The sequence below is a fragment of the Pantherophis guttatus genome, chromosome 1 (genome assembly GCF_059756535.1).
Source record: "Pantherophis guttatus breed Tessera chromosome 1, ASM5975653v1, whole genome shotgun sequence".
Lineage (NCBI taxonomy): Eukaryota > Metazoa > Chordata > Lepidosauria > Squamata > Colubridae > Pantherophis > Pantherophis guttatus.
Genome location: NC_142063.1, coordinates 342,773,466 through 342,917,644, shown reverse-complemented (window position 1 = coordinate 342,917,644; position 144,179 = coordinate 342,773,466). Strand labels below are relative to the sequence as shown.

Below are 144,179 nucleotides of genomic sequence, written 5' to 3'. Positions count from 1 at the left end.
CCAGTTCTGTGGGCGTGGCTTGGTGGGCGTGGTGTGGCATGGTGGGCGTGGTGTGGTGGGCGTGGCAGGGGAAGAATACTGCAAAATCTTCATTCCCACCCCACTCCTGGAGAAAGAATATTGCAAAAATCTCCATTCCCACCCAACTCTGGGGCCAGCCAGAGGTGGTATTTGCTGGTTCTCCGAACTACTCAAAATTTCCGCTACCGGTTCTCCAGAACCTGTCAGAACCTGCTGGATTTCATCCCTGCCTACAAGGTTTCCTACAAGTTTTTTTTTTTTTTTAATTTGATTTATATGCCACCCTTCTCCGGAGATTCAGGGCGGTTTACAGTGCGTTAAGCAATAGCCTTCATACTTTTGTATATTTATACAAAGTCAGCTTATTGCCCCCACAAACTGGGTCCTCAATTTACTTACCTTAGAAAGGATGGAAGGCTGAGTCAACCTTGAGCCTGGCGAGATTCGAACTTACTTTAATTGCAGACAGCTGGTGTTAAATTACAGTGCCTTGTCTGCAGAGCTATCCAGGCTCCTAGTTCTCTTCAAACTGTTAATCTGTTAACATTTAACCTTACTCATTGGTTAAATCTCTGCTTAACAAGCTTTCTCACCCATTACTTCTTGTCCTACCCTCTGGTGCTTTGGAGAACAAGTCAATCCTCTCTTGATAACCCTCAAGTATAGGAAGACAGTTATCAATGCACCCCTTAATTTTTCTCTTCATTAGGCTGGACATACCTAGTTCCCTCAATTGATCCTCATATGGTGTAACTTCCCGACCATTTTTGTTCCTCTCCTCTGCACCCTTTCCAGAACCTCAACATTTTGTGTGTGTGTTGTAGTGACCAAATATGGACCCAGTATTCCAAGTGCAAATGCAATCCTAAATCGCATTAACAGAGGGATACAATCAAGATCAAGGGAGGTACTAATACTAATATTTAAGGCAGCCCTCAAATATTGGAAGATGCTATCATGTCTCCCCTGGTCCTTGTTTTCCTTAAACTAGACATATCCAGTTCCTGCAACCATTCATCGTATGTTTTAATCTCCAGTCCCCTCATCATCTCGGTTGCTCTTCTCTGCATAATCCACTCTATAAAGCTTTAGTAAGGCCACATCTAGAATACTGCATCCAGTTTTGGTCACCACACTATAAAAAATATGCTGAGACTCTAGAAAAAGTGCAGAGGAGAGCAACCAGGATGATTAGGGGACTGGAGGCTAAAACATACGATGAACAATTGCAGGAACTGGGCATGGCTAGTCTAGTGAAGAGAAGGACCAGGAGAGACAGGATAGCAGTTTTCCAGTATTTGAGGGGCTGCCACAGAGGGGAGGGGGTCAAGCTGTTTTCCAAGGCATCTGAAGGCCAGGCAAGGAATAATGGATGGAAACTGATCAAGGAGAGATTCAACCTAGAAATAAGGAGGAATTTTCTGACAGTGAGAAACAATCAACCCATGGAACAGAAGTTGCCTTCAGAAGTTGTGAGAGCTTCATCACTGGAGGCTTTCAAGAAGAGACTGGACTGCCATCTGTCAGAAATGGTGTAGGATTTCCTGCTTGAGCAGGGGGTTGGACTAGATGACCTACAAGGTCCCTTCCAACTCTGTTAATCTGTAAGTGTGGTCTTACTATTGCAGTATAAAGCAGCACTATCATTTCTTGATAGTTGACGCAGCCCAGGATTGTTTTTTGGCTATTTTGGCAGCTGAAGAACAAACGATTCTCCAAAACCAAAATCCCCAATTGGCCTTGCCCTGCCCCGTAGTGTCGAAAAGAAAAGGGTTTGTGTGTGAACAATTCCTCTTTTTGTGTGTGTGTGTGTTGTTGTTTTTTTTTAATCTGATGTCCTTTTAATTAACCCAAGAATCATGAATGACGCAAACCTGGATAGATTCCAAAAGAATGAAAACAAACTGACATTTTGACAAAATCGAGTTGTCAAGGCTCTTGATTGTCTTTTTTTTTTTTTTTTGGTCAAGAACAAATCCTCAACGAAATTTATTTTTACAGTAGGGGGGGAAAAAGGGAAAACCCTTAGGAACACTTTTCTCTCCGAAACGCCAGTTGTGGGCGAACCAGAAGTGGATTGGAGGTCTTTCAAACTGCAGGACTTCTTAGTTTCCTACTTTATGGTCTATTTATCTTCATTGTGCATAGATATTCTGGAGAAGAGAATTGTTTTTTTTAAAAAAAAAAAACATTTATCGATGTGTGACAACTCAACTGAAAAGTCTGTTCCAAAATCTATCCTTGACCCACCCTCAAAAAAATCTGCCTGTGTGTATTTTTTTTCTTGATTCTGTAGCCTCGGGGCTCGTCTGATGAGCAATCAAATCTGAAACTTTTTGGAGAGTTTCAACTCTCACATCTGGGAAACAAAAAAATATATAGAGCAAGTTTCTAGTCCTTATGAATGGCCTTGGCCAGCTATTTTAGCCTAACCTGCTTCACATTGTCCCTCGGGAAATCTTGGTGTCTATTTCAGCTCTTGGCCAAAAATTCTGGGACATGACCGGACCGGATTAATCTCTTTCCTGCAAAGGAGAATAAAGTCATAAATTAAAGTCAGATCCTTTTTATAGGTGGGTGTCCCAGTGACTAATGTCTAGGTTTTTCTTCCGGCTTTTGCAAGGTCAAGGACGTTAGCTATTCTCTTGATGATGTCAAAACGTTCTGGATATTGTGTTGGTGTGAGAATCTTTCTCTAGCCTGGGAATCTGACCTGGTGGTTCCCCGTTTTGCATCTTGAAAAGAAGAATTGTAAAGATTGCCCTCGACTTTCATTCGTTTAGCGACTGTTCAAAGCAGGGGTGAAATCCAGCAGGTTCTGGCGAACCGGCAGCGGAAATTTTGAGTAGTTTGGAGAACCGGCAAATACCATCTCTGGCTGGCCCCAGAGTGGGGTGGGAATGGAGATTTTGCAATATCCTTCCCCCAGGAGTGGGGAGGGAATGGGGATTTTGCAGTATCCTTCCCCTGCCACACCCACCAAGCCACGCCCACCAAGCCATACCACACCCACCAAGCCACGCCCACAGAATTTCACCACTGGTTCAAAGTTACAATGGCACTGAGCTTGTGAATGTTTTTCCCACTTAAGACCCGTTGCTTGACAGAAGGTTGCGAAAGGGGAATCACATGACCTCAAGACACAGCAACAGTCATAAATAGGAGTCAACTGCCAAGTGGCCGAATTTTGACCATGTGATCACGGTGATGCTGCCAATGGTCGTAAGTGTGAAAAACAGTCATAAGTCACCTGTCAAGGTTCCGACTGACGAAACCAACCAAAGTAAGCACGATCGAGACGCTCCAAGCTCCTCATGCCAAACTTTATTGAGTACATCACTTCGGCACATTTGAAGGCAAAACCAGATCTGGATCTTTCCTGCATTGTCCCCTATATATTAAAGTTCAAATTCTACCATCCCCCAAATTAGTGCAGGTCACGTCGTCCAATCTGGTTCCTAGATATTGTTGTGGGAAAGTCACTTTAGCTTCTGTAAACGCCTGCCGGAATCTCCTTGGTTCTCACACCAACATCTTGATGTCTGGCTCAAGTTTAATTCCCTCTCCTTCCCATTCGTAACTTTGAAGGGTCACTAAATGAATGTTTGTAAATTGAAGATTACCTGTATTTGGCCACTTTTAGAATAGAATAGAGTAAAGTAGAGTAGAATAGAGTAGAGTAGAGTAGAGTAAAGTAAAGTAGAATAGAGTAGAGTTGAGTAGAGTTGAGTTGAGTTGAGTTGAGTTGAGTTGAGTTGAGTTGAGTTGAATTCTTTATTGGCCAAGTGTGATTGGACACACAAGGAATTTGTCTTTGGTGCATATGCTCTCAGTGTACATAAAAAGACAAGATACATTCGTCAAGAATCATAAGGTACAACACTTAATGATAGTCATAAGGTACAAATAAGCAATCAAATCATACTAGGAAACAAACAATATAAATCGTAAGGATACAAGCAGCAAAGTTACAGTCATACAGTCATAAATGGAAGGAGATGGATGATAGGAACGATGAGAAGACTAATAGTAATAGAAATGCAGCCTTAGTGAATACTTTGTCAGTGTTGAGAGAATTATTTTTTTAGCAGAGTGATGGCGTTCGGGGAAAAACTGTCCTTGTGTCTAGTTGTCTTGGTATGCAGTGCTCTATAATGTCTTTTTGAGGGTAGGAGTTGAAACAATTTATGTCCAGAAGGTAAAAGCCAAACCTCTTGAGAATATCTGGCTTTTAATACCCAGAATTCCCCAGCTAGCCAGCCTGATTTCAGTTCTGGAGCCTTCAATTCCCAGAGTGCTAGGAGTTGAGGAATTCTGGGAGGTGAAAGCCAACCTATCTTTCAAATTGGCTAACTTGAGAAGCGCTGCAAGGGTAGGGAATGAATGGGAAGACCTTGGTTGAAGCTCAGAAGGCTGGCGCCGGACGGATGAAGTGAGTGACGTGTGAAAATGGGGCTACAATTCGTTCCTTCCAGCCTCCTGCTCCCATTCATGAATCGCTAAAGGGGTCACTCCCTTCACCAGCAGAGCCCCTTGAACTTAATGCATCCTGACAGGTCATGGCAACGAAAAGTGTGAATGCCTTCTCTTGGCCTTCTCACTTCCACCACTGCCCCACCATCGCCACATCGGCCTGCTCACAAAATATAGAATCATATAGTGCTGGAAGGGAGGTCTTCTACTCCAACCCCTTCCCGAAGGCAGGAGCTCTTAAACCATGGGCTGTTGGCCTGAGCTCCGAGCTTGGCAATTGCAAACATTTGCAAACCATTTGCAAACATTTCGTCACCATTTGAGGAGACATCGTCAGTGCGTTTTGAGTTGTGCTCGTCTGTCAGAACGCTGGTCTTGAAATACCTTTTTATATGATGCAAATTAGTGTGTATTCAAATACATTTCGATCTTATACCATCCCGGTCAATTGGCTGTCCAGTCTGTTTTGGAAAACTTCCAGTGATGGAGCACCCACAATTCCAGGAGGCAAGTTGTTCCACTGGTTAATTGTTCTCACTGTCAGAAAATTCCTCCTTAGTTCTAGGTTGATTGGTTTCCATCCATTGTTCCTTGTCCTGCCTTCGGGTCCTTTGGAGAATAGCTTGACCCCCCTCTTCTTTGGGGCAGCCCCTGAGATATTGGAACACTGCTATCATGTCACCCCTAGTCCTTCCTTTCATTAAACTAGACATACGCAGTTCCTGCAACTGTTCTTCATATGTTGTAGCTTCCAGTCCCCCAATCAACTTTTTAATTCTTCTCAGCATACAGGTTGTCTTAGACCAGTGATGGCTAACCTTTTTGCTATCGCGTGATGAAAGCGGGGGGGGAGCGGGGGAGTCACGTGCCCACACCCATAATTCTATGTGCCCTCCTGCGCATACGTGTGCAACCGCCCGCACTCCCCCTGCTTTTGGTACACGATGGCCTGTGGGCCCGGTTGGCCTGTTTTTTTGCCCTCTCCAGGCTCGAGAGGCTATCTAGGAGCCTGGGAAGGGCAAAAACAGCCTTCCCCACCCCCCTCGGGAGGTCGGAAATGGCCCGTTTGCCAACTTCCGGTCCCAGAGCCTTTCTAGGAGCCCTCCCCAGGCTCCTAGAAAGGCTCTAGAGCCAGGGAGAGCGAAAAACGGGCCCTCCAGTTCCAACAGAAGTTGGCAAACGGGCCATTTCTGGTCTCTGGACGGATACCGATATGGCTTCACGTGGCACATGTGCCATAGGTGCGCCATCAGGTCCTAGACTTATGACCACAATTGAGCCCAACATTTATGTTGCTAAGAGAAACATTAGTTAAGTGAGTATCGCCCCATTTTATGGTCTTTCTTGCCACAGTTGTTAAGTGAATCACTGCAGTTGTTAAGCTAGTTGTTAGGAAAATTGGCTTCCCCGTTGACTTTGCTTGTCAGAAGGTCACAAAAGAGGATAATAATAATAATAATAATAATAATAATAATAATAATAATAATAATAATAATAATAATAATAATAATTTTATTTCTATACCGCCCTTCTCCCGAAGGACTCAGGGCGGTGTACAGCCTGATTAAAAGCACAAAGACAGACAAAATTTAAAAATAATTAAAATTATTAAATAATTGGCTCAATTATAAAACCCCCAAATTTAAAATCCCACATTTAAAACCAATTAAAATCTTTACATTGATAGCCCGGCCTGGCGGAACAACAAGGTTTTGAGGGCACAGCGAAATACACGGAGATCGGAGATCTTACGTATTTCCGGGGGCAGTTCATTCCACAGGGCAGGGGCTCCCACAGAGAATGCCCTCCCCCTGGGTGTCGCCAGCCGACATACCTTGGCCGATGGCACCCTGAGGAGACCCTCTCTGTGGGAGCGGACTGGCCGGTGGGAGGCTACTGGTGGCAGAAGACGGTCTCGAAGGTACCCGGGTCCTTTGACCTGGGTACCTTCGATCACACCACCCCAGGACATTGCAATGGTCATAAATATGAATCAGTTGCCAAGTGTCCAAATTTCAATCCCATGACCATGGGGATACGGCCATGGTTGAAAAGTCTGAAAAATGGTCATGAGTCAGGGGTGAAATGCTCCCGGTTCGGACCGGATCACCTGATCCGGTAGCGATGGAGGCGGGTGGTTCGGAGAACCGGTAGCAAAAATCCCTGCCCTGCCCCCCCCCCCACATCCCCAGTTTAGCCACATAATCATCAGAGGCTTTTTTGTTTTACTTTTAAAAGCATTTTTTCTACAACCTCTTCAGCCGAAAAAATGCTTTTAAAAGCTTTTTTAAAAGCCTCTGATGATCGTGCGGCTCAGCTGGGATCATCAGAGGCTTTTAAAAGAAAAAAAGCCTCTGCTGATCAGGCAACTCAGCTTGGATCATCAGAAGCATTTTAAAAAAAATTTCTTTTAAATGCCTCTGACGATCCAAGCTGAGTTTCCTGATTGGCAGAGGCATTTAAAAGAAAAAAAGCCTCTGCCGATCAGGCAACTCAGCTGGGATCGTCAGAGGCATTTAAAAGAAAAAAAGCCTCTGTCGATCAGGCAGCTCAGCTGGGATCGTCAGAGGCATTTAAAAGAAAAAAAACTCAGGGCGGCTTACAATGCGCTAAGCAATAGCCTTCATCCTTTTGTATATTTACACAAAGTCAGCTTATTGCCCCCACAACTGGGTGCTCAATTTACCTACCTTAGAAAGGATGGAAGGCTGAGTCGACCTTGAGCCTTGGCGAGATTCGAACCTGCAGTAATTGCAGGCAGCTGGTCTTAATAACAAGGTGCTTTAGACCACTGTACTACCAAGGCTCCTAACAGTGAGGACAATTAATCAGTGTAACAGAAGTTGTGGGTGCTTCATCGCTGGAGGTTCTGGACAACCACCTGTCTTAAATGGTATTTATTTATTTATTTATTTATTTATTTATTTATTTATTTATTTATTTGAATTTATATACCGCCCTACTCCCGAAGGACTAAGGGCGGTGAACAGCCAAAAGATAAAATACATGTAATACAAATGTTAAAAAAACCATTAAAAAACAATTAATGGCCCAAATACAATTTTTTGGCCCAAAAAACAAAATTTAAAAACCCAATATTTTTTTATACGACAAATTTAAAATTTAAAAAATTTAAAAAACAGTTTTAAAAAGAGGTTAGGCCAGGCCGGCCTGCTGGAATAGGAATGTTTTGAGGGCACGGCGGAAAGCGCGCAGTTCAGTGATCCTCCGTATCTCTGGGGGGAGTTCGTTCCAGATGGCAGGTGCTCTCACCTGGGGGCCTCCAGTCAACAGTGTTTGACTGACGGCACCCTAAGAAGCCCCTCTCTGTGGGAGTGTACTGGTTGGTGAGAGGCTACTGGTGGCAGAAGGTGGTCTCGTAGATACCCCGGTCCTAGGCCATGGAGCGCTCTAAAGGTGGTAACCAAAACCTTGAAGCGCACCCGGAAGACCACCGGGAGCCAGTGCAGCTCGCGCAGGAGGGGGGGTCACATGGGAGCACCACATCGCTCCCATAACCACCCACGCGGCTGCATTCTGGACCAGCTGGAGCCTCCGGGTGCTCCTCAAGGGGAGCCCCATGTAGAGAGCATTGCAGTAGTCCAGGCGGGAAGTGACAAGGGCATGAGTGACCGTATTTAACGAGTCCCGATCCAGAAAGGGACGCAACTGGCGAATCAGGCGAACCTGATAAAATGCCCTCCGGGCCACAGCCGTCAGATGCCCTTCTAAAGACAGCCGTGAATCCAGGAGGACACCCAAGTTGCGAGCCCTCTCCATGGGGGCCAATGACTCGCCCCCGATAGTCAGTGATGGCACCAACTGACTATATCGGGATGTCGGGAACCACAGCCACTCGGTCTTGGATGGGTTGAGCCTGAGCCTGTTTCTCCCCATCCAGATCCGTACAGCCTCCACGGTATAGGGGTCTCCTCCTGCAAGATCCCCTTCCACAGCTCTATTCTATTCACGTCCAACTTCACCCCCCAGATTCTGCTTCCTGTTTCTCTTCTCTGCTCCTCCAAGAGATTTCCTGCCCCTTCGGCTGAAAACGGCCTCTTCTTCTGTTTGGGGAAAGCCAGAAAGGAAAAGCTATTAAAAAAGGAGAATTCACCTGGGAGGAGATTCCACCATTATAAAAGAGAGAAAAAGAATGCACATGTGGCAGAAAGGAAACGTAATTTATGAGCGTTCCAGGGCTCCGCGGATCTCCAAACTCAACTCTGGATTAATGTCCCGTATAAAAATGGTTTTGCTATTTAAGCGAGCCGAGACAAGGCCGCTTTTTAAAGAACCCCGGGCTGCCATCTGACAGCTCCATGAAGTTTTCCGTTTTGTTCGTTCTCGATAAGACCGAAAATAGGATGGTCTCAGCTGGATTTCCTCGGTCTTCCCCTCCATCCTTGTCGATTCTCCATTAAAAAAAACCAAAACACAAAAAATCGTAAAATCAAAGCGGAGTGAAGATTCATCCAACCCAGCTGTTCTTGGACGATGAGGGAATTGTCCTTCGCTTTTCAACAAATTTGAAACTTCGGGATTCGGTTTGGCCTACGCTGGCGGGAATCATCTATAAAAACGACGGGAAAAATGAGAATATTTGTAGCTGAGGGTTGAGATGTGGGGTCCTTGGTGATTTTTGAGCTGGATTTTTATTTGCTTGCAGATGTTTCGTTACCAAACTACCAAACTCGACTTCCTTCTAGCATTGATGAAGTTACCTGGGCCTGGCTAGTCTAGTGAAGAGAAGGACCAGGGGAGACATGATAGCAGAGTTCCAATATTTGAGGGGCTGTCAAAGAGAGGAGGAGGTCAAGCTATTCTCCAAAGCACCTGAAGACCAAACAAGGAATAATGGATGGAAACTGATCAGGGAGAGATTCAATCTGGAAATAAGAAGAAACTTTCTGAAAGTGAGAACAATTAACCAATGGAACAGAAGTTGCCTTCAGAAGTTGTGGGAGCTTCATCACTGGACGTTTTCAAGAAGAGATGGGACGGCCATTGGTCAATAATGGTGGAGGGCAGAGGTGTCAAACTCAAGGCCCGGAGACCAGATCCAGCCCACAGGCTGCTTAGATCTGGCCTGCAGGGCCACCCTGGAAACAGCAAAGGACAGGGCCACGGTGCCTCTGCCAGCGAAAACGGAGCTCGGTAGGACCACAGACGACCCTCCCGAGCTCCGTTTTCGCTGGCAGAGGGTTGTGGGAAGCCGTCGTAGCTGAAAATGGAGCTCGGGAGCCAGTTTTCTCTGGTAGAGCGCTCGGGCCGCCACAGGCACCCCCGACACAAATGACACCCATCCCAGCCCCCCCCTCCAAGGTCAAACACAACCCTGATGCGGCCCTCAATGAAATCAACTTTGACACCCCTGGTGTAGGGTCTCCAGCTTGGGCGAGGGATTGGACCAGATGACCTACAACAGTGATGGCAGAGCTTTTCGCAAAAGGAGTGCGCGCGCGTCTGGGCCTCAACCCTGAAGAGGAGCTGCCCAGGGGGCATGCGCATGCCCAAAAATTGAACTTCCGGTTTCAGCTACTGAACTTCCGGTTTCAGCCAGCTACTCTTCCAGGTTTCTGGCTCGCATGCATACGCAACAATCAGCTGGCCAGTGCGCATGCTCACGCAGGAAAATGGAAGACCAGCTCTTCTAGTTTCCGGCACTGCCACATGGAAAAAGGCTAGTTGATCGTCGTGCATACATGCGCTAGAGGTGGGTTTCAGCAGGTTCTGACCAGTTCTGGAGAACCGGTAGCGGAAATTTTGAGTAGTTCAGAGAACCGGTAGTAAATATTCTGACTGGCCCCGCCCCCATCTACTCTCTGCCTCCCGAGTCCCAGCTGATTGGGAGGAAATGGGGATTTTGCAGTAACCTTCCCCTGGATTGGGGTGGAAATGGAGATTTTACAGTATCCTTCCCCTGCCATGCCCACCAAGCCACGCCCACCAAGCTATGCCACGCCCACCAAGTCACACCCACAGAACCGGTCGTAAAAAATTTTGAAACCCACCACTGCCATGCGCGCCAGAAACCCAGAAGAGGAACGGACGACACCGTGCGTGCCAGGCGACACAGCTCCACGAGTCACGCGTGGGCATGCGTGCCATAGATTCGCCACCACGGACCTACAAGGCCCAACTCTGTTTTTTTTTTTCAATGTGGCCGCTTAAAGTAACCAAGTTGTGGGGAGAAAAAAACCACCGATCTGCGCAGAACATTCAGGACAATCCCAGAGAGGGAGATATAAAAACGGGCCATTGTAAATATTTTTATTTTTAATGTGAAAAGCAGGCGAGAGCAAGATGTCCCTTCCTCTTTGATTTCCTGCCCCTGCTGTTGCATCGCGCTTCAATTGAGGAAGTGTGTCGGGGCTCATCCGTTCGCTCTGTAGAGCCATTAGCGTACAAGGCGGAAGAAGGCTCACCTCACAGCTGGAAGATGCATTAAATAAATACGACTTGAGAAGTAGAACAAGGTCTCCCAGTGATGGGCTGCAGAACTGCCGGGCACTTCAGTTGAGAGATTCCGGTTGGCACTCAACTTAGACTCCCACATCCTAAACCTCACCCTGGACCACCTTGCCTCTCCCCCCAAATGCTCATCCTGATCAGTGGTGAAATCCACATTTTTTTACTATCGGTTCTGTCGGTGTGGCTTGATGGGCGTCGTGTGGCTTGGTGGGCGTGGCAGGGGAAGGATACTGCAAAATCTCCACTCCCTCCCCACTCGTGGGGGAAGGATATTGCAAAATCTCCATTCCCTCCCCACTCATATGGGAAGGATATTGCAAAATCCCCATTCTCTCCCCACTCCTGGGGGAAGGATATTGCAAAATCTCCATTCCCTCCCCACTCCTGGGGGAAGGATATTGCAAAATCCCCATTCCTTCCCCACTCCTGTGGGAAAGATATTGCAAAATCCCCATTCCCTCCCCACTCCTGGGGGAAGGATATTGCAAAATCTCCATTCCCTCCCCACTCCTGAGGGAAGGATATTGCAAAATCCCCATTCCCAGCCCACTCCTGGGGGAAGGATATTGCAAAATCCCCATTCCCACCCCACTCCTGGGGGAAGGATATTGCAAAATCCCTACTCCTGGGGGAAGGATATATTTTTTTTTAATTTGATTTATATGCCGCCCTTCTCCGGAGACTCAGGGCGGCTAACAATGCGTTAAGCAATATTGCAAAATCCCTACTCCTGTGGGAAGGATATTGCAAAATCCCTACTCCTGGGGGAAGGATATTGTAAAATCCCTACTCCTGGGGGAAGGATATTGCAAAATCCCCATTCCCACCCCACTCCTGGGGGAAGGATATTGCAAAATCCCTACTCCTGGGGGAAGGATATTGCAAAACCCCCATTCTCTCCCCACTCCTGGGGAAGGATACTGCAAAATCTCCATTCCCACCCCACTCTGGGACCAGCCAAGGTGGTATTTGCCGGTTCTCCGAACTACTCAAAATTTCCGCTACCGGTTCTCTGGAACCTGTCAGAACCTGCTAGATTTCACCCCGATCCCGATGTACAAAATGCCGGGATAGTTTTCTGGCTGCTGATCTTTTACTTCTAGAACTTACCTACTGGCCTATCTCATTTGGATTTGAAACACTGCATCCAGTTTTGGTCGCCATGATGTAAAAAGAAAAAAAAGATGTGGAGACTCTAGAAAAAGTGCAGAGAAGAGCAAAAAAGATGATTAGGGGACTGGAGGCTAAAACAGATGAAGAATGATAGTTGCGGGAACTGGGTATGTCTAGTTTAATGAAAAGAAGGACTAGGGGAGACATGATAGCATTGTTCCAAAATCTCAGGGGTTGCCCCAAAGAAGAGGGAGTCAAGCTATTCTCCAGAGCACCTGAAGGTAGGAGAAGAAGCAATGGGTGGAAACTAATCAAGGAGAGAAGCAACCTAGAACTAAGGAGAAATTTCCTGACATTGAGAACAATTAATCTGTGGAACAACTTGCCACCAGAAGTTGTGAATTCTCCAACACTGGAAGTTATTAAGAAGAGATTGGACAACCATTTGTCTGGATTGGTATAGAGCAGTGGTGTCAAACTCAAAGCCCGGGGGCGGGATATGGCCCCCGGGTTGCTTAGATCTGGCCCACAGGGCCGCCGTGAAAACATCAAAGGACTTGGCCACGGTGCCTGTGCCAGCGAAAACGGAGCTCCATTTTCCTTGGCAGAGGGTTGCAGGAAGCGGTCGTAGTCGAAAAAGGAGCTCAGGAGCCCGTTTTTGCTGGCAGAGTGCTTGGGCCACCACAGATGCCCCCGACACGAATGACATCGAGCTGGCCACACACACCCTTGCCACGTGTGTTTCCCCCCCCGAGGTCAAACACAACCCTGATGCGGCCCTCAGTGAAATCGAGTTTGATACCCCTGCAGTAGGTTATGTTTCTGCTCTGCTTTAAAGAAAGGGGAGGGTCCAACCCAGGTAGTCCTCGGCTTACGACCGCAATTGAGCCCAAATTATACGTTTGTTCTGCCCCAGCTACGGACCCCAAAGAACGCAGCACACACAAAGTCTGTACAAAACTTAATTTACTAAAATAACTCAGCCTTTTTCAAACCAAGGCTGTTAATAAACTTTCTTAACAGCCTACAAGAAATCCAAAGATAAAGTAATCACAATCTTACTATGGTTGGCAGAAAGCCCAGAAGCAATTTGCAGAGAATCCAGACGCGAAGGAGAGTGAACTAAAGTTGTTCCCTACAAATTGCTTCAGTCGGTGTTCCTCCTTAAATAGGCTAAGGGAGTGGCCAATTAGCTCCAAGCCTTATTCTTGAGGAGACCTCTTCCTGAGGAGCCACTCCTGCCTTTTGGCAGCTCTGCGCGCCCGTGCATCGAGAAGAGGCTCCTCCTCTTCATCCTCTTCACTTAAGGGAGCTTCTGGAGGTTCTGAAGGCCCTGGCTGAATCCCCTCCTCTGGCACCACATCTTCTCCAGCCTCCTCACTGTCTGACTCGGGCACCAGCTGCACAGGCTGCTGGCACAGCACCACACCAGCCTCCTCGCTGTCTGAATCAGCTACTAGCTGCACAGGCCACTGACGGGCCACAACAATGTTGCTCAGTCAGATGCTTATTAAGTTTAACTAATTTATTAGCTTTATTATTTATTAGAATAATTAATATTATTATGATATAATGATAGCTGTGTATTGTTTATTATCGTTATTATTTACCATTATTATTTATTATGAAGGCGTTTATTAAGCGGGCCTGGCCCCATTTTGCGACTTTTCCTGCCACAGTTGTTAAGTGAGTCATTGCAGTTCGTTAAGTTAGTAACCGGGCGGTTAAGTGGAATCTGGCGTCCCCGTTGACTTCGCTCATCTGATGGTCGCAAAAGGGGACCGAGTGACCCCCGGAACGTTACGCATGTCATAAATACTAGGCAGGTTCTAAGGCCTTAAGGGTCCGAATTTCGATCACGTGACTGTGGGGGGGATCGCTGCGACGGTCGTAAGTGTGAAAAAAAAACCCGGTTCTGAGTCAGGTTTTTTTTCCCCAGTGCTGTTGTAACTTTGAACGGTCACTAAACGAACCATCGTAAGTCGAGGACTTCCTGTACCGTCTACTTTTTTTTTTTTAATTTTTCCCCTTTGTGTCTGTTTCACCCGCTCAAATGAACACGGCCCTCTATTTATCCACAGAAGAGTCTCCACATCCATCACCGCTTCCCAACTCCGCTTCCCCCAGGCGCCTCAGCCCAGATCTAGAGGGATCTCCTCTAGGTTTGAGAAGGTAAATTCCAGGTCAAAGCAAACCTCCATCCACCTGTCCCTAGTCCGAGAAATGGCATCAGAGCTGTAAGTAGCACCGTTTTCCAGCCACCGGAAGTGCCTGGACACCCAGGCAAGCAACACTCTGCGCAAAATTAGTCCAAGGAACAATCTCTTCTTCTCTTCTCTTCTCTTCTCTTCTCTTCTCTTCTCTTCTCTTCTCTTCTCTTCTCTTCTCTTCTCTTCTCTTCTCTTCTCTCTCAGTTTCAGGGGTCTATCTATGGGCTTCAGGGGGTCCATCTTTTTGAAGGATGAGAGTATCTCCAAGTCTTCTTGATGAAGAAATGGTTCTGCGTCATACAGGGCTGTCGGCTTGTCCCCTCTGCATCCTTTCTTCCCTTCTTTTCTTCCTCCCTCCCTTCCTCTCTCTTCTCTTGTTCTCTCCTTTTTCTCTTCCCTTCTTTTTTCTTCCCTTCTCCTCTCTTTCTCTCCATTCCTCCCCCTCCCTCCCTCCCTCTTTCCTTTTACATCCCTCCCTCCCTTCCTTTCCCTTCTCTTTTCTTCCCCTCTCCCCTCTCTCTCCCTCCCTCCCTCCCTCTTTCTCTCTCCTTTTACATTCCTCCCTTCCTTTCCCTTCTCTTTTCTTCCCCTCTCCCCTCTCTCTCCCTCCCTCCCTCCCTCTTTCTCTCTCCTTTTACATTCCTCCCTTCCTTTTCCTTCTCTTCTTCCCGCTCCTCTCCCTCCCTCCTTCCCTCCTTCTCTCTCTTTTATATCCCTCCCTTCCTTTCCCTTCTCTTCTTCCCCTCTCCTCTCTCTCCCTTCCTTCCCCTCCCTCCCTTCCTCCCTCCCTCCCTCTTTCTCTCTCTTTTACATCCCTCCCTTCCTTTCCCTTCTCTTTTCTTTTCTTCTCTTTTCTTCCCCTCTCCTCTCCCTTCCTCCCTGTTTCTCTCTCTTTTACATCCCTCCCTTCCTTTCCCTTCTCTTTTCTTCCCCTCTCCTCTCTCTCTCTCCCTTCCTCCCCCTCTCTCCCTTCCTCCCTCCCTCCCTCCTTCTTTCTCTCTCCTTTTACATCCCACCCTTCCTTTCCCTTTTCTTCCCTTTTCTTCTCTTTTCTTCCCCTCTCCTCTCCCTCCCTCCCTCTTTCTTTTTTACATCCCACCCTTCCTTTCCCTTCTTTTCTCTTTTCTTCCACTCCCTCCTTCCCTCCCTCCCTCTTTTTCTTTTCTCCCCCTCTCCTCTCCCTCCCACCCTTCCTTTCCCTTCTCTTCTCTTTTCTTCCCCTCTCCTCTCCCCCTTCTCCTTTGGCCCTGGAATACCACTGCAGCGGGTAAGGGCTTCTTCTCCGTCATTGCTTCAGCCCTTCTGAGGGCTTCTTTGGCAAGAGGCTGAGGTGCTAATATTGTGGTTTCCGTTCCTTCTCACCTTGAACGGAGAGGTGGCCGGTTTGCTCTTGATGGATTTTTCTTGTGCTCGCATGCCTCAGTGGGGTCTCCTGCGGTATTGATCTGCTTCTAAAGATATTTCTAGAGGAGGGGGGAAATATATTGACGTCTGAAGAAGGAAAAACGGGTCAGACAAAGGTGAGAGATACGCACGCAAACCTGCTGTTGAACTGAGGTGGGGGTGGGGGAAGGTAGAGGTGATGTAACTTACAAATCACAACAACTGAGCCCAAAATTTCTATCACTAAGTGAGACGGTTGCTCGGTGAATTTTGTCCCATTTTATACGACCTGCGGGCGTTAAGTTAGTCACACGGGTTGCTAAACGAATCTGCCTTCCCCCGTTGACTTTGCTCATCAGAAGGCCGCAAAAGGGGGCGTCGGGAGATCTTAACGGTTGATGGAATTGGGTATGTCTAGTTTGATGAAAAGGAGGACTAGGGATGACATGATAGCAGTCTTCCAGTATCTCAGGGGTTGCCCCAAAGAAGAGGGAGTCAAGCTATTCTCCAAACCACCTGAAGGCAGGATAAGGAGCAATGGGTAGAACTAGTGATGGGATTCAGCCGGTTCGGGAAAACCGGTAGTTAAATTTCTGGCTGGCCTTACCCGTCCCCGCCCCTTCCAGGAGTCCCCATGCTCCCCATTTTGGCTCCCAGGTAAGTGCAGGGAGGCTACTAGGCCCAAAATGGGACGTGGGAGGGGTGGGGCGCCTCTCCGCTCGCAGCCCGTTTTCGCTCCCAGGAGGTTTCGGGCAGGCCGCCTAGGCCCAAACGGGGCACGGGGGGGTAGCGCGTCTCCCCCCCATGGCCCATTTTTGTTTCCAGGGGGGTGCAGTGCTGCCTGTCATACACCCCTGGCCACGCCCACCATGGCCACGCCCACCCAGCCGGTCATTAGGGCCAAGAACCAGTTATTAAATTATTTGAATTCCACCACTGGGTAGAACCTAATCAAAGAGAGAAGCAATCTAAAACTAAGGAGAAATTTCCTGACTGTTAGAACAATTAATCAGTGGAACAGCTTGCCACCAGAAGAAACCTGGATGTCTAGCCAGGATTTTGCATCGTTGCCCATCTCAGGCTGTCGAAATGGTGATGGCAAAGCCATCCATCCATAATCCTTGGTAGATATTTTGGGGAGAGGTGCCAAGATTAAGGGGGACAGCAAGAAACTCCTTTCATTGGCTATTCATCAGCCGGGACACACACACACACACACACACACACACACACACACACACACACACACACCAAAACAGTCTGCCCCAACCATGATGGCAAGATACAGGTAATCCTCAACTTACGACGGCAATTGAGGCCAAATTTCTGTCGCTAGATGAAACATTTGTTTTTTTTTAATTTTTTTATTTTTTTAAATTTTTTTAATTACTAACATTACATAGATGAAACATTTGTTAAGTTTGCCCCTTTTTACGACTTTTCGTGCCACCGCTGTTAAGTGAATCCCAGCGGTTGTTAAGTGAGTAACACGGTTGTTCCTATGAATCCGGCTTCCCCACTGACTTTGCTTGTGATGAGGTCACAAAAGGGGATCACGTCTCTCTCTCTCTCTCTCTCTCTCTCTCTCTCTCACACACACACACACACACGCACTCACACTGGACATTGCAACCGTCGTATGTATGAGTCTTGTTGCCAAGCATCTGAATTTTTTTCACGGGATCAGGGGGGAAGGCTGCAACGGTCGTGAGAAAAAATGGTCACCAGCCTCCATTTTCAGTGCCATTGTAACTTCGAACCGTCACTAAATGAACTATTGTAAGTCAAGGACTTACCTGTATTGCATCACCCAATCAGAACAGCTACGAGAATTGGGATATTTCATCACTCAGATCATTATGTCTGAGTTACATAAAGGCATTCCTTAGAGCAGTCATGGCTAACCTTTTTTGCCATCGCATGCCAAAAGCGTGGGGAGCGTGGGGGGGGAGTCGTGCGCATGTGTGCCCACATCCATAATTATATGTGCCATGCCCCCCCGCACATGCATGCATAAGCCCCCCTACATTTCCCCTGCTTTTCACATGCGATGGCACAATGGGCCCGGAGGCCCGGTTTTTGCTTTCCCCAGGCCTCCAGAGCCTCTCTAGGAACCTGGGGAGGGCAAAAATGGCCTTCTCCACCCCACCCCACCCGGAAGCCCTCCAGAGACCAGAAACGGCCCGTTTGCTGACTTCCGGTAAGTCGGCAAACGGGCCGTTTCTGTCCTCCAGAGGGCCTCCAGGGAGGTGGATAAGGCCGTTTTCGCCCTCCCCAGGCTCCTAGAGAGGCTCTGGAGCCTGGGGAGAGGAAAAAACGGTCCTTCCCCCACACACCCCCAGGCCCTCCGGAGGCAGGAAACAGCCTATTTCCCTACTTTTAGTGGGCCCAGAAGGTCCCAGAAAAATCACTGGCGGAGCTGAGTTCGTGTGCCCACCAATATGGCTCTGCGTGCCACAGGTTCACCATCACGGGCTTAGAGGAATACAGGTAGTCCTCGACTTATGACCACTATTGAGCCCAAAATTTCCGTTGTTAAATGAGACATTCGTTAAGTGAGCTTTGCCCCATTTTACGACCTTTCTTGTTGTTAAGTGAATCCCTGCAGTGGGTACGTTAGTAACCCAGTTGTTAAGCGAATCCGGCTTCCCCCTTGACTTTGCTTGTCAGAAGGTCGCAAAATGTGATCACGTGACCTTGGGACACCGCAACCGTCATAAATATGAATCAGTTGCTAAGCGACTGAATTTAGATCATGGCGATGCTACCAAGGTTGCAACTGTGAAAAACGGTCGCAAGTCACTTTTTTTCAGTGCCGTTGTCACTTGGAGCGGTCGCTAAATGAACCGTCGTAAGTCGAGGACTACCTGTACGTCCCTGCACCCCATATCATCCCAACTCAAGGGACATCCCCCCGCACACAGCCTTCCTACATTGTTCCTTCTTTTCTTTTCGGTCTTCAGCGTTAACCAGAACGTTGTCTTTTCCTTCTCTTGCAGAGCTCCAGCGAGAAGGAAGCATTGAAACCTTGAGTAACAGCTCAGAGTCTACTAATGAGAGCATCCCACGAACTTTTGATGGTTACCGGTCCCCTCTCCCCACCGAGAGCCAGCCCTTGAGCCTCTTTCCGACGGGTTCCCCATAAACCACGTACCTCGTGGGACAGGACAACTTCAACTCAGACTGACCAACCAACCTTCTCCAGGAGTTCTTGATGTCCATCCAACTCAGTGGCTCCCTAAAACTCACGGATGCCACAATCTGCTTTTCGCCTTTCCGGGACTCGACGAACAAAATGCTGCGTTTGCTCTCTTGTGCAATAGGAACAGGGGAGAGATTCCTCGCTTAACATTTCTCCTCCCGACCTTCAAAATCAGACGCCGCTGTTTTCAAGAAGCGTTTTTAGCGTTTCCTTCTCCCCGCCGCTCCATTGGCTCCGCGTCAAAACTGAGATTTGGACTCAGTTCATCGCTTAACTGTTTCTGTAAGACTTAAAATCGAGGCCTTTCTCTGGCCTGTTTGGAAAAACAGGACCCTTACTTCAGAGTTGTTGGCATCTTTGCCTCAATGGTTGGCCTAAGCGCCAGTGAGGGCTCCTTGGTGGTCTCTGAGCTTGGTTAGTTTTCTTGCAGACGTCTCCCCAAACACGACAAACCGTCTGTAGTTGAAGCAAATGATTCCTTTATTAGGAGAGCCGGCAGCCCCGGCAAAAAGTTTCTCTGTCACCACAGGCTAACAAGGCCGGCCGGCCGGAAGATAGTTGTCTGCCACACCTATTCAAACCCACTCCCTGCCTTTTATCCCCAGAGCTAGGATGGGGCTTCGTTAGCAGTGGTGGCTCTTCCGTCCCGAGGACCGGCCCATAGATTTCCACTGCTCTCCTCTCCTCTGCCTTCTGCGCATCTGCGCGTCAGGCACTGGACCCAGCTGTTCCTCCTCTTCCTCATCAGCCACCTCCAGACCTGGGGGCTGTTGACTCTCCATCTGAGGGCTGACGGACAGCCCAGTCTCTCTCTCTCTCTCTGCAGCTCCATTCCCTCTTTCCCCTCAGAGCTTCAGGTTGCCTTGATGCTGACCCTGACTCCCACATCTCTTCCCCCTCCTCTGATTCGGCTGCTGGAGGGGCCGGTGGCCGACAGGCCACAACAAGATGTTTCATTACCAAACCAGTGGTGAAATGTAAAATTTGTTACTACCGGTTCTGTGGGCGTGGCTTGGTGGGAGAGGGGGTGTAATGTGACTGGTTTTGCCAACTTTTTCTTCTCCTGGAGACTACCAGGAGTCTCCAAAGACAATCCTGAGGAGAAAGGGAAAAATTATGGCCTAAGAACAGGCACTAGAATTCTCCCTCAAAATGGCCGCCGCAACCGAAATGTTAAAAGCATTTTTTCTCCAACCTTAAGAGGTTGCAGAAAAAAAAATGCTTTTAAAAGCCTCTGGCGATCAGGCAACTCAGCTGGGATCGTCAGAGGCTTTTAAAGGCGTTTTTTTTTTTTCTGCAACCTCTTCAGCCGAAGAGGTTGCAGGAAAAAAAAATGCTTTTAAAAGCCTCTGACGATCCCAGCTGAGCTGTGCGATCATCAGAGGCTTTTTTTTTTACTTTTAAAAGCATTTTTTCAGCCGAAGAGGTTGTAGAAAAAATGCTTTTAAAAGTAAAAAAAAAAAAAAGCCTCTGATGATTGCGCGGCTCAGCTGGGCATGGGGTGGGGGGGGCAGGGATTTTTGCTACCGGTTCTCCTAACCACCCGCCTCCATCGCTACCGGATCGAGTGATCCGGTCCGAACCGGGAGCATTTCACCCCTGATCCGTACTATAACCTAATGAGAGCCAATCTCACTCCCTTCTAGCACGGATAATGTTATCTGGTTTGGTAATGAAACGTTTGCAAGAAAAATCACCCAGCTCAGAGAGGACCAAGGACCCCCCAACCCCCGTCCAACCCTGAGCTACAAATAGCCTTCTATCGAAAAATCAGCATTGAGAACTAAATTCAAACAGAACGTAGGTTAATTTGTAGGCATGTTAGCTGGGTTCCTTAAATCAACCTTGGATTTGACATCTCTGTAATTTGTTCCCCGGTATCAAAAGCCAGGCATATTACACGCAAAGGAGTTCTTTACAATTATTTTAATTTTAATTTTTTTTTCTCGTTTTTTTTTTTTTCTCCTGGGAAGGATAACCTTTGATTTCTCTCCCCCCCACCTTCCTTTTCTTTTAGAAATAGACTTCGTTTCCATATAATTCAAACTGTACATTTCTTTCATTCGGGGATTATGTTGCTGTTCCTCGGAACGCCTCATGTCTGTGTAAAAATGCATGTGAAGTTGAATAAATGGCTATGCCAAAAAAGGATCATTTTTATTTTTATTTTTTTGCATTCTGGGGCAAAGTAGGGACCACAGGGTTTAAAACGCCGTCTTTCTTACTATAGATAGTCCTTGACGTACGACTTACTATAGCTAGTCCTCGATGTACGACAAGCAAGCCCAAAATTTCCATTGCTAAGTGAGACATTTGTTAAAATGAGTTTTGCCCCGTTTTACGACCTTTCTTGCCACGGTTGTTAAGTGAATCACTGCAGTTCTTAAATTAGTAACACGGTTGTTAAGTAAAACTGGCTTCCCCCATCGGACTTTGCTCACAAAAAGGGATCATATGACCCCAGGACACTGCGACTGTCATAAATCAGGATCCGTAGCCAAGCATCTGATTTTTATATATATATATATATATATATATATATATATTATATATATATATATTATTTTTTTAAGTATACATCCATATTATGTGTGAACATTATTATTTTTTTTAATTTAGTAGTTCAATTTATATGCCACCCTCCTCCGAAGACTCAGGGCAGCTTACAATGCAATTATAGCAATAGGCTTCATTCTTTTGTATACACCTGCTTATTAGGGCTTTTGGCCCCCCATAAGTGGTGTTTCTACAAAGTCAGCTTATTGCCCCCACAATCCGGGTCCTCAATTTACCTACCTCGGAAGGATGGAAGGCTGAGTCAACCTTGAGCCTGGTGAGATTTGAACTCGCACTAATTGCAGGCAGCTGGCAGCTAAGTGCTACATAACAGCACTTAGTCCCGCTGCACCATCAAGGTTAGATCTGAGCATCATTCATAGTGATCCAATTTACCACAATATTAGTGTTGTTTTTCACATTCACCGAATTTAAATAATTCTCTTTATATTATTTAAGCATACATTAAAAAAAGCCTGACATCATATAAGCCTTTAATCTTTCTATCTTTTATCCTATAGAAAAAAACAAATTTCCCCTATCTAATTTATTTCTGCTTCTCCAGCTTACAATCAATGCTACATTGGTCGTAAGTGTGAAAAATGGTCATAAATCACTTTTTAAATTGCCATTGCCACTTCAAATGGTCACTAAACGAACTGTTGTAAGTCAAGGACTTACCTGTACCTGTCTTCTAAAACTTCTGCAGATGTTCCTCAGCAAGAAAACCAACAATGTTTTGTTGTTTAATTGTGTTGTAAGACTGTTCAATTGCTGTGACTTCCTAAGCGTTAGGTTAGAGGAAAACGTATCTGATGTACTTCTGAAGTTACACACTTCGCTAGTCTCCGGAAATAAATAATTACAATGGAAACCTAGCTTTCAACATTGACCTGGTAGGACGTCTTCAGAATTCTACCAACTGTGTTACATAACGGTAGAAGAACAGCTAGGCAAATCTGACGGATCTTGAACACAGCAAAGTAGCAAATACCCATGGTTAGTTAATCTATGGAACAACCTGCCTTTAATCAGTGGAACAGAAGTTGCCTCCAGAAGTTGTAAATGCTCCAACACTGGAGGTTTTTAAGAAGAGATTGGACAACCATGGTCTATAGGGTTTCCTGCGTGATCAGGGGGTTGGACTAGAAGACCTCTAAGGTCCCTTCCAACTCTGCTATTCTGTTCTATTCTACTGTATCCTATCCTATCTTATCCTTGTCTCAATAAAGTATTCTATTCTATTCTACTCTATTTTCTATTCTGTTCTATCCTATCCTACCCTATTCACATTCCATTCCATTATTCTCTTCTCTTCTCTTCTCTTCTCTTCTCTTCTCTTCTCTTCTCTTCTCTTCTCTTCTCTTCGCTTCGCTTCGCTTCGCTTCGCTTCGCTTCGCTTCGCTTCTATTCACATTCCCTTCCCTTCCCTTCCCTTCCCTCCTCTCCTCTCCTCTCCTCTCCTCTCCTCTCCTCTCCTCTCCTCTCCTCTCCTCTCCTCTCCTCTCCTCTCCTCTCTTCTCTTCTCTTCTCTTCTCTTCTCTTCTCTTCCCAGTCCCTTCCCTTCCCTTCTCTTCTCTTCCCATTCCCTTCCCTTCCCTTCCCTTCTATTCACATTCCCTTCCCTTCCCTTCCCTTCTCTTCTCTTCTATTCACATTCCTTTCCCTTCCCTTCCCTTCCCTTCCCTTCCCTTCCCTTCCCTTCCCTTCCCTTCCCTTCCCTTCCCTTCTCTTCTCTTCTATTCACATTCCCTTCCCTTCCCTTCCCTTCCCTTCCCTTCCCATTCCATTCCATTCCATTCTATTCTATTCTTAATTAGTTTGGGTGAGTCCACTATGAAACCCTAGGATTGAACAACTTGCCTCCAGAAGTTGTGAATGCTCCAACACTGGAGGTTTTCAAGAAGAGATTAGTCCTCCGTTTGTCCAGAGTGGTATAAGATCTCCTGCTTGAACCTACAATCTAGAATAACAAGAGTTGGAAGGGACCCCGGAGGACTTCTAGTCCAACCCCCTGCTCAGAGAGGAAACCCTATGCCATTTCACACAAACGGTTGTCTGATCTCTTTTGGAAAGCCTCCAATGACGGAGCTCCCGCCACTTCTAAAAGCAAGCTATTCCATTGGTCGATTTCTCTCACCATTAGGAAGTTTCTCCTTGAGCCGAGGGTTGGACTACAAGACCTCCAAGGTCCCTTCCCATTCTTCTATAATTCTGCAAAATAACCTCCCATTCCCGGTTCTGGACGGACCTGATTTGAAGCTTTGAGTCTGAATTCGTCTGTCTCAAATCATTCTCTGCTCTTTTGCATGGCAGCCTCGCCTTATTGCTCTGCCCATTCTCCAACCTGGTTCCCCCCAGCCCCTGACTCTTATCAAGGGCTCCTTTGATAGCTGGCCAGCCAGAGTGGAGGGCAAAGAGCAGCGGCAGCTGGGTTATCAGCCTGGAGTGTGACATTCAACCCCGGTCAGGGGCCACAGCCAGCAACCCCTCCCTCTCCCCCCTGCCCCCAGTACTTGCCAGCCACTTCAGCTTTGCAGATACACTTGGAGTGGCGAGTGAGACCTTTATCCAAAGGGTGCACTTCCTTCAGTGAAGGGCCTGTTTAGGACTTTCCCAGCAAATGCACCCGCTGATCAGCAAAAGAAAGGAAGGAAGGAAGAGAGAGAGTGAGAGAAAGAAGGAAAGAAAGAAAGAGAAAGAAAGAAAGAAAGAAAGAAAGAAAGAAAGAAAGAAAGAGGAAAAAATAGGGAAAAAGAAAGAAAAAGAAAGAAAGAGAAAGAAAGAAAGAAAGAAAGAAAGAAAGAAAGAAAGAAAGAAAGAAAGAAAGAAGGGTGGGAGGGAGGGAGGGAGGAAAGAAAATGGAAGAAAGAAAAAGAAGAAAAAAAGAAAAGAAAGAAGAAAAAAGGAAAGAAAGAAAGAAAAAAGAGAACGGAAGGAAGGAAGGAAAGAAGGAAGGAAGGAAAGAAGAAACGAGGGTGGGTGGGAGGGACGAAAGAAAATAGAAGAAAGAAAGGAAAAGAGAAAAGAGAAAAAGAAGAAAGGAGAAAGAAAGAAAGAAAAAGAAAAAGAAAAAGAAAGGAAAGGAAGGAAGAAAGGAAGAAAAAGAAAGAAAGAAAAAGGAAGGAAGGAAGGAAGGAAGGAAGGAAGGAAGGAAGGAAAAGGGCAAGTTTTTCTGGACACTTTAAGCTTCTGCTTTAAAAATGCCTCTGTAACGGGTGGAATTTGCAGGTGGAAAACCTCCGGAGGAATGCATGGGAATATCAGCCTTTGAGTCAGAATTTCCCAAGCTGGGTGGATTTATATGGCGAAGAGAGAGGACTTGAATTTTGGAGGAAAAGAAAAAAAGGCCAAGGATGGGTATAAAATCAACATTTGGTTGATTTTATTCCTGGAACCAGCAGGAATCTTCATTTCAAACAACAATAATGGAGAGAGAGAGAGAGAGAGAGAGGGAGGGAGGGAGGGAGGGAGGGAGGGAGGGAGGGAAGGAAGGAAGGAAGGAAGGAAGGAAGGAAGGAAGGAAGGAAGGAAGGAAGGAAGGAAGGAAGGAAGGAAGGAAAAGAAAAGATGTATACATTGGAAGAAGGAGTAGAAAAATCAGCACAAATATAATTCTTACAACTATGGAGTGGTAGTTTTGAAGTGATAACTCTGAGAGGCTTACAATTCAATTATTTATTTATTCCTTCATTCCTTCATTCCTTCCTTACTTCCTTCCTTCATTCCTTCATTCAATTTGTATAACTGCACATCTCAGGCAATAACTCTGAGAGGCTTACAATTTATTTATTTATTTATTTATTCTTTCATTCATTCATTCAATTTATTTATTTATTTATTTATTTATTTATTCATTCATTCATTCATTCAATTTGCATGGCTAATTATCTGTCCACTGCAGGACGAACGTACATACATATCAAAATACTAAAAACATTTTAAAACAATTTTAAAAAAACCCAATAGAAACATCCAGAGAAACCTGGAGATTTTTTAAAGAAAAGAGACTGTACAGTCACTTGTCTTAAATGGTATATAGGATCTCCTGCTTGAGCAGGGGGCTGGACTAGAAGACCTCCAAGGTCCCTTCCAGCTCTATTCTGATCCAAAATAAATAAATACACATACCAGCTAAGATACTTGAGAAAGCAATGCAGCCAGGAAACGGGGCCCTTAATACATTCAGCACCCCAGGCACGGGGGCAGAGCCAGGTTTTTAGGGCGTTACAAAAGGCTAACAGGCTTGGGGCCATTCTAATCACATAGAATAGAAGAACAGAATAGAATAGAATAGAATAGAATAGAATAGAATAGAATAGAATAGAATAGAATAGAATAGAATAGAATAGAATAGAATAGAATAGAATAGAATAGAATAGAAGGATGAGATGGGATGGGATGGGATGGATTGGAATAGAATAGAATAGAATAGAATAGAATAGAATAGAATAGAATAGAATAGAATAGAATAGAATAGAATAGAATAGATGGATGGATGGATGGAATGGAATGGAATGGAATAGAATAGAATAGAATAGAATAGAATAGAATAGAATAGAATAGAATAGAATAGAATAGAATAGAAGGATGAGATGGGATGGGATGGGATGGATTGGAATAGAATAGAATAGAATAGAATAGAATAGAATAGAATAGAATAGAATAGAATAGAATAGAATAGAATAGAAGGATGAGATGGGATGGGATGGGATGGATTGGAATAGAATAGAATAGAATAGAATAGAATAGAATAGAATAGAATAGAATAGAATAGAATAGAATAGAATAGAATAGAAGGATGAGATGGGATGGGATGGGATGGATTGGAATAGAATAGAATAGAATAGAATAGAATAGAATAGAATAGAATAGAATAGAATAGAATAGAATAGCAATTCAGAATGGAATGGAATGGAATGGAATGGAATAGAATAGAAAACTTTATTGTCACTTTGAATGTACACCAGTTGGCATACATTAAAAATGAAATTTCGCTGCCTACAGCTCTTAAAAGGTCACCAATTCCAATTTTACACTGCATAAACATGACAAGATAGATAAATAAATAAATAAATAAATAAATAAATAAATAAATAAATAAATAAATAATCAATCTAGTTCGGCTGTATACATGTACACGGCGAGAAAGATGAATCTTGCGAGTTTACCAGACGGACAGCCTAGGGAACAAAAGCAATTACAGAATCTGGAAGTCCTGCTTGAAATACTTTGAAACCTCCTCCCAGAGGGGGAGCAACAGAAACAGGTCGCAAAGTGGGCGTGTGGGGTCTCTAACAGTGCTTTGAGCTCTAAGCACATAGCGCTTATATAAGCAGTATCCTGAATGACAGGAAACGAGCTTCCTATAACCTAAGGGAGGATGTCGCAGAGGGCAGGGGCCACCGCAGAAAAGGTCCCGTCTTCTGATTCCTGCCTGCTGACTCTCGTCGGCTGACAGGATCTGCAGTACAGCCATTCTTCTGGATCCTTTCCTTCGCTTGCAATATGACAACTTGAACAGGAAACGAAAGTTCTCTGTACTTCTCCCTGTAGAAAGCAATAAGAAGGGAAAGTGTTATTTTTATTATTATTATTATTATTATTGGTTAATCTTTAGTGAGATTCACAGCCTTTGAGGCTGGTTAATAGCTCAGCAGCTCGAGTCCTAACCAAGGACTTAGGAACTGTTAAGGTATCATCGGAGGATGTAAGCTGTTCTGAGTAAGGTGTTTTTTTTGTAGAGTCAAAATGTTCAAGTCCGGCAAATTTAGAATTTCTAAATAGCGGGGTAGCCCTTTGGGTATTGCTCCAAGGGTTCCAATTACAATTGGGACAACACACGATTTCTTTTTCCACAGTCGCTCAACTTCAATTTGTAAGTCCCGGTACTTTGTGATTTTTTCTTGCTGCTTATCTTCAATCCGTGCATCACCAGGTATTGCAATGTCAATGAACCATTCTTTTTTCTTTTCAACTATTGTTATGTCAGGTGTGTTGTGGACCAAGTGCCTGTCAGCCTGAATCCTAAAGTTCCACAAGATCTTGAGTTTCTCATTCTCTAAAACTTTTTCAACCTGATGTTCCCAGTGGTTTTTGCTGTACTCAAATCCAAATTTCTGGCACAATTTCCAGTGAATGATCTTAGCAACCCGGTCATGGCGTTGTAGGTAGTCAGTTTGTGAAATTTTGCTGCACCCACTGATCAGGTGGTCGACTGTCTCATCTTTCTCATTGCAGAGGCGGCATTTGCTGTTGGTGGTAATATGTTGAATTTTTGCCTTCATGCAGTTTGTGGCTAGGGCTTGTTCTTGAGCTGCCAAAATAAAGCTTTCTGTTTCTTTTTTCAGTACTCCTGATCTTAACCAGTTCCAAGTTAGTTTCTGGTCAGCTTTGCCTAATAATAATAATAATAATAATTATTATTATTATTATTATTATTATTATTATTATTACTACTACTACTACTACTACTACTATTATTATTATTATTATTATTATTATTATTATTATTATTATTATTATTATTATTATTTCCTGTAAACTTGATATAACATTATTGATAGTTGAACAACTACCCTTGTGGTGCAACCAGAACAATCTTGAACTAAATACACTCAAAACCGTAGAAATGGTGGTGGACTTTAGGAGAAATCCTCCCATACTTCCACCTCTCACAATACTAGACAACACAGTATCAACAGTAGAGTCCTTCAAGTTTCTAGGCTCTATCATATCTCAAGACCTAAAATGGACACCCAACATCAAAAACGTCCTCAAAAAAGCTCAACAAAGAATGTTCTTTCTGCGCCCACTCAGAAAGCTCAAACTGCCCAAGGAGCTGCTGATCCAGTTCTACAGAGGAACTATTGAGTCTGTCATCTGCACCTCCATAACTGTCTGGTTTGGCTCTGCAACCCAACAAGACAGACACGGACTTCAGAAGATCATTAGAACTGCAGAAAAAACCATGGCTACCAACCTGCCTTCCATTGAGGACCTGTATACTGCACGAGTCAAAAAGAGGGCTGAGAAAATATCTACAGACCCCTCGCATCCTGGACATAAACTGTTTCAACTCCTACCCTCAAACGACGCTATAGAGCACTGCACACCAGAACAATTAGACACAAGGACAACTTTTTCCCGAATGCCCTCACTCTGCTAAACAAATAATTCCCTCAACATTGTCAAACTATTCACTAAGTCTACACTACTATTAATTTCTCTTCTTCTCATCGTTCCCATCACCTATCTCTTCCCACTTATGACTATAATCATGTTGCTTGTATCTTTACAATTTATATTGTTTTATTTGTTTCCTAGTATGACTTGATTGCTTATTAGTAACCTATGACTATCATTAAGTATTGTATCTTATGATTCTTGATGAATGTATTTTATTTTTCTTTATGTACACTGAGAGCATACGCACCAAAGACAAATTCCTTGTGTGTCCAATCACACTTGGCCAATAAAGAATTCTGTTCTATTCTACTCTACTCTACTCTACTCTACTCCATTCCATTCTATTCCATTCTATTCTCAATTGTTAATTACATGAATTGTTCATTGTTATTGTTCAATATTCTTTTGATTACTCATTAACTTTAATAATAAAGTTAATACAGGGATAAATAATCAGATAAAGTAATTACAGGGAGTCCTCGAACTTACAACTGTTCATTTAGTGACCATTCAAAGTTACAACAGCAACGAAAAAAGTGACTTATGTCCGTTTTTCACACTTAACGACCGTTGTAGCTTCCCCACAGTCACGTGATCGAGATTCAGACATTGGCACTCTTTTGCGACCTTCTGACAAGCAAATTCCAAGGGGAAGCCAGATTCACTTAACAACAGTGTTACCAGTTTAACAACTGCAATGATTCGCTTAACAACTGTGGCAAGAAAAATGGGGCAAAACTCACTTAACAAATGTTTCACTTAGCAACATAAATTTTGGGCTCAGTTGTGGTCGTAAATCGAGGACTACCTGTACATATCAGTTTCCAAGTGCTCAAATTTTAATCCCCTGTCCACAGGGACGCTGCAACAGTCATAAGTGTGAAGAAAGGTCATAAGTCACTGTCTTCCGTGTCGTCGTAACTCTGAATGGTCACTATAAACAAATGGTTGTAAGTTGAGGACAACCTGTAATGCTAATTGTGCTTTTTTAATGGACTGTGTGAATAATATTTCCCACCTTCATCTCAGCTCAGCACTCACCTTTACAGCTTTTTTTATTTATTTATTTATTTTTATATGCCGCCCTTCTCCAGAGACTCAGGGCGGCTTACAATGCGCTAAGCAATAGCCTTCATACTTTTGTATATTTATACAAAGTCAGCTTATTGCCCCACAAACCCGGTCCTCATTTTACCTACCTTAGAAAGGATGGAAGGTTGAGTCGACCTTGAGCCTGGTGAGAATTGAACTCGCAGTAATTGCAGGCAGCTGGATGTTAAATGCTGCCTTAATAGGAGGCATTAGCCTTCTACGCCACTCAGGCTCCCTGAGCTTCTTGCACAGTTCTGGTGTTTTTTATATGTTTGTGTATTTGTGTGCATGCATGTATGTGTGTATGTGTATCAACTCATCCTTTGCCAAAGGATGCCAGCTCAGCAACCGGCTGTTAAAGGAAAAGGGGAAATTATCCTCAGCTTTTTCAAAGAGGTTTATGTGTAATTTTCCTTTGACAAACAGTCTGGAAAAAAAAAATGTGTTTATAAAGTTGTTAAACTCTAGATAAACTTCAGAGGAAGTTTAGTAAAAGAACCCCAGCCGTCTGTCGCTGCTGCTTTGCTCCTTTCTGGCGTGTTGTTATTTTCCAGAAAGCTGGATTACTGGAAATATTTTTTTTAAGATGAAAAGAAATCTAAACAGTTTAGAAGGGCAGGAGGAGAGAGAGAGAGAGAGAGAGAGAATGAAGCCTGATGGGAAGCTGAACAAGAAAAAGGGCTCTTTAAAAATATTAATTGGAGCTGCCTCAGGAAAAAAGATCTTATTCAAGATTATCATGCACTTCATCACAAGGCAACCTTCCTTGCAATAAAGGGGCCCTTAGAAAGCCCCACTTTTCACATCATAAAAGACAAGGCCACCCATACGGAGGGATTGTAATATAAGAGAAACCTTACGAAAGGGAAAAGGGAAGGAGGAAGGAAGAGGAAAACAGCAGAACAAGGCAGTGACTTCTTGCATTGGCCAAGGATGAAGCCAGAGTGGGTGGGTGGGTGGGTGGGGGTATTGCATCCGGTTAAATTGCAGTCTTAAAAGGTGCCTAGAACTTCTGTTACTTCACTTACTCGCTCAATTTTTCTTGGTGTAAAGTAAAAGTAAAGTAAAGCTTTCCTCTAATTAAGCTTGATTCCCGGTGAACCCTTGGTAGTTTGCCTGCAGATAGATGATAGGTGATGGATAGATGGATGGATGGATGGATGGATGGAGAGAGAGGGAGGGAGATAGATAGGTAGATAGATAGAGATAGATAGATAGATAGATAGATAGATAGATAGATAGAGATGGATGGATGGATAGATGGATAGATGGATAAATAGATGGATGGATAGATAGAGATGGATGGATGGATAGATGGATGGATAGATAGATAGATAGATAGATAGATAGATATAGATGATAGATAGATAGATATAGCTAATAGATAGATAGATATAGATGATAGATAGATAGATATAGATGATTTATAGATAGATAGATATAGATGATATAGATAATAGATAGATATAGATGATAGATAGATAGATGATAGATAGATATAGATGATTGATAGATAGATAGATAGATATAGATGATAATAGATAGATATAGCTATATATATATATAGAGAGAGAGATAGCTAAATAACAGATGATAGACAGATAGATATGGATGGATTGATGCAGATAAACATATAGCTAGATAATAGATGATAGATGATTAGCTAGGTAGCTAGATAGCTAGACACATACAGATAGACAGATAGATATAATTAAGCTTGATTCCTAGTGATTCCTTGGTAGTTTGCCTGCAGATAGATAGATGATAGTTGGTGGATGGATGGAGAGAGGGGTGAGATAGACAGACAGACAGACAGACAGACAGACAGACAGACAGACAGACAGATAAATATAGATGATTGATTCAGATAGATAGCTAAATAACAGATCATAGATAGATATGGCTGGATTGATGCAGATAAACATATAGCTAGATGATAGATGATAGATGATTAGCTAGATAGCTAGATAGCTAGACAAATACAGATAGACAGATAGGTATAATTAAGCTTGATTTTTGGTGAGTTCTTGGTAGATTGCCTGCAGACGTATTTGCCATACAATCTGGTAGGACGTTTTTTAACTTCTCACACTAGGTGCCACCACGGAGATATTTGGTGGTTAAGTACCTAACCTAGCTTTTGGGGGATTGAGGACTACCTGTAAACTATGCAGTGGTTGTGGGAATGAGCTGGCTATCCTGAAAGAAAGCCCCAGAAGGCCCGCCTCTTTTAAATTCCCACTTTTTATTGAAGGAGTTAAGGAGTTAAAAGGTCTATTATTATTGCTATTGCTATTACTACTACTACTATTACTACTACTACTACTACTACTACTACTACTACTACTATTATGGTTAATCTTTGGTGAGATTCACAGCCTTTGAGGCTTGTTGTTGTTGTTGTTGTTGTTGTTGTTGTTGTTGTTGTTATTATTATTATTATTATTATTATTATTATTATTATTATTATTATTATTATTATTATTCTGCGATTGCAAATAGGCTCGCCGGACTATTTCCCTTTGACTTCCGTACAGCTTGATTCTGAAATGAAGCTGAATTCTCTCCCCCCAACCCGGAAAATAAATATCCCGTCCCCGCAATTCCCCCTCCTCAAAGCAGACTTCCCCGCTCTCCCTATCGAAGCGAAAAGCTTCCAATTCGCAGCACACCTTCCTCGGTTTTTTCCCATTCCCCTCTCCCTTCTGCCTGTCCACACGAAGCCCCTTCCAAAGCGGAGCGGCGGCCGACCCCGAATCCGCCTTCTGAATAAGGAAGCGGCGAGACTCGAGAGTATCTTTATCTGGGTGGGGGGGGGTTCTTTCCTGGATCCCCCCCCCGGAATCCCCACCATCTCTATTCTTGCCTTTATCCTGCGGAGAAAGCTCCTTTCTCTCTTTGGTTCGCACAATACGCGTGTTGGAGGTTTATCCGGTCGTGGGAACGAGTCCGTTTTTACTTTTCAGAGAAGGAAAGCCATCTCCTAGACAGGGGAGAGCGAATTTTGGGAAAGAGAAGAGAAGAGAAGAGAAGAGAAGAGAAGAGAAGAGAAGAGAAGAGAAGAGAAGAGAAGAGAAGAGAAGAGAAGAGAAGAATAGAAGAGAGTGCAGAAGAGAAGAGAAGAGGAATAGAATAGAATTCAGAAGAGAAGAGAAAAGAGAAGAGAAGAGAAGAGAAGAAGAATAGAATAGAATGCAGAAGAGAAGTGAAGAGAAGTGAAGAGAAGAGAAGAGAAGAATAGAATAGAATGCAGAAGAGAAAAGAAGAGAAGAGAAGGGGAATAGAATAGAATGCAGAAGAGAAGAGAAGAGAAGAAGAATAGAATAGAGTGCAGAAGAGAAGAGAAGAGGAATAGAATAGAATGCAGAAGAGAAGAGGAATAGAATAGAATGCAGAAGAGAAGTGAAGAGAAGAAGAATAGAATAGAATGCAGAAGAGAAAAGAAGAGAAGAGGAATAGAATAGAATGCAGAAGAGAAGAGAAGAGGAATAGAATAGAATGCAGAAGAGAAGAGAAGAGAAGAGAAGAGAAGAATAGAATAGAATAGAATGCAGAAGAGAAAAGAAGAGAAGAGAAGAGGAATAGAATAGAATGCAGAAGAGAAGTGAAGAGAAGAGAAGAGAAGAGAAGAGAAGAGAAGAGAAGAGAAGAGAAGAAGAATGGAATAGAATGCAGAAGAGAAAAGAAGAGAAGAGAAAGGGAATAGAATAGAATGCAGAAGAGAAGAGAAGAGGAATAGTATAGAATGCAGAACAGAAGTGAAGAGAAGGGAAGGGAAGAGTTGGAAGGGACCTTGGAGGTCTTCTAGTCCAACCCCCTGTTTAGGCAGGAAATCCTATACCGTTTCAGACAAATGGTTATCCAACCTCTTCTTGAAAACTTCCAGCCTTGGAGAATTCACAACTTCTGAAGGCAAGTTGTTCCACTGGTTCATTGTTCTAAGTAACCAGGTAAATGGGGGGGGGCAACCCTCCCTTCTTAAGCTTAGGGGTTCACACAGTCGGTGGATCCATTCACCACCGCCCCCCAGTCAGTTGGGTTCAGATAACGCTACATGCACACACCCTAATCACGATTAGAACAAACCATGATTTGCTGGTTGATGTGAAGGCACCTGTTAGGTTAAGAGCCCCTGTGTAAAGACATGGGACATTAAGTGCCACTATTCCAAACTGCACATCAACCACTTGTGTGTATACAATAGTGGCCAAAATTGTGGAAACCTTTTGGGAAAAGTGTATTTTTGAGGTTTGATGGCTAATAACACCACTTTTTTTTTTTTTTTTTTTTTGGAGTTTCAAGAGAATCCTATTCCACTGCTGGAATGGCCTGGGAATAGCCCAGACCTTCACCCAAATGAAAATCTAGAGAGCCGACTAAAGAACCTTGTTAGTCAGAAGCAACCCAGCAATAAAACCCAGTTAATAGAAGCCATCATTCCATCGTGGTTTCACATGAGAACAGCTGCAGAATTAAAAGACTCGATTCACTCCATGGCAAGACCTTGTAAGGCCATCATTCATGCTAAAGGTTACCCAACTAGTGAGCCTGGATAGCTCAACAGACTAAGCACTGTAATTTAACACCAGCTGTCTGCAATTAAAGTAAGTTCGAATCTCGCCAGGCTCAAGGTTGACTCAGCCTTCCATCCTTTCTAAGGTAGGTAAATTGAGGACCCAGTTTGTGGAGGCAATAAGCTGACTTTGTATAAAAATATACAAAAGGATGAAGGCTATTGCTTAACGCACTGTAAGCCGCCCTGAGTCTCGGGAGAAGGGCGGCATATAAATCAAATTAAAAAAACAAAAAACAAAAAACTAAGGATTAATTGACATGGTGATAATTTTTGTATATCTCATTTTTTTTTCTACGTGTTTCACTTTTCTTCTTTCTACCGTAACTGCTATTCTAATAGCAAACCCTTCCTAAAAGTGATTGCATTACATTCTTGATTCAATGATCTTCCCATTGATATATAATTTTATGGAACTACTCCAGACAAAAGTGGTGTTATTAGCTAGTTTTAGAAAATACACTTTTCCGCAAAAGGTTTCCACAATTTTGGCCACTGCTGTACGTGTGCCTGTGTTTGCTTAACCCATAGGGAGCCTCCATTCAACTGCCTTTAGATAAATGAACCCCTTTTTCAATTACGATTCGCAAGTGCCTCGTTGAGGACGTAGGGTTGTTGGGTTTTGTTTTTTTTTTAATTTGATTTATATGCCGCCCTTCTCCGGAGACTCAGGGCGGCTTACAGTGCGTTAAGCAATAGCCTTCATCCTTTTTGTATATTTATACAAAGTCAGCTTATTGCCCCCACAAACTGGGTCCTCAATTTACCTACCTTAGAAAGGATGGAAGGCTGAGTCAACCTTGAGCCTTGGAGAGATTCGAACCAGCAGAAATTGCAGGCAGCTGTGTTAACAACAGGGTGCACTAAACCACTGTACTATCAAGGCTCTTTCACCTCAGCACGGGGGAAACCCTCTGTATATGCTCAGAGGCACTCCTGCTTGTAGCACCACCTTCGAAGTCAACTCTTTTGATCCGTTCCCTGGAAACTTTACTCCCACGGGATCCGGGTGGAAATAATTACGCCTGGCGGGTGGGGGGGCTGAAGAAAAACGAAGCCAGGTTGGTCCGAAAGAGAAATGCGGTCCAGGGTGCGAGAGAGGAAAGTTATGGCACAGTCCTGGCCAGAGGTGTAGTTTCAACCGAGTTAAACGAACCAGAGTTTGTTCGGTCTCATTCTTTCCATATTCCCACGATGGACGAAGGAAGCAAAGCAGGGCAGGCTGAATGCACGCAAAACTCTAGACTGAGACTCAGTTGGCTGAATCACGATATAGAAACCCTGTCTCTATCGAGTTAATCTTTCCTTCCTTCCTTCCTTCCCTTTGTTTCCTTCCTTCCCTCCTTCTCTTTGTTTCCTTCCCTTTCTTCCTGTTTTCTTTCATTCTTCTTTCTCTTTGTTTCCTTCCTTCCCTCCTCTTTGTTTCCTTCCCTTTCTTACTGTTTTCTTTCATTCTTCTTTCTCTCTCCTTCCTTGCCTCCATTCTTCCTTCCTTTTCCTTCCTTTCTTCTTTCTTTCCTTCTTTTCCCTTCCTTCCTCCCTCTGTCCCTCCCTCTCCTACCTTCCTTCCTCCTTCCCTTCCTTCCTTCCTTCCTTTCTCTTTCATTCATTCTTTCTTTCCTTCTTTTTCCTTTCCTTCCTCTGTCCCTCCCTCTCCTTCCCTCCTTCTCTTTGTTTCCTTCCCTTTCTTACTGTTTTCTTTCATTCTTCTTTCTCTCTCCTTCCTTGCCTCCATTCTTCCTTCCTTTTCCTTCCTTTCTTCTTTCTTTCCTTCTTTTCCCTTCCTTCCTCCCTCTGTCCCTCCCTCTCTTACCTTCCTTCCTCCTTCCCTTCCTTCCTTCCTTTCTCTTTCATTCATTCTTTCTTTCCTTCTTTTTCCCTTCCTTCCTCTGTCCCTCCCTCTCCTTCCCTCCTTCTCTTTGTTTCCTTCCCTTTCTTCCTGTTTTCTTTCATTCTTCTTTCTCTCTCCTTCCTTGCCTCCATCCTTCCTTCCTTTTCCTTTCTTTCTTCTTTCTTTCCTTCTTTTCCCTTCCTTCCTCCCTCTGTCCCTCCCTCTCCTACCTTCCTTCCTCCTTCCCTTCCTTCCTTTCTCTTTCATTCATTCTTTCTTTCCTTCTTTTTCCCTTCCTTCCTCTGTCCCTCCCTCTCCTTCCTTCCTTCTCTTTGTTTCCTTCCCTTTCTTACTGTTTTCTTTCTTTCTTCTTTCTCTTCCTGTTCTTTCTCTCTCCTTCCTTACCTCCATTCTTCCTTCCTTTTCCTTTCTTTCTTTCTTTCTTTTTATAAAAAGTTTTTTATTTTTGAATACATTAAAAACAAACACAAAACAACACATATATACAAATCAATCATTTTTCCATTGTTAACAGCTCATTTTAAGGTTTCTTTCTTTCTTTCTTTTCTTTCCTTCTTTTCCCTTCCTTCCTCCCTCTGTCCCTCCCTCTCCTCCCTTCCTTCCTCCTTCCTTTCCTTCCTTCCCTTCCCTTCTCTTTCATTCATTCATTCTTTCTTTCCTTCTTTATCCCTCCCTTCCTCTGTCCCTCCCTTTCTTTCCTTCCTTCCTTCTCTTTGTTTCCTTCCCTTTCTTACTGTTTTCTTTCATTCTTTTCTTCCTCTTCCTCTTCTTTCTCTCTCCTTCCTTGCCTCCCTTCTTCCTTCCTGCCTTTTGTCCTGGTTTCCTTCTTTTTCTTTCTTCTTTCTTTCTTTCTTTCTTTCTTTTTCCATTCCTTCCTTCTTTCCCTCTCCTTCCTTCTCTTTTCCTTCCTTCCTTCCCTTCCTTCATTTTTTCTTTCCTTCTTTTCCCTTCCTTCCTTCCTCTGTCCATTTCCTTCCTTCCTTCCTTCCTCCTTCCTTCCTTCATTTTTTCCTTCTTTCTCCCTTCCTTCCTCTGTCCATTTCCTTCCTTCCTTCCTTCCTTCCTTCCTCCTTCATTCATTCATTCATTCTTTTCTTCTTTCTCCCTTCCTTCCTTCCTCCTTCATTCATTCATTCTTTCCTTCTTTCTCCCTTCCTTCCTTCCTTCCTCTGTCCCTCCCTCCCTCTCCTTTCTTTCTTCCTTCCTTTCCTTCTTTTTTCCTTTTCCTTTCCTTCCTCCATCGGTCCCTCTCCTTCCTTCCTCCCTCCCTCCCGTGTCCCAGTGTGCCCCAGATTCTCTCTTTACATGCATAAAAGACGCGTATTTCCAGGTACTAAGATCCAGAAGCCGTGATTGCATTCTGAAATCAAATTGCGGAGCGTCCTTTAACAAAAACAACCACTTCTGAATTCGGTGCGGCTGTCCGGTTTATGCCGGATTTCCTGATCTATGGTCTATATACAGACGCTCCATAAAATGCAATTCCTGCATGATTTAATTACGGAGCCACTGGAGAATACACAGAAGCTATTGATTCCCCCGTTCGGCGGTTCGAATCCCTAGTCCAGGTCTCCTGCAGTGAGCAGGGGCGAGGGGGGGGGGGGTTTGGACTAGATGACCTCCAAAGGTCCCTTCCAACTCCGTTACTTGTTTACCTGTTATCTAGGAGGGCCATTATGGTTTTTTTTTTTAATTTGATTTATATGCCGCCCTTCTCCGGAGACTCAGGGCGGCTTACAATGCGTTAAGCAATAGCCTTCATACTTTTGTATATTTTATACAAAGTCAGCTTATTGCCCCCACAAACTGGGTCCTCATTTCACCTACCTTAGAAAGGATGGAAGGCTGAGTCAACCTTGAGCCTTGGCGAGATTCGAACCAGCAGAAATTGCAGGCAGCTGGTCTTAATAACAGTGCTTTAGTCTGCTGCGCCACCAGGGCTCTTAACAGCATTATGCCCCAAACCCGCCCCACAAGGCAGTGTACTGGGGCCCCTAGGACAACTGCTCACAGGAATAAAAATGTAAATGGTTGATAAAATCAAACATATATTTATTTTATTGGCACTTCCAACAAAATTAAAAACAAAACAAAACCCAAAACAGCCTGACTAGGTGGCTCATTGGCTGAGTTTTGTCGATCAGAAAAGGTCGGCGGTTCGAATCCCTAGTGTAGGTTTCCTGGTGAGCAGGGGGTTGGGCTGGATGACCTCCAAGGTCCCTTCCAACTCCGTTACTGTTAAAATCGGTGTTGGTATGGGGCCCCTATGCTCATGGGGACCACGGGCAAGGGCCCATCAGGCCCATGTGTTAAGACAGCCCTGCCCCCCCCACACACATAGAAAATACACACACACACAAAACACACACAAACACACACTGAAGCACACACAAACACACACAAAAACACACACACACAAAACACACACACAAACACAAAAAAAACACACACACAAAACACAAACACAAAACACACACACAAAACACACACAAACACAAAAAAACACACACACAAAACACACAAACACATACAAACACACACAAAAACACACACACACAAAACACAAACACACACAAACACACGAAAAACACACACAAAACACACACACAAACACACACAAAACACACAAAAACACACAAAAACACACAAACACTCAAACACACACAAAAACACACACACAAAACACACACACAACACACACACAAAACACACAAACACACACATACACACACACAAAACACACAAACACACACAAACACATACAAAAACACACACACACAAAACACACAAACACACACACACACACAAAACACACACACACAGAGAGAGCTGGACAATTTTGCGGCTTTCGCTTCAAGATGTGGTTGCCGGCAAAGCTCCGGAGAGCATTTTCCATTCATTTCCTGCCGAGCTGGAGCTGATCCGGGGCCTGGGGAGGCGCGAGGGGGGCCGAAAGCCGAGGAAGGGTCTCGATGCTGCTGGTGAGAAATGTGATTTTTTTCCCCCATCCGTCAGCAGCCATTTGGCTAAGTGGGCCGGACAGGGTACCAGCGGTGCCGCTGGCCGGGGTCAACCAGAGGAGGCAGCCGGGGAGAAGAGCCAACGGCCAGGCGCCCCCTCCCCTCCCAGCTTCCTCGGCGGGGGTGGGGAGGGGGGAGGGAGGGAGGGGGTCTTGGGGAGGGGGAGGGGTCCGGCCGTGCGTGTGCAAAGGGGGAGGGTCCGCCATGTGACGGGAGGGAAATATGAAGGGCTTTGACAGGTCTTAACCGGCCTGGCGCCAAGGCCGGAGTCTGATGGGCTAAAAATAGAGGAGGGGGGGCGCTCGGGCGGGCAGATGAAAGGACGCGAGGGACGGGGGGGAGGGGGAAGGGCGCGCGGCCGGGATAGGGACCCTGGGGGGGGGGAGAGGGAGAGGGAGGGAGAAACTGGCTACTTGCATCCCGATTCCAGGTGTCTCTCATCTTGGGCATTATTTTACTTATTTATTTTTTATTTATTTACTTGTCAGGCATATATAAGATAACAGGTAAAAGTATAAACATAATTTGAATACATGAAAAGAGTAAGTAAAAAGGAATATTAGGACAGGGACGCAAAGATGACCCGCAGAGAGAGAGAGAGAGAGAGGCATATATATATATATATATATATATAGCTTTCCTCGTTTTTCTGGGGCTGAGATTTCTGGCTTTCGAAATAGTCCTTTCTCAACCCCCCTTTTTTTTCTGCCTCAGGCAGGCCCGACCTTAATCGCTCCCGTTTTAAGGCGATTTCCTTTTTCTTCTCCTTCTCTTCCTTCTCCTTCTCCTTCTCCTTCTCCTTCTCCTTCTCCTTCTCCTTCTTCTGAAGAGGAGACAGCTGCTCCTTCTCCTTTTCTTTCTCTTCCTCCTCTTTCTCTTCCTCCTCCTCCTCATTCTCTTTCTCTTACTTCTCCTCCTCCTTCTTCCCTTTCCCGTTCCCCTTCTCCTGAAGATGACAGCTACTTTTCCTCCTCCTCCTTTTCTTCCTCCCCTTCTTTCTTTTCTTTCTCTTCTTCTCTTACTTTTTCCCTGCCACCTTCTCCTTTTCTCCTTTCCTCCTCCTTCCTTGCTTTAACCCTCCTCTAAATTGGGCCTGAATGTGTAAAGAAACCCATACAATATTTTCCCCCCATCTACAGTACCTGTACTGCTTTTATTATCGCTCCTTTGTAGGACCGGGGAGATTTATTTATTTATTTATTTAGTGTTGCTTTCCTTAAATTAACAAAGCTGAGTTAACCTCAGCTAAGGAACTGCCTAAGCTGCAGCTCTGTGTGTGTTCTGGGTTCTTTACTGAAAAAAAAAAATCAGTGGGATAGACCAGGAGTTGAAACAAAGCTATTGAAAATAATTTTACACAGATTTATAGGATCCGAGTTGGAATGGAGAAAAATGGTTTTGTGTGTGTGTTTGAGTAGGCGGGTGATCCGGTAACGGACCTGCTCCTATTTAGAAAAGAAAGTAAATTATTGTAAACATGATCATCAGTCCTAGAAGATAAGTAGGGGGACAGGGTGGGCAGTAGAGGGGAAGGGAGAAGGGGAGAGAGAGAAAATGATAAAAGAGTAAAAAAGGGGGGAGGAAGAAAAGAGAAAGAGGGAGAGAGAGAGGGAAGAGAGACAGGAGAGAGAAAAAGAGAAAGGAGATGAGGAGAGAGGAAGCGATAAAAGAATAAAAAGGGGGGAGGAAGAAAAGAGAAAGAGGGAGAGAGAGGGAAAGAGAGACAGGAGAGAGAAAAAGAGAAAGGAGAAGAGGAGAGAGAAAGCGATAAAAGAGTAAAAAGGGGGGAGAAAGAAAAGAGAAAGAGGGAGAGAGAGGGAAAGAGAGAAAGGAGAGAGAAAAAGAGAAAGGAGAAGAGAGAGAAAGCGATAAAAAGAGTAAAGAGAAAGAGTAAAAAGGGGGAGGAAGAAAAGAGAAAAAGGGAGAGAGAGGGAAAGAGCCGCCTTGAGTCTTTGGAGAAAGGCAGCATACAAGTTGAATGAATGAATAAAGAGAGGAGAGAGAAAAAGAGAAAGGAGAAGAGGAGAGAGAAAGCGATAAAAGAATAAAAAAGGGGAGAGGAAGAAAAGAGGGGGAGAGAGAGATAGGAGAGAGAAAAAGAGAAAAGGGAGAGAGAAAGTGATAAAAGAGTGGGAGAGAGGAAGAAAGGAAGAAAAAAGAGGGAAGAGAGGCAGAAAGAGACAAAGATGAGAGAGAGAAAGTGATAGAAGAGTGGGAAACAAAGAAAAAGAGAGAAAGAGGGTGAGAGAGACAGAGACAGATAAAGAGAGACAGAGAAGAGAAATAAGAAGAGGAAAGAGAGAGAGAGAAGAAAGAGAGAGAAAGGGAGAAAGAAGGCGAGAGAAAGAGGGAAGAGAGAGAGAGAAGGAAGAGCGAATAAATAATCCCAACAAAACGCATTTGGAAAATAGGGTAAAAGTGGAATATTCTCGTTAATTGGTGGGCGGGCAGGGAAGTTTAAGGCAGAAAATGGTTGCAACCTGAACCTGGCGGATACACCTGTTGGGAGGGAAGGGGGGGTTGAACTCTCCACTTCCAGCACTTTCTGGTAGCCACAAACCCGGAAGAATCCCGGCTCCCCCTTTTCTGACGCCCTGCAGAGACAGGCGCCTTTTCCGCCCCTCCCCAAAAACACCTTTTAACGCTTTTTTCTTAATTTTAGTCCGTCGGATTCGGAAAAGATGCTCTTAAGATTCTCCATTGCTTGGGAACCCCATTCCTTCAACCCGAGATTTTTCTACCCCGGAAATCTCTATTATCGTGGAAGGCGGGTTTCACAAATTATCTCTCCTTTAACAACAGGTACACACCTGCACCCCTTCCCTCTCTCGACACCCCCTTAATTACAGACCGAGCGAGAAGGACAGAGAACGCCCCGATTTTTAAAAGTTTTAAAAGAAGCGGCTCCCTTCCTATCCCCGAGCACGACGAATAAAGAAGCCTTAAAAAAAAATAATTCTAATAAAATGCAACGCCAAAGTGTCCCTTCGTTCGGGGCCGGTGAAATTGCCCTGCGTGTCTCTCCTTCCCACGGACGCAGCCACCTTATGCAGTGGGTAGGGTCTTGAGCGCTCCGAAAATGGAGTGCGAAGAAAAAGTCTCCTTTTGGAGAAAGGGAGGTGGAGGGTGGAAACCTATGGGGAAGGGGAGGGGGGAAGGAAAAATAACGTACGAAAGAAAGACGGAAGGAGAAAGGAAATGTGCCGAAGGTACAGTGGAGACAGAAAGGAGAGAGAGAGAGGAGGAGGAGGAGGAGAGAGGAAGAGAAAAAGAAAGAGAGGGAACGCAGGAGAGAAAGAAAGAAAAAGGGAGGGGAGGGAAAGTGGGAAAGGGAGAAAAAGAGGGAGGGAGACAAAGAAGGAGGGAGAAAGGGGGAGAAAGAGGGAGGGAGAGAGAAGGAGGGAGAAGGGGAGAAAGAGGGAGAGAGAGGAGGGAGAAAGGGAGGGAGAGGGAAAGTGGGAGAAATAGAAAGAGGGAGGGAGGAGGGAGAAAAGGGAGAAAGGGAGGGAGACAGAAGGAGGGAGAAAGAAAGAAAAAGAAAGAGAGGGAGAGGGAAAGTGGGAAAGGGAGAAAGAGGGAGAAAGAGGGAGGGAGGGAGACAGAGAAGGAGGGACAAAGAGCGAGGGAGAGGGAAAGCGGGAGAAATAGAAAGAGGGAAGGAGGCGGGAGAAAGGGGAGAAAGAGAGAGAAAGAGAGACGGATGGAGAGGAAGGGAGAGAAAAGGAGGGAGAAAGGGGGGGAGAGGGAAAGTGGGAGAAATAGAAAGAGGGAGGGAGGAGGGAGAAAAGGGAGAAAGGGAGGGAGACGGAGGAAGAGAGGGAGAAAGAAAGAAAAAGAAGGGAGGGAGAGGGAAAGTGGGAAAGGGAGAAAAGAGGGAGGGAGGGAGACAAAGAGAAGGAGGGAGAAAGGGGGGAGAGGGAAAGTGGGAGAAATAGAAAGAGGGAGGGAGGAGGGAGAAAGAAGGAAGAAGGGAAGGAAGGAAAATGGGAGAGAGAGAGAAGGAGGGAGAAAAAGAGGGTGGGAGAGGGAAAGCGGGAGAAATAGAAAGAGAGAAGGAGGGAGAATGAATAAAGAGAAAGAGAGGGGGGAAAGCGGGAAGGAGGGAGGGAGAGAGAAAGAAAAAGGGAGAAACAGAAAGAAGAGGGAGATTTATTACTACAACACCTCCCCCCCCCAAGAGAGCTGATGAATGACACGAATTCAATCTTCGCCACCACCTAGATTGTCCCATCTAGGTCCGCGATTTTAATCCCCAAATTAAGGATTTTGCCTTCTTTGCAAGGCGAGGCCCCTCAGGTGATTCTCCTGTTCTGAATTTCTTTCCTTCTTTCTTCGAATTCGGCGTTAGGAAAAGTTCCCTTTTCACCGCCCTTGTTTTTTGCCAAGGCCCTGACAGTTTTGCGCCCCCGGGCGTCCTGTTGGGGACCAGAAGGGGTCAAAGTTTCTTTGTTGGCCGAGCCCCTAAAAACCCGCCGCTCGCTTCGCTTTGAACCCTTCTCGGAATTGCTCTCGGTGGAGGTGGCGTCCAAACACGACCCCACTTCGATTTCGGGGGCGGAGGCTTGAACTCACCCCCTTTGGGGGTTCGCTTCACCATAGGGACCCAGGAATCAGTTGCCCCCCCTCCAAAAAAAGGGCACTCCCGCCAAGCCATATTCGGGGTGACCCTAAAAATCTTGTGGCATTTTGACCTGAGTGGGGCTCAAAGGATGGGAAGGAAGATGGGAATGAAAAGGAAGGGAGGGAGGAAGAGGGAAGAAGGAAGGGAAGGAAGGAAAGAAGGAAGGGAAGGAAGGAAAGAAGGAAGATGGGAATGAAAAGAAAGGGAAGGAGGAAGAGGGAAGAAGGAAGGGAAAGAAGGAGAGAAGGAAGATGGGAATGAAAAGGGAGGAAGGGAGGAAGGCAGATGAATGAAAAGGAAGGGAAGAAGGAAAAAAGGAAGGAAGAAAGGAAGATGGGAATGAAAAGAAAGGGGGGAAGAAGGAAGGGAAGGAAGGAAGGAAGATGGGAATGAAAAGGGAGGAAGGAAGGAAGGCAGATGAATGAAAAGGAAGGGAAGAAGGAAAAAAGGAAGGAAGGAAGGCAGATGGGAATGAAAAGAAAGGAAGGCAGATGGGAATGAAAAGGAAGGGAGGAAAAAAGGAGGAAGGAAGGAAGGAAGGAAGGAAGGAAGGAAGGAAGGAAGGAAGGAAGGAAGGAAATGGGTGGTAAAATCCAGTTAAATGGACACTTGGGACTTTAAAAATAAAGAGGCAGCATAATTTACTTACTCGTATCTCGCCTTTATTATTTTTATAAATAACTCAAGGAGACAAACACAACCGACCCACCTTCCTCCTCCTATTTTCCCCGCACAACAACAACCCTGTGAGGTGAATTGGACTGAGTGAGTGAGTGAGCGACTGGCCTAAAGTCACCCAGTCGGCTTTCATGCCTAAAGTGGGACTAGAACTCCCTGTCTCCTGGTGATTGGCCCAAAATCACCCAGCCGCTTTTGACCTTCCAAGGCAGGAGTAGAACTCACCGCCTCCAGGTGATTGGCCGAAAGTCGCTCAGTCGGCTTTCACGGGAAAGGCCGAACTAGAACTCACAGTCTCCCGGTTTCCCTTAACCAGGAGACCAAACTGGCTTTTCATATTCAACCACCTCCCTCTGTCTGGACTAGAAGACCTCCCAAGGTCCCTTCCACCTCTATTCTATTCTTAAGAGTCGCCTTCCTTAATCTTTAGCTTCTAGTTTTCTCTCTGAGACCCACCAAGTCCCTTGTTCTGAGCTGGCCGGGAGTTTTGGGGCGCTTTCTTGCCTGGCTAGATGGCTCAGTGGCTAAGACACTGAGCTTGTCGATCAGAAAGGTCGGCAGTTCGGCGGTTCGAATCCCTAGTGTAGGTCTCCTGCGTGAGCAGGGGGTTAGACTAGATGACCTCCAAGGTCCCTTTCCTGTTACTGTTACCTGCCCAACCGCCTTGTCAAACAAGAATTGGGAAGAAGTGGACACCCGCCTCCGTGCGCTACTTGGCCTGCGGGCTTCGAATCGCTCGGCAGCGGAGAGCCGAAAACGGCTGCCTGATTTAGGGAAGGGGTAACGAAAAGCAGCTCTCCTCCGCCTTCGTTTCTCCCTTCCCCCGCTCCGCATTTCTCCGGTGGGCGCGTTCACACGAGGAGAAGAAACCAAGCAACTCAATCCGGCTGCTACTAAACCCGCTTCCCCACCCCCCACCCCCACCCCCAATCTGGACATAAAAAGGAGCTTGCGGGAGTCGCGGGGAACTCTCGCTAAAGTTGCAGCGACCAATCGTGGTTTCTTTTAAACCTTGGTTCTTTCGCGCCAGAGATTCGAGCCATGGTTTATCCGCCGCAACACCCGTGTTCGCTTCACGGGTACTGCCTAAGGTCGGACCCCGGGTTGCCTTCTAGAAGGACGGAGTTTACCCGGACACCAACCCGACTCGACAAGCCACAATGCGAGTTTGGGGAGCGCCTTAAGCCATTCGCCCAAGGAATCGCTCTCATCTCCCAAACTGTAAAATGGGGTAGGATTTTCTAGTGGTCTCTCATCCCGATTTATATCGTACCATGAGCCCTCCACCATCTAGCACTGACTGATGCCTTTTAATAACACGTGTTAGTCTGAAAGCTGGTTTTTCAGCTGCTGTTTGATTTTCGGCAACCAAACCCTATCTCTCCCCATTTTTTTTTATCAGCCAAAGTTGATAAAAATATTCCTAGCGTTATTACGAATGTATGAGAGAAAAACAGAGAGCAGAGGGAGGAGAGAGAGAGAGAGAGAGAGAGAGAAAGAAAGATAGATAGGTAGGTAGGTAGGTAGGTAGGTAGGTAGGTAGGTAGAGATATTGAGATAGATGGAGATAGAGAGATGATAAGTAGATAGATGATATAGATAGATACGATAGAGAAAAAGAGCAGATTGATAGAAAAACTGAGAGTAGATAGATACAGATATAGAGACGATAGAGGAAAGAGTAGATAGATTGATAGAGAAAAATAGAGGATAGAGGAATAGAATGGAATAGAATAGAATAGAATAGAATAGAATAGAATAGAATAGAATAGAATAGAATAGAATAGAATAGAATAGAATAGAATAGAATAGAATAGAATAGAATTCTTTATTGGCCAAGTGTGATTGGACACAAGAAATTTGTCTTGGTGCATAAGCTCTTGGTGTACATAAAAGAAAAGACAGATAAACAGACAGACAGACAGACAGACAGATATTGAGATAGATGGATAGAGATAGAGATAAGTAGATGATATAGACAGAGAAAAATGATATATGATAGAGAAAAATAATAGATTGATAGATTGATAGAAAAAAGAGTAGATAGATAAGAGATGATAAAGAGTAGACAGACTGATAGAATAGAGTAGATAGATTGATAAGAGAAAAATAGAGAGAGGGAGGGGGAGAGAGAGACAGAGAGAGAGAGAGACAGACAGAGAAAGTGGGGGAGGGGAGAGAAGATATCTCTAATAAAATTAATGAGCACAGATTCCATTGTGCAAACAGTTTCCTCACCTCTTAGGAACCGCATGGGCGAATTCACAACTAGCAACAACTTTAGTTACCCAGGGAGCATGGCTAACTCAAAAACAGGTAAACCACTTCAGGTGTTAAAGAGTACTGTGTAAACCGGGGCACCCCACTCAGCTGTGTAACGTGAGGTTTATTTGGGGTTCACCCTTAGTGGGCATACAATGCCAGCTGAGTGTCAAAACAACACAACAAAGTTTTGGACCGCTCCGCAAAGCCTCAATAGATTCTTCTCGGCCTCAAAAAAAAAAAAAAAAAAAAAAAAACGAGTTCAGATGAATTCCAGAAAAAAATTCTGGAGCTGAAAACTTTAATTAGAAGGGTTGTTGAGCTCTTCAAAAAGGACATTTTCATTATGGTGGCCTAAACTATGATTATAAAGAAACTTTTAAAAGATGAGGCTTAAAGTGTTGTTTTCTTTTGCAAAACCTGCCTGAATTGAAAACCTAATTCCAGGGGTCAGAACTAAAGTCTTAACTGGAATTTTACTCCAGGTAGTACAATCAAGTTAACGCCACCTGTGGTTGGGTGTGTATACTTATTTGCTCATTTGGAGGAAGCCTCGTTTAACCTACTGAGCTGACTTCCAAGTAGCTCTGTGTAAATCTCAGGAATGGTTAAGAAGAATGTAACCCCTGGGGGAAAATCTCATCACCCCTAAAAAAAAATATTGGACATTTATTATATTTCTTACACATCCCCTTTTCCTTTGCTAATTATTTATTTCTTCCATTTGTATAAGCACACGTCTCAAACCAGCAAATCTGACCAGGGAAGAATCACTAAATAATACTGCATTTAGCTACAATAAGAGTGAATCTGTTACACACATCCCATTAATGTAAATTTCAACAGAATTTAAATCCCTGTATTCAAAGATTTATTTAAAAGAGCTTGAATTCTTTGGGGAAGGGGTGGTAAATCGATGGTGAACCCAAACAAAATTAAACCCTAACCGGAAAAGTGTGAAAAACACCCTTTCAGTGGCCAGCTGGATTTCATGGACGTCATTTTAATCACGATAGAAAAAGGGCTGTTTTTTTTTTAATTGATTTATTTATTCTAAAACATTTCTAGAGCGGTTCATCTTTCAACTCACTCTGGGGCAGCTCCCAATCAAGATCAAAGGACATATTAAAAACAGGTTTCAGCTGTAAGGCTGAAAGCTGATGAAAACATTGCAACCTTTTTTTAAAAAGGTTTGCTCAATTTCCCATCCCAGCTTCCAACCTGGGGGATCTCTTAGTGGTCTTCCATCCAGGTATTTCCCCCTCCCAAGCTTCTTGAGATTAGTCCAACTCTTTTTGGTGCTATGTACACCCTGTGCTAGGGACGCGGTGGCTCAGTGGCTAAGACGCTGAGCTTGTCGATGGGAAAGGTCGGCAGTTCAGCGGTTCGAATCCCTAGCGCCGCGTAAATGGAGTGAGCTCCCGTGACTTGTCCCAGCTTCTGCCAACCTAGCAGTTCGAAAGTACGTAAAAAAAATGCAAGTAGAAAAATAGGGACCACCTTTGGTGGGAAGGTAACAGCGTTCCGTGCGCCTTTGGCGTTGAGTCGTGCCGGCCACATGACCACGGAGGGGTCTTCAGACAGCGCTGGCTCTTCGGCTTTGAAACGGAGATGAGCACCGCCCCCTAGAGTCGGGAACAACTGGCACATATGTGCGAGGGGAACCTTTACCTTTTACCTTACCCCTGTGCTGGGCACCTTATTTATCACGAATACAGGTAGTCCTTGGCTTACGACCACAACTGAGCGCCCCCCCCCCCAATTTCCACGGCAAAGCAAGATAGCTGTTGAGTGGATTTGGCCCCGTTTTGTGACCTTTCTTGCCACAGTTAAGCAAATTGCTGTAGCTGTTGCAGTGAATCACATAATTGTTAAGTGAATCTGGCTTCCCCATTAAGGTGGATTGTCAGAAGGTCGGCTTGAAGGTGGATTACTTGATCCCAGGGATACTGCAATCATCCTAAATACATTGAATTTATAATCCGGTGGCCACAGGGATGCTACGACGGTCGCAACTGTGAAGAACGGTGGCAAGTCCCTTTCCCCCCCCCCAGCGTCATTGTAATTTCAAATGGCCACTAAACAAATAGTTGTAAATTGAGGGCTACCTGTATTTTGGGGGAAAGGTGGTTGGTCAGCGAGCTGTTCTGATTGGCTCGGGCTGGTCTCATTTCGGAGTGGGAAGAAAACTCCGAAAGGGGAGGGGGGGGAAGGCGTGGCTCCTCATCCTTCCCCCCCCACTTTGAAACTGGACCAGCCTCTCTTTCCCCTCCCCCACCTGGCTAGTCTGGCTAAGTTTCTCCGAAGCTGATTAGAGGGGGGGGCGGACCCATCAGCCTGAGCCCAAGGGGTGCCTCCCCGTCCTTATTGGGACGGGGAGGGGGCTTTCCTACGCCCCCTCCCCACTCCCAAGATGAAAGACAAAGTCAATAGGCGAGGAGGGGTGGGGGGAGGGTCTCGGGCGCAGAGGAGAAGAATTGCGGAGGGGGCAGGCTCGAAGATGCCCCTCCGACACCCCTCCGCGCCTCCACGCGCACCTGCCTCGCCCCGCTTTTTCACCGGGCTGCTTTCAAACTCCTGGCGCCACGGGGCTGTTGACTCACACCCCCCCCTTCTCCCCACCCACCCCCTTTTTTTTGCAATCAAGACAAATGCAAAGGGCGCGGGGGGGGGGAGCGACCTCCAGTTCTTCCAGAGGCGTCTGGGGCTATCTGGGGAGTGGGCGTTGGGGGGTGGTGGGAGAAGGGCGGAGAGAGAAGCCGCTGCTGTCTTCGCCTTCAAAACCGCCGCCCCCCCCCACCCCAATAAGCTCTATCTAAACAACACCGGCTTTTGCAAACCGATCGCCATCTCGTCTCTCTCGCTCTTTCCCTTCCCTAATACCCCCCCTCGTCTCTCTCTCTCTTCCTCTCTTCCTCTCTTTCTCTCTCTCTCCCTTCCCTAACCCCGTCTCTCTCTCTCTTTCTCTCTCTCTTTCTCTTCTTCTCCCCTTCCATAACTCCCCTCTCTTTCTCTCTTTCTTTCTTTCTCTCTCTCTCTCCCTTCCCTAACCCCCTCTCTTTCTCTTTCCCTCTCTTTCTCTCTCTTTCTCTCTCTCCTTTCCCTAACCCCGTCTCTCTCTTTCTCTCTTCCCTAACCCCCTCTCTCTCTTTCTCTCCCTCTCCCCTTCCCTAACCCCACTTTCTCTCTTTCTTTCTCTCTCTCTCTTTCTCTCTCTCTTTCCCTTCCCTAACTCCCTCTCTTTCTCTCCCTTTCTCTCTTTCTCTCTTTCTCTCTCTCTCTTCCCAAACCCCCTCTTTTTCTCTTTCTCTCTTTCTCTTTCTCTCTCTCCCTCTCCCTTCCCTAACCCCCGTCTCTCTCTCTCTCTCTCTCTCTCCCCTTCCCTAACCCCCTCTTTCTCTTTCTCTCCCTTTCTCTCTTTCCCTCTCTCTTTCTCTCTCTCCCTTCCCTAACCCCGTTTCTTTCTCTTTCTCTCTCTCTCTCTTTCTCTCCCTTCCCTAACCCCCCTCTCTCTTTCTCTCTCTCCCCTTCTCTAACCCCCCTTTCTTTCTCTCTCTCTTTCTCTTTCTCTCTCTCCCTTCCCTAACTCCCTTTCTCTCTCTCTCTCTCTCTCTCTCTCCCCTTCCCTAACCCACCTCTCTTTCTTTCTTTCTCTCTCTCTCTCTTTCTCTCTCTCTCTCCCTCTCCCTTCCCTAATTCCCGTCTCTCTCTCTCTCTTTCTCTCTCCCCACTTCTCTAACCCCCTCTTTCTTTCTCTCTCTCTTTCTCTTTCTCTCTCCCCTTCCCTAACCCACCTCTCTTTCTTTCTCTCTCTCTCTCTCTCTCTCTCTCTCTCTTTCTCTCTCTCCTACCCCCCCCCCAAGTAAAATCTGCTCCCCCGGGAAACGCCAGGAGCGTTAGCAAACAGAGCCGCTCAGTTCACAGAGGACCCGAGCAAAAGATCAAAGCAACTGAGAGTCCTTTGCTCTTTCAACAGTGATCAGATCATGGCTACGAATTGCAACATCCGTCCTTAAGGGGCTCTTTCTGTCTCCTCCGAGTTTAAGCCAAGCCATTTCGGGGCCTTTGAGCGGGCTTTAGTTCGGAGCGGCTCCGGATTTAAGTTCGCTACCGACTTTGAGCCATAATGGATGAATACATCCATGCTTTCCAAAATTAATATATATATATATACACACACATACTTGTTCTTTTTATATTATTTATAACATACATACATACATACATACATACATACATACATACATACATACATACATCACAATACAATACAATACAATACAATACAATACAATACAATACAATACGCGCGCGGGTTCTTGTTCTCCGGGCGCAATAATCTTGCGCAAAATTCAATTCCCACCGCGCAGCCTTCCTCCGATCTCCTTCGGCTGGAGCGGCGGAAAATTCAAGAGATCAGCAATTTGCTGCGAGCGAGGCTGGCTGTTTTCCCACAACCCCACTAAACTCGGTTTTTCCGAGTTAGGATGTGATCAAGCTTTAGGATTGCGCTTAACTCAATAAACCGAACTTGGCTTGAGTTAGGCTTGTTTACTGGAGGGCTGCGGGGTTGGGGGGGGAGGCCCGGGGAGCTGAAATCCAGCCCGTTGGTTTCTTTGATGGTGCAGCGGATTCGGTAAAACCCCCCCATCCTCAACCCCCGCCGAGTTAATTCCATAACCGGCTTCCGCGTGTCGTGGGAACGGTAGCCATCGGGACTATATTCCGTGTCTTCGGGAGTTTGAGCAGGGCCGTTTTTTTCCCGCTCACTCAACTTTGCGGAAAGTCTCCCCAAACTTAGCGCAAGTGAAGTCGGGCGTCTTAGCTGCCCGAGGAGGCACCCATTTGTGGGAATCCGGCGCTCTTCGGAGAGCGAAATTCCCGCTTCCCTTCCCAACGTTCGCGTGTCAGCTTTTCCTTCTGGCAGAAACATTAACCGCTAAGCGAGTGGGTTTAGGAAAAAGCTTGGCCAATCCTGGGCCAGACCCCAAAGTTGGGGAACGGGACGTACAACCCGGAGAAGATGAATGTCGCAAACCCGGCTGCGTTCACACGTACAAAACGCGGGTCTTCCCCGGTATTTCTCCTGCTCCTCCTTCTGCAGGTTGCTTTTTTAAAAATATGATTTTTTAAAAAATTTTCCCCCTCTTTTGGGGACCACGGGTGAACCCTGAGAAATTTCTCCCGCGGGGGGGGGGAGCCGACGGTCTCTCAGCTATGCTGTCACTCACCGAAGGGCCGCCGCGTCTGGCACGGTCTGCTGAGCCCGGCGCTCGGGATTGCTCGCTGGGGTCGGAGGTTCTCTGCCACTCCGGCTGGGCGACGCTGAGAGGCTCTTAAAGCGGCGATGCTCCCAGTCTCCCGAGGTCCTTGCTCCGCTCCGGCGATCTGAGAACCCCCCCCCCCGAAATTCCACGCTGAGAGGAGAGCGGATCTCCTTGCAGCGGCTAACACCCCCCACCCCCACGCCCTGATCCTCGTTGGAGTGGGGGGAGAGGGGACACGAAAATCGCGTGGGCCTCGGAGTGGGCCCTATTTTCAGCTGCGGCGCGGCTTTATCCTTCCTTCCTTCCTTCCTTCCTTCCTTCCTTCCTTCCTTCCTTCCTCCCTCCCTCCCTCCTTCCTTCCTTCCTTCCTTCCTCCCTCCCTTCCTCCCCGGTTTTTCCATCCAGCTCCTTCCTTCCTTCCTTCCTTCCTTCCTTCCTTCCTTCCTTCCTTCCTTCCTTCCTTCCTTCCTTCCTCCTTCCCTCCTTCCTTCCGTCCTTCCTCCCTCCCTCCCCAGTTTTTCCATCCAGCTCCTTCCTTCCTTCCTTCCTTCCCTCCCTCCCTCCCTTCTTCCTTCCGTCCTTCCTCCCTCCCTCCCCAGTTTTTCCATCCAGCTCCTTCCTTCCTTCCTTCCTTCCTTCCTTCCTTCCTTCCTTCCTTCCTTCCCTCCCTCCCTCCTTCCTTCCGTCCTTCCTTCCTCCCTCCCTCCCTCCCCAGTTTTTCCATCCAGCTCCTTCCTTCCTTCCTTCCTTCCCTCCCTCCCTCCCTCCCTCCCTCCTTCCTTCCGTCCTTCCTCCCTCCCTCCCCAGTTTTTCCATCCAGCTCCTTCCTTCCTTCCTTCCTTCCTTCCTTCCTTCCTTCCTTCCTTCCTTCCTTCCTTCCTTCCTTCCTTCCTTCCTTCCTTCCTTCCTTCCGAGCCTTAGCCTCAAAATTTTTCCAGGGGAAGGTAGGATGAAAGAACCCCTTTGGCTGGATTGAATCAAAGGATTCTTATCCGCTGGATTCCTGGTTCTCTCTTTCCTTCCCCCCATCCCCCACACCCCACACTCCTCCACCGTCAAACAGCACGCGCGGGGGAGTGGGAAAGCGCGCGCCTCGCGGAGAGCACAGCTTAGGGCTCGGGCTGGATCGCGCGCTACTAACCACAGGGACCCGAAAGAGCTGTGCGAAGTTGGGAGGGAAGCGCCGCTTCTCTTTAAATCGGGATTTACTCCCGAGTAAAGAGCGAGTAAGGGCTGCCTTTGCTGAGTGCTCACGATTCGCACTCGCCCTGCCCGGCCTGCTCTGTAGCAGGACCCCCAAAGTAAGCAGTTTATTCCTAGCCTTTTGTGGGGGGGGGGGGCGCAGGATAACAACCGGCGCCGAAGGAGTCAGTCAATCTTCCACCGGTCTCGCAGAACCGGCTTCGCGGATTCGGGAGTGAAGCGGCGTCCTACGTAGCCCTTATATACCGGAGCATTGCAAATTTTTCCGATCTGTTTTTGCAAGAGAACTCCTCGCCGGGCGAGATTATTTTACTTGCAGACGTGACATCGGCGAACCCGAGTTCCTTGCAGATTTAGGGCAAACCGAGCGTCCGTATTGGCTCTCTCTCCACCAGAAAGCTGCCCCGGATCCATACGCGTCTCCATGGACGCGTTTAGGTTTTAGGGACGCCCCGGGGGGAGAAGAGGAGGGGAGGCAGATTGAGATTGCGCGCGCGAGAGAGAAGGAGAACGTGCGAAAGGGAAAACCCGAGAAAGAGGCGGTGGGCTGGGATTGCAACCAGGCTGCATCGGGGCAGAACAAACTCGGAAAGGGGGACAAATTAAACCTCATCCAGGAACAAAAAAAACCCCAGCGTCTCATTCACACCAAACCCTCAAAAATGCGCGCGTGTTGAAAGGTCTTGGGAAGGGGGAGGGCTTATCGGCCTCCCTTTTAAGTCCTGCTTCGTGGAACTAGGACGCCCCCGTGGGTCGGTCGACCTCGCGCCTCTTGTCCCTGACCCCTCCCTCATGCAACCCCCCCAGCCCCCCCTCCTCCCTCCCTCCCTCCTTCCCGGGACGCCAATCTTCTGCCTTTCGCTCTGCGCTCCTCTGCGTTGCGCTCCGCTGCGTTGGGCGGCGCATTTGCTGTGGCTTCTTGGCTCCCGGCGGCCTCGGAGGGCCCGTTGGCAGGAGCTCCGGGGGAAGCTGCCTCCCCTTTCGTGAGCCACGGCTCTGCCGCCGGGAACCCCGGTCTCTGGCGAGGGGGGGGGGCTCTCCCAAGGCCTCCAGCTTCGGTTAATATTTTATTCGGTTGACATGTTTGTTTTCTGGCGACACCTTCGCCCAAAGTCTTCCTCGCTCGCTCGGTCGCTCGCCCCCTTCCTTCTTCTCTCCCTCCGCCTCCTTCTTTCCTTCTCTCCTTCTCTCCCCTGAAGTAAACCGCTTTCTTTCTCCCTTTCTTTGATTCTGCCCCCCCCCATATACACAGACACACACACACACACGGCCGCCACCCCCCCTCCCCGCCCCGCATATGGGCCCAACCTGTCAAAAACCACGCCTCTGGGCTTCCACAATTGGTCTGCGCTTCGTAAAATCCACAATCATTAAGGGGGAAAAGAGAGAGAGAGAGAGAGAGAGAGACACGGGGGGGGGAGGTTAGGGAAGGGAAAGAGGGAGAGAAGGAGAGGGAGAAAAAGAGAGACGGGGTGGATAGGGAAAGGAAAGAGAGAGAGAAGGAGAGAGGGGGGGTTAGGGAAGAGAAAGAGAGAGAGAAGGAGAGAGAAAGAGAGAGGGGGTTAGGGAAGGGAAAGAGGGAGAGAAGGAGAGAGAGAAAAAGAGAGACGGGGTTAGGGAAAGGAAAGAGAGAGAGAAAGAGAGAGGGGGGGTTAGGGAAGGGAAAGAGAGAGAGAAGGAGAGAGAGAGAAAGAGAGAGGGGTGGTTAGGGAAGGGAAAGAGAGAGAGAAGGAGAGAGAGAAAGAGGTGGTTAGGGAAGGGAAAGAGAGAGAGAAGGAGAGAGAGAGAAAGAGAGAGGGGTGGTTAGGGAAGGGAAAGAGAGAGAGAGAAAGAGAGGGAGAGGGAGAGGGAGAGAGGTGGAAACGCGCCGGCGGGGGAAGCGGGGGGGGGGACGCGGGTGGGCGGCGGGTGGAGCGGAGCGGAGCGAGCAAAGAGGTGGAGGAAGCGGGGAGCGGAGCGAGGCGGCGCACGCGAAGACAGCCCCCAAAGCTTTTTGCAGAGCGAAGCCAGCAGGGAAAAAGAGAGCATTTCAACCCGGAGTTCTCCCGGCCGGGAGCTATGAACCGTCCGGCTCTCCTCCTCCTCCTCCTCCTCTTCCTCTTCCTCCTCGCCCAAGCCGGCCTCGATCCAAGGCCGGAGCTTCGCGCTTCTTAAACCCGAGGAAATCGCCTTGGCTTTCGTTTTCTTTTCTTTTCTTTTCTTTTCTTTTCTTTTTTGGATTGAAGGCGGAGAGAGAGCGGGCGAAGAGACGAGAGCGAGCCCCGGAGCCAAGAATTCGCTCTTCGCCCCCAGACCAGACCCAACTCCGGCCTCGCTCTCTCGGAAGGGCCGGGAGCTGCTCCGAGGCTGCAGGCGCCCGGGAAGAGGAGGAGGAGAGGAGGGGAGAAAGAAAACGCTGCGCTGCCCGACTGCCCCCTCCCGAAGCAACCTCCGAAGTTTTGCAAGCTCGTCTGGAGAGGCGCTTTTTTTATTATTATTATTTTCATTTTTTAAATTTAATTTAATGTTTTAAGAAAAAAACCTGCAAGATCCCGGAGGCGTTGAGGAATCGCCTTCACCGGAGGAGGAAGAGGAGGAGGAGGAGGAGAAGGGGAGGCCCCCCTCTCGGATCTTCTTGATTTTTTTTGCTTGTTGGCCGATCTCAGGAAAAGAGGGGGGGTCCCTTCCCGCGGGCCTCCCCCCTCTCTCTCTCTCCCACCCCCCCACCCCCGTTCGTGGCGGGGAAGAAGCCCCCCCGGGCGCCTCGGAGCCTGTCCGGGGGCTCCAAATCGCGGGGTTGCCGGGGGCTGTGGAGGGGCCCTGGGCTGCCCCCCACATTTGCTGCGGTGCTCCCTTCTTCCCCCTTTCCTCTTTGCCGAGCCCTGAAGGGACCCGGAGACGGCAGCCTGGCTGAAAGCGCCGGCGGCTTGAAACTGACTAGACCTCCGCCGTTGAGCGCCAAACAAGCCGGGCTGAAATTCAGCGGGCCCCCGGCCGAGGTTTCCTCCTTCTCCCCGCTAGCCCTCTCTGCCTGGGGGGCCTCGCTCTTCCCGCCTGGCTTTGTGGATGTCCCGATGAGAGATCCAGCGTTCCCGGGGGCTGCGATGGCTTACCACCCCTTCCACGCGCCCAGGCCAGCCGACTTCCCCATGTCGGCTTTTCTAGCGGCCGCTCAGCCTTCTTTCTTCCCGGCTTTGGCTCTGCCTCCCGCCGCCCTCGCCAAGCCCTTGCCGGATCCCAGTTTGGCTGGAGCCGCCGCCGAGGCCGGCTTGCACGTCTCGGCTCTCGGACATCATCACCAGGCCGCCCATCTGCGCTCGTTGAAAAGCTTGGAGCCCGAAGAGGAGGTGGAAGACGACCCCAAAGTCACGCTGGAGGCTAAAGACCTTTGGGACGAATTTCACAAACTGGGCACCGAGATGGTGATCACGAAATCGGGCAGGTAAGGAAGGCGACCCCACTCCCCGCCGCCGCCTCCGCGACCCGCAGCCGCTAATAATAATATAAACAATAATAATTTATTTTATTTTATTGGATTTATATACCGCCCTACTCCCGAAGGAATAATAATAATAATAATAATAATAATAATAATAATAATAATAATAATAATAATAATAATAATAATAATAGTAATAATAGTAATAATAGTAATAATAGTAATAATAGTAATAAGAATAGTAATAAGAATAATCAGGTTTTAACTGAGAAGGAGAGAAAAGCCACCTTAATCAAGGTGGACTCAGCCTTCCATCCTTTCGAGGTAGGTAAAATGAGGACCCGGATTGTGGGGGCAATAAGCTGACTTTGTATAAAAAAAGAACACCGCTTGGGGAGGCCCCCCGAAAACCCTACTAAGCAGGTATATACAAAAGTATGAAGGCTATTGCTTAACGCATTGTAAGCCGCCCTGAGTCTCCGGAGAAAGGGTGGCATATAAATTGAACCAATAATAATAATAATCATTAATAACCACAATATTCACAACCATCACAATCATATAGTCACTATCCTTGTGCAAGTTCCTTTTTTAAGGCAAGCTGCACACACAAGAATTAGGAGTAAATAGGAATAATAATGGCATATGCAGAATGATTGTTGGTGTTTATGGACCGCGGAGAGGGGGTGGGGGAGAGAAATACCAGCCCTTATGTTAACATCATAAAATAAAGACTATTGTATGACGCTATTCCCTTTTGAAGCTAAGTAGTGCAGAAAAAGTAAGAAATTTCTGCCTGGGTAGAGACGTGTAGATGAGATTTTGAGGCCATGGGGTTCCCACAGAGCTAACAACACTAATAATAATAATAATAATAATAATAATAATAATAATAATAATAATAATAATAATAATAATAATAATAATAATATAGATAGAATGATTTTAGTACTGTGGAGAGAGAGAGAGAGAGAGAGAAAGAAAGAGAGAATTCAGTCCTTGTCCAATAATAATGATAATGTAGCACTAATTATATAGATGCAAAAGGTTTTTTAAAGTCATTTTTATGGAAAGAGGGAGAATTCTGCCCCTCTGTCCAATAATAATAGCAATCATTATATACATGCAGAAAGATTTTTAGTATCTGCTGTGGAAAGGAGAATTCAGTCCTTGTCCAATAATAATAAAATAGCAACAGTAATAAGCATGCAGAATGATTTTTTTTTTATTACTTATCGTGCAGAGAGGAAAGAATCCGGTCCTTGTCCAATAATAATAAAGAAGCATAATATATACGAAGGAGGATTGGTCGTATTTATTGTGGAGAGAAGGTGAATTCAGTCCTTGTTCCATAATAATGATAATATAATAATAATAATAATAATAATAATAATAATAATAATAATAATATATGCAGAAAGTTTTTGAGTATGTATTACGGAAAGAGGGAGAATTCAGTCTTTGTCCAATGAACAATAAAAATAATCCCATCACACCCGCTGTGTCCTTTTGAAGTAAGTGCAGAAAAAGAGCAGGAAAAGTAAAGAACAATCATATAATATCCAGATCCACCATTGTTGGTGTTTTCCGTGGGGAAGGAGAGAAACTAACTTCTTCCTCTATTCCACGAGACCAGACAGGCTTCTTCGCCACGTTGCTAATAATAATATTTGCAAATTCTTACTTCGGGCACTGCTTTTTCCAATCTGCCCCTTCTCGTCCTCCTTGGCATCCCAAATAGCTAGGTTGGTCTCTGGGTGGAAATCAGGTTGGCCCGGGAGGTGGGCTTCCGTTTTGGGGAGGGGGGGGTACCTGAAAATCCTGATACAAGGGCCGAGGGCCGGTTTCAAGGCGTGGGGGCTTGGAGGGTGGAGGGGTTGACAAGGGACCTGGAAGCAATTAAAAAAAAAAAAAAGGCAGGATGATTTCCTGAAAAATTGGCTTCCTATCCTCCCTTGGAATTCTGATTTTTATTCCTTAAAATTCAGGAATTCAGGCTGTATTTCCACGTGCAAATTATTTCTATTTAAAGGCTGACCTTTCTTTCTTTCTTTCTTTCTTTCTTTCTTTCCTTCCTTCCTTCCTTCCTTTCTTTCTCTCTTTCTTTCTCTCTCTCTTTCTTTCCTTTCTTTCTTTCCTTACTTCCTTCCTTTCTTTCCTTTCTTTCCTTCCTTTCTTTCTCTCTTTCTCTCTTTCTTTCTTTCCTTCCTTTCTTTCCTTTCTTTCCTTCCTTCCTTCCTTTCTTTCCTTTCTTTCCTTTCTTTCCTTTCTTTCCTTTCTTTCTTTCCTTACTTCCTTCCTTTCTTTCCTTTCTTTCTTTCCTTCCTTCCTTCCTTTCTTTTCTTTCTTTCTTTCTTTCTTTCTTTCCTTCCTTCCTTCCTTCCTTCCTTTCTTTCCTTTCTTTCTTTCCTTTCTTTCTTTCCTTACTTCCTTCCTTTCTTTCCTTTCTTTCCTTTCTTTCTTTCCTTCCTTCCTTCCTTTCTTTCCTTTCTTTCCTTTCTTTCCTTTCTTCCTTTCTTTCTCTAATATTTCTTGATGGTCTCTTTGCTATATCTCGCCGGGGCCTTCTCCAATTCTAAGTCATTGAGCAAATCAGGAGGATTTTTTTAAAAAAAAAAAGAAAAAGGGGGAAAAAAGCCCTTCTGTTTTTATGCTCAAACATCTGGAAATCCACACCTGGAAATAGTTGGTGATCTGTGGGGAAGGGGGGCTGCCGGCAGGAAAACCCCTCAGGATCCCGTGTAAAAAGTCTGGGAAGCGTGCAAGTGGCCAAGGATCGGTCCCCGAAGTAGAGGGGCAAAAAAACCCTAAACAAACCCCGCAGTCTCCTCACGAGTAAATTCAAGGGAAAGATTAAAAAAGCGAAAAATTCGCGTTTGGGATTTCTTTTGCCGGCTTTTCCCGCTTCGAGGGAAATCGAGGCCGTTTAACAGCTTGGAGGCCGGTGAAATTGATTTGATCTGGATGCTGGAGGGGAGGGGGGCGTCGTGGCTGGCACCCCGGGTTTACCCCCCCCTCCTGCGCCCTCCCGAACCCTTTTTAATTTCGGAGGCACTCAAAGGAGTTATTGGTTTTAACAGAGGGCATTTTATCCCTATGCATTTTTCTCCTCTCCTTCCGCTCGTCTCTCTTCCAGTGGCCTATTATTGTTCGCCTTTTTAAAAAAAAAAAAAAATCACTTCTTCCTTTTATTAATAAAGGGGTCTGTCTATTTCCCACCCACCCCGTAGCCAACCTCGGACACGGCTGATTTAACCCCAACCTCAACTAAGATCCTGCCTGGTATCCATCGCCAAGAGAAAAACCCCTTACAAAGCTTTGAATCCAGATTTCTGGTTTATTTTTTAATTTTTAAAATCCAGACAAAGGGACCTTCTGTAATGATCGCCACCATCATTTATTTTATTTTATTTTATTTTATTTGTATACCGCCCTTCTCCAACAGGACTCAGGGCGGTGAACAGCCATGGTGAAACATAACATATAAATTTTAAAAGCAATTTAAAAAAACATTAAACAACTTGGCTATCCAATTAAAACAATCATCATTCTCATCATCAAAAATTTCGAGTTTTGGGTGCAAATCATAACTATTTGGGTGGTGGGGAAACATGAGGCGCTCCATTGAGTAGGGGGTAACCTGTCTTTAAAATGGCTGGAGTGATAGAAAAAGGTGTTGTTGTTTTTTTTTACTTGAAATGGGAGAAAACGGCTGATTGTTTAAGGCTTCTTCGGGTTTATAAAGCAAAAAATAAATATAATAATGATTGAATCCGATCGAATTAATTTCCTAAACGAATGTCGGTCTGGGATTTTCCCTTCGCCCCGAATTTTGGTTTGATAGCGAAGGAGAAAACTGGGCCCTGTTGGGCCGCAGGGCTAAAATCGGGGCGATCCCCGGGGGGATGGGGTGGGGAAGGAAGGAGGCCTTACTCCGGAGTAATTGCCCAGAGTTTCAGAGGGGTTAAGAAAGACCCCCACCCCGAGTAAACATGCAGCCTGCCCAGATCTTCACTTTCTTCTTGGGAGCTTTGACTGAAATCTGGGGGGAAAGAGCAAAGAGACGTGTTACTCAGGAGTAAACCGAGTCTCCCCCAGTTTTTTTTAAAAAGGGGGGCTGTATAATAGGAAGGGGGGGACCCAGATATTCAGCCGCCCGAACAGGAATGAGCCAGGGCCCGTTTTAACAGCATTATGAGACCCCTGGGCAATGCAGTGTAGTGGGGGCTCTAGGACAATTACTCCCAAGAATAAAAATGTAAATAGTCGATAAAAATTAAACGTATATTTATTTGATTGGCACTTCCAATAAATCGGCGTTGAAACATTAAAACACAGGCTGTGCAGCAACAGCTCATCAACACGAGAGACATTTGAATAATATAACAATAACACAATAATACTCAGTAATACAGTTGCTGTATTTATATGATACAAAGTGCGTTGAAGGGTTAACCTACGCAGATGAGTATGGGGCCCCTAAACTCGTGGGGCCCACGGGCAAGTGCCCATCGGGCCCGCGCGTTAAGGCAGCCCCGGAATGAGCAGGAAAGTTATAGAGAATGGTGGCATTTAAATAATAATAATAATAATAATAATAATAATAATAATAATAATAATAATAATAATAATTTGAACATTTTGACTCTACAAAAAACCATCTTACTCGGAACAGCTTACATCCTCCGACGATACCTTAACAGTTCCTAGGTCCTTGGTTAGGACTCGAGCTGCTGAGCTATTAACCAGCCTCAAAGGCTGTGAATCTCACTAAAGATTAAATAATAATAATAATAATAATAATAATAATAATAATAATAAGTTCCTAGGTCCTTGGTTAGGACTCGAGCTGCTGAGCTATTAGCCAGCCTCAAAGGCTGTAAATCTCACTAAAGATTAAACAATAATAGTAATAATAATAATAATAATAATAATAATAATAATAATAATAATAAGTTCCTAGGTCCTTGGTTAGGACTCGAGCTGCTGAGCTATTAGCCAGCCTCAAAGGCTGTAAATCTCACTAAAGATTAAACAATAATAGTAATAATAATAATAATAATAATAATAATAATAATAATAATAATAATAAGTTCCTAGGTCCTTGGTTAGGACTCGAGCTGCTGAGCTATTAACCAGCCTCAAAGGCTGTGAATCTCACTAAAGATTAAATAATAATAGTAATAGTAATAGTAATAGTAATAGTAATAATAACAACAACAACAACAACAACAACAATAATAATAATAATAATAATAATAAATTTAATATTTTAATAATTTTATTATTTAATAATTTAATAATAACCAGGTTCGCTCACCTTGGCCCTGATTTGAAGGGACGCAGCAGGTGCATAACTGGGTTGCAAAAGTATGGCAGGATTATTCCAAATAAAGGTCTGAATAAGAACCGCCGCCTTTGACTTGCCCCGAGAGTAATTTTTCTCTCCCCCACCTCTCCCTCTCTCCCTCTCTCCCTCTCTCCCTCTCTCCCTCTCTCCCTCTCTCCCTCTCTCGCCTCCAGACGGATGTTCCCCCCTTTCAAAGTGCGGGTCAGCGGCCTGGATAAGAAAGCCAAGTACATTTTGCTGATGGATATTGTGGCCGCCGACGATTGTCGCTACAAGTTCCACAACTCGCGTTGGATGGTGGCCGGCAAAGCGGACCCGGAGATGCCGAAGAGGATGTACATCCATCCGGACAGTCCGGCCACGGGCGAGCAGTGGATGGCCAAGCCGGTGGCCTTCCATAAACTGAAGCTCACCAATAACATATCGGACAAGCATGGATTTGTAAGTGGGCATCTTCCTTCCTTCCTTCCTTCCTTCCTTCCTTCCTTCTTTCCCTTCCCTTCCCTTCCCTTCCCTTCCCTTCCCTTCCCTTCCCTTCTTCTTTTCCTTCCATCCATCCATCCATCCTTTTCTCTTCTTTTCCTTCCCTTTTTTACTGTCTTCCATTCTTTTCTTTCTCTTCCACTTTTTTCTCTCCTTCCTTTTCTCCCTTCGTCCGAACTGCCTGCCTTTTCTCCCCATTTTCGTTTTCTTTCTTTCTTTCTTTCTTTCTTTCTTTCTTTCTTTCTTTCTTTCTTTCTTTCTTTCTTTCTTCCTGCCATCCTTTCTTCCTTCCTTCCTTCCCTTCCTCTTTTCCTTCCTTCCCTCCCTCCTTCCTTTTCTCTTCTTTTCCTTCCCTTTTTTACTTTCTCCCATTCTTTTCTTCCCCTTCCTCTTTTTCTCTCCTTCCTTTTCTCCCTTCGTCCGTCCTGCCTGCCTGTCCTCCCCTTTCTTTCTTTCTTTCTTTCTTTCTTTCTTTCTTTCTTTCTTTCTTTCTTTCTTTCTTCCTGCCGTCCTTTCTTCCTTTCTTCCTGCCGTCCTTTCTTCCTTTCTTCCTGCCTTCTTTCTTTTTTTTTCTCTTTCTTTTTCTCTTTCTGTCCCCTTCCCTTTCCTCTTTCCCTCCCTTCCCTTTCTCTTTTCGTTTCTCTTTTTCTTCCTTCCTCCTTGCCCTTTTCCTTCCTTCCTTCCTTCCTTCTCCCCTCTCTCCCTCCCTCCCTCCCGCGTCTCTACTTTAGTTCTTTCCTTCTGGCCTTGGGGGGGGGGGGAATCCTACGCCATTGACACGCGTCTCTATCTTCAGATAATCACTCCATTGGGAACTGGAGCGCGGGCAGGCGGGCGCCGCCTTTTCGTCCACTCTGAAAGGCCCTTTCTTAAACGGAGCCCCGGGGTGCAGGATCTCGACCCAACCCCGGCGTTGTTGTTGTTGTTGTTGGGTGTGTGTGTGTGTCCGGCCACTGGCAGCTCGAGGTCCTTGTTCCCAGTTCGGGCCCCGAGACCCCAGCGGTGGGGACCCGGTTTTTTTCTCCTTTAGCCTTTTCCAGCCTAGGTGTATAAAATAACAATACCCTTTACAATGATCTTGATAGGATCTTCTTTGCGCAAATATTTGCGCAGGATAAAGTTTGCGCGTCTCCTCTTTCTGTCTGGGGAAGGGAGCAATTTTCAAATGGCTTCTACCTGGGGGGGGGCTTGTTATTCCAACCCAGTCGCCTGATTCCGAAGTGGGGGGGAGGGGGAGAGAAGACCCTTATCAGTAGGCAATAAATCCACGCGGCCTCCTCTCTCTCTTATCAGGAGCTTAACGTTCAGAGCAAGCCGGGTTTCTAAGCTTAAAGTGGGGTGGGGGGGGGAGGCCGAGGGAAGTAGTAAAGAAACAAACACCACACACAAAGAAGACCCCCTCCGATTCTCCTTCGCGTACCCCGCCTGGCTTCCCACTCCAGCACCCCAATTCCGATGCAAACCCACCCCCTCCCCCGATATTCTCTCTTGCACCTTCGCTTCCTTGGAAGAAGCGCCGAGAGAAATATTAAATTACCGGCTTTTCTCCGGTAATTTAGATTCACAGGGGACGGTAGTTTAAGTAAGCGAAGAAGCCCCGTTCGGATCAACAGATTTAATATTTTTTTTGTAAATAAAAGAATCTCTCTGCGGAAAGATTGGCGGAGGAGCGCGGGGGGGGGGGAAGAGAAAAAAAATCGCCCGCAAATTTCCTCGGGGTTTTTAATTTGAATTCGGAAGCGAATTTTCCCCGAGGATCCGTGAATGTGGTGGCTCCGGCATATTAGCTCTTCCCATAGAGTTGACACCCGGGGGATTTTCGGATGTTTATTTGTATTTCTTTTTTCCCGGCTCTCGGGGAGAAGCGAATTCATTTTCGGAAAGGCGCAAAATTCTTTTTTTTGCAATCAGCCGAAGGAAAGTCGTTAAAGCGGGGTCGAGAAAGAGAGACAAACTTAACAAAAAACCGATCACTTTTCGTTGTTAAGGTGTTTAAGCTCTTCCTTTCACTTCCCCCCTCCCCAATTGCTTCCAAATGGCAGAAGGGGGCTGGATACACCCATCCTACCCCCTTACAAATATTCTGCGGTGGGGAAAATGGGTCCCGGAAGTTGCCAAACTGGATTTGGGACAATTTGGCATTTGAGCCCAGCGACTGAAGGCATTTGAAAACTGGATTCTGCCCCCAGGAATCAGGTTAAAAAAGGCACAATATCTTTCCATTGTGCCTTTTCAATGTATGTATGTCTAAATATCTACCTACCTACCTACATACCTACATACACTGAAAAGGCACAATGTATAAATATATATAATGTACATACATACATACTTACATACCTACATTGAAAAGATACAATGTATAAATATATATATAATGTACATACATTGAAAAGGCACAATGTATATATATAATGTACATACATACATATCTACCTACATACATACATTGAAAAGGCACAATGTATAAATATATATAATGTACATACATACATTGAAAAGGCACAATGTATATATATAATGTACATACCTACCTACCCACCTACATACATACATTGAAAAGGCACAATGTGTGTGTGTGTGTGTGTGTGTGTGTGTGTGTGTGTATAATACATACATACATTCTATGCATACATACATAGAAAAGGCACAATGTATGTGTGTAGTCAGGAAATATAAATTTAAGACCCACACACATACAAACATATATATTGTACATACATACATTGAAAAGGCACAATGTATAAATATATATAATGTACATACATACATAGAGAAGGTACAATGTATATGTGTGTGTGTGTGTGTGTGTACAAATTATTCTAAAAATACGAGTTCCAGGTATATTAGTAAAAAAAGAGGCAGACATACTGCGAACTCCGGAACTTACACACACACACACACACACACACACATACATTGAAAAGGCACAATGTATAAATATATATATATATATAATGTACATACATACCTACATTCTGACTTTAGATTATCATCTAGCTGTTTTTGTGCTCGCCTTTCTCAAACGTTAGACAGCGATTCTCCAATCTGGGAATAAAACCCTTTAAACAGAATTATGCCACATTTACAGTCAATTTAAATATATATTTAAAAATGCATTTCTACATCAAGGAAGCCCTGTTTGAAAATCAAATGAAATACAAAAGGGTGCCCTAGACTTGTTTGACCTCGGGGTAGCAAATGAGAGAGAGAGGGAGAGAGAGGGAGAAAGAGAGAGGGAGAAAGAGAGAGAAAAAGAGGGAGCGAAAGAGAGAGAAGGAGAAAAAAAGGAAGGGAGGGAGAAAGGGGGAAAGGGAGAGAGAGAGGGAGAGGAATACTTTTGATTTTTATGTTTTACATTGCTGCAAAAGAACATTAATGGGAGCATCTGAATCTAGACAGGGCAGGAGAAATCGGTTAAACAACAACAACAACAAAAAAGACCTTATTCATTAAAATCACTTTAGACGTTTCAAGCAAGGAGGAATTATTTCCATAAATCTTGACTTCGTTTTTGTTGTGTTATAACCTGACCTCCTTTTAAACTCACTTTAAGAGGTTATGAAAAGGTCTTTCTCTCTCTCTCTCTCTCTCCCCCTCCGGGAAAGGGAATAAAAAAAACAAGTTGAATTACAGGTGTATCTTACAAAAGCCGGTGGGGGAGCAAAAAATCCCCCCCTAAGATTCTGATCCTCGGCACCACAAGTCAGTCTCTACTTCTAACAGAATCCGGTTTTTTTTTTTAAATTACAGCTTGCAAGCAAGAATTGGGGGGGGGGGAGAGCCCAGCCCGCCCCAGTTTGCTATATATTTAATTTTCCCCCCGTGGAATGCGCATAGGTAGCTTTTTCCGTGGGTTTGTGAGAATGGAGCGCCTTCAACGTTTAAGTGGAACCTCCTTTCCTAATTTTTCCGGCCAGGTGGAAATTCAACTCAGGCCTTCTTGATGTGCAACCCGCCGGGAAATCTTGCAGGGAGGACAACACGGCTGTTAGGTGGCTGGAGAGAGGGTCTGGGGGAGATTTCCCCCGTCATTCAGGTTATCCAAGATGCTTTTTGGAAAAGACAGGTGGAGTTTCTTTCTTTCTTTGTTTTTTTTTTCCTTGAAGGCCTTTCGCTTCTCATCCCAAGAAGCTTCGGAACGGAAGAAGCTCCTCTTGGATGAGAAGCGAAACGCCTTCAAGGAAAAACAAAGTCCAGGTGCTTTTCGAAAAAACGCACTTTTGAGAAATGGCTGAAAAAGGAAGGAAGTCAATATTTGAACGCTTGGGAGGGTCTCTGTCCCTATTTTACAGGCGCACCCACGCGTGGTTACCGGCACACCCACGCTGTTCCCATCCCCGCCCCCCCCAAATTAAAAGTCACATTTTGGGGGAAAGGTGGGATTCAGGACACAAAAAATTCTGCCTCGAAGCCGGCAGCAGAAAGAGAGAAATTATTTGCAGGGATGAGATGGTTAAAACACTATTGTAAAGGCTAAAGGTCTCTCTTTTCCCCCCACCTCCTCTTCGTCCTCCTCGGCCTCTTTGGATCTGGGTTGGGGTGGGTCGTTCGTGGGGGGGGGGAAGAGGAGTCTTCCTTAAAGATCCCCACCCCATCATCATCATCATCATCATCATCATCATCATCATCATCATGCCACTCGATCAAGGCGCGCCTAACAATCCTTCGCTTCGCGCGGAAGGGAGAGAGAGAGAGAGAGAGAGAGAGAGAGAGAGAAAGGGTGGTGGGATCTCGGCGTATGGAACCGGTAGAGAATGGGTCGTTTGAAGGGCAGGAGTGGGTTTAGTGAACGGGCAGGTTTTCTTCCTCCCTTATTCCTCCCTTCTTTCCTCCCTCCCTCCCTCTCTCTCCTTTCCTTCCTTCCTCCCTTCTTTTCTTCATTTCCTCCCCCTCTCTCTTCTTCATTCCCTTTTTTCCTTCCTTCCTTTTCCTTCCTTCCTTCCTCCATCCCTCCCTGCTTCCTTCCCTTCCCCTCCCTCCCTTTCCTTCCTTCCTTTCTCCCTCTCTCCTCTATCTCTCCTCCCTCCTTCTTTCCTTCCTATCTTTCCTCCCTCCCTCTCTCCCCTTTTCTTCCTTCCTTTCTCCCTCTCTCCTCTATCTCTCCTCCCTCCCTCCTTCTTTCCTTCCTTTCTTTCCTCCCTCCCTCTCTCCCCTTTTCTTCCTTCCTTCCTCCCTTCTTTCCTTCATTTCCTCCCTCTCTCTTCTTCATTCCCTTCTTCCCTCCCTTCTTTCCTTTTCCTTCCTTCCTTTTCCTTCCTTTCTTCCTCCATCCCTCCCTGCTTCCCTCCCTTCCCCGCCCTCCCTTTCCTCCTTCCTTCCTTCCTCCCTCCTTCTTTCCTCCCTCCCTCCCTTCCTTCCCAACTACTTCCAAAGGCCCTTTTGCCTTTTAAACTGATCGCAGGAATCTCGCCTTGAACTTGTCCCTGAGTTGGATCGCGTCCCAAACTGTGAGCCTCACATGCTCCGGGATGGGGGTTGTGTGTGGGGGGTGGGGAGCGGGAAAGAGAGAAAAACGGCGGGGCCTTTTTCTGAAGGCCTCCAAAGATTCAGCCCCGGATATTTACCAGGGTGAAGTATTTTTGCCTCCCCACGTGGCAAAAGAAAAAGGAAAGCCAGCCGGGGCGCAAGGATCTCGTTGGTTCCAAAGTCCTGCGACCCCGAAAGAGGGGAAGACTGTCTGAGTTTGGCACAGGGGCCCCGTTTCTAAAGAAACGTGCTTTTGGGGAGCCGGAGTGAAAGAGAGGAGGGGGCAGTGTTACCCGCAGATCCAGCAAGGAGCGCTGGAAACGGGGAAGGCGTAGAATTCAGCGCGGCTCCTTCCCCCCCCCCCTGATAATTTTTCTGGTTGTGTTGTATACCCTGTTGTCTTACTTTTTCGGTCCGGTGGGTCGGCAGCGCCTCCTCGCGAGTCGGTCGTTGGGTGGAAGAAGGGCGCTTCTCGGCGAGAGGGCACCCCCTTCTCTCGCCTCCGAGGAAACGCCACTCGGGTCTTGGAGGGAAATTAGGAATATTACGAATATTCCCTCAAGAACGCCATCCTATGACCCGACTTAATAAACGGTACCGGCGAGGATAAGGGTGTGGCTCCCGGGCCGATCGAGGCTCCGTCCTCCGCGTCCCGCAGAAATGGCTTACGGAGGGGTTTACTTGCGAGTAAGGAAATCAAAGAGCATTAGGATTTGGGATCAATCCCCCCAAAAGGATTTGGGACTAGGAAGCGACAATTGCGAGTGGGTCTCCCACGCGAGGACTGTGACCCGCTCGTTCCCGGGAGGCTTATTCCCACGTGCTTTAAATACAGACTTTAACACTAAAAGCAATTTCACGCCGGCAACCCGCAAAGCAGGAGCGGCCGTTCCGACGTGCTTTGCTTGCTTTAGCAAGGAAAGGTCAGGCTCAAGGCTTTCCGCTGTCCATCCCATAATAAATAGAAGCAAAGCCCTTTTGGAGTTGAACGGAAATCGATGGCAATTAAAAAGCGCTTAGCTCTTCCCCCTGCTAGACTTCAGAGCAGATTCGAGGCTTAAAACGGACCTTAAACCCCGATTCTCCTGGGTTTAAGCGGCGCGTGTGAATCGGTATTTCTGGAGTCGAGAAACAATTCCTGGAGCCTTGTGACCATCCTGGGGTTGACACAGCCTCCCATCCTTCCGTGGTCGGTAAAATGAGGACCCGGATTGTTGGAGAAAACGTGCTGACGTTTGTTAAACCGCTCAGAGTGTGCTATAAATGCAAAGCACTACGGAGCGGTATATAAAATCTAAGCGCACTCTCTTCCTTTGCTTAGATTTTTGGACTCAGATAGACCGGCTCCAAATCGTTTGAACAATATCTGGAGCAAGAGATAAACCTCAGTTGTGAATTAGCTTAAATTTCACCCCCCACTTCTTGTAACACCACCAGTCGTATTCCCAGGGTAGCCTAAACCACAATCTAACTTGGCCATATTTTAACCTAGCCTGATTTTGGGACTCGGGCTCCGGGACAAATCTTTTTAACAGTATCTGGAGCAAGAGATAAGCTAGATAAGTTGTGAGCTAGCCTACATTTTTCTCCCTTCTTCTAACACCACCAGTCCTATTCCCACGGTACCCTAAACTACAATCAACTTGGCCGTGTTTTAAATAAACCCTGTAGCCAGCTTCGAGATCCTCCTGTGAACTCAGAATCGTGAGTTGATCGAAACCCACCATAGGAGTGAAACTGTTTGGAATATAAGCATAACATATGCGGCTGCCTAGAGTCGCATAGGTGAGATGGGGCGGCTGTATAAATCGAATTTAATTTTAAAGAGAAATAAATTAAATCCCCCCCAGAAAATACTTTAGGCTTCCAGCTCAATTGAGTAAAGCAAGCGGCAAGTTGTGTATCAAAGCAAGTTGAGTATCGAGTGCACCGTGGCTGCCTCCGTTTCAGGATTGATCTCACCTACTCCTTTAATCCGAATTATCAGCCAAGGCCCATTTATTGGCACAGAGGCCGATGGGGCGCAGGGATTCTTTTTAAACTGGTTTGAAAAAAAGCCCCTCTTTTTGAAGTTCACGGAAGCTTCCTTCGAAGGAATTAGATCCGCCACACACACAAACACACACACACAAAATGTAGCTTGTGCAAAAATGAAATGGTTTGAAATACGGGGCTTCCCGTTCGTTTAAACCCGCCATGAATTCAGTTTAAATGAAGTACCCTAGCAACCCAAGAAAGGGACCGACTGAAGTGAATTAAGAGTGGGGTGCCCCCCCAAAAAGGGTGGTTAAATGCTGCAGATATAAATAGAAATAATAATTATAATTATTCTGGGGGTCCAAAACGGGGAAGGTTCGAAGATCCTTCTGAAAATCGTCTCGGGTGGGGGTGTGGGGCAGAGGAAGGCCAAACACGGTTGTGAAACGACCTAAAAACCCTGCTCTAAGTAGTCCAATGGCGCCCGATTTGAGATTGACTTCCGAAAAAACCATTCGATTCACACTTTGCACGTGGGAATGTGTCTCCGTGTTTTAAGGCCTGGATGTCCAGGCGGCCCCTGGTGAGTAATTAGGTCATTTAGGGTTGGACGTTAGTGTGAAGCCTCGACGGGCGTTTCTTCCAATCCAGAAGCTGTGAAGCAGGTAGATCTCGTTGGAAACGGATTGCTTTTTAAGGATCCTTGCATTCCCAGATTCTTGCATTCAACTCGCAGGACCTGACTTTCGAGTCACGAGAGATTTTCCTTGTCGCTTGGAAAACCTCCCTCTTCCCCCCCCCACTTAATTTTCAGAAGGCAACCCCGCGCCAAATAATTAGGGCAGCTCCCCCACCCCCACACTATCCAGGTCTCCTCGGGACTGATGAGACTACAAGTCCCATCTCCCCCAACTCGAATTAGTAGCCGAACTTGTAACCTGGGCTTCTGTCCCAGAAGGAATGAAACCTGATTTGAATTCGCCAATGGATTGTCACCCATTGTGGCTCGGGAATCCAATGGACAGTAGTTTATAGGGGATCTCCTTAGATGGATTGAGTGGTTGATGATCTATCTATCTATCTATCTATCTATCTATCTATCTATCTATCCATATCTATATCATCTAGCTAGCTAGCTAGCTGGCTGGCTAACTATCTTCTAATTTACATATATAATTCTATCTTCTATCTAATTATGTAATTCTATATATCTATCTAATTTATCTAATTATGTATCTAATTTATCTATCTATCTAATTATGTATCTAATTTTATCTATCCATCCATCCATCCATCCATATCTATCTCTATCTATCTATCTATCTATCATCTATCTATTTATCTCTCTCTCTCTATCTTCTAATTACATATCTAATAATTAGATCTATCTATGTATATAATTCTATTTTCTATCTAATTATGTATCTAATTCTATCTAATTTATCTATCTAATTAATCTATTATCTAATTATCTAATTATGTATCTAATTTTATCTATCTATCTATCTATCTATCTATCTATCTATCTATCTATCTATCTATCTATCTATCTACTTATCTACCCTGTTTCCCCCAAAATAAGACATCCCCTGATAATAAGCCCAATTAGGCAGGCAATAAGGCCAAGCGCTTATTTCAGGGCTCAAAAAATATATGACAGGGTCTTATTTTGGGGGAAACACTCTTATCTATCTATCAATCAATCTAGCTATCTATCTAATTATGTATCTAATTATATCTGTCTGTCTGTCTGTCTACCTACTATCTATCGATCGATCGATCGATGGATGGATCTATCTATCTATCTATCTATCTATCTATCTATCTATCTATCTATCTATCTATCTATCTATCTATCTATCTATCATCTGGAAACCAACTTCCCATATCTGCCCCAGGCCCCTTTTAAGAGATCCGAGCCGGTTAGAATGGGGAAGAAGCACACCAGAGTTGGGGTACACCGCCGTTTTTCTTCAACCTGTTCGGGAGAGCCAGGCGGTTCCTAGACCGGTGGGTCGGCTCCTTCACTCCCTCTTGATCCTCTCCCGCCCCCACGCACGAGCCAGCTTTTAGGATCGCTCCCTCTGCGCCGCGCTCTTCTCTTCGCCCAACGGGAGATCAAACCAACCGACGCCGTTGCAGTACGTCGGGGACTTGTTCCCTTTATTCGCCAGGCTCTTGGATCCAAAGGGATCCAAGGCTTTACTTCTGGAGATCTCCGGCCGATCCGGTTTTCGTGGAGAAGCGTGGAAGTGGAAAGGGGGGGGGGATCCGATTGGAATTCCTGCGGCTCTCCGCTGTTTGTCGGTTGGGTTGCTTGCAGCTGAGGTGCGGAGGACTAGCGCCTTAAAGGGAGGCCGCGAGAGCAAAGAAACGGGTTTCTGTTGGCTCACTCCGATGTACTGTGGAGTAAAACGTCTTAAGGGACGCGGTGGCTCAGTGGCTAAGACGCTGAGCTTGTAACGGGGTGAGCTCCCGTGACTTGTCCCAGCTTCTGCCAACCTAGCAGTTCGAAAGCACGTAAAAAATGCAAGTAGAAAAATAGGCACCACCTTTGGTGGGAAGGGAACAGCGTTCCGTGCGCCTTTGGCGTTGAGTCATGCCGGCCACATGACCACGGAGACGTCTTCCGACAGCGCTGGCTCTTCGGCTTTGAACCGGAGATGAGCACCGTCCCCTAGAGTCGGGAACGACTAGCACATATGTGCGAGGGGAACCTTTTTACCTTAGTGACCAAAAGAAGTTGGTGTGCTTGGGGTGGTCGCCTTTCCTCCTTTTGGGGAAGGGGCAAAGCAGAAATCCTTTTGACAGCCTCTGGATTTCCATGGGAGTCCAGAAAAGGAGGGGAGGGGGCTTCAAAACTGTTTCCAGCGGAGAAACTGGGACTTTTCTTACCTACCTTTAAACTGTCAGAATTATTCGTATTAATCTTGTTTTTTGTTATTGGATGTAATTCTGGATCGATTTTTAGCATTTTCTTTCTTGATTTAAGAGCAGGGAGAAGTTTAGGGGGCTTCCTCACAAGTAAAGCTTGACAGATTGAGGTTTTGGGGCGCAAATAATTCCTTGCTGAGTTTTGGTGCGGTTTGGGCCCAGGATTTGGGGGTGGGGGAAAGAGAGGAGGGGGGGGGGAGACAAGCTAAAGAAAGAGAAACCTGAAAGACAGAACTCTCGACATGGCCTGGAGCACAGGAAAGCAGTCTCTTAAGATCCCCTCCAATACAGGTAGCCCTTGACTTACAACTGTTTCAATTAGTGACCAGAATTACAACAGCACTGAAAAAGGTGGCTTTAGGACTGGTCCTCACACTTATGACCGACAGGTGCTTGGCAAATGGTATGTATTTACAACAGTTGCAGTATCCTGGGTCCCAAATGATCATCATTTATGACCTTCTTAGCTGGATTCTCCAATCCAGATCAAGAGGGGACAGCCAAATTCCCTTAACAACCTCATGATTCATTTAACAACAGATGCTATTCGTTTAACAACGGTGGCAAAAAAAGGTAAATACTCCCTGAATGACCACTGTGGTTGGATAATTCTGGTACCCACTGTACTCGTAAGTCGAGGACTACCTGCCCCTGGCTGATCAAATAATGATCATCGTTATTTATAAATATATAAATTAAAAAAGCCAATTGTGTATCATAAAAGCACACCAAGCAATGTGAGGTTTCTCTATCTAGGACCAAAGCAAGGCATTATTTGAGCCAGAAACCCCAATTTCTAAAGCTTTACTCATGAGGAAGCTCCCTAAATTTCTCCCTGTTCTCCCTGTTCTTTTCTCCCTTACCAATTTTAAAACAACCCTTTTTCTTCTGCTTTTTCATTTATTTTTTTTGCTTAAAAAAAAAAACCCTGTCCCCTCTCTCAGAACTGGCTTTATCACCCTTGGAATTTTTTCTCGGTCTCTTCTACCACCAGCAAAAACATTTTATGCCTGTTTTTCCATTTCTACATCTCCACCAAGCGGCACCAAATCATCCTTGTGTCTCTACTAGCAAAATAAAAAAATAAATAAATAAATTCAAGTTCAGCTTCTTGGATTAAATTTGGAGTGCGCTGATCCTGAAAAGGATTGTTTGTTCCTCTGGACTTTCCCCCCCCCCTCCTGTTTTGCTGATGCTTTGCTTCTCCATCCTGTTATTTATTGATTTGTTACGGGATTTGCAGTGTTACTATGAACGTATTTGATCACAAGCTCTCCCACTTCTTTCTCCAAAATAGGTTGTTTTCCTACCCCCTCTAATTTTACTGGAGGGTGGAAGGATGTGATGGGATTTTTCTGGCGTAAAAACAAAACAATCAGCAGATTTTTAATTTTTTTTTTTAAGAGTGTGATCGTTTCACACTCTTTAGGCCCAGATTTTCCCCCCTTCCTCTTTTCCTAGCTTTTAACACCCGTTTTCTCCTCTTCCTCGCTTCCTTTACAGACCATCCTCAACTCCATGCATAAGTACCAGCCGAGGTTCCACATAGTAAGAGCGAACGACATCCTCAAATTACCTTACAGCACTTTCCGAACATACGTGTTCCCCGAAACCGACTTCATCGCGGTGACCGCTTACCAAAATGACAAGGTAAGAACCTGGTGGGGTACGCCCCCCCCCGGGGTGGGGGATTAAGGGTTGGGGGCAGTAGTGGGATTCAAGTAATTTAACAACCGGTTCTCTGCCCTAATGATTTCTTCCAACAACCAGTTTGCCAAACTGCTCAGAAAAGTTAACAACCGGTTCTCCCAAAGTGGTGCAAACTGACTGAATCCCACCACTGATTGGGGGGTGTGTGTGTTCTCTCTTCCTTAATTTCCTGGTTAGTTTCCCCCCACCCTCTACTTTAAGCTCTTACTTCTAAAGAGCTAGATTTGGAAAACTGAACCGGCTGAAACAGTAAAATATTTCCAATGGGTAATTCAAGATAGACTGCCATGATCCATGGAGGTTCCATTGAGCTTTAAGCTTGTCTCTTTTTGCTCCTCTCTCACTTTCTCTCTCTTTCTCTCTTTTTTTAAGTCCAGGAATTTGAGACAGGCAACCCCCCCCCATCAAAGCAGGGTGTAAAGCTAATATTAGAGAAAGAGAAATCTAAACTCTGTTCCTTCTCTTTTTTTAAAAAAAAAAAGTCCAAGAATTTGGGACAGGTAACCACCCCATCAAAGCGGGGTGTAAGGCTAGTAATAGGGAAAGAGAAATCTAATCTCTGCTCTATGGTTTTTGACTGGAGGCTGAGCTTTAAGTTATATTCTGCCTTTATTACTTTATAGGTAACTCAAGCCAGCGAATATATCCAATATTCCTCCCTCCTCCTATTTCTCCCATAACAACAACCCTGTGAGGTGGATTTGGGCTGAAAAGAAAGGGACTGGCCCAAAGTCACCAAAACCCAACTTTCATGCTTAAAGTGCAGCTAGAACTCACCGTCTCCTAGTGACCCGTTCAAGGTCACCCAGGTGGTTTTCAGGCTCACCGTCTCCTGGTGATTAGCCCAAAATCACCCAGTCAACTTCTCGGGTCTAAGGCGGGACGAGAACTCTTAAACATCTGGTGATTGACCCAAACTGACCCAGCCAGCTTTTGTCACACCTCCTGTTTTCCAGGCCAGAAGCTTAACCACTACACCAAAGTGGCTCTTAATATGTCTATATGAATATTGGAAGGGAATATCTCATCCGTGAAACCTACATATCTACATATCTACATATCTCCATCTATCTCTATCTCTATCTCTATCTCTATCTCTATCTCTATCTCTATCTCTGTCTCTGTCTCTGTCTCTATCTCTATCTCTATGTCTCCGTCTCTGTTTCTGTCTCCATCTCCATCTCCATCTCCATCTCCAATCTCCATTTTTTTTGTTTTTTTTTTAATTTGATTTATATGCCGCCCTTCTCCGGAGACTCAGGGTGGCTTACAATGTGCTAAGCAATAGCCTTCATTCTTTTGTATATTTATACAAAGTCAGTTTATTGCCCCCACAATCTGGGTCCTCAATTTACCTACCTTAGAAAGGATGGAAGGCTGAATCGACCTTGAGCCTGGCGAGATTCGAACCTGCAGTAATTGCAGGCATCTGGTCTTAACCAGCTTAATAACAGGGTGTCTTAGACCACTGTACTACCAAGGCTCCATATCTTATCTATCTATCTATCTATCTATCTATCTATCTATCTATCTATCTATCTATCTATCCAAATATATATATATATTCAAACTATCACTCTGTCTATCCTCCTGATTTTTTTTTTTTTTTTGTCCTCTAGGACAAAAATACCTTCGAGGTTTTAAGAGGTGTTTCTGAATCTGTATCTGTCTTCCAATGTAATCTTCGAGAAACTCCTTCAAAAGATGCTTTCATATAATTTTTCAGTGTTCATTTTTCCTCATTGGGGGGGTGGGGAGAATAATAATAGAATAAACGGAGGATTATTGTAGGCTCCACTAGTTACGTTCACTAGAAAAGTAACCCGCGTGACTGAAACTATTGCCCGCATCCACATGAATCTGGCCTCTTCCTAAAACGATGGCTAGTTTTTTCCTGACCCACCAAGCTACTCAACCCCCATTGAAACCTAGTTTAAATGTGTGAAACCACATGTGGTTAGATTATGGGTCTGTGTGCAGACTACAGCTTTAAGTTAGCTTGATTCTGCAAACATTTAGCTAACCCTTGGACAAGGGGCGCTTGGAAGCACGGACCAGTTTTCCCTGAATTTTGGGGGGCAGGAAAGGGGCAGGAAGGTAGAGAACTGGGGGCTGAATTCCCCCCCCCATAACCAGGTTACGCTGCCGATTGAATAAATCAGGTTTTACACATTTTTTTTTTTTTTTGCTTTAATTTATATGCCACCCTTCTCCGGAGACTCAGGGCGGCTTACAATGCGTTAAGCAATAGCCTTCATACTTTTGTATATTTTATACAAAGTCAGCTTATTGCCCCCACAAACCGGGTCCTCAATTTACCTACCTTAGAAAGGATGGAAGGCTGAGTCAACCTTGAGCCTGGTGAGATTTGAACTTGCAGTAATTGCAAGCAGCAGATGTTAATAACAGTGCTTTAGTCCACTGTACTACAGGCATTTCCCTGAATGCACGAACCGGGAAGTGAGTTTATTTCTATTGATATTATTGAATTTATTACATTTGTCTGCCGCCCATCGAGGCAACTCTGAATGGCTTCCCACCCTAAAATGAATCCCTAAATACAACCTATAGCTATAGAAAATCACACTAACACTTAGGAGCAAATACAAGCTTCCTTACAAGATGCCATTTGTTAAAAATTCACTAAGTAAAATTCTAAAACTGATCCAGTCGAGTAGGCCTTCCTAAGTGGCTTTTCTCCAGGATCTTTTACCTGATCCCGGTTGTGGGAATCCAAACCAATCCCGGGTTTCCAACAGAGGGGTCGGGGCGTGCAAAGCCTTCTTGAAATACACGCAAGAAACCCCCGTTTTTTGTGTCTCTTGCAGCAAAAACCTCTGGTATAAAATCGGTGGCGTTTTTTCTTTCTTTCTTTCGGAAAAGGCGCTTTTGATTTGCGGCTCAGCCCTAGAAAAGGAAGGAAGGAAGGAAGGAAATTGTTGACCCAGGGGGAAAAAAAGTTTTGAGTTTGCTTTTAAAGTTCAATTAAAGTCCGGATCCAAGGTATAATAAACAACAAATCCCCCCAGCTGGAAATTGGATAGGAATTAAATTTTGGAAGCCGGCAGGGAAGGAAGGAAGGAAGGAAGGAAGGATGCGGGGAAATTTTCTTTTGCAAAGGCTTGCAGGAAAAAGGCCTTTTTTTCATTGCCGGTCTCTTCCCCCCTCGTTTCCCCCCCTCCCACTTTTGCTTGGGGGCTTTCTCTCTGCGGTGGGCGCTTGGCGTTTGGAGGGTCATTCATTGATTGACGGCCTTCGCCCTTCAAATTGACGAGGCCACCAGGCGAGAGGAGCCCAGCCAGCCTGGGTGAAAAAGTGGGGGGAGAAAAGTCCCTGTAAAATCGATTTTTCTAGATCTCCAGGTCCAGAGATTGGGGTGAGGAGGGGAGACCCTAACCCCAATCCTAACCTTAATCCTATGCCCCCCTCCAAAGGCCGAGCCCAGGTCCTTCCCCCTCCCCTTCCTCAATTCACACTTTCTTCTATCTATCCAAACCAGCATTGTCTCCATTTCTGCAACATTCTGTTTTAAAACCGAATAGTCCTCGACTTACAACAGTCTTGCTTAGTGACCGGGGTTACAACGGCACTGAAAAGCATGACTTATGGCCAGAGGTGAAATCCAAATTTTTTTACTACCGGTTCTGTGGGCGTGGCTTGGTAGGCGTGGTGTGGCTTGTTGGGTGTGGCAGGGGAAGGATACTGCAAAATCTCCATTCCCACCCTACTCCAGGGGAAGGATACTGCAAAATCCCCATTTCCTCCCGACTCCTGGGGGAAGGATATTGCAAAATCTCCATTCCCACCCCACTCTGGGGCCAGCCAGCTACTCAAAATTTCCGCTACCGGTTCTCCAGAATTTATCAGAACCTGCTGGATTTCACAACCTGCCTATGGCCATTTTTCACACTTATGACCATTGCAGTGGTTCCCCCCTCCATGTGCACCCGCCTTTGCCCTCCTTTGCCCCCCAAACCCTAACCCTGAGCCCTCCTCCAATAGGCCGAGTTCAGGTCCTTTCCCCTTCCCCCATCTTTCAATTCGCACTTTCTTCTCTCCAAACCAGCATTGTCTCCATTTCTGCAACGTTCTGTTTTTAAACCAGATAGTCCTTGACTTACAACAATCTTGCTTAGTGACCGGCGTTACAACGGCACTGAAAAGCACGACCTATGGCCCTTTTGCACACTTTTGCACACCATTGCGGCATCCCTCCCACCCCTCCACGGGAAAGACATTCAGATGCTTGACACCGGAGTCCTATTTATGACGGTGGCAATGTTTCGGGGGGGGGGGCGGTGGTGTCATGCGATCCCCTTTTGCGACCTTGTCGGAAGGTTGCAACAAGGAAGCTCGTGACTCTGGGACACGGCCCCCGTCATAAACGTGAGTCAGTTTGCCAAGCATCTGGATTTTGATCATATGACTGACGGTCCGAAGTGTGAAAAAAGGATCATCGGTCACTTTTTTTCAGTGCTGTTGTCGCTTTGAACGGTCACTAAATGAACCGTTGTAAGTTGAGGACTATCTGTACTTTAGATGCAGCAAAAGAGACCAGTGATGGCTAACCTTTTTGCCATCGCATGCCAAAAGCGGGGGGGAGCACGGGGGGTCGCACCCATGTGTGCCGACATCCATAATTCAATGCCCCCCTGCACCCATCCCCCGCTCCCCCACTGCTTTTGGCAAGGAATGGCATGGTGGGCACAATAGGCCCGTTTTTTGCCCTCCCCAGTGTCCAGAAGCTTTCTTGGCGCCTGGGGAGGGCAAAAACAGCCTTTCCAACCGCCCTGGAGGTCCTCCGGAGGCCAGAAACACCCCATTTCCCGACTTCCAGTGCGCCCGGAAGGCCCGAAAATCAGCTGGCGCACTGGAGCTGAGCTATGGCAACGCTTGCGTGCCCATAGATGTGTCTCCGTGTGTCACTTGTGTCACGCGTGCCATAGATTCACGATCACGGGACTAGACAGTCACTTCTCTGAAATGGTATAAACCTTAAACAAAATTTCATTTTTTCATTTCATTTCATTTTATTAAATTTGTATACCGCCCTACTCCCGAAGGACTCAGGGCGGTGAACAGCCATAAAATAAAACATATAAATACAAAATTTAAAATGGAGATAAAACAAATTAAATAAATTTGGCTGAACCATTTTAAAACCCCAATAATTTAAAACCAAATTTAAAATTCCCATTTAAAAAGAGGAAAAGTTTAGGCCAGGCCAGCTTGATGGAATAGGAACGTCTTAAGTCAATAGTCAAGAGGAGAAAAAAACACAGGAACCCCAACTTGGTGCCCTCCAGATATTTCCCAAATCTGTAGCTATGACCTTGACTTCACTTAGTTGGCCAGCTCGAAGGACTTTCAACTGTTTCTGAACATTATTTCAATTTTTCTCAGATCACCCAGCTGAAGATAGACAACAATCCCTTCGCAAAAGGATTTCGAGACACGGGGAACGGGCGAAGAGAAAAAAGGTAAATTGAGAATGTTTTTTTCCCTTAATGACAATACGATGGGATTTCTACAGGCAAATGTTGTTATTTTTTTGTTCCTGCACTTCCTCCTTATCTTAGTTTGCCCTCCTAAATATAGTTCTTCGGGATTAAGATCTGTGGTGGGGCTGATTCTGGAACAGTCGTTCACAAAATTGTATTGTAATGTTATTATTGTTCTCTGCAACTTTATTCGTGTTTGCTCAAAACTCTGTTGGGCAGCCTTGCTATCTGGATTAAGTCTTCAGATTGCAGAAAACAAGAGAAAATTGACTCAACTTTGTAATCAAACACTGTGTTCATCCAAGGTTGGTTTAATCATGGTTTATTAAACAACCTCCTGCTGCCTGGATTTTGATAGCACTTTGCCAGAAATGCAGAGGTGAAATGCTCCCGGTTCGGACCGGATCGCTCGATCCAGTAGTGATGGAGCCGGGTGGTTCGGAGAACCGGTAGCAAAAATCCCTGACACCCCCCCATGCCCAGCTGAGCCGCATGATCATCAGAGGCTTTTTTTTTTTTTACTTTTAAAAGCATTTTTTCTACAACCTCTTCGGCCAAAAAATGCTTTTAAAAGTAAAAAAAAAAAAAGCCTCTGATGATCGCGCGGCTCAGCTGGGATCATCAAAGGCTTTTAAAAGAAAAAAAAACTTTTTTTTTCTTTGAAATACCGCTAACGATCCAAGCTGAGTTGCCTGATCGGCAGAGGCATTTAAAAGAAAAAAACCCCTTTTTTTCTTTTAAATGCCTCTGATGATCCAAGCTGAGTTGCCTGATCGACAGAGGATTTTTTTCTTTTAAATGCCTCTGACGATCCCAGATGAGTTGCCTGATCGACAGAGGCTTTTTTTCTTTTAAATGCCTCTGATGATCCAAGCTGAGTTGCCTGATCGACAGAGGATTTTTTTCTTTTAAATGCCTCTGACGATCCCAGATGAGTTGCCTGATCGACAGAGGCTTTTTTTCTTTTAAATGCCTCTGATGATCCAAGCTGAGTTGCCTGATCGTCAGAGGCATTTAAAAGAAAAAAAAGTCTCTGCCGATCAGGCAACTCATCTGGGAACGTCAGAGCCTTTTGAAAGCATTTTTTTACAACCTCTTCCTCCCGAAGAGGTTGTAGAAAAAATGCTTTTAAAAGTTTTTTTAAAAAAAATGGCCACGCCCACCCAGTCACATTACCCCCCCCCAAGCCACGCCCACAGAACCGGTAGTAACCAATTTTAGATTTCACCCCTGCATATATGTGACTTACAAGTCACAGTGGCTGAATTTATATGCAACTCATTAAATTGCAGAGAAGGGAAGGGGAGGGAAAGGAAGGGGAGGAGAAGACAAGACTAGGGATGCTATGATAGGAGTCTCCCAACATTTGAGGGGTTGCCCCAGAGAAGAGGGGGTCAACCTATTCTCCAAAGCACCTGAAGGCAGGACAAGAAAATAATTTGATCCATATTCTTTGTGGCAAATCCTGGAAGACGGCTATCATGTCCCAATTTTGGGAGTTGAAGTCCACCCATCTTCGAGTTTGAGAAAAACTGCTCCACCATTCCAGATAAAAGAAGATTGCTCTTCTTGAAAGCCTCCGGTGATGGAGCACCACAAATTCTGGAGACAAGAAGGAGAAGGACATGGGAGGACTTGGACCTTCTCAAATGCTGATGCTGAAGATTAAAACTCATCCCCTTCCCCCCCCTTTTTTCCCCCCACTGAAAGGAAGCAGCTGACTCTGCCTTCCCTGAGGATGTACGAGGACCCCTGCAAGCAGGACAGAGACGGGGGAGAATCCGATGCGTCGTCTTGCGAACCTGCCCCAGTACGAGAATCTCTTCACTCCCCGTTGGCGACAACTCCCAGTCCTTTACGGGTCCATCGAAACAGCAGAGGTGAGGATATTTGGGAGGGTGGGAGGGGAGGGTTGCAGGATCTGCAAGGGATGGAGGCAGTGGTGAAATCCAAATTTTTTTCCTACTGGTTCTGTGGGTGTGGCTTGGTGGGCGTGGCAGGATTGGTGGGCGTGGCGTGGTTTGGTGGGCGTGGCTTGGTGGGCATGGCAGGATCCTGCAAAGTCCCCATTCCCACCCGACTCCTGGGGGAAGGGTATTGCAAAATCTCCATTCCCACCCCACTCCTGGGGGAAGGATACTGCAAAGTCCCCATTCCCACCCCACTCCTGGGGGAAGGATATTGCAAAGTCCCCATTCCCACCCCACTCCTGGGGGAAGGATACTGCAAAGTCCCCATTCCCACCCCACTCCTGGGGGAAGGATATTGCAAAATCTCCATTCCCACCCCACTCCTGGGGGAAGGATATTGCAACCTCCCCATTCCCACCCTACTCCTGGGGGAAGGATATTGCAAAATCTCCATTCCCACCCCACTCCTGGGGGAAGGATATTGCAAAATCCCCATTCCCTCCCCACTCTGGGGCCAACCAGAGGTGATATTTGCCGGTTCGCCGAACTACCCAAAATTTCCGCTACTGGTTCTCCAGAACCCGTCAGAACCTGCTGGATTTCACCCCTGGGTGGAAGGGTGATTTCTTCTCGAAACAGGGTGGGTGGCCACCCCCGGTTCCAATCCTGAACCCCAGGAAACCCCACCCCCCATACAAGCCTTTTCCCCAGTTTCAAAAGGGTTTGAACATCTTCCATGAAGAAAATATATCTATAGGTAGTCCTCGACTTATGACCACCATGGAGACCAACATTTCTGTTGCTAAGCGAGACAGTGGTTAAGTGGCTTTTGTCCCATGTTACAAACTTTCTTGCCACCGTTGTTAAGTGAATCACTGCCGTTGATTAAGTTAGTCACATGGTTGTTAAGTGAATCTGGCTTCCCCCCGTTGACTTTGCTTGGTCAGAAGATCACAAAAGAGGATCACATGATCTCAGGACACCACAACCGTCATAAGTACATGCCAGTTGCCAAGCATCTGAATTTTTAATCACGTGATCGTGGGGGATGTGGCAATGGTCGTAAGTGTGAAAAATGGCCGCAAGTCATTTTTTTCCAGTGCCGTTCTAACTTTGAATGGTCACTAAATGAACTGTTGCAAATCGAGGACTACATGTACTGCTGTGTGATCTAATTCCTTCCCAAATTATAATCATAAAAATCCACTATCCTTATCTCAGTTAATTTATACAGGTAGTCCTCAACATACGACCACAATTGAGCCCAACATTTATGTTGTTAAAGCAAGAAATTTATTAAGTGCATCGCGTCCCATTCCTTGCCACCGTTGTTAAGTGAATCACTGCGGATGTTAAGTTGGTCACGGTTGTTAAGTGAATCTGGCTCCCCGTTGACTTTGCTTGGTCGTAAAAGGGGATCATTTGGCCCCGGGACACTGCAACTGTCATAAATACGAGTCAGTTGCCAAGCGTCTGAATTTTAATCACGTGATCATGGGGATGCTGCAAAGGTCATAAGTGTGAAAATTGGTCATAAGTTACTTTTTTCAGTGCCGTTGTAACTTCGGTCACTAAATGAACTGTTGTAAATCGGGGACTTCCTATATTATGCCATAGTTGGAGATTGCAGGTTGCAAAGGGATGAGAAGCGGAGATGTTTCTAAGTTTAAATAATGTGTATTCATGGAGGAGAATGTGAATATTCTTTTTTCTTTAAAAAATAATATTGTCTCCGGAGAATTATCTCTCTGCTCCCTTCAATCCAATTCCTTGCTACTGATAAATGTATTTTTTTGGCCAAGAGAAGATTTTGCTATCTACTGCCCCCTGCTGGTTATATTAAACCCATTTTTTTTCTTCTGGAATTTTTAGTCACATTTTACCCTAAAAACTTTCAGAAAATACCCGGAATTCTTAAAATTAGTGAACAGAAACTTTTCTGATTTTTTAAAATTAATAAATTAGTGGTTTTTTTTTTAAAAAAATCCTCATCTAATAAGCACAATGGGTGGAAACTAATCAAGGAGAGAAGCAACCTAGAACTAAGGAGAAATTTCCTGACAGTGAGAACAATTAACCAGTGGAACAACTTGCCACCAGAAGTTGTGGGTGCTCCAACACCATTCTTTTAAAGAAGAGATTGGATAACCATTTGCCTGAAATGATATAGGGTCTCCAGCCTGAACAGAGGGTTGGACTAGATGACCTCTAAGATCCCTTCCAACTCTGTTATTCTGTAAACTGACAATACATTGTCATACCTAGAAAAGGCGGCGAAAAATTAAATAAATCTCTATACGGGGAGTCCTCCACTTATGATCCCAATTGAGCCCAACGTTTACGTTGCTAAGTGAGAAATCGGTTAAGTGAGATTTGCCCCATTTTACGACTTTTCTCGACATGACACTGCAACTGTCATAAATGTGAGTCAGTTGTCAAGCATCCGAATGTAAGTCACGTGACCATGGTGCAACGGTCGTACGTGTGAAAAAGGGTCGTAAAGTCACTTTCTTCAGTGCCGTTGTAACTGCGAACGGTCACTAAGCGAATTGTGGTAAGGCGAGGTCTACCTGGTTTTAAGTGTTTTGCAATTAAAGTTTCTAACAGTTTACTCTCACTTTTGCGTATGCTAAACCCAAGCCAGGCAGTCACATTATAGCTTAACCTATAGATCAGGAGTCAGCAACCTGGGGCTCTGGAGCCGCATGTGGCTCTTTCACCCCTCTGCTGCGGCTCCCTGTCACTCAAAATAGGCATCACAACCGCCAATGTGCGACACCTGCCGGGACGCGATTTATTGAGCTTTTCAACACCCGGTAGGCCAACCATGGATACATCCAAGAAAAGTTTCAGAAGAAAACAGAACGTTTAATTCAACTACATATGCTAGTTTTGCGGCCACTCAAGAAATAGTCAGGCACGGGAAGGGTTTTGTGGCTCCCGGTGTTTTCTTTTCTGTGGGAAACAGGTCCAAATGGCTCTTTGAGTGTTTTTAGGTTGCAGACCCCTGATCTAGTTTATGCAACTCTAATGCAATTTGTCTAGTTTTGGCTTAGCAACAAGAGATGGCTAACCAGGATTGTTGGTTTAATATAAGAGAGCAAATGCAGCCAGTAAAACGTCCATGCTTTCAGCCTTAAATTATTATTTTACTTTGGAGTAAACCTACACAATGGAATAGAATAGAATAGAATAGAATAGAATAGAATAGAATAGAATAGAATAGAATAGAACCAGAAGGGATCTTGGAGGTCTTCTAGTCCAGCCCCCTTCTCAAGCAGGAGTACCTATACCATTTCAGACAAATGACTGTCCGGTCTCTTCTTAAAAACCTCCAGTGATGAAGCACCCACAACTTCTGGTGGCAAGCTGTTCCACTGGTTAATTGTCCTCCCTGTTAGGAAGCTTCTCCTTAATTCCAGGTTGCTTCTGGAATTGGGTGGGCGTGGCCAATTTTTTTTTTAAACTTTTAAAACCATTTTTTCTACAACCTCTTCGGCGAAGAGGTTGTAAAAAAATGCTTTCAAAAAGCTCTGACGATCCCAGCTGAGTTGCCTGATCGGCAGAGGCTTTTTTTTCTTTTAAATGCCTCTGACGATCAGGCAACTCAGCTTGAACCATCAGAGGCATTTAAAAATAAAAAAAGCCTCTGCCGATCAGGCAACTCAGCTGGGATCATCAGAGGCATTTAAAAGAAAAAAAGCTTCTGATGATTCTGCGGCTCAGCTGGGCATGGGGGTGGGGCAGGAATTTTTGCTACCGGTTCTCCGAACCACCCGCTTCCATCACTACCGGATCGGGCGATCCGGTCCGAACCGGGAGCATTTCACTCCTGATAAGAATCCACTATCCCTATCCCAGTTAATTTATACGGGTAATCCTCCCTGTAGTTTGCCCAGAAATAAATTTTTGAAATGCCGTGACTTCGAAGATCAAATTTCTTTTGAGTTTCAGAACATTGCGCACATGATTACAATTGTGTGGTTCCTTATAAGTGCCATAGTGTAAGCAAAGAAAAAAAGCATCAAAATTGGCATTTCCTTTTAAAAAAATGTGTGGCAGGGTCACAGCCTTAGAGGTTTTATGATTTATTGATCATATGAAGTCATATTTTAGTAGCGAGAAGCTGTAAATCTCCAAACTCCTCATTTATTTTGGCAGCGAAGTGAATACCGGAGTATTTACTGCAAGATATCTGATGTTCTCCAGTAAGAAGGAAGCTATTAAAAATAAAATCCCTTTTGTCCTGAGTCACCAGGCCTTGGCAGAGATAAGCAGATCTGATTGGGGCTTGCTCAATTTTATTAAAAAGGATCTTTTAGAAACACCCCACCTTTAGTTAAAACTTGTATTTTATTGTAAACATTAATGCCATTTTTTATTTTATACATTTTACAGCTAGTCCTCGACTTACGACCCCAATGGAGGCCAACATTTCCTGTTGCTAAGTGAGACATTTGTTAAGCGAGCTTTGGCCCCCTATTATAACTTTTCTTGCCACATTTGTTAAGGGATTCGCTGCAGTTAAGTTAGTAACTTAATGGCTTCCCCATTGAACTCGCTGGTCAGAAGGCCGCAAAAGGGGATTGCGTGACCCCAGGATATGGCAATGGTCATAAGTATGAAACAGTTGCCAAGGATCTCGCTTTTGATCACGTGACCCTGGAGATGCCGCGGTGGTTGTGTGCAAAAATGGCCACAAGCCCATTTTTTTCTGGGCCGTTGTTCACTTTGAATGGTCGCTAAATGAACTGGTATAAGTCGAGGACTACCCTGTATACCATTTTTAAAATACATTTTATTTTCATGTTGGAAACCGCCCAGAATCACCTTGTAGAAAGATGGGTGGAAATTTTAATCAATCTGTTGCAATATTTTCAGGATCAGACTCAATAAAGATAATAGAAGTTAAAGCTTTAAATATATTTCTTTTTAATTATGATAGGCATTCTATATTCACTGAATATTCGAGGTAGAAGCAACGAGAATGGTGAGGGTGGCTCCTTATATATACAAGGGGTGGAGCTAGGAATGGGAGTGGTAAGTTATGAATACATTAAAGTCCAAAGAATAAGTTAACCTCTGATGTTCCATATATACATTATTTACACATTGTAGAATAAGGCATTTACATCTGACAAATCCCCCTCTAAATGCCGGTTCGTTACACAACACCAATTACATTCTGATTCAGGACAATATAATACATATAATTTAGAAGTTAAATATTTGTGTTGTTTAGAAGGTAAGGGTTTTGTTAATATGTCAGCTAATTGTTCAGAAGTATCGCAATGTATTGCTTTAATGAATCCGTCTTGAGACAGTTGTCTCACATGCTTAAACTTTATATCAATATGCCTGGACCTTTGTCCAATTGCATCGGATCTGGATATTTCAATGGCCGCTTTATTGTCTTCATGCATAATAAATGGTAAGGTGGGTTTCTTCCAAACATCAGTGATCAGATCATTGAACCATACAAGGTTATTTGCAGCTTTGGACAAACAAACATATTCCGCTTCTGTAGTAGAAGTGGCCACTAGTTCTTGTTTACCAGTATACCAGTAAACTGGACAATCATTCAATAGAAAAACATAACCAGAAGTACTCTTTCTGCATGTTGTATCACCAGCCCAATCTGCATCAGCATAACAAGTAATTTTTGGTTCTCTGTCATTATTGGGTTCCAACATTAAACAAAAATCTAATGTACCCTTCAGATATCTTAGAATTCTTTTGACAGCTTCCCAATGATACAAGGTTGGTTTACTAACATATCTTGACAATAGATTGAGAGGTAATGCAATATCTGGCCTAGTCCAATTAGATATATAAAGGAGTGAACCTATAACTGATCTGTAAAATGTGTTGTCTTTAAACTCAGGGGAAGATTCATCAGTGTTTCTAAGAAAATCAGTTTGCATAGGGGTGTCACAGGTTTTAGCATTATTTAAGTTACATTTGTTTAGGAGTTCGATGATTTTATCTTTCTGTGTAAGTTTGAATCCCCTTTTAGTTTTGTTAATTTGCACACCAAGGTATTTATTCACTTTACCCAGAGATTTCAGTGAGAAGTGTTCATTTAACTTATTTACAAAGATTTCCCTGCTCTCTTTATGCTTTCCAATGTATAAAATATCGTCCACGTAAATTAATACAAATTCAATATGATCATTACTCTTTTTTACAAAGAAACAGTTATCGGCAGTGGTGGCGTTGAAATCCATGGTCTTAAGTACTTTTACCAAGCAATCGTACCATCTTTTGCCGGATTGCTTTAATCCGTACAGACTCTTATTTAATAACCAAATTTCGTTCTTATTAGTGTATTGACTGTGTGGTGCTCTTACATATATTTCCTTATCTAATTTTGCATGTAAGTATGCGGTCTGTATGTCATATTGGAATACGTCCAGATTGAGTGCAGATGCTATTACAAGGGCTGTTTTGACACTCTCTGTTCTCACTGTGGGTGAATATGTATCAGTATAGTCTTCTGGATATTTTTGTGCATAGCCTTGTGCAACTAGTCTAGCCTTGTATAAGGTATTGCCTCCTTCTAAGTTCTTAATTTTATAAATCCACCTGGTACCTATAATGGTTTTATCCTTAGGTGCGATCGCAGGTGTGAATACATTTAATCCTTGTAAACTTTCCATCTCTTTTTTCATAGCTAGTTCCCATTTTTCTCTTTCTTCATGTGGAAGTTTCAATACTTCTTCATATGTATTAGGTGTTATTTGTTCTCCATTCATATGCATTATGTAATCTTTGTATTTATTTGGTATTTGGTTTCTATTGTTTCTAATAGTTCTTTCAGGCTTGCTATGGTTATCATGCAAATATCTAGCTTCCTTTTTTGTTAATGTGTCTGTCTTTATTTTATGCTGACTATTAGTCCAAGTTTTGGTTTTGTTCTTACTTTTGTTAATATTTTGATTTTCTGTTGTTCCTTCCTCACAAGATATCGTATCTTTACATTTATTAGGAAATATTTCATTAAGGTGCAATTTTGACCAATTGGCCTGTTCATGGAACACAGCTGTTCTGGATACTATAAATTTGTTATTACTATCAATAAATCTGTACCCTTTGGTTCCAGTTTCGTATCCCATGAATCTTAATCTCCTGGATACGTTTTCTCCCTTTCTCCTCAATTGTTTAGGTATGTGTACGTCTGCAGTGACTCCAAATATGTGCATGTGTGATAATTTGGGTTTTCTATTGTACATCACCTCATATGGTGTCTTATTCACAATACTGGACCAGGTTCTATTTTGAGTGTAATTCGAATAATGTAATGCCTCTGACCAAAATTGTTTGCCTAAACCAGCATCCTCTAATGTGCACCTAATCATGGTTTGTAGTGTGGAATTTTTCCTCTCTGCAACTCCATTTTGAAATGCAGAAAAAGGATTGGACGTGAAATGTAACATTCCTCTATCCTTTAACCATTGAGAGAATTCTTTAGACATGAACTCACATCCCCTATCTGTCATAATTTGCTTTATTCTGATATTATGTTGTGTTTCTATACGTTTGTAGAATTCCTTAAATTTCTGAAATGTTTCATCCTTGTGCTTTAATGTGTAAACAAAACCATATCGGCTGTAGTCATCCACTATTGTTAGGAAGTAACGTTTTCTATAGGTAATTGAGGGACTTAATGGACCAACTAAGTCCATATGTACCAAATCAAAAATATTGTTAGTTGATCTGTTAGATTTTTTTGGTCTGGGACTGGTTTTTAGTTTGGTGGACTTACATACTGAGCATTCCAAATAATTTTCACAATTTTTTATTTTGACACCTTCTGCGTGTTCAGTCATTTTTTGTACTACAGGAAAGCTTGCATGTCCTAACTTCCTGTGTAAGATGTGAGCACACTCATCATGAATTGGTTTACCTATTTTTGGTTTCTTTTCCTTGTATGTGTTTTTGTGATCATGAGTTATTCTACACTCATCATTGTCACTGTTACTGACATTTTCATCATCTGCTTCAATACAATCTTCCATATTTGAATCAATGTTATGTAAACATCTTTCTTTAGTTATCAGATAGGGTAGACCTCCTTTTATCATTACAGTACCTACATTTGTTTTGTTCTTTTCTATAGTTGCTTTCCCCTTTGAGAAAACTATATTGATATCAGATTCTCTGCTTAATTTTATGGCACTTAGTATGTTGTGAGGTATTTCTGGGATTAATAATACCCCCTCTATTTTCCCTAGACCAGGCAAGGTCACATTTCCTTTGCCTAGTACTTGAACCTTTTCTTGATTAGCTACCTTTATCACAAACTTATCTTCTATAAATGAAGATAATATACTTTTGTTGTTGGTGGTGTGATTTGTTGCACCAGAGTCAATAAGCCAATTGTTATTCTCATCCTGCTGTGTTCTGGTGCTGTCTTGTTTATTTAGCCCATTCAGTGACCCAGATTTCCTCTCTTTTGAATTTTCTCTACCCCCTCTACCTTCTTTGTAATTTGGTGGGCTTCTATATTTGTGTCTATCTGTGGAAGATTGTCTGTAATTATATTTGCTCCTATATTCTGGTCTATGTCTCTCTCTTGAGACTTTGGGGCAGTCTCTTCTACTATGTTCCCTGGATCCACAATTGTAGCATCTAAAGGCCTCATTATGTTTATCTTGAAAGACTACTTTCCTAAAAGGTTTGTGGTCTGTTTGGTTACTGGATCGATTTTTTCTTGAATTGTCTTCTGCTATCAATTTGTTAGATAGACTTTCTATGGATAAATATCCCAAATTAATGGTATCTAAGTGTGACATAAAGCTATCCCATGATGGATCAAGTGAATTGATAATAACACTTTTCATTGTTTGATCTGAAATCACTTCCCCCCTCAATTGTAGCTCAGCTCTTATTTTGTTTAGATTTATCAAATGCTCACTTATAGAAACCCCTGGTTTTACTCTAGAGGAAAAGAAATCCTTAGACATTCTTGTGGTTGTAGCTACGCTATCGCTGTGAAATAGATTAAACATGCATTGAATTATTTCTGATACAGTTAGGTTTGGTTTGATGCTATGATACATTGCAGGAGACACGCTAGATATTATTATGAAAAATGCTCTATGATGTAAACAATCTATTTTTAAAGTCCAAGGTCTTCTTGGAGGGCTAGTTATAAAGAATAGTAAATTTTCTTTCATGAAAATAACCTGAAGCTGTTGATACCACTCTTGTAAATTAATGCCATCAATTCTAAGTTTTGGGAAGTCACTGGGTAAGTTACCTACATTATTCTGTCCATTACTTACAACCTGGGGCAGTCCGTGATCTCTCAAGTGCAGGAAATTACAGAACGGCATTGGGATGCTTGCAATGAGTCTGCGCGGTTCTCTGGCCAGTTCAAGTCCTTCTGGGTCGTCTACGTAGTTTCGCACATGCGCGTTGTTCATTTCTTCTTTGGTGGCGTCGTGGAAGGTTCTCTCCCTTTCAGCTCTCTCGATCCGCTCCTCCTCAGATGAGTCGGTCTCTGGCTCGGTTTTTGGGGTTCTGGTGGTGGTGACGGTTCTTTTCTTCTTTTTGTGTGCGTTGGTATTCGATTTTGTCTGTGGTGTAGGGCGAAATCGGCATGGCTCTCTGGGCTCGGGCGTCGTCGCTTTCGAAGTCAGGATGGGAGCGTGCAGGTCTTGAGTCGCCGGTTTGATTTCTTGCTTCTTCGTAGATGTCTTGGTAATTTTCAGTCTTGGCCCAAAAGCAGCAAAAAGCGTTTTCATTGCTGATTTTACTTGAGATTTTGTTAAATCGTCTTCACTTTCTGATTTTGGATCATCTGAAGAGTTTGAGACTTCTTTCTCACTTTCTTCGTCTGATAGTGTTTTTCGCGCCAGAAATTTTGAACTGAGCGTTTTGATTGGCTCTGCTCCATTCTCTTTTGAAGTTCGTTGAAACCAAGATGGCTGCCATTCAAAATTTCGCGCGGGATCACATCTTTTCTTTTTAACAACTATTTTCTCAGTAGTCATCTCACTTACGATTTTTTGATCTTTGGGTTTTTCTTTAATGACGTTTTTCTCTCTCGCTGCTCCGCTGTTCTTCAGCATCTCCTGGAGGTCCGCGATGAGACTTTCATCATTCTTTTGGCTTTTTAGTATCTTTAATATCTCTGACCTGAGTTCGTTATTTTCTATTTCGATTTCTTTCTGGTCATTATTTTCACTCATTAGTTCTTCTTCTTCAGTGGTGTATTCTTCGGATTCTCTCGAAATCGCATTGGTGGATTCGTTGATCATCTCTTGATCAGTTTCTATTTCTTTGCTGTAGGCCCTGGTGTTGGGCCTATCTTTCTTGGACATTTTTAATTACTTATTGAGTCAATTAACCATCCTCTGCTACCAGCTTGTTGCAATATTTTCAGGATCAGACTCAATAAAGATAATAGAAGTTAAAGCTTTAAATATATTTCTTTTTAATTATGATAGGCATTCTATATTCACTGAATATTCGAGGTAGAAGCAACGAGAATGGTGAGGGTGGCTCCTTATATATACAAGGGGTGGAGCTAGGAATGGGAGTGGTAAGTTATGAATACATTAAAGTCCAAAGAATAAGTTAACCTCTGATGTTCCATATATACATTATTTACACATTGTAGAATAAGGCATTTACATCTGACACAATCAATAAATGAATAAATAAATAAATTTGCTTTAGAAATGTCCCCAAGAAAATGCCGTATTTTTCGGACTATAAGATGCACTTTTTTGTTTCCCAAAAGGGTGAAAATGTCTGTGTGTTGTATAGACTGAATATTGGCGAAGCCCCCCCATCCGCCAGCCATTTTTTGGCCTCTGTATGCCCCATTATCAGGGCTTTTTTTCGGCCCATTTTTGGGGCTTTTTATGGCCCATTTTTGAGTCTTTCTTCAGCCCGTGTTTGAGGCTTTTTTCGGCCTGTTTTGAGGCTTTTTTTCGAGGCTTGTTTTCAGCCCATTTTCAAGGCTTTTTTTGACCCATTTTTCCCGAAAAAAACAGGCTGAAAAAAGCCTCAAAAATGTGCTGAAAAAAGCCCGCTTCCAATGGTGGGATTCAGCCGGTTTGGACCAGTTCAGGCAAACTGGATGCTAATTTTACATCTGGTTTGCCGAACCGGTACTTGCAAGGACTGGCTGGCCCCATCCATCCCACCCCGCACCTCCCGGGAGTCTCCACATGGCCCATTTGGGATGTCAGGTAAGTGCAGGGCCCACATGGAGGCTCGGGGAAGGCAAAAATTGGGCCTCCTGGAAGTTAGGTCTCCAGAGGGCCTCTGGAGCCTGGGGGAGGCCGTTTTTTCGCCTTCCCGGAGGCTGGAGGAAAGCCTTCGGAGCTGGGGAGGGCAAAAAATGGGCCTCCCGGAAGTTACAGAAGTCTGGAAATGGGCCCGTTTCCAGCCTCCGGAGGCCGGGGGAGACCATTTTCACTCTCCCAAAGGCTCAAGGAAAGCCTCTGGAGCTTCGGGAGGACGAAACACCCGCCTGCCGTGGTGCAGGAGACCGAGTAGGCCACGCCCACCATGGCCACGCCCACCCAGCAACCGGGCAGAGAACTGGTTGCTCAAATCTTTGAAGCCCACCCCTGCCCCCTTCTCAAGGATGATGGGCCTTGTGGTTCCTCAGCTCTCGGAGAACGCTGGTTCTTCCCTCTCGCGTCTTAGCCGGTTGGGCTAAAATCAGGAGTGGAATGCTCCCGGTTTGGATCGGATCAGGCGATCTGGTAGCGATTGTGGCAGGTGGTTCGGAGAACCGGTAGCAATGGTGGCGCGAGGCTCCGCCCACCCGCTCGGGTGTCGTTACTTCCTGCTTTTAAAAAGTAAAAACAAAAGGCTCTGACGATCGTGCGCCACAGCTCTGATCGTCAGAGCCTTTTTTTAACCTTTTAAAAGCATTTTTTAACAACCTATTCGCCCGAATAGGTTGTAAAAAAATGATTTAAAAAGTAAAAAAAAAAAAAGTTGGCCACACCCACCCAGTCACATTACCCTCCCCCCCACCAAGCCACACCTACAGAACCAATAGTAACAAATTTTACATTTCACACAGGCTAAAATGATTTCTTTCTCCTTGCAGAAGACAAAGGAAGTGACCAAGAGCCGGAGAAAGGGTCAGGGGTGAAGAGATCCACCCCTGACCGGGGTCCGGGCAGCCCACCCCACAACCACAGCCCCGGCTTGCAGGCGGAAGAACGGAGTAAAGAACGGGGCAAAGCTGGCGAGGCCTCCAAGGAAGGTGGTGGGGGGGCAGCCCTCTTCACCCCTCTGGCCTTGGAGAAGGAGAAGCTGGAGGGCAGAAGGAAGGAACCTCTCCTGCAGCCTCCCCAAGAAGGATCCAAAAAGGAATTGCCCGGAGATTGCACCCCGGTGGGGTGCAGCAGCAAAGAAGCCTTCGCCCCACTGATGGTGCAGACCGACAGCCCTCCGCACTTGAACCCAAGTCATCTACAAAGTTTGGCTCTCTCGGGTCTTCACGGTCAGCAGTTCTTCAACCCTCTGGGCGCCGGCCAACCCTTCTTTCTTCACCCGACCCAGTTTGCGATGGCGCCCGGAGCCTTTTCGGCGATGGGCATGGGACACTTGCTGGCTTCGGTGGCAGGCGGAGGGAGCTTGGAAAACGGGGGACTCTCGGCTCCTCAAGGGACGGCGGGAACCACGACCCCGTTCCCTTTCCATCTGTCCCAGCACATGTTGGCTTCTCAGGTAAGGGGCGAGGAGTGGAGGGGGGCAAAGGGTTGACTTCCCTTTGTGAGAGGGATCTTGGACGATCGTTTAAATATGAGCCAGCCGTGTGCTGCAGCTGCCAAAAAAGCCGACACAGTTCTAGGCTGCATCAACAGAGGGATAGAATCAAGGTCACGTGAAGTGTTAATCCCACTTTATAAGGCCTTGCTAAGGCCACACTTGGAATATTGCACCCAGTTTTCGTCGCCACGATGTAAAAAAGATGTTGAGAGTCTAGAAAGAGTGCAGAGAAGAGCAACCAAGAGGATTAGGGGACTGGAGGATAAAACATATGAAAAACGGTTGCAGGAATTGGGTATGTCTAGTTTGATGAAAAGAAGGACCAGGGGAGACATGATAGAAGTCTTCCAATATCTCAGGGGCTGCCCCAAAGAAGAGGGAGTCAAGCTATTCTCCAAAGCACCTGAGAGCAGGACAAGAAGCAATGGGAGGAAACTAATCAAGGAGAGAAGCAACTTAGAACTAAGGAGAAATTTCCTGACAGGGAGAACAATTAACCAGTGGAACAACTTGCCTCCAGAAGTTGTAAATGCTCCAACACTGGAAGTTTTTAAGATGATGTTGGATAACCATTTGTCTGAAGTGGTGTAGGGTTTCCTGCCTAAGCAGGGGGTTGGACTAGAAGACCTCCAAGGTCCCTTCCGACTCTGTTATTCTATTCAATTCCCCTCTTCTGCTCAGGATGGGGCCAGTCAAGGGCTAGATCAGTGTTTCTCAACCTTGGAAGCTTGAAGACGGGTGGACTTCAACTCCCAGAAACCCCCAGCCAGCGCTGCTGGCTGGGGGATTCTGGGAGTTGAAGTCCACCCATCTTCAAGCTACCAAGGTTGAGAAACACTGGGCTAGATTTACAGTCCTTCTTGTAATATGTCACCTTTAAGTTTGGTGGACTTCAACTCCCAGCCTATAGGAACTTAGAACATACATGGAAGGGACGAACTGGTAGTTAAATTACTGGCTGGCCCCTCCCGTCCCTGACCCTTCCAGGAGTACCCCTGTGCCCCGTTTTTGCTCCCAGGAGGCTGCAGGGAGGCCTACTAGGCCCTAAACGGGGCGCGGGGGAATGCATCCCCCCCCAAGGCTTGTTTTTGCTCCCAGGGGGGTGCAGGAGGCAGAGTGCTGCCTGTCACACCCCCTGGCCACACCCACCATGGCCATGCCAACATAGCCGGTCATTAGGGCAGAGAACCGGTTGTTAAATTATTTGAATCCCACCCTTGCCGGTGATGCTCAAATTTCTCACCTCTAAGACCTGTGGACTTCGACTCCCAGAATACCTAGGCAGAGATCTCATAGCGTTCAGTGGTGGGTTCCTCCCGGTTCGGCCCGGTTCTGCCGAGCCGGTAGCGGTGATGATATGACATCACCGAACCAGTTCTCCCCCCGCCCCCCCGCATTATTCTTACCTTTTACTTGGCCCCACCCCCAATCTATTGCTGCCTCCTGAGTCCCAGCTGATGGCTAGAGGGAAAAAAGCTGTTTAAACTCTTGCCGCGGGGCTTCAAAGGGCTGTCCTACAGCTGATCAGTGTTAAAAGAAAACAAATTAGTAGACCAGTGCCTGCAAAAATACATGAGTAGACCAGTGCCTGCAAAGATACATGAGTAGACCGGTGCCTGCAAAAATAAATGGGTAGACCAGTGCCTGCAAAAATACATGAGTAGACCGGTGCCTGCAAAAATAAATGGGTAGACCAGTGCCTGCAAAAATACATGAGTAGACCGGTGCCTGCAAAAATAAATGGGTAGACTAGTGCCTGCAAAAATACATGAGTAGACCAGTGCCTGCAAAGATACACGAGTAGACCGGTGCCTGCAAAAATAAATGGGTAGACCAGGGCCTGCAAAAATACATGAGTAGACCAGTGCCTGCAAAAATAAATGGGTAGACCAGTGCCTGCAAAAATACATGAGTAGACCGGTGCCTGCAAAAATAAATGGGTAGACTAGTGCCTGCAAAAATACATGAGTAGACCGGTGCCTGCAAAAATAAATGGGTAGATTGGTACAGCTCTGCAAGCAGTTAAAAGCCTGGTAGACCAGTACCTCTGCTAAATCCTAAATAATTGTCACATGACCATCAAGCCACGCCCACAAAATAAGCCACGCCCACAGAACCGGTAGTAAAAAATTTTAGAACCCACCCCTGATAGCGTTGACAACAATGTCATGCCTTGGGATACAAATCATTTATCGGTCAGTTCCGCTGGCCTCCAGCTATGACTTCCAGAAGACAACCAATGTCTCTCTGAGCATGGCAGGGAAAAACATCAGGAGTTATGGACAACGTCCCTTGATCGAAGCTAACGGCTCCAGTTCTGATGGCTGGTTTTTCTACCTGAAGGACCTCCAAGTTTCTCCTCTTACGCTTCCCAGTTGGATGGAGTTGACTTAACAAAGTCAACTGTTGACTGAGGACGTTGCTAAGAAGAACAAGCTTAGGGCATAACCTGAACTGGATTTGTGGTGTTTTTTCTTGTTGTTGTTGTTACTGATTTCTTTTGCACGTTTACAAACTTTGCAATTGTAATCTGCTGCAGTGGTGGGATTCAAATAATTTAACAACCGGTTCTCTGCCCTAATGACCCTCTGGGTGGGTGTGGCTATGGTGGGCATGGCTAGGGAGTGTGACAGGCAATACTTGGCCTCCTGCACCCCTCTGGGAGCAAAAACGGGCTGCCGGGGGGGGAATGCGATGGGCCGCCCCACCCCCCTATGGCCCGTTTTGGACCTAGGAGGCCTCCCTGCACTTACCGTACCTGGGAGCCAAAATGGGGCACGTGGGGACTCCTGGAAGGAGCGGGAAGGGAGGAAGGCAGCCAGCTATTTAGCTACCGGTTTTCCCGAACCGGCCTGAACCAGCTAAATCTTACCATTGGTTGTCTGGTCCGATTTTTATAGCAAGAAGTACTTTTTTTCCTAAACCTAAATAGTGATTGGGTCTCAAAAACAGATCTGTTCAAGTCTGGCCTCTAGGTTATTAATCAAACCTACCTTCTGCAATTCGTTTATAGCACCCTCTGCCTCCAGAAAATGGGCTAATTGAATAAATTTTGGTTAAATTAAACATGGCTAAGCACGATGTGTCAAGGCAGATAAGGAATTGCACAGTAAGCGATGAAGAACGAGTGTTCTTGATGGCCCAAATATGTTGGGATGTAGAATATGGGTAGTCCTCGATTTACGACCACAAATTGGGACCCGAATTTCCATGGCTAAACAAGGCGATTGTCATTTAGATATGTATATTATTTATCTTTATCTTAATTAATTAATTAATTAAATTTATTGCTGCCCAGCTGACCACAGGGTAACAATTTTGCAATTGTTAAGCAAATCACTGCCATTGTTAAATGAATCACATGGTCATGAAGCAAATCCGGCTTTTCCCCCGTTGACTTTGCTTGTCGAAAGCTGGCTGGAAAAGTCACAAATGGGGAATCACGTGACCATGAGGTCAGGGGTGGGTTCTACCTACCTTTACTCCCGGTTTGCAATGGGGCTGCGCGTGCGCTGTTCTGCACATGCGCAGAAGCATTTTGATGACGTCGGGGTCGGTGGGCGGAGCTTCTCGCTGGTTTTACTACCTGTTCTATAGAACCGGTGTGAACTGGGGCAGCCCACCACTGCATGAGATGCTGCAACTGTTCTAAATACATGATATATTTGTTTATATAATATAGAATACAAAAAGATGAAAGCAAATAGTAGGAAAAATGAGGGAAAGGAGAAATGTAGAAACGGGAGAAAGGGCGTTGACTTGTGATTGCCTCTGGTGCAGTACAGGTATCTTATAAGACAGGGTCTTATTTTCGGGGAAACATGGTACCAACTTGATATAATAGAATCAGTGGTAAAATCCAATTTTTTTTTACTACTGGTTCTGTGGGCATGGCTTGGTGGGCGTGACGTGGCTTGGTGGGCATGGCAGGGGAAGGATACTGCAAAATCCCCATTCCCTCCCCACTCCTGGGAGAAGGATATTGCAAAATCTCCATTCCCACTCCACTCTGGGGACAGCCAAAGGCGGTATTTGCCAGTTCTTCAAACTACTCAAAATTTCCGCTACCGGTTCTCCGAACTACTCAAAATTTCCGCTACCGGTTCTCCGAACTACTCAAAATTTCCGCTACCAGTTCTCCGAACTACTCAAAATTTCCGCTACCGGTTCTCCAGAACCTGTCAGAACCTGCTGGATTTCACCCCTGAATAGAATGCTTTTGTTGGTAAAAAGACAAAACAGTCCCAGTCAACTTTAAAACTCTGAGCTTGCTTATCTTTGGGTAAAGCCAGAAATCTGGATTTCATTTTTTTTGAGAGGGTCACTCTTACGCATGATGCGTGAGAGTTGAGTCCGTTTCGGCTGAGCTGAAAGCCCCAAGCTCCAAAATATATTGCGTCTTAAGCCCCAATAAATGGCAAAACAGTTCACAATCACAGTTTTGACATCACAGTTGGGAATTCTGTCCAATAAACAGATGTTCCAGTCTAAAAATGGTAATTGCAAAATGGGCACGGCTGAAGATAAATAATATTTCTCTTTTTTTGGTCAAAAAGGCCAAGTTGTTTGTGCCCCTTTTACAGCAAAGGAGCGGTTAAAAAAAATGTGTATATGGGTTTGACCCTTATAATAATATTAGTTTACTTTATTGTCATTGCATTTTGTGCAACGAAATTAAATGCCATCTTCAGTGTACATCATACGTGAGAAAACTATAAAAATAAAACAATAACACACATCCTACACATTCTATATACTATTGAATTGGAAACCCCTGATACTAATATGGCAATAATATAGGTTTCACCCCAGTGTTTTTTCAGCCTTGGGAACTTTTAAGATACGTGGACTTCAACTCCCAGCATCCCCCAGCCATGTGATGCTTGTTGTAGCATCCCTGTGGTCGCATCCCAGGGTCATGTGATCCCCTTTTGTGACCTCCTGACAAGCAAAGTCAATGGGGAAGCCAGATTCACTTAACGACGGTGTTACTAGCTTAACACGTGCAGTGATTCACTTAACAACCATGGCAAGAAAATGGGGCAAAACTCACTTAGCAACATAAATTTTGGGTTCAATTGTGGTCGTAAGTTGAGGACTACCTATGTAAGAGTGTATTTTACCTGAATATCATCTGCTGGAGTTTATGCTACCTATGAAGTGTCTTTTAAAGAACTGTGTGCAAAACACTACATATAGCAATTTATCCCACTATACCTCTTTTCAAAGGATTTGAAATAATGCTTTTATTTCAAAAGTGGTTCCTTGATTATTATTTTTTTCCTTCAGCTAAGAGGAAAAAAATAGTTTGATTAATCTAATGCACACATGAGTCAGTTCAAAACAAGAAGTACCATTTTTTTCCCGGCGATTAAAAGATAATTTTCAGCTAATCAGTGAGGTGGCCCTCTCTCATTAAAAGAAAATGCCTCTTAGATTCATTAAAACTCCTAGAATTGTGCCCTAAACTCACACTTTTACCAACTAGTCTCCAAAGAGATCAACTGAATATCGTGGACTTCATCTTAAAATGGTACTTATTGTAGCGGGAGAGAAAACTCTTTTAAAATGCAAGCATAATAACCCAATAAGTCACCCTTTCCAACAGGGCAGAAAATTGCTTTTCCTAATTATTGCATATATTGCATGAACCAATTAGATTTTTTTTTATTTAAGCCTCATGTTCTGTGATTTGGCTTGCAGATGGTTATTGATTTTTGCTTTCATCAGTTACTGGAGTCTAAAAAAAAACCTGGACTATGACTTGAAGAAAGTTTTAAGAATTTGAAGGACATTTTGTCAAATGAATGCACTATTTGTGCACTGTTCCTAAAATATATCAGAATTTGCTGTACTCTGCAAACATATTTACTGCCGAGAAGGCATGGAATAATAACAAGAGCAGTGGATTGGTAATGTGTTGGGTGTATTATTAATGTTGGGTCAATTCTTAGTGACCAGATAAGCTAAATTTTCTCCATGACAGTTGTTAATTTAGTAACATATTTGTTAAGCGAATCTGGCTTCCCCATTGTCGCAAAAAGTGATCACATGACCCCAAAACACTGCAACCGTCATAAATATGAGTCAGTTGCCAAGCTGTCAAAATTTTGATCATGTGACCACGGGGATACTGCCATGGTCATAAGTCACTTTTTTTCAGTGATGTTGTAACTTTCAATGGTCACTAAATGAATGGTTGTAAGTCACTGCAGTGATTCGCTTAATGGGCACAGCAAAAATGTCTTAAAATCAAGTGTGACTCACTTAACAACGGCCTTGCTTAGCAATTGAAGTTCCAGTCTCCATTGTGGTCATAAGTCAAGGACTACCTGTAGGCAGAGAGAGATCAGGCAGGCACTGATTCCTTCCGCAGGATATCAAAGTACTTAAAAGCATGTCTCAGTTTTATGTATGAAAGACATTTGGTTTGGTTTAGTGGTTAAGGCTCAGCTAGAAAGCAAGAGATTGTGAGTTCAAGTCCTACCTGTGAAAGCCAGCTGGGAGACTTTGGGCCAGGAGATGAAAAGTTCTAGTCCTGCCTTAGGCATGGAAACCAGCTGGGTGACTTTGGGCCAATCACCAGGAGATGGAGAATTCTAGTTCTGCTTTAGGCATGAAAACCAGCTGGGTGACTTTGGGCCAATCACCAGGAGATGGAGAATTCTAGTTCTGCTTTAGGCATGAAAACCAGATGGATGACTTTATTTATTTATTTATTTATTGCAATTTATATGCCGCCTTTCTCCCTAGGGACTCAAGGCGGCTTACAAAATGACAACTTCAATACAAATCACAATACAATACAAAATTAAAATCAATAACCCAGTTAAAAAACGATTTAAAATTATACCAGTGTACCCCCAAACGGATCAGTTGAGTTGACGAAAGAGCCACGTCTTCAGCTCGCGACGGAAGGAAAGAAGGTCGGGGGCTGTCCTGAGCTCAGTGGGCAATCCATTCCAGAGGGTCGGGGCTCCCACAGAGAACGGCCTCCCCCTGGGGGTCGTCAGCCGACATTGTTTGGCCGACGGCATCCTGAGGAGGCCGACTCTGTGAGAGCGCACAGGACGATGGGAGAACGGCTGGAGATGGTCCTGCAAGTACCCTGGGCCTAAGCCATGAAGGGCTTTATAGGTGAGCACCAGCACCTTGAAACGTATCCAGAGTGCCACCAGTACCACTTTGACCCAATCACCAGGAGATGGAGAGTTCTAGTTCCGCTTTAGGCATGAAAACCAGCTAGGTGACTTCAGGCCACTCACTCTCTTTCAACCCAACCCACTTCACAGGCTTATTGTTGTTGTGGGGAAAATAGGAGGAAGATGCGTTGGATATGTTTTCTGCCTTGAGTTATTGATAAAATAATAAAGGGATACAAAGGAAAGAAAGAAAGAGAGAGAGAGAGAGAAAGAAAGGAAGGTGGGAAGGAAGAAAGCAAGAAGGAAAGAAAGCAAAGGAGAGAAAGAAAGAAAAAGAAAGAAAGCAAGAAGGAAAGAAAGCAAGAAAGGGAAAGAGAGAGAGAGAGAGAGAAAGAAAAAGAAAGGAAGGAAGGAAGAAAGCAAGAAGGAAAGAAAGCAAGAAAGGGAAAGAGAGAGAGAGAGAAAGAAAGAAAGAAGGAAAAAAGCAAGAAGGAAAGAAAGAAAGAAAGAAAGAAAGAAAGAAAGAAAGAAAGAAAGAAAGAAAGTTAAATCAAGAATGGAGGACCACATTTTGAGTCCCAGAAGAGTGAATAGTGCTTTTTTAAAGTCCCTTTTTTAGACAATAGAACCATCCATGCTCTATTTTATCTAACAAGTCCACCCCAAACCTTGGAGGGGGAACAGTCAGTCCTTCCCCACCCAAGGAGTTTTGGGAGCTGGAAGCCGGATGTATTTTGACCTCTCTGTGTGTTTTGTCCAGCACAAAAAAAGCTGCAGTCTACGTCAGCAAATTCTCAGGCATAGTTTTCTTTTTTAAAAAAATACAAAACAAAACAAAACAGTTTCTAGTCCTTAAGGATGCAAATGGTGCCTTAGAGCTTATGATAAGCAGATGTGGAATTATACCGTCCTGTTTGTACATTTATGGTAAGTTTCAAGTTGACTAAAAAAAAAAAAACCAACCAGCTTTCCGAAGTTGAGTTAAAGCTGGCATCGCACCCGGCCTCCACTTGGCAGCAAACTTTCGCGACTTTTCGCAGTAGCCTAGTGGAGAAAAAAAAATTAATCCCACGGGTACCGTAAACTGCTGGTGTGGATCAAAATTCAGAAATCTCCTCCATAAAGTTTGGGTGGAGAAAAGTGGGGGAGAGAGAGAGGGAATGTCTTTAATGCTTTCAGGGAAAGCATTAGGCAGCCCATTTGTCCAGAATGGTATAAGGTCTCCTGCCTGAGCAGGGGGTTGGACTAGAAGACCTCTAAGGTCCCTCCCAACCCTGTTATTCTATATTTTGTAAATAAAAATGCCCAATGATCTTCTCAAGGGCAAGGTCTCCTGCCTTGGACTAGAAGACCTCCAAGGTCCCATCCGAACTCTGTTATTCTGTTAAAATAGCTTTTCGGAAATTTCCTTTATCACGTTTAAGAGGAGAGAAGGGGAGAGAGGCAGTGGTGAAATATTACCGGTTTGCACCGGTTCGACCAAACCGGTAGTGCTGCCGCCCTGTGATTTGGTGAACTGGTAGCGGCAGCAGCGCAAGGGTCCGCCCACCCACCTGGACGTCGTTACTTCCTGGTTTTAACCAGGAAGTAACCTGTTTTTGACCCTCTGTGCATGCACAGAAGGTCCAAAATTGCATGTGATGCGCAAAAACGCCCCATCATCTTCTCAAGAGCAGGAATGGCCACTGATTGAAACGCTGCCCTCTTAGATGTTGGCACTATAGAAATATATTGAGTAATTTTTTATTAAATTGTTATAAAATGGATTTACAAGGGATAATAGAGGCATATGAAAAAATATACCTGATGCTAAAAAGTGTGCGTGAAACTATAAAGAACAATAAGGAGACGACAAGGGCAGGGGTGAAATCCAGCAGGTTCTGACAGGTTCTGGAGAACCGGTAGCGGAAATTTTGAGTAGTTCGGAGAATGGGAAATACCACCTCTGGCTGGCCCCAGAATGGGGTGGGAATGGAGATTTTGCAATATCCTTTCCCCAGGAGTGGGGAGGGAATGGGGATTTTGCAGTATCCTTCCCCTGGAGTGGGGTGAGAATGGAGATTTTGCAATATCCTTTCCCCAGGAGTGGGGTCGGAATGGAGATTTTGCAGTATCCTTCCCCTGCCACGCACACCAAGCCATGCCCACAGAACCGGTAGTAAAAAAATTTGGATTTCACCACTGGACAAGGGGATTGTTTAAAGACACGGAAATGAATGTAGAAGTCACGAAAAGAGGAACACGATATGCAAGAAATAGATGAGAAATTAGAAGAAGCAGTGGAGGGGAAAAAATCAAAATGAGACACAAGAAGCTAAAAATAAAGAAGAGAAAGGATATATAAGTAGGAATCAATTAGATAACTCCTTAAAAGCTTATAATAGAATAGAGAGAAAAGAGAAAAATCTGTTCAAAAAAAGAGAAAGATTTAGAGGAAAAAAAAGAAAACTCTCTTTTTAAAAAAAGGAAGTCTTGTTGATGGGTGTCCTAATAATACAGCAGAAAGAGACATTCCCAGAAGGGAATATTCAGTAGGCACAAAAATATCAAAAAGAGCTACAAGATTCCAAGAGTAAGAGAGATAAAAGACTGACTAAAAAGTCAATAAATGATGGAATTTTAAAAAGGTTAAGAGATGATGAATATTGAGGAAATATATTAATAAAATGGGAAAATACAAATAGGGAAAATAGTAGTATATGTATTAATAGATAATACAACTTATTATAACTAAAAATTAAGTTAAGATTAGTAGGTGGAAATTTAGGATTAGGTAATTTAATTGTAGTATTAACATTAATAGTGTGTTAAAGTATATTGTGAATTTAAAATATTAAGGATTAGAAATTGTGGGGATTTTGAGATACGCTCCCGGGATTGATTAAATATTGTTAATATTTGGCTTTATTAGTAATCCTACACATTTGTAACATTGAAGTTATGGTGGAATAATGAGTAATTCTTAAAATATTAAATATTAGTAATTTAGTAGGGGACAGTAAATACATGGCGCAAAGAAATGTTATCTATGTTTAAACGAATTGATGGGAAAAATTATAAAGAATGATGATGAGAGAATAGCATTGTTGAAGTTGGAAGATTAGAACTACAGATACTTATTTGTGTTGTTATCGTTAGCGTTGTTTAAAAAAGATTTAACCCCGCCAACACGCTGTCCACAAAATATGTAATTTAATTTCTATAGCCACCCATCTCAGCAAGGACATCGATTTAACCAAAGGCAGGATATAAATAAATAATAATTGCGTAAATGGAAAAATAAATAAATAAATAAAACTTTTCGCTGCTTCTCACTAATATTTTATTTTGCTTTGCTTTGCTTTGCTTTATTATTTTAATTTCTAAAGCCACCTTTCTCAGCAAAAGGCAGGAAGGACATTGTTAGAAGCCATTAATCTGTGAAAGGTAGAACATATATATAAATGCATAAATGCATAAATAAATGCATAAGCACATAGGTAAATGATAGATAGATAGATAGATAGATAGATAGATAGATAGATAGATAGATAGATATACATACTGTGAATAGAATAGAATAGAATAGAATAGGAAAGGGAATAGAATAGAATAGAATAGAATAGAATAGAATAGAATAGAATAGAATAGAATAGAATAGAATTCTTTATTGGCCAAGTGTGATTGGACACACAAGGAATTTGTTTTTGGTGCAGATGCTCTCAGTGTACATAAAGAAAAAATAGAATATATTCGTCAAGAATCACAAGATACAACGCTTAGTGATAGTCATAGGATACTAATAAGCAATCAAATCATACTAGGAAACAATAAAAACAATGTAAGTTGTAAAGATACAAGCAACATGGATATAGCCATAAGTGGGAAGAGCTAGATAGAAAGAAAAGAAAAGAAAAGAAAGAAAAAGGAAAGAAAAAGAGATAGAGAGCTAGAGAAAGAAAGAAAGAAAGAAAGAAGAAAGAAAGAAAGAAAGAAAGAAAGAAAGAAAGAAAGAAAGAAAGAAAGAAAGAAAGAAAGAAAGAAAAACTAACTCTTGGCTGCTCCTCACCAATTTACTTACTTACTTACCTATTTATCTATAAACTATTTGGTCATAAGCTGAGGACTATCTGTATAAGAACTTTAGGTTAATATACAAATTTCAAAGAGGCAGCAGAAGAACATTATGTATGGAAGTCAAAATTTGAAGTCTGGGAATACGGTTTCTCGATCACCACCACAAAAACTTTTAATAACCTTTGATTGTTGGAAAAGGTGCTACCATACCTTAACTCGGCTCTTCTCTTACAATGAAGGGAAGGAGATATGAGCAGAAATACCCGGAAGGTGTAAAATCAGATTATTTTCAACATTTCCTCTCCTGACTATAGAGAGGGCCATGTTATCTAGATATTCTGATTTGGAATAGTAAAACAGCATCTGAAATGGGAAGGTGCAACGTTCCAATGTATTCTTTTAATTTCCCAGAGTTCCAAATACATAAGAAAAGTTTTTTAAAAAGCACCTGGAGTTTTTCTCTTTTCTGTTTAATTGTATTGTCATTTTTTTTCCCTTTATTCATTTGGCTAAAATTGTTGTGGTAATCATAGCTATAGATCAGGGGTCAGCAACCCGCGGCTCTGGAGCCGCATGTGGCTCTTTCATCCCTCTGCTGCGGCTCCCTGTCTCTGGTCGGCTCTACAATTGATAGGGCTTTCGGTTAGGACAGGTAGAGGAAAAAAGACGCCATGCTAGGAGGAGACTCTATGGTGGGGGAACCGGACTTCCGGTCGGCTCCAGAATTGAATGTGGGGCTTCCGGTTAGGACCTTTGTGGCTCTTTGAGTATTTAAGGTTGCCGACCCCTGCTATAGATGGAGTTATTGCAAGAGTGGGCAATTAATTTTCCCAAGGGGTCGCAGGAGAAACTGGGGCTGTTGTGGAGGACTGAACCAATAGGACCAACACACTACAAATAATTCTACAAATAATTCTCAACTTACAACAGTTCATTTAGTGACTATTCAAAGTTACGACGTCACTGAAAAAAGGGACTTATGACCATTTTACACAGTTACAAGCTTTGTAACATGATTCCCACAATCATATGATCAAACTTCAGCTGCTTGGCAACCGATTCATACTTATGACCGTTGCTGTGTCCTGAGATTGTGTGATCCCCTTTTGCGACCTTTTGACAAGCAAAGTAAACAGGGAAGCCAGATTCACTTAACAACCAGGTTACTACCTTATCAACGGCAGTGATTCACTTAACAGCTGTGGTGAGAAAGGTTGTAAAATGGGGCAAAGCTCACTTAACAAAGGTCTCACTTAACAACATAAATTTGGGGCTCGATTGTGGTCATAAGTCGAGGACTATCTGTACTGCAAAGGGGTGTAAGCCCGCACGTACGCACACATATGTAAATTGAAAAAAAAAATAACAGTCATCTTCAAGATAAAAGCAATGCAGTTCTATTGCATTGATGGCATAGACTTATTTATATTTGATTTCTAATTTCAATTGATCTCATGCTGGCTGGATAGAAGCAGTCAAAAGAACAAATGCCCATGTCTGAATTAATCTATTGTTTTAGGTTCCTGTCTTAAGTGCTTCAATATTGAGAGATTGCATAGATAGGTTTTCCAAATTAAGATTGCATTTCTGTGCAAACTTACCTGGGGAAAAAATGAATTAGGTTTATCTTTGGCGAGACATATTTCTATAAATATGTTTTTCCATGATTGCAGAACTTTTCATGCTATTTAGCGTTTGCAGCAGAACAAGTTCCATATATATATATATATATATATATATATATATATATATATATATATACAGGTTTTATGTGTATTTCTCTTTAGCCAGGTTCTACCTACATAAACCAAGATATTATGCAGCCCTAGTTCAGTGAAATCACAATTCACTAGTTTCTGGGCTTTTTTTCTTCTGGCAGCCAGCAGACCCTTTGCTGCCCATTGGGAGACTAAGATAGATCTATTTCGGCCTTATAAGGGTAGTAAAAAAATTTGAAACCCACCACTGCTCCCTCCCACATGCTGGGGTAGACCAGGTGCCTTGATAGAAAAACACTTTATATATCTCTATCTCTATCTCTATCTCTATCTCTATCTCTATCTCTATCTCTATCTCTATCTCTATCTCTATCTCTATCTCTATCTCTACATCTACATCTACATCTACATCTACATCTACATCTACATCTACATCTACATCTACATCTACATCTATGTAGGTCTTTGATTATTCGGGTTTTCTCCCGCGTAAAATTGGAAGTGTCTTGGCGACATTTCGACGAAGTCCCATTCGTCATCTTCAGGCTGGTGTCTTCGGCTTCGTGCTTCTAGGAGCAATGTGTGACCGCTTCTAGAAGCACGAAGCCGAAGACACCAGCCTGAAGATGACGAATGGGACTTCGTCAAAACGTCGCCAAGACACTTCCAATTTCACGCGGGAGAAAACCCGAATAACCAAAGACCTACATACAAACAACCGCGAAAACCTCAGAAAACATCTATATCTATATCTATATCTATATCTATATCTATATCTATATCTATCTATCTATCTATCTATCTATCTATCTATCTATCTATCTATCTAACTATCTATCTATCTCCAAGTTTTTTCACAAAATTCAAATGGCCTTTCCCCCCCACAATCTTGTGAGAGATCTGGTTGCATTGATGTCTTCTACGAAATTGCTATATTTTGAACGTGTTTTGACTAGTCTTTGTATTTCCTAGCAGGCCTCAGTTGTTTCTGAACAGATGCTCAAAATATTATATTGTGAAATAAAATCAGGATTGCCCTGACAAATTATTTTGGCAGGTAGGATAGAAAACAGCCAAGCAACATGGTTTCATTTTGTAACAGGAAGAACGATCCAATTTAATTACAGTGTTCTAGTCCATATGACGAAGAGAGAGGGAAGATGAGTCACTCGTCCAATTAAGCATATGTTAGGAAAAGTATTGACGCAATCCATAAATTATTTTATTGACGGACAGTCCTTGACTCTACGATGATTATTGAGCCCAAAAATTTCTGTTGCTAAGCGTGATAATTGTTACGTGAGTTTCGCCCTATTTTATGACCTTTCTTGCAATAGTTGTTAAGGGAATCACTGCAGTTGTTATGTTAGTAACCCCGGTTGTTAAGTGAATCTGGCTCCCCCATTGTTCTTTGCCTGTCAGAAGGTCACAAAACAGAATCACGTGACTCCGGGATATGGCAACCGTCATAATTGCTGCTGTGAGTGAGTTGGCGGCGATATAAATTTTCCAAATAAAAAATAAATAAAAAAATAAATATGCTGAGCATCTGAATTTTGATCACGTGACCACGGGGGATTCTGCAACGGTCGTAAAAGTGAAAACTGGCCCTACCTACGTTACTTTTTTCAGTGCGGTTGTAACTTCGAACGGTCGCTAAATGAGCTGTGGTAAGTCGAGGACTAGCTATATTGTAAATGTGTGATTGTTGCCAAGGATCACATGACCACAAGGCCACTGTGATGGACGTAAGTGTGAGGACTGGTCCTAATTCACTTTATTGAGCTGCCTCACGATTTCAAACACGTCACTACAAGTATGGTCATAATAGAATGGAATAATGGAGTTGAAAGGGACCTTGGAGGTCTTCTAGTCCAACCCCCTGCTTAGGCAGGAAACCCTACACCACTTCAGACAAATGGTTATCCAACATCTTATAAACTTCAAGTGTTGAAGCATTCACAACTTCTGGAGGCAAGCTGTTCCACTGGTTAATTGTTCTCCCTGTCAGGAAATTTCTCCTTAGTTCTAGGTTGCTTCTCTCCATGATAAGTTTCCATCCGTTGCTTCTTGTCCTGCCCTAATTCAAGGACTACTACCTATACTGACCCAGAAAAATAACTTTCTTCCAATGCAAACGTTTTGTATGTCCTTCAAAAAATGGTGGCACGAAAGGCAGGATAAGCAGGATTGTATTCTGCAAGTTAGATTCTCAGAACCGCTTCTCGGCCTCCAAGAATCTACCAATTAAAATGGAATCCTCAAAGACTGGCTGAGGAATTCTGGGAGCTGAAGTCCGCCTGCCCTAAAGTTGCTGTGGTTGAGAAACGAGGATTTAAATCTGTTTGCTGCCGGTCTTCACCAGGACACGATCTCTCCTGTAACCGCAGGGATGCTTCAACAAGCTGGGGAATGCTGAGAGTTGAAGTCCACCTATCTTAAAAGTTCCCAAGGTTGAAAAACACTAGAGTCAAACCGATATTATTACTATATTATTATAATAAGGGTTAAAAGCCATATTATTAAGCAGACATTTTTTTTCTAATCCACTCCCTTGCTCTTAAGGGCACAACAGTGTTTCAAACAATATCTATTTATCTATTTATCTATTTATCTGTCTATCTGTCTATCTATCTATCTATCTATCTATCTATCTATCTATCTATCTATCAATCTATATATGAGTCATTTACCAAATGTCTGATTTTTTGATCATGTCATTTACCAACAATTAATCAGTGGAACTACTTGCCTCCAGAAGTTGTAAATGCTCCAACACTGGAAGTTTTTAAGAAGAGATTGGATTACCATTTGTTTCCTGCCTAAGCAGGGGGTTGGACTAGAAGACCTCCAAGGTCCCTTCCAACTCTGTTTATTCTATTCTATTCTATTCTATTCTATTCTATTCTATTCTATTCTATTCTATTCTATTCTATTCTATTTATTTAATTTTTATACCGCCCTTCTCCCGAAGGACTCAGGGCAGTGAACAGTCAAAATAAACATATATATATATAATGTGAATAGAAGCAATAGATAATAATTAAGTCAATTTGGCTTATCAGTTAAGTTAGGATCATTCAGAATAAAATTTACACAATCTACTCTACTCTACTCTACTCTACTCTACTCTACTCTATATATCTAATTTTTTTTATCATAGAAATGCTTCAACAGCTGTAAGTGTGAAAAACGGTCCTAAGTCACTTTTTCAGTGCCGTTGTAACTTCAAAAGGTCACTAAACGAACTGTTGTAAGTCGAGGACTACTTGTATCATGGGGCTTAAAAAAGAAAAAAAAAGTCAAAGTTACTGCTTTTAGCTTTCTTAGCCGGAGGGCGTTTCCTTTGCTGATATTTTACGTTGCATTTAAAATTTATAATCCTGATTTTTTAATTTTTTTTTTTTTTTAATGTAGCTGTTTTCTCTTATGGGTCCCAGCCAAGCCGCTAAGGACTGGGCAGGATATACAGTTACTAAGCAAATAAATCGACGAAGGGTTTGATGTGGGTGGGAAACTGCCTGCAGTATTTATGGGAATGGAGTGGGGAAGGTTTTACTGGATTCCCAGGAAACCCAGCTGTAATTGCTCACAACTGTGGTGCAAACGAAGAAAGCAATTGTTGGTCGGACAGCTTTGCATTTCTCTTGATTTTTCTAGCACCGGGGGAAAAAAAATGAAATATACGAGAGTAGAGCTACAGGTAATCCTTGACTTCTAGGGCCACAAGCGAGCCCAAAATTCCCGTTGCTAAGTGAGACAGTCGTGAAGTGACTTGGGCCCCATTTTACGACCTTGTTTGCCAGAGTTGTTAAGCAAATCACTGCAGTCGATAAGTTAGTAACATGGTTGTTAAGTGAATCGGGCTTCCCCGTTAACTTTGCTGGTCAGACGGTCGCAAAAATGGGATCACGTGATCCCTGGGCGGTACACTGCATCCGTCCTAAAGCATCCGTCAGCTTCCAAGCATCTGAATTTTGATCGTGTGACCATGGGGAGGCTGCAATGGTCGTAAGTGTGGAAAAATAGTCCTAATTCACTTTTTCTTTCAAGTGCCAGTGTAATTTCAAACGGTCACTAAACGATCGGTTGTAAGTTGAGGACTACTCCACGACTGCTCACTTAGGGACCATTTGAAGTTCTGACGGACCTCCTCAGAGATACCTACGACTTGGTTTTAAAGTCGTCCTCCCCCCCCTCCAGATCAGGGGCCTCCAACCTTGGCAACTTTAAACCTGGCGGACTTCAACTCCCAGAATTCCCCAGCTACCATTCCTTTAAACCTGGAGGACTTCAACTCCCAGAATTCCCCAGCCAGCTTTGCTTTAAGCCTGGAGGACTTTAAGCCTGGAGGACTTCAGCTCTCAGAATTCTGGGAGTTGAAGTCTGCCAGGCTTAAAGTTGCCAAGGTTGGAGACCCCTGCTCCAGATCACGTGATCCGATCTGGTTGCTTGGCAACCAGCCATCATTTATCGCTCTTTGCCGCGTTCTAAGCAGCTGAATTTTGATCATGTGACCGTGGGAAGGCTACAATGGTCGTTAAGTGTGAAAACTGGTTGTAAGTCACTTTTTTCAGTGCTGTTGTAACTTCGAACTGTTGTCCCCAATTTGGGTCTGAGCCTGGTGCCAAGGCCAATGAAGGATGCCAGACACGAGGTGCAGGTTTTGATTGCTTTTTATTGGGGTACCCCAAGGAAAAGGGCTCCTGGGCAAAATGCCAAGAGAGCCAAGAACAAAGGATTAAGAAAACTTTATACATTTTCAGTAAAGGACAAGGTGGGACGAGGCCGTATAATAAGAAATATCATCTAATAAACATTTTAGTAATAATTCTACAATTTGTTCTATTGGTCTCTAGCTGTCCCTATTCCTAAACCGTGGCTAATGAATGTCCCAGGAGTTATCTAATACACATTTTATTTGCTGCAGACCATCTCTATTCCTAACGTTTAGCTGAGGTCTGCAAGTTGCCTAACTCTTCGTTACTTTTATCAGCTTTCTGACGATCCAGAATTGTTACAAGCGTTACACGTGCATATTTCTTGTGAATAAGCAGTCTTTGTTCTTGCCAGACAGACTCCACAATTACAGGTTTCCTGATTTACTTTCATCTGTGCATGACCTTGCTTTATTTTAGCAGACAGCCATCAGAACGGTCACTAAATGAACTGTTGTTTAGTCTGACGAGGCTGACCCATTTTCCCATCTCATTCTTTCTCCTTCCAGGGAATCCCACTGCCTACTTTTGGGGGACTTTTTCCTTACCCATATACTTACATGGCGGCTGCAGCTGCCGCAGCCTCTGCCATGCCGGTGACCAGTGCCACCACCGCCAGCTCGCTTTCCCGGAACCCGTTCCTGAGCAGCGCTCGACCTCGCCCGCGGTTCAACCCTTACCAGATCCCGGTGGCCATCCCTCCCAGCACCAGCCTCCTAACCACCGGGTTGCCTGCCGGTTTGAACGCCGGCGCGGAAGCCTCCAAGCCCGGGAACAGTCGGGAATCGAGTCCTCTTTCGGATCTGCCCGTCCCGAAAGCCAGCACCCAGCGGGCGTCTCTGTCCCCCAAGCCATCTTTGAAAGAGTCCATGAACGAGTTGCAAAACATCCAGAGACTGGTCAGTGGTTTGGAGACCCAAAGGGAAGTATCCCCTAGTAGGAATTCCCCCAAGTCGACAGTTCACGGAAGCAGCCAACCTCCTAGAGCTTAGGAGTGGCTGGGAAAGAGATGTGTACAGCACACAGCATATAAATATTTATTTTTTAAGAAAAAGAGAGGAGATTGAGAGGGGTCGGAGTCTAGAGGCATCAGTAGCTTGGCATCCTACTAGAGGCGCAAGCAGAGCCGAAGGCCAAGCAGGAGGCAGGGAAAGCATGTAGGAAGGCCGTTGCTAACCAGGTTTTCGAACTCACGCTGTGATCTCAACAGCCTACCCATATCTTATCTGTTTTTGGGCCCAGGATCGAGCAGAAGAGGTCCATTTTAAGCCAAATGCATCTCTAAAATGGCCGCCAGAGAAGAAGATGGCGTCTTAGTTCACCTCCAAATTATTTTGGAAAAACCCTTGGCACTTTTCTTCCTCTGAGAATTGAATTTTGAAACGCAAACTATGCCGTAGGACTCGGCTCTCCGATGCTAGGAAAACGGGGAAGAGGAAAGCTTTTTTTGCCAAGCTCTAAATGTTAGGAAATTGGGTTCATTATTAGCCAGAGGAGGTGAGTGACGTATTCACAAGGGTCTCGAAGGCCACCAGAAAAGAAAAAGAAAAAAAAAAGCAAAATAAACATGAACTCTTTCCACTTCCCAACTTTCAGAGTTGGCACAATCCACGTGTGACTTCGGATCTTTCTGTTTGGGGATTTTCTCTCTGCAGTATCAGAAAATTTAAAGTGAAAAAGGAAAAAAAAAAAAAGAAACATAATATTTATGGAATAAAATGGTAATTTCTGTAAATAAGCTATAACGAATCCCCCCCCAAATATGCAAAAATTGGTATTAATTTATTTAGAGTTGTACATTGGAGTGTACATAATTAGAGTTTAACTCATGTTTGATTGTTTTCTTTCTTTTTTTTTCATTTTACGTGAACGTACATATATTGTAAATGAAGATCTGTTTCAGAGGTCCCTGGGGAGGGGTCAAAAACCAGGTAGGCGTGGCCAGGGCGGTGCCGTCCAAGCCCTGCCCACTTTCCCACATGACATCGAAGGGGCGGGGCTTTGAACGGAAGGGCGGAGCAACCATCCATGAATTTTATTTTTTTGACCTGCCACAGACTTCCCTGCTTGTTTAACTCTTCGTGAACGGAAGAAAAATTTTGTTCTGTATCTAAAAAAAAAAAAAAAACGAGGAAAAATGTTTACCCCGTCTGTTGGAAGACAATCATTATTTTTAGATCCGGCTAAAAAGGCCAGGAGACGATCAAATCCTTCAAAAGGAACTCGACAGGGAAATATATACGACGTTCTCCTTATATATAGTTCAAAGAACGGTGAATAATGAGTGAATGATTTAAAAAAAAAAACTTTTACAGTGCGGGGTATTCAAAGAGAAAAAAAAAAAACAGTACAGGAAGATTTTTATTTTTCACTCCAGTGGGGGTGAGGGAGAAAGAATACCAGAAACCTTTAAAACTATATGAAAATTTAAAATATCACATGGAGGGTGTGCTGTATATTGTTTTTTTTTTTTTTAATGGCATCATTAGAAATGTGCTGGTTATTCAGGTATCTTCTCGGTTCGATTTTTTGGGATGAGTCCTCTCACAACTTTCAATAAAAAAAAAATATTCAAAGAGTTTTCTTCCTCTTTGGTTTTTCTCTCTTTATTTTTTTCAACCTGGGACCTGGAAATGGAGGTGGGGGTGTCAGTTCGAATCCTCATGAGCCACGGGGGGTGGGGGTGGGGGGGACAGACCTTTGAAATGGCAAATCTTTGGGGAGGGTTTGGTTGTGCAGCCCCACGCTTTTTTCCTTGCCGTGATGGACCACGTCACCTCTGCAACTCCCGAAGCCAGCATCTCTTCTTGGTTCAGCTGGAACAAACCCAGCTGGATTGTAGAGGTGGGGCAGGTAGGTAATTCCAAATTCTGGATCTCATTGATTCTGTCTATCTGTCTGTCTGTCTGTCTCTCTCTCTCTCTCTCTCTCTCTCTGTATCTCTCTATCATCTAATTATGTATCTAATTATATCTATCTATCTATCTCTATCATTATCTATCTATCTATCTATTTATCTATCTATCTATCTATCTATCTATCTATCTATCCATCCATCCATCCATCCATCCATCCATCTAATCTATCAATCTCCATCTATCCATCTCTCCTTCTCTCCCCGTCTCTCTCATCCATCTCTCTCTTGTCCATCCCTCTCTCCCTCCCTCCTTCCCTCTCTCTCTCTCCCTTTATTATTTTGTTAATAAAGGCTACCATCATATCTAATATGGAAGGCTGTGAGTTCTAGCTCTACTTTAGACACAAAAGCCAGTTGGGTGAATTTGGGCCAAACAGCAAGAGGCTGTGAGTCATAGTCCCACCTTAGGCATCAAAGTTGACTGGGTGATTTTGGGCCAATCAGCAGGAGTCTGTGAATTCTAGTCCCGCCTTTGGCATGAAAGTCGACTGGGTGACTTTGGGCCAATCCCTCTCTTTCAGCCAACCCACCTCACAGGATTGTTGTGAAGAAAACCGAACAGTTGCTAAACACACAGTTTTAAATGTAGGGCTACCTCTTATTTCTTCTACCTTTAGGAATCCTTTTCTCACTTTACGAAGACCGGTGTGTACCCCAGAATCCTCCTCCGGTGATGCTATCAGAAAGCACTCCCTTTTTTTTTTTTTACACATCAGCCTTTCTCTCTGACTTCAATACAGGTAAGTCCTCAACTTATGACCACAACTGAGCCCAAAATTTCCACTGCGGAGACACCTGTTAAGTGAGTTTTGCTCCATTTTACGGCCTTTCTTGCCATAGTTGTTAAATTACTAATTAAATTAAATTAGTAACACGGTCATAAAGTGGGGACCGTTCCCTATTGACTTTGTTTGTCAGAAGGTCGCAAAAAGGGATTAAATAACCCTGAGACACTGCAACCATCTTAAATCCATGCCAGTTGCCAAGCCTCCAAATTCTGATCAGGTGAACTCAACTATGCTGAAACAGTTGTGAGAAAATGGCCACAACTCACTTTTTTCAGGGCTATTGTAACTTCCAACGGTCACTAAATGAACGGTTGTAAGTTGAGGGCTATCTGTATCTCCCTTTATTTTATTTATTTTCTTAAAAGAAGCAAAACCCATCAATTCACATCCGGTCTGTTCACAATGCAAACAGAATCTTCCTTTGAGAATTTATCTTCCTGGGAATTATCTTCTAGAGCAGTGTTTCTCAACCTTGATAGCTTGAAGATGGGTGGACTTCAACTCCCAGAATCCCCCAGCCAGCGCTACTGGCTGGGGGATTCTGGGAGTTGAAATCCACCCATCTTCAAGCTTCCAAGGTTGAGAAACACTGTTCTAGAGCTAATTTTTTTATACTTTATATCCGTGATGGCGAATCTATGGCACGTGTGCCACAGCTGGCACATGTAGCCATATCGGTGGGCACATGAGCTCAGCTCTGGCGCGCATGTTTCCACCTGATTTTCAGGCCTTCTGGGCCCACCATAAGTAGGGAAACAGGCTGTTTCCTGCCTCCGGAGGGCCTCGGAGGGTGGTGGGGAAGGCCTGTTTTTCTCTCTCCCCAGGCTCCAGAGCTTTTCTAGGAGTCTGGGGAGGGCGAAAATGCCCTTCCTCACCCCCCCGGATGCCCTCTGGAGGCTGGAAATGGCCCATTTGCCAATTTCCGTTGGGACCAGACCATTTTTTGCTCTCCCCAGGCTCCAGAGCCTTTCTAGGTGGGAAGTTGGCAAAAGGGCCATTTTCAGCCTCTGGAGGGCCTCTGGGGTGTGGGGAAGGCCGTTTTTGCCCTCCCCAGACTCCTAGAAAGGCTCTGAAGCCTGGGGAGAGCAAAAAACGGGCCTTCTGGTCCCAACAGAAGTTGGCAAATGGGCCGTTTCCAGCCTCCAGAGGGCCTCGGGGGGGGGGAAGGGCATTTTCGCCCTCCCCAGACTCCTAGAAAGACTCTGGAGCCTGGGGAGAGAGAAAAACAGGCCTACCGGACCATTGCATGCCAGGAGCGGGGAAAGTGTGTGTGTGTGGGGGATCATGTGCACATCCCCGGGTCGGGGCGCATAGAATTATGGGTGTGGGCAGGTGCACGTGTGACCCCCCCGCACTCCCCCCACTCCTGGCACACGATGGCAAAAAGGTTAGCCATCACTGCTTTATATACTTAAACAGTAGCATCGAATCAAAATCACCTGAAGTATTTGTACCACTTTATAAATCCTTAGTAAGGCCAAACCTGGAATATTGCATCCAGTTTTGGTCAGCACATTACAAAAAAGATGTTGTGACTTGGGGAAAAAGTGCAAAGAAGAGCATCCAAGATTCCAAATAGTAGGTGCCCCCACAGAGAAGGCTTTCCCCCTGGGAGCCGCCTGTCGACACTGTTTGGCCAACGGCTCTTCTAAAGACAGATGTGAATCCAGGAGGACACCCAAGTTGCGAGCCCTCTCCGTGGGGGCCAACGACTCACCCCCAATAGTCAGTGATGGCACCAACTGACTATATCAGGACGCCGGAAACCACAGCCACTCGGTATTGGATGGGTTGAGCCTGAGTCTGTTTCTCCCCATCCAGATCCGTACAGCCTCCAGGCACTGGGACATCACTTCAAGGGCATCATTGGGGTGGTCTGAAGTGGAGATGTACAGCTGAGTGTCAACAGCGTACTTATGGTACTTCACTCTGAAACCACGGATGATCTCACCCAGTGGCTTTACATAAATGTTGAACAGAAGGGGCGAGAGGACCAACCCCTGTGGCACCCCACATATAAGGCGCCTCAGGGTCGACCTTTGCCTCCCTGTCAACACAGACTGCGACCGGTCGAAGAGAAAGGAGGAGAACATCTCCACCCCAGACCACCCCAATGATGCCCTCGAAGTGATGTCCCGGTGCCTGGAGGCCGTACGGATCTGGATGGGGAGGAACAGACTTGGGCTCAACCCATCCAAGACCGAGTGGCTGTGGTTTCCGACATCCCGTTATAGTCAGTTAGCACCATCACTGACTATTGGGGGCGAGTCGTTGGCCCCCACGGATGGGGTTCGCAACTTGGGCATCCTCCTGGACTCACGGCTGTCTTTAGAAGAGCATATGATGGCCGTGGCCGGGAGGACTTTTTATCAGGTTCGCCTGATTCACCAGTTGCATCCCTTTCTGGATTGGGACTCGTTACGCACGGTCACTCATGCCCTTGTCACCTCACGCCTGGACTACTGCAATGCTCTCTACATGGGGCTCCCCTTGAGGAGCACCCGGAGGCTCCAACTGGTCCAGAATGCAGCCGTGCAGGTGGTGATGGGAGCGATGTGGTGCTCCCATGTGACCCCCCTCCTGCGCGAGCTGCACTGGCTCCCGGTGGTCTTCCGGGTGTGCTTCAAGGTTTTGGTTACCACCTTTAGAGCACTCCATGGCTCAGGACCAGGGTACTTATGAGACCGCCTTCTGCCACCAATAGCCTCTCACCGACCAGTTCGCTCCCATAGAGAGGGGCTCCTCAGGGTGCCGTCGGCCAAACAATGTCGACTGGCGGCCCCCAGGGGGAGAGCCTTCTCTGTGGGGGCACCCGCCATCTGGAACGAGCTCCCCCCGGAGATACGGAGGATCCAAGATTAACGCACTTTCCGCCACGCCCTAAAAATGTTTTTATTCCAACAGGCTGGTCTGGCCTAACTCTCCCTTTTAAATTGGGTTTTAAATGTTTTACATAAATTGGATGTTTTTAAATTCGTTTTTGAGCCCAAATTATTTAATCTATTTTTAATAGTTTTTTAACTATTGTATGTTATTTGTATTTTTATCTTGGCTGTTCACCGCCCTGAGTCCCCTGGGAGTAGGGCGGTATATAAATATGATAATAAATAAATAAATAAATAAATAAATAAATAAATAAATAAACCACCGCAACACAGTGCCCCCCACCCCCAACTCTTCCAACTGGTGCAGCATGATACCATGGTCGATGGTATCAAAAGCCGCTGAGAGATCTAATAGGACCAGGACAGAGGAGCAACCCCTGTCCCGAGCCCTCCAGGGATCATCCACCAACACGACCAATGCCGTTTCCGTGCTGTGTCCAGGCCTGAAACCCGACTGGAACGGATCCAGATAAACCGTTTCATCCAGGTGCTGGGGAAGCTGTCGTGCAACCACATTCTCAACAACCTTCGCCAGCCTTCTGGAGCTAATTTTTTTTTTTTTAATAACTCCTTTCTAGACACATAAATAACCTACGACTGCAGATGATAAAGTCTTAAAATCCAATTCACAGCAGCAACAGAGGGAGGGAGGGAAAGGAGGATGGTTGGTGGAAACATGCCCATCCAGCGTTTATCCACGCAATCAATAAAACAATGTTAGGTGACAGCCTGGAAAACAGGCTAAAATGAATTTCCTGTATGTGCTGTCAACTACTTTAATAGACTGACCCCAGGGGTATCTGCGGGGGTGGGGTTAAAAAGTCAAGAGGCTGGCAGGGACCCTGCCTCTTATTTTTTTTTCCATATATGGCAATACACAGGAAGTCCTCGACGTATGACCGCGATGGAGCCCAACGTTTTTATTGCTGAGCAAGACGGTTTTTCAATGAATCGAGCCCTGTTTTACAACCTTTCTTGCCACGGTTGTTAAGCGAATCGCTGCGGTTCTTCAGTTTAGTTTAACACGGTCGTTAAGCGAAGCTGGCTTCACATCGAGTTTGCGGGTCAGAAGGTTGCTAAACATGACCCCAAGGGACACTACGACCGTCATAAATATAAGCCGGTTGCCAAAGTGCCCGAATTTCGATCACAACATGGAGATGATGGAGATGCTAGAATGGTCATGTTGTCGTCCACCAGCAGCCTGGGGAGCTGGCAGCGGAATCGGACAGTGAGGAGGCCAGTCCTGGAGTCAGGGGAAGGCCCGGATGAGGGCTCTGCATCGGAGGCAGAGATGGGGCCGGGGCCGTCTGGGAGTGATGCGCGGACTCCGGAGCCTCCAGAGTCAGACAGCAGAGAGGCAGAGGAATAGCAGGAGCCTGTTCCTAGTGCACGCAGGCGCAGAGCTGCCAGAAGGCAAGATCAGCTAAAGCAAAAAGGACGACTTGGGAGTAAGGCCAGGAGATGATTGGCCCCTCCCATAAGGTTTAAAAGAGCAGCAAAGGCTCTTAGGCTTTTTGTAGGAAAGCAACGTTGATAAATCTGTTTCCAGTCAGCATCTCTTGTTTCTGAACTTTGTGGGGCTTTGCCAAGAAAGGCCTTTGGCAGGGTGCCAAAGAAGATAAAGGTTTGTGATAAACTTGAAGGATTTTTTCTGAAGGACATTGTTGTGGCTCTGTTACCAGAGCCTGTGTTATCGTCAGGAGAGGACTCCGAGAGTGAAGGGGAGGAGTTGGCAAGGCCTCCCTCTCCAGGACCCTCCTCTCTGGCAATGCCTTCGGTGTCTGCCGAAGGGCAAGAGATAGGGCCGGGGCCAAGCACGTCCACGCAGCCACAGATGGACAGTGATGAGGGTAATGAGTCTTGGCTGGATCCACGCCAGCGTCGCAGAAATAAGCGCGCGCAACAGAAGAAAGGGCATGCCCGAGATTAAGCTGAGTCACTGGACCACACCCCACAGGATATAAAAGGGAGCGTGGTGGCCAGTCAAACCTTGTGACGAACAAAGCTGAAAGCTTCCACGCCATTCTGCATTGCCGGACTTTTGCTTTAAGACTTTGCTGGAGTATCTCTGGACTTGATTAGTTCCGTAATTATTGAGCTGCTTTCCTTTGATGTATCAGAAGTGGGGAGAAGTTCTCTCTCCTCTTTGTAAATAATAAACTCTTGGCAGGCAGCCACTAGGTTGTTGCCAAGTTCCGTTATCATAAGGAAAAGGATTTTGCCGGCTGGTTTGGTCTTTAACTCTTGAACGTCTGTTGGTGTGCGTGCGTGTGGGACGGGGACAGAACAGACTTCTTTTGAAATTAATTTGGACTAAGCTGGGAATGAAGTAATTCTCAGCTGTTATAATAAAATAGGTTTGTTTAAGACTAATTGTGTCTTTTAATGACTAAGTGAGCCTAGGTCACAACAGGTCATAAGTGTGAAAAATGGTCGTAAGCAGGGGTAGGTTCTACTTACCTTTACTACCGGTTCGCATTCTGCCCACGCACTGTTCTGTGCCTGCGCAAATCACTTATGATGACGTCCGGGTAAGTGGGAGGAGTCTCCCACCAGTTTTACTACCGGTTCTATAGAACCGGTCCAAACCGGGGGCAGCCCATCACTGGTCGTAAGTCCCTTTTTTTCAGTGCCGTTTTAACTTTGAACGGTCACTAAATGGATGGTTGAAAGTTGGGGACTTACCTGTATCTAAAAAAAAAGTGGGAGGGTGTTACACCTTTGGGGTGCTGCATCCCCACAATTTCGGTCACGTGACCATGAGGATGCTGTAACGGTCATGTGACAAACAATCATAAATCGCTTTTTTCAGTGCCATTTGTAACTTCGAATGGTCACTAAGTGAACGGTTGTAAATGGAGGACTACCTGTACGGTAAAAACACCTATACCAGGTTTGCCTCTGCTCAGCCATGTCATCCAAATTGAAACAGCCTCTCTTATCCAAGTAAGTGTTGATTTTAAGCAGCCACATTAATAGGTTTTACTTGTCCCCAACCTGTCCTTTCAGGTCTTACAATGGTATCTCCCATCACCATTCTGAGTTCCTTTCATCTTAGAATGGAATGGAATAGAATAGAATAGAATAGAATAGAACGGATAGGATGGAATAGAATAGAATGGAATGGAATGGAATGGAATGGAATGGAATGGAATGGAATGGGACGGGACGGGACGGGACGGGATGGGACAGAATAGAATAGAATAGAATAGAATAGAATAGAATAGAATAGAATAGAATAGAATAGAATGGAATGGAATGGAATGGAATGGAATGGAATGGAATGGAATGGGACGGGACGGGACGGGACGGGACGGGATGGGATGGGACAGAATAGAATAGAATAGAATAGAATAGAATAGAATAGAATGGAATGGAATGGAATAGAATAGAATAGAATAGAATAGAATAGAATAGAATAGAATAGAATAGAATAGAATGGATAGGATGGGATAGAATAGAATAGAATAGAATGGAATGGAATGGAATGGAATGGAATGGAATGGGATGGGATGGGACGGGACGGGACGGGACGGGATGGGACAGAATAGAATAGAATAGAATAGAATAGAATAGAATAGAATAGAATAGAATAGAATAGAATAGAATAACAGGGTCGGAAGGGACCTTGGAGGTCTTCTAGTCCAACCCCCTGCTTAAGCAGGAAACCCTACACCACTTCAGACAAATGGTTATCCAACATCTACTTCCAGTGTTAGAGCATTCACAACTTCTGGAGGCAAGTAGTTCCACTGGTTAATTGTTCTCACTGTCAGGAAATTTCTCCTTAGTTCTAGGCTGCTTCTCTCCTTGCTTAGTTTCCACCCATTGCTTCTTGTCCTGCCTTCAGGTGCTTTGGAGAATAGCTTGACTCCCTCTTCTTTGGGGCAGCCCCTGAGATATTGGAAGACTGCTATCATGTCTCCCCTGGTCCTTCTCTTCATTAAACTAGACATACCCAGTTCCTGCAACCGTTCTTCGTATGTTTTAGCCTCCAGTCCCTTCATCATCTTTGTTGCTCTTCTCTGCACTCTTTCCAGAGTCTCAACATCTTTTTTTACGTCCTGGCGACCAGAACTGAATGCAGGATTCCAAGTGTGGCCTTACCAAGGCATTATAAAGTGATATTAACACTTCATGTGATCTTGATTCTATCCCTTTGTTTATGCATCTTGCTGCGTTCCTCCACATCTTGCCAGTTCTCCGAACTACTCAAAATTTCCACTACCGGTTCTCCGAACTGCTTAAAATTTCCGCTACCGGTTCTCCAGAACCTGTCAGAACCTGCTGGATTTCACCCCTGGTTTGAGGGTGCCACAGAGAGCAGGGAGACAACCCAATCTCCAAAGTCCCTGAGGGCAGGAGAATAAACATTCCCATTTATTCGTACTCAGTTCTTATGTATATACTTATTATACCTGTTTATACTTATATGTTTATATGTTATGCTCATACTTATACTTGTTTTCCCATACAACTAAACAAACAAACAAACAAACAAATAAACAAGAAGAAACAGATGGAAGTTTATCAAAGAGAGATCCAACATAGAAGTAAGAAGAAATTTCCTGACAGTGAGAACAATAAATCAGCGGAACGACTCGCCACCAGAGGTTGTGGGTGCTCCATAACTCGAGGTTCGAAAGAAGAGACTGGACAGCCACTTGTCTGCAATGGTGCAGGGCAGGGGTGAAATTCAGCAGGTTCTGGAGAACCGGTAGCGGAAATTTTAAGCAGTTCGGAGAACCGGTAGCGGAAATTTTGAGTAGTTTGGAGAACCGGCAAATACCACCTCTGGCTGGCCCCAGAGTGGGGTGGGAATGGAGATTTTGCAGTATCCTTCCCCTGGAGTGGGGTGGGAATGGAGATTTGGCAGTATCCTTCCCCTGCCACGCCCACCAAGCCACGCCCACCAAGCAACACCACGCCCACCAAGCCACGTCCACAGAACCGGTAGTAAAAAAAAATGGATTTCACCACTGGTGCAGGGTCTCTTGAATGAGCAGAGGGTTGGACTAGAAGGCCTCCAAGCTCCCTTCCAGCTCTGTTATTCTGCATTCCTTCCTTCCATCTTTCCTAGCATCAGAGCTTTCTCCAAAACTCTGGGTCTTCACCCCATTGTGAGATCATTTGGTCGTCGGTGCCTCCATGGAGAAAGCATTTTGATTGGTTTGGTGGTGACCCATCAAATGATTTTATTGGCCGTCCATTGTCTTGTCAGGATTCTTCTCCAACATCAAAGTTATGTATTTTTCAAACATTTTTAACACTACGGGAAGAAACTTCCCAATGACTCCCAATTGTATTTCATCCCCACTTACAGATGATGTGATATCATTCTACTTTTTAAAAAAGAGTAATGTAATAATAATAATAATAATAATAATAATAATAATAATAATAATAATAATAATAATAATTTTATTTCTATACCGCGCTTCTCCCGAAGGACTCAGGGCGGTGTACAGCCAATTTAAAAACACAAGACACAACAATGATTAAAAATTAAAATAATTAAATAGATTTGGCCGATTTAAAACCCCAAAAATTTAAAATACCCCAATTTAAAATTATTATGTTGATAGCCCGGCCTGGCGGAACAACAGGGTCTTCAATGTGCAGCGAAACACCCGGAGGTCGGAGATCTTGTGTATTTCCGGGGGCAGTTCATTCCACAGGGCTGGGGCTCCCACAGAGAAGGCCCTCCCCCTGGGTGTCGCCAGCCGACATAACTTGGCCGATGGCACCCTGAGGAGACCCTCTCTGTGGGAGCGGACTGGTCGGTGGGAGGCTATTGGTGGCAGAAGTCGGTCTCGAAGGTACCCAGGTCCAATGCCATGGAGCGCTTTAAAGGTGGTAACCAACACCTTGAATCGCACCCGGAAGACCACTGGGAGCCAGTGCAGCTCGCGCAGGAGGGGTGTCACGCGGGCACAACGAGTTGCGCCCATAACCACCCGCGCGGCCGCATTCTGGACCAGTTGGAGCCTCCGAGTGCTCTTCAAGGGGAGCCCCATGTAGAGAGTATTACAATAGTCCAGCCGGGAGGTGACAAGGGCATGATATAGTATATAGTAATATATAGTATAGTATAGTAAAAGCTCAGTAATGTTTAAAAAGGGAAGGAGACCGCATTATACAACCTGGGCAATTCCCACAGCGACCCATTTTTAAATTACTATTATTATATTTCTATTTTATTATACATGGGAACGCTTGGGAACCGGTTTCCTATTTATGACAGTGTCCTGGTCATCCCCTTTTGCGAAGTTAATGGGAAAGTCCAATTTTAAGCGAGTAACAACCGTGTTACTCGCTTAACCAACTGCAGTGATTCCCTTAACAACCGTGGCAAGAAAGGTCATAAAATGAGACAAAACTCACTTGACAACCGTCTCTCTTTAGCCACAGAAATGTTGAGTTCCATCGTGGTGGTAATTCGAGGATCGTTATAATTTTTCTATTTAGCTGCCCTAAATAGATAATAGATAATAAATAGTAATAAATAGATAAATAGATAATAAATAGCGCCCTAGGTTGCCCCAAAGAAGAGGGAGTCAAACTATTCTCCAAAGCATTTGAGGGCAGGAGAAGAAGCAATGGATGGAAACTAATCAAGGAGAGAAGCAACTTAGAACTAAGGAGAGATTTCCTGACAGTTAGAACAATTAATCAGTGGAACAACTTGCCACCAGAAGTTGTGAATGCTCCAACATTGGAAGTTTTTAAGATGTTGGATAACCATTTGTCTGAAGTGGTGTAGGGTTTCCTGCCTGGGCAGGGGGTTGGACTAGAAGACCTCCAAGGTCCCTTCCAACTCTGTTATTCTATTTCTATTTCTAGTTTTAATTTATTTATTTATTTATTTTATTATATTTCTATACTGCCCTTCTCCTGCGGGACTCAGGGCGGTGTACAGCCAGGATAAAACATAGCATATAAAATTTAAAAACATTTTAAAAAAACAATTAAATAATTTTGGCCCGAATTTAAAACAACCCCATTAAAACCGAATTTCGATTAAAAAAATTGTCTCTTATTATCTTTTTAAAAGACTTTTTATTATATTTTAAGCTGCTGTATCTCTGAAACGAGCAACATGAAAAAAATATTTTTTTTATTTTTTTTTAAATAAATTTTTATTGTAGTTCAAAAAAACAAAAACAAATGTATAATAGTTTTTCTACCACGGTGTAACATCACCAAAATATCCATGTATATATACACCAATAATCAGAAAGTAAAAATAGAAACTATTTACATAGTCTTATATACAAATCTACATTTCCAATACTTATTGATTACCATAATTATACCAATTATACCATCATCTATAATTATAATCCAACATGAAAATTTCATCAACAAACAAATAAATAAATTCTGCCTTTTTATGTAAAAACCCAAAGGGGCATTTAGTTAACCTGAGTTAGCCTGTTGCCCCAACCCAGCTAACGATTGATGTAGTTTCATTTTACAGGATTTTTTCCCCCCTCCTCATTTCTTTAAATGATGTTTATAAAACCAGTAAAAAGTCCCAGGGTCTTAACACATGTAAAAATTCCAAATTTGGACTTTTTTTTTTTTCCCCTTCCTTCCTTCCTTCGTGGTTCCTCTCTTCGGTTATACGAGAGCCATGCTTTTTCTTTAAAATTAAAAAAGAAATAAAAATATGTTTGTTATTATTTTCAATTAGAGGATGTGTAGGAAGTTTGCAATAAATCCCAGCAAGGTCTGCATTTCATTTTGATCAGGAAAGATTAAAATGCTTGAATTCACACTGACATCCGCTTCGCATTACAGCGATATAAACGCAGAAGGGGTGGAAGTGGGGGGCACGGGGGGGGGCACGCTTGGGCGAAGACTGATTTAAAGCGACAGCCCAACCCGAACAGCTCTGGAGCAAGAGAAAGAGGCGAGGCTGTAGAGTTGTGTGTTGCGTTTAAACAACAATTTAGGGCTCCGATAGGCCATAAAATCTGCCATCCCTCTTCCTCTTGATTCTGGCTGCCAATGTAAACCTTTTCTCTTTGAAACGGATCTTCGGCTTAATTATGTTTGCAAAATAGGCTTATCATCCTTGCAGAAAGGAGACCTTGATGGTTAGTCTTATTTTGATTCGTTTTATTGGATTTTGGCACGCTGCATTTTTGGGAATTTTATCCACCCCACCGTGGAATGTTGGAACAACTACACAGACACGGAGGAATATTATACTCAGGGAGTCCTCGACTTACAACAGTTCATTTAGTGACAAAGTTACGTCACCGAAAGAAACGACTTATGACTGTTTTTTCACACTTACGACCGTTGCAATGTCACATGATCAAAATTCGAACGCTTGGCAAGTAACTCACATTTATGATGGTTGCAGAGTCCGGGGGTCATGTGATCCCCTTTTGCGACCTTCTCACAAGCCAAGTCAATGAGGAAGCCAGATTCTGTTAGGAAATGGTTATTTGTCTAACTTGTTGATCAGACAATATATAAACCAACAATGTATGTTTGCAGTCAGAAAGGTATTATATTGCTTTAAGACTGTATTGCATCATCCTGTATCCTGATTGGCTAAGCTCTCTGGCCAATGTACTTAAGGGAAGTCAGGATCATGGCTTGTGTGGATACTACACCATTTTGCCTGCTTATTTGCTGTAACTCTCTACCTGATCTCTCTGCATGATCACTGTTTGATCATAGCTACATGTTGCTTTCTACGATTTATTGAATGTTTTGATATTGAACTTGTTCCTGTTTTGAAACTCAAGAAGAACTGTTTTATTGTGTATGACTACAACTGGTAAGAAGACTTTGTACTTGAAATATCCCTGGATTGATCTTTTAACTCTCGTCTTATCTGTGTATGACTTGGATTGTTTTTGGACTTTGCTTTACTTTTTCTAAAAGTAAAAGATTACAACAACTCAGTGTATTTGTATGTTGACTGTGATTGTTCACAACCACTCCCAGTCGCTTTTCATGTGTTTACTCAAAGGGTACTCTGCTCAATAACCTACAACATGGGTTATGAGCCAAGAATATCCTTAACAGATTCACTTAACAATCGTGTGACTAACTTAACAACTGCAGTGATTCACTTAGCAACTGTGCAGTGGTGAAATCCAATTTTTTTTACTACTGGTTCTGTGGGCGTGGCTTGGTGGGTGTGGCAGGGGAAGGATTCTGCAAAATCCCCATTCCCTCCCCACTCCTGGGGGAAGGATACTGCAGAATCTCCATTCCCACCCCACTCAGGGGCCAGCCAGAGGTGGTATTTGCCGGTTCTCTGAACTACTCAAAATTTCTGCTACCGGTTCTCCAGAACCTGTCAGAACCTACTGGGTTTCACCCCCGCAACTATGGCAAGAAAAGTCCTAAAATTAAGTAAAAAACTCACTTAACGTATGTTTCACTTAGCAGCATAAATTTTGGGCTCAATTGTGGTTGTAACCTGAGGCCTACCTGTATTTGCAAGGCACTGGGAATTGAGATCCGGTAGTCCTCGACTTACAACTGGTGGCTTAGCGACTGTTCAAAGTTATGACTTACCTGAAAAAAGGGGATTTAGAATCTGGATTCAAATCCTGACAGTTCACCCCCATTCCCTGTAGTCACGTGACCGCATTTTGGGTGCTCAACAACACTTGTTCACAGCATCCTGGAGTCACGACCGCTTTTTATGATGGTTTGCCAAAAACCAGCATTTCCTTCTCGTTTTCGGTAAAACTTCACCGTAGCAAACAATGGATTCGCTTAATGATGATGGTGTTTGCTTAATGGCTATGAGTAGTCCTTGTGATTACGGCCACAATTGAGCCCAAAATTTCTGTTGCTATGTGAGATGTTTGTTAAGTGAGATTTTCCCCCTTTTATGACTTTTCCTGCCACAGTTCTTAAGTGAATCACTGCAGTTGTTAAATTAGTAACATGGTTGTTAAGTGAATCTGGCTCCCGCATTGACTTTGCTGGTCAGAAGTTCGCAAAAGAGGATCATGTGATCCCGGGACTCTGCAACCGTCATAAATATGAGTCAGTTGTCAAGCATCTGAATTTTGATCATCGGACCATGGTGGAGGTGCTGCTGTAGATGTAAGTGGGAAAAAATGGTCGTAAGTAATATTTTTCAGTGCTGTTATAACTTTGAATGGTCATAAAGTGGTCGTATGTCGAGGACTAGCTGTAGTAATGAAAGCTTCCTTGGGGGGGAAGGGAGACTTTGGGGAGACTCCTCCCTCACTCTTATCCTCAAAGCTAGTGTGGGATAGTGGGGAAGGATTAGCGTTGTGGTCCGCCAGCAGCCTGCGGAGCTGGCAGTGGAGTTGGACAGCGATGAGGCTGAGGAAGAACAGGGGCCAGTCCTGGAGGCTGGGGAAGGCCCGGATGAGGGCTCTGCACCGGAGGCAGAGATGGGGCCAGGGCCATTGGGGAGTGAGGTGCGGACTCCGGAGCCTCCAGAGGCTGACAGTAGAGAGGCAGAGGAACAGGAGGAGCCTGTTCCTAGTGCACGCATGAGAAGAGCTGCCAAAATACAAACAGCAAAGAGGACGACTCAGGAGTAAGGCCAAGAGATGATTGGCCCGTCCCATAAGGCTTAAAAGACCAGCAACGGCTCTTGGCCTCTTTGTCGGAAAACAACATTGATAGATTTGTTTCTTGTCTTGCTGCCCTTATCTCCGGTCGGCGTCTTCTGCTTCTGAACTTTTGCCAAGAGAAGCCTTTGGCAGTTTGCCTAATTATACCAAGGTTGGTGATTAGACTTGAAGAATTTGCGTTAAGAAGAACTTGTTTTGATTTAGTTTGGACTACGCTGAGAATGAGTTAATTCTCAGCTGTTCTAATAAAGTCTGTTTGTTTTGGAACTGTTCGCGTCGACTACTTGGGCCTGAGTCACAACAGTTAGACCCAGTTCTTTTGTCAAAATGACAGAAGCAGTTGTGTATCTCTTGTGTTATAAGGGTTAGGATTGTGCAATCTGTATTTTTCAATCGAAGTAGAGAATATATATATATATCTTGCTTGAGCAAGAGATCCCGTCCCATTTCAAGCAAACGACTGTCCAGTCTCTTCCAGTTTGCATCACACAACCTGCTTTGTGAAGCAAGACCTGTTGTTAGATCCCAGCCAGCCAGTGACTCAGAACTGAATCAATTAAGACAAACATTTTAATCAGCTAAAAGGATTTTTTTTAAAAAAGGGTGTGGGTGTAATTTATTTGAAATTATCCTGGGTGACTTTTACAAACCAAGGAACATTGGACTGCCTTTGCTTATCCTGGCTCTTTGGCTCCAACAAACACCCTATTTAAAAAAATATATATTTTTGTCTTTGTATCCTTGAATTTATTTCTCGCATTTACAGGCGGCATTTTCGAATAGAATAGAATAACAGAGTTGGAAGGCACCTCGGAGGTCTTCTAGTCCAACCCCCTGCTTAGGCAGGAAATGCTACACCACTTCAGACAAATGTTTTTTTCCAATCTCTTCTTGAAAACGTCCAGTGTTGGAACATTCACAACTTCTGGTGGCAAGTCGTTCCACTGGTTAATTGTTGTTACAGTCAGGAAATTTCTCCTTAGTTCTAACTTGCTTCTCTCTTTGATTAGTTTCCACCTGTTGCTTCTTGTCCTACTCTCAGGTGCTTTGGAGAATAGCAGCCCCTGAGATATTGGAAGACTGCTATCATGTCTCCCCTAATCCTTCTTTTCATTAAACTAGACGTATCCAGTTCCTGCAACCGTTCTTCATATGTTTTAGCCTCCAGTCCCCTAATCATCTTTGTTGCTCGGAGAGAGTTATGAACAGCGCTTCTCACAACATTCAGGGAATCCTCGACGTACGACCACAATTGAGCCCCACATTTCTGCTGCCAAGTGAGACAGTAGTTAAGTCATTTTGGTCTCAATTTAGGAACTTTCTTGCTATGGTTGTTAAATGAATCACTGCTGTTGTTAACTTAGTAACACGGACGTTAAGTGAATCCCCATTGACTTTGCTTGTCAGAAGGTCGCAAACACGATCGCAAAACACTGCAACTATCATAAATATATTCATAAGTGTTCTGAATTTGGACCACATGACTATAGGGGATGCCACAATGGTTGTAAGTGAGAAAAGCCTTTTCGGAGGCTTTCAGAGGCAGAAAAAGAAGTTTTTTCTGAAACAGTTTCAGAAGTTTCAGAGGTAGGAAAAAAAGCAAAAAAAAAAAGCAAGGCACAGAGCTCACAACCAAGGAACCTGTTGCTAAAATTCACCTCTGGGAACAGCTGATTGGGGGTATTCCGGGAGGCCGATCCACCCGCCAATCAGCTTTTTTCTTATTTTCCTCCCCAAAAACTAAGGTGCGTCTTATACTCCGAAAAATACGGTATGTGAAACCCATCTCTGGGTTAGCTGTAACTTCAAACGGTCGCTAAGCGATCAGCTGAGAATCTCACACAAATGCATACAGATTTAACAGAAGCAAATATGTCCCCGAAAAATCAGCTGGTTTCCGTCTCTCGTTTTGCCTCATAGATATACCGGTAGGTGGTCCTCGACTTAAAAAAATTTATTTAGTGACCATTCGCAGTTACAACGGCACTGAAAAAAGTGACTTATGACATCACAGCATCCCCATGGTCAGATGATTAAAATCTGGATGCTTGGCAAGTGATTCGTATTTATGACGGTTGCAGTGTCCCGGGGTCACGTGATTCCCTTTTGCGACCTTCTGACAAGCTAAGTCAATGGGGAAGTAGGATTCACTTAACAACCGCATTCCTAACTTAACAACTGCAGTTATTCGCTTCACAACGGCGGCAGGAAAGGTCGTAAAATGGGGTAAAAACCTCTGTTTCGCTTAGGAACAGAAAATTTGGGTTCAGTTGTGGTCGTAAGTCGAGGACTACCTGTACTGTACCTTCAGCCACCATTAAACTCAGGAGTAGATATGATATTGAACTTCTGAAATATTTTCTCCTTTTTTTCCGCCGCCAATCCTAAACCAGGCTAGACCATTTTCAAAAATCAACACGAACTTCAACTCCCAGAATTCCACAGCCTGCTGCTGCCTGGGGAATTCTGGGAGTTGAAGTCCACACATCTCAAAGCTGCTGAAGTCGAGAAATAGAATTAGATGAAGCCCAAAAATCCAAATATATTGAAAACTGTTTTCTGACTTCACCAAAGTGAGGCGAATCAATGTCATAAATAAATAAAAATAAATTAAATTAAATAAAAGTTAGAAGGGGGAAGTCTCCCTCATTCACCTCTTCCTCCATTTTCCTCTCCCTCTTCTTCAGTTCCTAGGAAGCCAGTAAAAAAAAAAAACAAAATCACACAAATAGCTTATTTTCTTCTCTGTAACACAAAATCACTTGTACAGTCAATTTATGTTTCTGAAGAAAATTTAGGCCCAGCAATTTATGATCAGGGCGCCCTCTTCTGGCCAAGCCTGCTAAATCATTTTAAACTGGAATGGCTGAGGAATAATTCACACTATTATTATTATTACTGTTTTTTTTTTTTAAATAATTTTTATTCAGCATTTACCTCTTTAACATCTTTGTTACATTTTAATAGCTTTCCACTACCGGCATCTTTGATAATATCTATTTTGTCTTTTGACCAACTATATACACATACATTTTATATAATACTTACTAATTCATATATTCACTACAATATATACCTATCTATTACACATTGAGTATTTCGTTCATCTATAATATCTTCTCTTACATTTATACATTGATTTTAGATTCTTTCTCCAGCCAGGTATACCATCTATTGCATGTTTCGTAATAAATCGTTTCCTCTCGGGCTTTAAGTTTCATTGTTAATTTATCTGCTTCTGCACATTCTAGCACCTTCTTAATAATCATCGTATTTGATGGAGTGAATCGTTATTATTGCTGTTGTTTATTTATCTGTTAAATTTATTTGCTTCCTCTCTCTCTGTGGGGACACCCTACGCGGCCTCCAACAATAAAAATGGAGAAATGAAACGAAGTGGAGACATAAGCCATGGAACGCTCTAAAGGTGGTCACCAACACCTTGAAGCGCACCCGGAAGACCACCGGGAGCCAGTGCAGCTCGCGCAGGAGGGGGGTCACATGGGAGCGCCCCGTCGCTCCCATAACCACCTGTGCGGCCGCATTCTGGACCAGCTGGAGCCTCCGAGTGCTCCTCAAGGGGAGCCCCATGTAGAGAGCATTGTAGTAGTCCAGGCAGGAAGTGACGAGGGCATGAGTGACTGTATTTAATGAGTCCCGATCCAGAAAGGGACGCAACTGGCGAATCAGGCGAACCTGATAAAACGCCTTATTCTATTATATAATAGAATACTAGAATACTAGAATACTAGAATACTAGAATACTAGAATACTAGAATACTAGAATACTAGAATACTAGAATACTAGAATACTAGAATACTAGAATACTAGAGTTGGAAGGGACCTTGGAGGTCTTCTAGTCCAACCCCCTGCTTAGGCAGGAAACCCTACACCACTTCAGACAAATGGTTATCCAACATCTTTTTAAAAACTTCCATTGTTGGAGCAATCTTGGGCTCCATTGTGGTCATACGTCAAGGACTGCCTGCAACAGAATGGGAAGGGACCTCCAAGCTCTTCCTCAAGCAGGAGACTCTATACCAGAGCTAGGGAAAGTCCTATTTGGTGGGTTGGAAAGTGCTTCGCTCCGGTGAGACAGGTGTACCATTTGAGACTCTACCTGGTAGCCCTGGCAAGAATGATTTGGGAATACAGGGAGTCCTCAATTTACAATCAATCGTTTAGCATCTGATCCAAGTTATGACAGACCCCTTCAAAAGCTCCTTACAATCCAGTTTCAAAGTTCTGGAAAAACCATTGCAGTGCTTCACTTACCAACTGTGGCCAGAAAAGTCGCAAAAGGGGGCAAATCTCACTTATCCGTTGCTTAGCCGTGGAAATTTTGGGCTCAGTTATGGTCATAACTCAAGGACTAATCTCTCTCTTTCTTCCAAATTACTCTGGCTAGACACCCTACCTCTTTGGCTCAACTCATCTACGGCTGATCTATCCATCTGATCGCTAAGAGTAGACACTGATGTGATTGGATGTCATCAATTAATTAATTTGTCAGTAAACCCCATCCAGTGTTTGCTTTGGCTTCATCCAGAATTGGCAGATGGACTGTAAATGATTATGTCTGAAAAATATGTCGTGCCGAAAAGAAAAAGAATAATGCTGGCCATCTTTGCCCTAAAGTCAATCACTTTTGATTAGTTGTTCCTTTTCCAAGTTGGCCTTTCAACCAGCTTGCAAAAAGAAAGCACAGAATCAATCAATCAATCAATCAATCAATCAATCAATCAATCAATGGTCTCTACATGGGGCTCCCCTTGGGGTGCACCCGGAGGCTCCAGCTGGTCCAGAATGCAGCCGCACGGGGGATTATGGGAGCGACGGGGTGCTCCCATGTGACACCTCTCCCGCGCGAGCTGCACTGGCTCCCGGTGGTCTTCCGGGTGCGCTTCAAGGTGTTGGTGACCACCTTTAAAGCGCTCCATGGCTTAGGACCGGGGTATTTACGAGACCGCCTTCTGCCATCAATTGCCTCCCACCGGCCAGTATGCTTGCACAGAGAGGGCCTCCTCAGGATGCCGTCGGTCAGACAATGTTGGCTGGCGACCCCCAGGGGGAGAGCCTTCTCTGTGGCAGCGCCCACCCTCTGGAACGACCTACCCCTAGAGATACGGACGATACCAGACCTCCGGACTTTTCGTTGGGCCCTGAAAACTCATTTATTTCATCTAGCCGGGCTGGCTTGATCCCATCCGTTTCGGTTTTAATTTGAAATCGGTTTTAATTGGGTTGTTTTAAATTGTGGGCCGAAATTATTTAATTACCTTTTAAATTGTTTTTTAAATTTTGTATGCTCTGTTTTATCTCGGCTGTTCACCGCCCTGAGTCCTGCTGGAGAAGGGCGGTATACAAATAAAATAAAATCAAATAAATATAAATAAATAAATCAGAATAGAGCTGGAAGGGACCTTGGTGGTCTTCTAGTCCAGCCCCCTGCTGAAGCAGGAGACCTATACCCATGATGGTGAACCTATGGCACGTGTGCCACAGGTGGCATGCGGAGCCATATCGGTGGGCATGCAAGCGTTGCCATAGTTCAGCTCCAGCATACGCAAACTGATTTTCAGGCCTTTCGGGCCCAGTGGGAGTCAGGAAACAGGCTGTTTCCAGCCTCCGGGGGGTTGGGGAAGGCCCGTTTTTCACTCTCACCAGGCTCCTAGAAAGGCTCTGGAGCCTGGGGAGGGCGAAAAACAGGCCTACTGGACCCACTGTGCCATTGCGTGCGAAAAGCGGAGGGAGCATGGGGGGGGCCTCGCACGCTCATGCACGGGGGTTGCACACGCATGCGTGGGGGGTGGGGCGCATTGAATTATGGGTGTGGGCACGCGTACGCGCGGTCCCCCCACGGTCCCCCCACTTTTGGCACGTGATGGCAAAAAGGTTCGACATCACTGCCCTATACCATTTCAGACAAGTGACTGTCCAGTCTCGTCTTAAAAACCTCCAGTGATGGAGCGCCTACGATTTCTGGTGGCAAGCTGTTCCGCTGATTAATTGTTCTCACTGTTTCTCCTTAATTCCAGGTTGCTTCTCTCCTTCATTAGTTTCCATCCGTTGTTTCTTGTCTTACCTTTTGGTGTTTGTGAAAATAAACTGACCCCCTCCTCTTTGGGGAAGCCTCTCAAATGACTGCTATCATGTCCCACCCTTCCCCAGTCCTTCTTTTCTCTAGACTCGCCAAACTCAAATCGTGTAACTGTTCTTCCTATTTCTTAGTCTCCAGGCCAGTAGTGGGTTTCAAATTTTTTTACTACTGGTTCTGTGGGCGTGGCTTAGTGGGCGTGGCTGGGGAAGGATACTGTAAAATCTCCATTCCCACCCCACTCCAGGGGAAGGTTACTGCAGAATCCCCATTTCCTCCCGATCAGCTGAGACTCTGGAGGCAGAGGATAGATGGGGACGGGGCCAGTCAGCATTTTTACTACCGGTTCTCCAAACTACTCAAAACTTCCGCTACCGGTACTAATATTCACGTAATTTTGATTCTGTGCCTCTGTTTATACAACCAAGAATTGTATTGGCTTTTTTTGGCTGCTGCCTCACACTGCTGGCTCATGTTTAAGTGATCGTCGACTTGGACACCAAGGTCGCTCATGCAGCTACTGTTTTTGAGCCAAGTTATAATCCTAGAGCTAAAAGGGACCTTGTAGGTCTTCTAGTCCAACCCCCTGACCAAGGCAGGAGGCCTTATAGCCGTGATGGCGAACCTGTAGCACGCATGCCACAGGTGGCATGTGGAGCCATATTGGTGGGGACGCGAGCTCAGCTCTGGCGTGCATGCGCGCGCCGGCCAGCTGATTTTTGGGCTTTTTGGGCCCACCGGAAGTCAGGAAAAAGGCTGTTTCTGGCCTCCGGGCGAGTGGGGAAGGCCATTTTTGCCCTCCCCAGCCTCCTAGGAAGGCTCTGGAGCCTGGGGAGAGTGAAATACAGGCCTACCTTGCCATCGCATACCAAAAGTGGGGAGGGTCACATATGCATGCGCGGGGGGCGGGGTGCATAGAATTATGGGTGTGGGCACACGTGCGAGCCCCCCCACTTTTGGCACGTGATGGCAAAAAGATTTGCCATCACTGCCTTATAGCATCTGGTTGTCCAATCAATGAACCAACCCGCTTTCACCTTCTTTGAAGGCAGAAAATGGTCTTTTTGACTGCAGCTGTTCCGGGTGGCAGCCATTTTGTTTATTTGTTTGTTTGTTTGTTTATATTGGAATTTGTCAAAGAAAAACGAGAACAAGAATAAGAGAATAAAAACACAATGACAGGGACAATAAGTTAGTGCACTTCTTTTTTTTGGTCAAGTTTTTTTTTTATTTTTTAGACAGACACACATACAAACATTTTCTTTGAACAGAGTATTTTGCCGGTTCACAAATTTAGACAGTGTTTAATCATTTGGATGAAATTTACAATTTCTATATTTCCTTTTTGCCATATTTATTTCTCATCTATTTTTTTAAGAACCAATTATTACCCTTCATTCTCATCTCTAATCAAATTCAGTTTTCCCCTTCTATTCTATATTATACCCCTTCCCATTGTCATCTATTTTGATATCTATCCTCACATTAGTTAGTTATGTAGTGTTACAATCGTTTAATTCTTATAATGATAATAAATCCGCTTATAACATGCATTTCCTTTGATAATACAAATCCAACATTTTAGTATGAATCAGTTAGTTATATAACTGTCTTTTTACACATCAATTAATTATAGCCATTTCTGCTTTCAACGTAATATACAATTGGAAGTATTTCAATTATTGGAATTAATCATTTCTACTTTCATCACATTATGAAATTAAAAATATTTCCACCGTTACGGTTTCCCTAGTTAAATTTAAAAATGTTCTAGCTATTATTCATGTTAGTGCACTTATGCACTCCCCCTCTCTACTGATCACTAAAGTATGAAGTAAGGTCTAAGGAAGTCAGGAATTTTTGCTACCGGTTCTCCGAACCAGGGGTGGGTTCTAAATTTTTTTGCTACCTGTTCTGTGGGCGTGACTTATTTTGTGGGCGTGGCTTGATGGTCATGTGACAATTATTTAGGATTTAGCAGAGGTACTGGTCTACCAGGTTTTTAACTGCTTGCAGAGCTGTACTGATCTACCCATTTACTTTGCAGGCACAGGTCTACCCATTTATTTTTGCAGGCACTGGTCTACTCATGTATTTTTGCAGGCAGGTCTACCCATTTATTTTTGCAGGCACTGGTCTACTCATGTATTTTTGCAGGCATGTCTACCCATTTATTTTTGCAGGCACCGGTCTACTCATGTATTTTTGCAGGCACCGGTCTACCCATTTATTTTTGCAGGCACTGGTCTACTCATTTGTTTTTGGAGGCACCGGTCTACCACCAAACTGTCTTTTACCACTGATCAGCTGTAGGGCGGCCCTTTGAAGCCCCGTGGCAAGGGTTTAAACAGTTTTTCCTTATAGCCCATCAGCTGGGACTCAGGAGGCAGCAATAGATTGGGGGTGGGGCCAAATAAAAGCTAAGAATAATGCGGGGTAGGCTGGGGGGGGCGGGGTAGGCTGGGGGGGGCGGGGGGGCAGAACTGGTTCGGTGATGTCATATCTTCACCGCTACTGGCTGGGCGGAACCGGGCCAAACCAGGAGGAACCCACCACTGCTCCGAACTACCCGCCTCCATCGCTACCGGATCGGGCGATCCGGTCTGAACTGGAAGAATTTCACCCCTGTTCCTGGCTCATTCTGGGAAAGTAGACTTGCAGAGCCTGAAGTGAAATATTTAGCCTCATCTCTAATTTTTTTGTTTACATGAAGCAAGATGATTGAGACAGAGAGACAAAAGGTTGAAAAATCTCCTTGGTGTGATAAAATGAGGCTGAGTGAAAGGTATAGTTAACAAACAGATTTATTGCTGGTGATAAAAATAGGAAGGGTTAAAGGCATGGAAGTAAAACAGTGGCACATGTTTATATGATTACAAGGCTCCAAGGAAACAGTGAAGAATATGCCAATCTTTTCTTCTCAATGGAAAATAACAAAAAAACAGGTATTTCATTTAGGGACTGTTCAAAGTTAAAACAGTACTGAAAAAAGTGACTGGTGACCATTTTCCACACTTATGGCCACTTGGTCACATGATCAAAATTCAGACGCTTGGCATCTTTAATGACTTCAGGGATTCGCTTAACAAACGTGGCACAAAAAGTTGTAAAATGAGGCAGAACTCGCAGTCTGTGCAACTGAATGGAGCTGAGTTTTTACTGGCCGGATGCCCTTCCTGTCACCTATGCGGAGTTATATTCAGCAGATATATTCTCAAGGTGCCCAGCGTGAGAAATATCTGCCTCTACCTAGGATCAAACTCACAGCCTCCTAATTGTGAGGCAAGAGCTCTACCTCTAGGCCACCGCACCACTCTCATCACTGGAACACCATCGGCATTGACGAAATCACCACAAGTTAATTGCAAAAGGCAGCTTTACTCAGAACAGCTGATATCTTACAATGATACCTCTAATGCAGTGGTGAAATCTAAAATTTGTTACTACCGGTTCTGTGGGCGTGGCTTGGTGGGGGATGGTAATGTGACTGGGTGGGCGTGGCCATTCCCCCCCCCTTTTAAAACCATTTTTTCTACAACCTCTTTGGCGAAGAGGTTGTAAAAAAATGCTTTCAAAAGGCTCTGACGATCCCAGCTGAGTTGCCTGATCGGCAGAGGCTTTTTTTCTTTTAAAAGCCTCTGCCAATCAGGCAACTCAGCTTGGATCGTCAGAGGCATTTAAAAGAAAAAAAGCCTCTGTCGATCAGGCAACTCAGCTTGGATTGTCAGAGGCATTTAAAAGAAAAAAAGCCTCTGCCGATCAGGCAACTCAGCTTGGATCGTCAGAGGCATTTAAAAGAAAAAAAGCCTCTGTTGATCAGGCAACTCAGCTTGGATTGTCAGAGGCATTTAAAAGAAAAAAAGCCTCTGCCGATCAGGCAACTCAGCTTGGATCGTCAGAGGCTTTTAAAAGAAAAAAAGCCTCTGCCGATCAGGCAACTCAGCTTGGATCATCAGAGGCTTTTAAAAGAAAAAAAGCCTCTGCTGATCAGGCAACTCAGCTGGGATCATCAGCTGACGATCCCTTTGACGATCCCAGCTGAGCCGCGCGATCATCAGAGGCTTTTTTTTTTTTTAACTTTTAAAAGCATTTTTTCGGTCGAAGAGGTTGTAGAAAAATACTTTTAAAAGTAAAAAAAAAAAGCCTCTGATGATTGTGCAGCTCAGCTGGGCATGGTGGGGGGGGGCAGGGATTTTTGCTACCGGTTCTCCGAACCACCCGCCTCCATCGCTACCGAATCGGGTGATCCAGTCCGAACCGGGAACATTTCACCCCTGCTCTAATGCTATCAAACAACCACAAGTGCCTATCCCAGGCCCTTGGGAACGCATTTATCAGCAAATAAAAAACACCAAATCCAGCCTAAACATCTGGCTGACTGTGTAACCAACCATAAAAATAACAATAAGCCAAATTCTGTGAGGTTGCGGTAGACACACACACACAAAAACCCTACCTGATTACTTTTACCACCTTATTAATATCACTTTTAGTGATTTATCGTCCATGTTTAACTTCTTTTGGTAGGACTGATTTTTAATTTTAACAACACATTTCATTCAATTCGAACTCAAAAGCTCAACAGTAAAGCAAAAGCAGTTTTTTAAACCTAGAAGTTGGAGTCTCCCGTCTTGAAATTCATTTTTCCCATGAATGCACTACAGAGCGAGAAGGTGTTTCTCGGTATTTTCAGATTAACAGAGTTGGAAGGAACCTTGTAGATCACAAGGTTTTTCCCACAGCAGCCCTGGAAAGTGAGTTGGGCTGAGAGAGAGTGACTGGCTCAAAGTCACCCAGCCAGTTTCCAGGCTAAGGCTGGGCTAGAACTCACTGTCTCCTGGTGATTGACCCAAAGTCACCCAGTTGGCTCTCATGTCTAAGGCGGGACTAGAACTCACTGTCTCCTGGTGATTGACCCAAAGTCACCCAGTTGGCTCTTATGCCTAAGGCGGGACTAGAACTCACTGTCTCCTGTTGATTGACCCAAAGTCACCCAGTTGGCTTTCATGCCTAAGGCAGGACTAGAACTCACTGTCTCCTGTTGATTGACCCAAAGTCACCCAGTTGGCTCTTATGCCTAAGGCGGGACTAGAACTCACTGTCTCCTGTTGATTGACCCAAAGTCACCCAGTTGGCTTTCATGCCTAAGGCGGGACTAGAACTCACTGTCTCCTGTTGATTGACCCAAAGTCACCCAGTTGGCTTTCATGCCTAAGGCAGGACTAGAACTCACTGTCTCCTGGTGATTGACCCAAAGTCACTCAGCTGCTCTCATGCCTAAGGCAGGACTAGAACTCACTGTCTCCTGGTGATTGACCCAAAGTCACCCAGTTGGCTCTTATGCCTAAGGCGGGACTAGAACTCACTGTCTCCTGGTGATTGACCCAAAGTCACCCAGTTGGCTCTTATGCCTAAGGCAGGACTAGAACTCACTGTCTCCTGGTGATTGACCCAAAGTCACCCAGTTGGCTCTTATGCCTAAGGCGGGACTAGAACTCACTGTCTCCTGGTGATTGACCCAAAGTCACCCAGTTGGCTCTTATGCCTAAGGCGGGACTAGAACTCACTGTCTCCTGTTGATTGACCCAAAGTCACCCAGTTGGCTTTCATGCCTAAGGCGGGACTAGAACTCACTGTCTCCTGGTGATTGACCCAAAGTCACCCAGTTGGCTTTCATGTCTAAGGCAGGACTAGAACTCACTGTCTCCTGGTGATTGACCCAAAGTCACCCAGTTGGCTTTCATGCCTAAGGCGGAACTAGAACTCACTGTCTCCTGGTGATTGACCCAAAGTCACTCAGCTGGCTCTCATGCCTAAGGCAGGACTAGAACTCACTGTCCCTGGTGATTGACCCAAAGTCACCCAGTTGGCTTTCATGCCTAAGGCAGGACTAGAACTCACTGTCCCTGATGATTGACCCAAAGTCACCCAATTGACTTTCATGGCTAAGGCAGGACTAGAACTCACTGTCTCCTGTTGATTGACCCAAAGTCACCCAATTGGCTTTCATGGCTAAGGCAGGACTAGAACTCACAGTCTCCTGCTTCCTAACCTGTTACCTTAACCACTAGACCCAACTGGCTCCCCTCGTCCCGTACCGGTATAAATGGGAGGAATGCTTCGATCGGCAGTAAAATACAGCTTTCTCCGTTGAGCCAATAAGTGGGTTACCAATGCTTTATCGACACCTGCCTCACCCGTTCAAGCAAGAGTTTTGAAAACGTTATATCATTAAAGCTGCTTCACTGGGACAATCCACCCGTTGAAAGGATGGTCTCTCTCCGTCTTCCAGTCTTGAACCCATTTGCAAAGGGTTAATGGTTGTCGGGGAAGGAGGGGCGGTGGTGTCTGGGCTGGGGAAGAGAAAGGGGGCTTAGAGAGCAGGACGCCTGGCCTTATGGACAGCAGACACTCTTTTGTCCAGATGCTGCTGTCTGACGCCTCCCGGTCCCTCCTGTCTCTTAAACAAAAGGAAACTGGGTTGATCCATCCAGTGGAGTCTCCAATTAGAGCCGTCTGCGCGGGTGTTTTTCTCTCTTAACTGGGATTTCCACCACTACCACCACCACCCCGCCTTCCCCAGGCGCTGTTGTCTCCCAATTAACGGCTCTGCACACTCAAGGAGGTCTTTGTTTGGGGGCATTTAACAGAGATCAACCCACAATGCGTGTCCGTATCCATGGATGTTTACAGGAGGGCCGCTGGGGCGGAGCCCGACACGTTTGGGGGGGGTGAGTTCCCCCAACAGGAAGTGACTTTATTCTTGCTGAATTGGGTCTTGGAAGATGAGATTAGATTAGCAGAGTTGGAAGGGACCTTGGAGGTCATCTAGTCCAACCCCCGCTCCGGTCCAAGCAGGAGACCCTACACCATTTCTGACAGATGGCAGTCCAGTCTCTTCTTAAAAGCCTCCAGTGATGAAGCTCCCACAACTTCTGAAGGCAACTTCTGTTCCATGGGTTGATTGTTCTCACTGTCAGAAAATTTCTCCTTATTTCCAGGTTGAATCTCTCCTCGGTCAGTTTCCATCCATTGTTCCTCGTCTGACCTTCAAGTACTTTGGAGAATAGCTTGACCCCCTCCTCTCTGTGGGAGCCCCTCAAATATTGCAAGACTGCTATCCTGTCTCCCCTGGTCCTTCTCTTCACTAGACTACCCATGCCCAGTTCATGCAACCGTTCTTTGTATGTTTTAGTCTCCAGTCCCCTAATCATCCTGTTTGCTCTTCTCTGTACTCTTTCTAGAGCCGTGATGGCGAACCTATAGCACGCGTGCCACAGGTGGCACGTGGGGCCGTATCGGTGGGCACACGAGCATTGCCCTAGATCAGCTGCAGCACGCATGTGCACGCAGGCCAGCTGATTTTCGGGCCTTTTGGCCCCACCAGAAGTCAGCAAACGGGCTGTTTCCGGCCTCCAGGGAGGAAGGGGGGGGCGTCTTTGCCCTTCCCAGGCTCCAAAAAAGCCTCTGGAGCCTGGGGAGGGCGAGAAACGGGCCTACCATGTTCACCATGCCATCGTGTGCTAAAAGTGAGGGGAGTGCAGGGGGGTCGTGTGTGCATGCACGGAGTGCATTGAATTATGGGTGTGGGCACGTGTGCACGCGACCCCTCCCCCGCACTCCCCCCTCCCCCGCTTTTGGCACGTGACGGCAAAAAGGTTAGCCATCACTGTTCTAGAGTCTCAACATCTTTTTTTATAGTGTGGTGACGAAAACTGGCAGCAGTATTCTTGGTGAGGTCTTACTAAGGCTTTATAGAGTGGTATTAGTACCTCCCTTGATCTTGATTGTATCCCTCTGTTAATGGACTTTAGGATTGCATTGGCTTTTTTGGCTGCCGCCACACACTGTTGGCTCATATTTAGCTGGTTGTCCACTAAGACTCCACAATCCCTCTCAGAGTTACTGCTATTAAGCCTGGATTCACCCAGTCTATATGTGTCTTCCGTGGGTCTTCTATTTAAGGGGTATCGAAGATCCAGTTGCCTTTTGAAAAAGCACCTTTTGGGACAACCAGTACTTGGATGACTGAAAATCTCTGTAGACATATCAAAGATACAGCTCATTTGTCAGCTTTCGATGTCATCTCAAATAAATTGCACTCCCAAACAATTAATCTTTGCTGAAATGTTCCATTTATTGAGTACGACAGATCTGGCCCCGACTTCGTCGTAGTCGATACTAACCCTCTGACCCCCCAATCCCTTCCCTTTCCGTTCCCCAGTTCTCATCTTCTCATTGGCCATCTTCCAAGTCAGTCTCCCCAGCTTCTGACCTCACCCCACAGGAATGTTCCCCCCTCCCGTCCCATCTCCTAGGGGATATTATCTACAGAGAAAATAAGTAGGTGAAAAGTCAAGCCTCGTCTTTTTATGGCAGCATCAGAATGCTGACATCATTCTTCCCCAAACTTGACTCAAAGGTAGCTTTTCACCGCCAAGTTCGTTCCAGATGTGCCAAATTTCAAGTCCCCGGAATTTTAACTCGGCCGCGAAAACTCGGGATTCTGGGAGTTGAAGTCCAACCCATTGGGGAAATGTCTAGGAAGATTCTCAATCATCCAATCCAGTGGTGAAATCCA

General features: G+C 44.6%; 2 protein-coding genes across 7 annotated transcripts in view; both read left to right on the top strand.

Annotated features, from left to right (window-relative positions):
- The window catches only part of BCAS3 (BCAS3 microtubule associated cell migration factor), a 702,801-nt gene extending 681,777 nt beyond the window's left edge, over positions 1-21,024 (top strand). For 3 of the 6 annotated variants that reach the window (XM_087890109.1, XM_087890127.1, XM_087890106.1), the window contains one exon: positions 18,671-21,024. In XM_087890109.1, the coding sequence (XP_087746235.1) occupies positions 18,671-18,816 (146 nt within the window). In that variant the 3' untranslated portion in view covers positions 18,817-21,024. Of the gene's footprint in view, positions 1-14,159; positions 14,251-18,670 lie in introns of all 6 variants that reach the window. The other 3 variants (XM_087890120.1, XM_087890107.1, XM_087890112.1) reach the window with 3 other exon arrangements.
- A 34,101-nt stretch (positions 21,025-55,125) lies between these two features.
- On the top strand, positions 55,126-114,896 carry TBX2 (T-box transcription factor 2). Its single transcript, XM_087890105.1, has 7 exons — positions 55,126-56,606; positions 62,127-62,394; positions 74,320-74,466; positions 79,930-80,006; positions 81,738-81,907; positions 94,017-94,642; positions 112,828-114,896. The coding sequence occupies exons 1-7, from the start codon at positions 56,239-56,241 to the stop codon at positions 113,308-113,310; spliced, it is 2,139 nt and encodes a 712-aa protein (XP_087746231.1). The 5' UTR covers positions 55,126-56,238; the 3' UTR covers positions 113,311-114,896.
- Positions 114,897-144,179: the final 29,283 nt, after the last annotated feature.

Bases quoted from the DNA above. Each gene is read 5' to 3' on its own strand.
- TBX2 (XM_087890105.1), top strand. From the start codon at position 56,239: ATGAGAGATCCAGCGTTCCCGGGGGCTGCGATGGCTTACCACCCCTTC. The intron at 74,467-79,929 runs GTAAGAACCTGG...AATTTTTCTCAG, and splicing joins CCGCTTACCAAAATGACAAG to ATCACCCAGCTGAAGATAGA. The intron at 81,908-94,016 runs GTGAGGATATTT...TTCTCCTTGCAG, and splicing joins GGTCCATCGAAACAGCAGAG to AAGACAAAGGAAGTGACCAA.